This window comes from Thunnus albacares, chromosome 10, assembly GCF_914725855.1.
Source record: "Thunnus albacares chromosome 10, fThuAlb1.1, whole genome shotgun sequence".
In the NCBI taxonomy this organism is placed as follows: domain Eukaryota; kingdom Metazoa; phylum Chordata; class Actinopteri; order Scombriformes; family Scombridae; genus Thunnus; species Thunnus albacares.
The window spans coordinates 21,495,364-21,617,259 of NC_058115.1; the positions used below are offsets into that span (position 1 = coordinate 21,495,364).

The 121,896-nt window shown below is 40.1% G+C and overlaps 8 protein-coding genes and 1 long non-coding RNA gene across 16 annotated transcripts; 3 read left to right on the top strand and 6 right to left on the bottom strand.

The window, feature by feature from the left end:
• The first annotated feature begins 13,100 nt into the window (after positions 1–13,100).
• apln (apelin) lies at positions 13,101–25,981 on the top strand. The gene is given in 4 exon segments (XM_044363450.1): positions 13,101–13,118; positions 14,984–15,021; positions 18,538–18,721; positions 21,835–25,981. Coding segments are annotated over 3 exon segments (234 nt in total). The 3' UTR covers positions 18,716–18,721; positions 21,835–25,981.
• Positions 25,982–29,546: 3,565 nt separating this feature from the next.
• LOC122990457 lies at positions 29,547–40,103 on the bottom strand. 3 transcript variants are annotated; one of them, XR_006405365.1, is made up of 3 exons: positions 40,026–40,103; positions 36,023–36,107; positions 29,547–29,971 (listed from the first exon to the last, which is right to left on the bottom strand). It is a non-coding gene; the product is annotated as an uncharacterized LOC122990457 (long non-coding RNA). The 3 variants fall into 3 exon arrangements; XR_006405366.1 differs by lacking the exon at positions 40,026–40,103 and adding an exon at positions 37,552–37,708; XR_006405367.1 differs by lacking the exon at positions 40,026–40,103 and adding an exon at positions 37,016–37,514.
• A 10,440-nt stretch (positions 40,104–50,543) lies between these two features.
• On the bottom strand, positions 50,544–69,936 carry vimr2 (vimentin-related 2). Its single transcript, XM_044363410.1, has 10 exons — positions 69,392–69,936; positions 68,184–68,328; positions 67,279–67,437; positions 66,947–67,066; positions 63,323–63,418; positions 61,291–61,422; positions 59,927–60,043; positions 55,663–55,773; positions 55,409–55,533; positions 50,544–51,627 (listed from the first exon to the last, which is right to left on the bottom strand). Exons 1-10 carry the CDS (start codon positions 69,493–69,495, stop codon positions 51,585–51,587), a joined length of 1,152 nt encoding a protein of 383 aa, XP_044219345.1. The 5' UTR covers positions 69,496–69,936; the 3' UTR covers positions 50,544–51,584.
• Positions 69,937–71,089: 1,153 nt separating this feature from the next.
• ocrl (OCRL inositol polyphosphate-5-phosphatase) lies at positions 71,090–91,320 on the bottom strand. Of its 5 annotated transcripts, none has more exons than XM_044363406.1 (24): positions 90,707–91,320; positions 89,389–89,468; positions 85,308–85,399; positions 84,847–84,885; positions 84,366–84,479; positions 82,380–82,574; positions 82,036–82,285; positions 81,773–81,943; positions 81,582–81,683; positions 81,356–81,470; positions 81,110–81,226; positions 80,609–80,790; positions 79,990–80,101; positions 79,352–79,461; positions 79,020–79,155; positions 78,726–78,836; positions 78,434–78,599; positions 77,591–77,826; positions 76,858–76,881; positions 74,525–74,644; positions 73,895–73,979; positions 73,417–73,544; positions 73,139–73,250; positions 71,090–72,015 (listed from the first exon to the last, which is right to left on the bottom strand). In XM_044363406.1, exons 1-24 carry the CDS (start codon positions 90,746–90,748, stop codon positions 71,891–71,893), a joined length of 2,964 nt encoding a protein of 987 aa, XP_044219341.1. In that variant the 5' UTR covers positions 90,749–91,320; the 3' UTR covers positions 71,090–71,890. The 5 variants fall into 5 exon arrangements, with proteins under 5 accessions (XP_044219341.1, XP_044219340.1, XP_044219343.1 ...); XM_044363405.1 differs by having other exon boundaries at positions 81,773–81,946; positions 90,707–91,319; XM_044363408.1 differs by lacking the exon at positions 76,858–76,881 and having other exon boundaries at positions 90,707–91,319.
• Positions 91,321–92,326: 1,006 nt separating this feature from the next.
• si:ch73-335m24.2 (protein eva-1 homolog C) lies at positions 92,327–98,804 on the bottom strand. 2 transcript variants are annotated; one of them, XM_044364602.1, is made up of 8 exons: positions 98,623–98,804; positions 97,328–97,533; positions 97,079–97,202; positions 96,150–96,302; positions 95,693–95,836; positions 95,529–95,600; positions 95,365–95,445; positions 92,327–93,089 (listed from the first exon to the last, which is right to left on the bottom strand). In XM_044364602.1, the coding sequence occupies exons 1-8, from the start codon at positions 98,786–98,788 to the stop codon at positions 92,704–92,706; spliced, it is 1,332 nt and encodes a 443-aa protein (XP_044220537.1). In that variant the 5' UTR covers positions 98,789–98,804; the 3' UTR covers positions 92,327–92,703. The 2 variants fall into 2 exon arrangements, with proteins under 2 accessions (XP_044220537.1, XP_044220538.1); XM_044364603.1 differs by lacking the exon at positions 95,365–95,445 and having other exon boundaries at positions 98,623–98,802.
• A 5,788-nt stretch (positions 98,805–104,592) lies between these two features.
• clic2 (chloride intracellular channel 2) lies at positions 104,593–109,256 on the top strand. The gene is made up of 6 exons (XM_044364250.1): positions 104,593–104,909; positions 105,918–106,027; positions 106,605–106,730; positions 106,845–106,945; positions 107,469–107,650; positions 108,576–109,256. The coding sequence occupies exons 1-6, from the start codon at positions 104,856–104,858 to the stop codon at positions 108,735–108,737; spliced, it is 735 nt and encodes a 244-aa protein (XP_044220185.1). The 5' UTR covers positions 104,593–104,855; the 3' UTR covers positions 108,738–109,256.
• A 168-nt stretch (positions 109,257–109,424) lies between these two features.
• urp1 (urotensin-related peptide 1) lies at positions 109,425–111,610 on the bottom strand. The gene is made up of 5 exons (XM_044364251.1): positions 111,340–111,610; positions 110,889–111,017; positions 110,764–110,804; positions 110,572–110,677; positions 109,425–109,632 (listed from the first exon to the last, which is right to left on the bottom strand). Exons 1-5 carry the CDS (start codon positions 111,440–111,442, stop codon positions 109,601–109,603), a joined length of 411 nt encoding a protein of 136 aa, XP_044220186.1. The 5' UTR covers positions 111,443–111,610; the 3' UTR covers positions 109,425–109,600.
• A 1,831-nt stretch (positions 111,611–113,441) lies between these two features.
• c1galt1c1 (C1GALT1-specific chaperone 1) lies at positions 113,442–117,842 on the top strand. Its single transcript, XM_044363981.1, has 2 exons — positions 113,442–113,686; positions 115,661–117,842. Exon 2 carries the CDS (start codon positions 115,671–115,673, stop codon positions 116,625–116,627), a length of 957 nt encoding a protein of 318 aa, XP_044219916.1. The 5' UTR covers positions 113,442–113,686; positions 115,661–115,670; the 3' UTR covers positions 116,628–117,842.
• A 557-nt stretch (positions 117,843–118,399) lies between these two features.
• mcts1 (MCTS1 re-initiation and release factor) lies at positions 118,400–121,492 on the bottom strand. The gene is made up of 6 exons (XM_044363982.1): positions 121,282–121,492; positions 119,430–119,582; positions 119,250–119,347; positions 119,034–119,167; positions 118,789–118,856; positions 118,400–118,691 (listed from the first exon to the last, which is right to left on the bottom strand). Exons 1-6 carry the CDS (start codon positions 121,290–121,292, stop codon positions 118,610–118,612), a joined length of 546 nt encoding a protein of 181 aa, XP_044219917.1. The 5' UTR covers positions 121,293–121,492; the 3' UTR covers positions 118,400–118,609.
• Positions 121,493–121,896: the final 404 nt, after the last annotated feature.

Below are 121,896 nucleotides of genomic sequence, written 5' to 3' on the forward strand. Positions count from 1 at the left end.
TTTCTCCTGTCTGCGGCCACTTTGTTTCCAAAGACTGATGGACCATATTGGATTGATTATAGAGACAACAGTCCAAGAGTCACGCAACACCACAGCATCTGGTCTCAGGGGAAAATTTGTCTGGTCAATTCAGAGAAAGAGCAGCAGTGAAAACAATTTGGAAGCTCATGATGAAAAATGTAATAATTTCTATCTGGTTATTTTGGATTTAAAATTACACTATGGCTGATGGATTTGTCTATCTAAAAGGAGAAAGGGGAGGAAGATGAGATGTTAATTTGTATTTATATGATTATTGCGTAAATTCCTGTCCTGCCTGGGTCAACAGCGCTGGGATGTCAAGGGTTTGTGATTATTCTCAGTTCAGAGCCTGTTCAACATTAGAGGAGACAAACCCCAGCTGGTGTCCAAATTTAGGAATAAACAGACCTCCTGTTGTAATTTCTTCCAAAAAAGACAAAAACCTAAATATTCACTGTGATATCTGTGGGAACTGTTTAAGATAATTTTTAACTGCTGTATTTCAGGGCAACACCAGTTCTTTATAGTCTTTTTATGATTGCTAGGGACTCAATTCAGGCAAGTATGAAATGACAGAAAATGTACTGTATGTGTGTGGTTGCTCGGAGGCAATAAGACAGAATGAGAGCCACAGACTGGCAGAAAATTGCTGCCCTATCTACCGGGGGGCTTTGGCGAGAACATTTCTCAGTTGAATTTGCAGTGCTGCTGATAATGTCACGATTAAAGGCAGATAGGTTAATCCACCAAGCCTCTGATTCTTGACATTTCATGATATGAAGCACAGGCCGCCTGAGGGGAGGATCACATTTGTTTAAAGTCTCAGACGAGCAAAACACTGCTCAGATTCTCTCATCTCTTCGAGAAAATACAGACTTTGAAACGTCTTAATGAAGATGTCACAGTTTCTTCTCTCGCTGCTGATCTCTCAAGAGAAGCTAATTAGCAACCACGACCTGATCTCACTTTGACATTCTGTATTCACTCAAGCTGTTGACTGTGACTCTTATCTTGATGGAGTTTTGATTTGTTTTCCATTTTAATGAAGGTGCTCTGTATCTGATGGATGCTCTGGAAATGGAAGCGGAAGTTCACTTTTGCACAACAATAACAACACGAGCGGCCCGCCACTGCTCATTCAATCATCTAAACAACAATACAAACAAACATCCGCACACTTCATTAGCATTTCAGAAATCAGGAGCTTTATATAGAAGCGGATGACAAACAGGAAAAACATTAATTGTGAATACAGTAAATAATGCAGCAAATCTTTTCTGAGATCAGGGGACTAATTTAGCTACAGCTGAGAGGCCACCTGTTGACAATTCCTGCAGTATATGACAGAAGAAAATGTGCCTCAAAGGAAATGTAAAGATACATCATCTATGTTACACATATCTGAGGAATGTCTGCCTGTTATTAAAAACTCAGGAATCAGGAAAAGTCGTCATCAGTGACCGAATCCAGACATACACGGCATTCCTTCATCAAACTCTTCCTGTAAACAGTCAAGTGTTTCCTGTCCGGTGGCAGATGTGACTGTATTGCTGCCCTCTTGACTGTTGTTGTCCGTGTGTTATGTTGCCAGGTCTCGCTCCACATGCCTGGATCCTCCTCTGGCTTACGCTCACATCACAGCACACCGTCCACTGATACACTCTGAGGAAACACCATCTGTTACATTTTCATTACAGGCTTTGCTTCAAGCAAAGACAATTAAAGCTAAGAGAGTGCAAATGTTTAAGCCTGTACTGCCAACTTTAATATGTCTCACACATTCTTATCCATATCCATAGGACGTTTTAATGACTACTAAACCCACAGTCATAAATTATCACGGGCAGCACCTGGATTCAGCACATTCTGGATATTTGCCTCTGTTTCCGTTTTGGTACCCAGCTCATGCACATTAACTGTTAATTTGAAATAACTCTGCAGGCAGTTTTCCTGCATTGCTTTAAAATTATTCCTGAATGTTGGATTAAATTGAATTCTGAATTACCCCTAACTACTAAGTGGGCTGGTAATGGCACTATAATCCGCGCTATCTCTCATTATGCACAATTGGAAAGAATTGCTTGTGCTTTCTTGCAGTGATCAGTGAGCACCTTTGAGAAAATGCTGTGAACAGATTCTTTTAAAAGCACTTGGGCGAATTATCTTACAGCTAAAAAAAGGACAGGCTTGGATAAGCATCTTTAGCCCCCGGGGGCTTGGCCACCCCTGAGGTGAGAGGATTGCTTCACATGAAGTGAAGGCTTCAAGTGCTGCATGTAAAAATGGAAGGTGCTCTTGTTGTTGGATCTCAAGTGGGTGGCACAGACATGTTGCCCTCTGGGACCCAGAGCCTTAGGGAGACAATGGCTGGGCTGTGTGAAGCGGTAGCTGGAGAGTTGAGGGTCACAGGGCCCCCTCTTCTCAGGTCTACACCACTAAAGTGACTGTTTAGTGACAACACATAGAAAAGAGGTTGTGTGGAAGACATGGTGAGGGGGGTTTTGGGAGGTGTCTGGAGGTTGTGACCAAAGGCGGACCATCCATCATGTGTCACTGCAAGCCTTTGAGGACGTAAATCTACAACCCTAAAGTGAACTCATGTCATATAATCAGTAGTTTACTAGATTCTTAACTTGAATGGTTGGTGCATTTTCTTCATTCACCCTCTTATATTTCACAGTTGTGTTAGTTGCGTTTATTGGTTCTACTGTTGACGATTGTCGACCAAGATCAGCGAATCCATGTCATAGGGTGGAGTTCAAAATGTTGCTTTACATATTGTGTTTGCGTGGTTTAAAGTATACAAAATGTACGGTCCTTCCAAAACGATTTTCTTCTCAAGAGGGGGATGCAGAAACTTGTCGCCTTGATGTTGCTCTATGGCTAACCGCGATAAGAAAACTTGTTGTAGTTCTAGTGCCTGCATACAGTTCTCACAATTCAGAGCAAGAAATGCAACCTTTCCTGTTTATTGTCTGATAAACAAATGAAAAAAAAAATATGTTGACGTATTTTCTAGCTGTGTAGGGTGGTGGTCTTCTTGTGGCTTTTGTTAGTGGAAAGAATATAATCGGTATAACAAAATAAAACAAAGGCGCTAAGGGGCTGCGAAACAAATAGTGCGAGTGGAGGGATCGGGCAGAGTCTGATAAGTTTTTTCCTGTGACTACTCCCAGTGTCACGGACGCTAACTTCAAACGGCGCGAATGATTTAAGCCATACCTTTAGTGAAATGGGCCGCCAGTGCCACTGTGGGTAAAGAATAGTGTGAGGAAGAAAGGTCTTTACAGCTGGCTTAGATACAAAAGCAGGAAAGCATGAACCTCATCTCACACCTTCCCTTCTTTCATCTACTTCCCCTCATAAGCTGGTATTTTGATTCCTGGATTCCTGGCAAGCGGCCCTGTTTGCAATTCAAAGAGTTTTCAACAAGAGCATCTGTTTGGGTATTATCATAAACCTGCATACATCCCCCCACCCTTCACCTCCCTACTCCTCCTCCTTCACCCCCTTCGCTCCCTCCCTCTGCCACCTCCCAGCCCTCTCTTTCCTTCAGCTGTGTGCACTTGCATGTGTGCATGTTTGTGGAAAAGGGGGTGGAGAGGGGTGGCTGACGGTGGAATAGGGGGGCTTTTCCGTGACCCACAGAGTCAATGATACATAAGCCACATGACCAACTAGCCTCTTTATCCAAGGCAAACAGGACTCGTACACACACTCAGGCACGCACGCACACGCTGACAGACAGACCTGCAAGCTGACTTCCAGCACACTCACAGCTCCACTGAACTTGGCTCATGCTGCCGTTTCTCTGACACAAGAAAAGAGGAGACACACACACACACACACACACACACACCTCCGTGGGAGAGCTCAGATAAAGACGTGCCTTCAGTCTTGGAGTGGCGCTGTCACACACTGATATACAAATACGCATTTAGACAAATACACAGGCACAGTCAGGGAGCCACATACACATTTCCACAAATTGACACACTCACTTCTTACATACACATACACAGGAGAGCAAACAGTCTCTCTCTCTCTCTTTCTCTTTCTTGCTCGCTCAGCTGCTCTCCCTCTCTCTCCCCCTCTCCCTCTCTCTCTCTCTCTCTCTCCCTCCCATCCACACACACACACACACACACACACACACCACTACAGTATATCAGCGAGTGACTAGCGGAGAGCCAGAGGGGAGTGCAGAAATGAATGTGAAGATCCTGACGCTGGTGATTGTGCTCTTGGTGTCTCTGCTGTGTTCTGCCAGTGCTGGTGAGTACAGGAGCGGCCAGCCTCGTCGCCGGTCACCTCTTTCTGCTTTCTATTTCTCTCCTGTTTGCCTTCTGCTCGTGCAGGCAGCTGTAGTTGATCAGTTACCCAGCATGGTTAGCCTTGTGTGGGCTCTAAAAGGCAGGAATATCAGCACCTGGTTGTGTACAGTACTGCACTGCAGTGGTTATACTGTATGCTATTGTACTGCCGTGGCTTTTATGGTAAACTTGAATGTGCTTTCTAGCTTAAGATGTATCATTTTCCTCCCTGTCTCACCTTGATGTAAGCAGAGTCTGTGACTTGCAGATGAAATATTAAGAGGTTTTTTATTGATGGACATTCATGTGTGTGTGTGAGAGAGTAGAGCTGCTCCTGAGTGATAGATAAGCTGGATGTATGAGTGACTGTTGTGGCTGTTATGAAATGTAAGATATGCATGGCACATGTTCTGTAAGGTGGAGTGGCAAATGGAGTGAATCTGATTAATTTATGGCTTGATGTATTCCATCTGACCCAAGTGCTATATGATTATTACATGACTTTGATTGTGCAGCAGGGCAACACAGCACCTATATATGCGTGTGTGTGCCTCCTGTGGTGATGATAATGAGGACTGTAATTGTTGTACGCATCAATGAGGGGAACACAGATCCCAGATGCATGGATCGTCTCTTGAGGGGCTCAGTCTTGATGCCTTGTCACAGTAAATTTCCGTAAAGTGCTGCTGCGTCTTTGTGGCCATTGTTGGACTAGATATCAATGCCACTATGGACCTTAAATGTCTAATATGTGGAACAAAAACATTGACTTGGGACAATTATACAGGGGCAGGACATATTCTCTCTGATGGCTCATGGGAGCAAAAGGGGTTTTGAGAAATGTGGCTGGGGGGGTTTAGTTTGGAGAGCAATGGCCAGTCTGCAGATGTGATGCAGGTAACATTGTGGTGTGAAAAAACAACAGTTGGGCCTGTGTAAATGTCTGGACCATTCTTGGGATTATCACCTACCTACCAACTACACTGGCTTAGAAGACACACACACACACACACACACACTCACACAGGCTGTGTTTATATGTAATACTGTATGTGTAAGATGCAGATCAGACTCCATGTTATGGGATATAGATGGTATATTATAAGATGTTGCATAGACTATAATTATAAGATGCTGTGTACACTACATGTTGGAAAATAAAGGCCTAATTATATAGACAGTAAGATAAAATGCTGTATAGGCTGTATGTTGTGGTTGTAAGATGCTGTGTAGACTTTATGCTTGCAAGATGCTGTCCACTCTGTATCGATCCACGGCCACAGCACTCACAGTTCCCATGCTTCCCAGCACATTCGTTATAGCGACATGCTATTTTTGTCTGAGGCTCTCAGCACATGAGTAAATGGGAAGCAATTATCTAGCATCATGGTCAGTGTCATTTTTCACGCCCTGCGTGTGGCTAAGCATGTTCCACGCCTGAGAGCCCACCGTGCTACACCAGCGTCGGGGAAAACAAGGCTGCTGTGCCTCAGGCTTTCATGGGAGCTTATCCTTCTCAACGTTGTTCAAGTCATGCCGCTTATGTGCCTCTCTGTTCCCTGGCTGCTACTGTAGTATGAGAGCTCCATTGACAGAGAGGGAGAGAGAAAGGGATTGAAAGAGAGGAAGGGATGCAAGTGTGTTGCGGCGATGATGGGTGTGGGGAGGGATGCTAGCTGGAGTGTGTCTGCTAAACACAAGCCTCTGCTACAGTATGCGCTGTCGCGGGAAGGTGTCGGAAGAGCCTCTGCATGTAGGCAGTGGGTGTGAAGCCTTTCATCTTGAGACAAACGCTTTTCCAGTTCAGTAGGCTTTCTCTCTCTCTCTCTCAGGCATCTGTGCGTGTGTACATGTGTGTTTGAGAAAGAAGAGAGATAAACAGAGAGTGAGACCGAGAGAGCATGTGTGTGTACTTGCAGGAAGCGATGAATATAGGGCTGAATCTGACCGATATAGGGTGGGGAAGTGTGCAAGAGTGTGAGTCTTGGTTGTATTTATGGATGTATGTGCATATTAGCAACAACTCCTGGTGCAACAGGCAATTCACCTCAACAACCTAATGCTACTTCCAATATTCATTCAGTACACTAAAAAGAGCTGTGGCCCTCTCTCTGTAATATTAGCATCCTTTAGCAGCACACTTCAATTACCCATCCTTGAAAAGCACTCTGGCTCAAGAGTGGGCTCCAGCTTTAGACATGTGGTATCCATAATTCATCCCGAGGCCGATCACTCTTCTTCCTTGTGTAACTCTTCAGGCTGGCTTATAAACAGTCCTTTTTCTCAAAAACACTCTTGTGTCTGTCACAGTCTCGTAGAGATATCAAGCCTCAATTTTTCTCCACCGTGGAAACACTCTGCCAATCTTCACCTAGAAATGCACAGGATAAAAACAATAGCAGCTGGCTCAGACATGTGCACACACCTACCTACGCCACACATTTAGACAGAAGGTGTAATTGTGCTGCCTGGGTTGCACAGGTGAGGCGGTTGCGAGCGTGAGAGGGGCACGAGGCCCAGATCAGAGCCATTATCTGGCAGAGAAATCGACTGCTTGGGAAGGGGGCGATTTTATGAGAGCTGTCAGCAGTGCTATTATTCCATATTAAACTTTGATGTATTGTTGGGGCTGGCTGCTCTGTGGCACCAGCATGCATGCATACTGTACTGTAGCCGGCTTCACTCAGATGCTCAACGGAGTGTTACAGCTCAAAGTACAGCCAAAAGAGAAGGGCTACAGCGCTTGCAGCCACTCATTAAGGCACCTAGAGGCATAAAATAGTGCCTAGCTAGGTCTGATTATTTTGTTAAACAACATCTATAGCACTAAACCAACCGTAACCAGGAAGCTTTAAATCATAATCGGGTTTTCTAATGCATAGAAGGTGTTTGTGCCTGTGGACGTGATTATGGTGGCCGGGGAGAGAACAAAAGCTGCTAAACTTTTCCAGATGTCCAGGCATAACATAATAACAGTGGGCAAACAGTTGTGTCAAAGGGGGAGCAGTGGAAAGGTTATTACGGGATTATGGAGAATCACAGAGCCTGTTTTTTTTTTTTTTGAGGCACAGAAGCTTGTGAACACCAGCTGGGTTTATGACACACACACACAACACACACTCACTGGGTCAGATGAAATCCATTTCATGAAGAACCTGGATTTCCTCTTCATGCAGCATTACGAGGAAATAGAGCCGGCAGCCTGCAGTATCAGTGTAGTTTGTCTGCTACAGACAAGACATACACACACACACACACACACACACACACAAAACAGTCCCTGAGATGTGTTTTGAGACGCGAGTAAAGAGTGATTTGTTATCTTCCTGGTGATTTGCAGTGTCTGAGCCCAAATAGCAGCACTAGAACTACGTTTCACAGAGTATGTAACCATTTTGCCTGGGTTGGGTGGATGATGATTGAAAATACAAACTGTGAGATGATATAAATTTGTCAACCGTCAATGATTTTGCCATACTATTATACCGTGGTAGCAAACAATTAATATCTCTGGATGTATTAGACCATTGTGAGCAATGTTGCAAATCAATGAGCGGGACTGTTTTATGGCAATATTGGAATTATATATATATATATATATATATATATATATAATTTCTGCATCAATGTGATCAAGTACTTTGATCTGTCAGGTATTTAATTTGATGGGTTAGCCAAAATATATGAAATACTGTTAATATGATATAGAAATACATGTACCACCACTGATTTATCCATATTTCCCAGCCCTACTAGGGTTCATAATATATAACTGAGTGTAGCTGGAGGTTTCAATGAGGAAATTTTAAAGAGGCTTTTTGTGATAAACCACTTCACATCTGTATAATATCACCCAACATGAGCTTGGTGAATGGCACTCACAATTGCTTTGGAATGAGTGGGAGTTGAGGAAGAGATTTAGAGAAAAATCATAACTCATTTGGTAGGGATATAAGGCTAACCTTTGGGCTAACACTCCCTGGAGAGCTCAGCTGTTGAAGACTTTGGCATATGTGACTGCTGGGCTGCTGTAATGTAATTCAGAACCCTTTGAATGAATAAATCTACTCACTTAGATCTTCCCTTGAGAGCAAATGCAGTGAAGGGGAGAAAGAAAGCAAAGGGGAGTAAAAGACAGGCCAAGGGACAGAAAAATAAAAGGGCGGCCAGGAAGAGAGGCTATCTGGGAGTTTAGAGGTTGTGTAAGCTTTCTATGGTGCAGGAACTCACAGAAACATTTAAAACCTCACAGCTGGTGATCTAGTCCGCCTTTACAGATTTCATATGTGGGGAAATTACACTTCTTGGCCATAAATAAGTCGTCTGTTCTGCTAAATTACTTGTAAATTGAATTCTGACTCTATTTTGATTCCTTATGCATATGTCTGGTGCAGTCCAGGCCCCCCTTAGAGTTTTGAGGGCATAACCTGGAGGTTCAGGCACGAGGTTGAGGGGTGGGGGGGGGTTGGGGTCCTGTGTTAACCAGCCCTCATGTGATCACCAGACCCTATCCTCAGGCCCGGGGTGCTCCTTACAACTTAATTAGAGCCAGATATTTTTCAAAAACTGCCCTGTTTTCCACTGGTGTCCAATATTAAAGTGATTTATGACTCTCTTTTTGAACATTAAGTGTTACATTTATGGTGGTAGTCCTGGCAGATCAGATTCCTGATCAAGATCTGAGTGGACATTTTTATTAATGGGCTGCCAGACCGCAGAATAAATACTGTGGTCTTTAGGAATGCAGGTGCTTTAATTACTTTCATGCTCAATTTGGAGAAACCCTGAGTGGAAAAATATGACTTCTGTATATTGCTTTAGAGATGTCATTTGTGGTAGAAATTCATACTTCAGCAGCTAAAAAGCTATGTAGAAGTAAAGGGGAATCAAATAAATATGGTTTAGGGTATTGTCGCCATTAACGTCAAACCTCCATAGGCGCCATCATGGATCAGTGAGATTTCATATGTAGCTAAAAGCGCTGCACAGCTGGCTGTTGTTAGGCTCTTCTAAGTCAGAAAAGGGATTTCATTGCTGTGAAGATGGCAGAGTGGATTGGGGCTATGGATGGTGTAGAGGGACTTAGGAGATTTAGGGTTCATTTAGTGATGCCCCCACTGGGATCTGCCTAAACTCAAAGCCTAAGGCAGCAGGATGTGTGTGTGTCTCCCCTTGTTCTCAGAGAATTATAAGCTATTGTGGTGCACCTCATGCGGTTTCCAACTGTCATGTACCTTATGTTCTCGCCTTAAATGAAACGCTTGAAAAACGGAAATCACAGGATCTCTTCCATTTTCCACACAACTGGGTCCCTTCTGTGACAACACACAAATCATTCATTTATGAAATCATGCATTATTCATCACAATCGTCGTGTCTTTGATCACAAGTGTTATTTTCCCTGGGAGACTATTTCACACATACAGGTCTACACTTAAATACTGGTCAATCACATGATCTGCCACCGACTAATAGCCTGAATCTCCCCGCAGACTGTTTCCTGCATCCATACAGGGCCCCTCGCTGTGTCCCTCTATCTAACACACTGTAGAGGAGAGGCCACCCGGCACTCAGGACCCCTGAACATGAACAGATGTTTATAAAAATAGAAGAACAAAACAATATATGGAATTCATAAACATGCATCCACATCAGCCAAACAGTTTATCCTAGCAGTAGATGAAAATCTCGTAGATGCAGAGGAGCAATAAACACTGAGCTTTAGCTCACCTGCAGCACCATGCAGCTGAACCTGTCAGTAAAAATCTTTATGAATTTTATGTCTTCACTATATGTGTGTGACAGAGTTGCTTCCTAAGTTTCATTGCAGAACCTTTAACCAAAGGTGCTACTTTATTACAGAACATCTGCTCAGTATAGTAATAATAAAACAATGATTTAAGAGACATGTTTCACTACACATATATAAAAGTCCTAAAAGTGTACCATACAAACTGTGAAAATTACTGACAATTCAAAACAGTATTAAATTTTAAAGAAATGCACTTCAGCTGTATTTAAATGTGTCTATATCTTTTATTAAATAAAAACATCAGCTATCATCATTATAGACATATTTATCTCTTTGCTATAAAGTATTGTTGTTTGTGCTACAAAACATTAAATCTCTCTAGCACCATGTTGTACCTACTAAAAAGCTTCCTTAAAGGTTATTTAACTGCAGCTTTCAGGGGTATTGTGATAATATGGTAATTTTGTATCATACTTTTTGAAAAGTCTGCTGTCAAAATGTATGATTCCAAGCAAAATATCATTAAAAACAAACAAAATCATTTAGTGAGGTATTATTTGACATATTTGAATAGTTTTGTCTAATGAAATGCGATAACAATGGAACAGATCTCATCGCATTAAACCTCAGTTTCATTACTTTGCATGTGATTAAGCATACATTTCACAACATACCAGTATCACTAAAATAGTTACTGCAGGTGATAATAAACCGTGTGAATTAATCTATCCAGTTTATCTTTAAGTGTCGGAGCCATTGTTTTATATTCTTTAGTTTGGTTGAGAGGTAATAGAGTCTGATGCAATGTTGCTGCTATTTTCCTTTAATAGTTCTGTATATGCTGTGGGGAGAGGCGATGGTCCCCTCAGGCATCCGGAGCTGCAGTGAACCCTGCGCAGTGACGTTTTTCTCCCTCTTTCTGTTTCTCTCTTTCTCCCACATCTCAAATGGGAGAAAGCACGCAGGTTCACAGCATGGGGGGAGTGATGACACAGGAGAGGGGAGGGGCTGTGTTTCACATCTGATTAGCGTGCCCATGGAAACGGATGGTTGGAGAATCCCTTTGCCCTTGACATGCAATCTCTGGAGATTAGGGCAACGGTTGGTAGCCTCACCTACCTACTGTACCTGCCATGCGCATAAATTCAGCCTGCTACTGTTCACAGAAAACAGCAACAGCAGCATCTCTCCTTTTCCTGCCCTCAACCTTTCTGACAGTCCTGGAGGAAAGTTTTGAAGAGGTTATTTTGTGTTTCCCTCTCTAACTGCTCATGTTCAGTAGGCTCCAACCTGCAGTAACCTTGTAGCCACAAATTCACCCCTCCAACTTGAGTGGGATTGTGAATAAACCAACAGGCAGTCAAGTGGTGAGGGGAGTCAGTGGCTTCATTAGCTGGCTCAATACTGCTGCCGGCCCTTTGAACTCACAGCGCTCTGATCATAGCGGAGTACGCACTGATCATAGCAGAGTACGCAGTCTCACACCTCATCATTTCATACACTCTCTAATTCAGGAGCATATAGCACCACACTTCACAGGCAGCTGACTGACTCAAAGGGACATCTGCAGAAAGCCAGAAACTAGTGGGCTGCGCAGTTTGTTTTTAATTTGTTCTGAGCCCTCAGTGAGAGTGGGGGGTTGCTTTTAGGGCAGGGTAAAAAAGCTGCACTAATGGGAGCAACTTTTCATGCACTTTGGTTTCCTCATAGGAGTTTGTAAAGACAAAGCAAGCCTTCAGCTCAGCCACAAGCCTAGCATTATCACAGTACAACAATGCTGCATATCAAACAGTCCCCGACAGAAATAAAAGAAAGTGCTCACGACCAAAACAAACCCCCCCTGAGACGAACACTCAGAGGCCAAGAGCGGTGGCCCCCAGAGGAGGTTAAAAACATCACACGCACAGTCAGAGGGCTGGTCATGAATTCAGACTGTGTGCAACAATGTCTGTAAATTGAGAACCTGGTCGATTTCAGCTGACAATGTCATTCTTTTTTGCTCCAAACTGAGCGCCTTTCATGGTGGCTGCCATGGTAACGTGGTCTGAAAGTCGGCAAGCAATTGGTACCAGTTTCTGCCAAGGCCCAGACTTACTGGTAGGCATGCGATAAGCAGAATTTCCGACACTAAATGTTGGATTGTGAAAGCTGAACAACAAGGGACTGCCTCCTTGGTTAGGCACCATTCCATATATGCTGGATGAATGTGTGGGGAGGCTATCAGGCAGCTAACAAATCCCCAGTGCGATGCTATAGCAGTGCTGGGGCTTATTCTAGGTTAAGAGAATGTTTGGCACAATTAACACATCTCATCCTTGGCTAAATAATCCTGATCCTCTAATGTGCTTATGCAGTGGGAAGCATTTTTGTCCATGACATGTCTCAGTCTGGTTGTGTGGGTTAGTATGTCTGTGGTAATGGCATGCTATGGAGGGATTCATTAGCTAAAGCTACTCCTCTGCTTTTAGTGAATGAAGGAGGGAGGCACACGAAGGAGACAGCAGGCCTGCTCCTCCAACGTCATGGTAATAACCATGGCTACACACACCAGGGTATTTATTCTTCCTCTCTCCCGCTAACACAAATATTGTTTTGTTACCCATAAGGATTACACACGCACATAATATGCTACAACTACCTCTGATTTACACACAAATAATGTTGCTGTCTTTATATTATGCTGTGCATGTCAAGCAAATATTAGTAATAGTGCCGTGTTTGTTTTTGCAATAGAAATCCAATCCACCATTATATTAGAATATGTTGTTGAGGAATGCTTTATTAGTAGTGTTTAGGGCATGTTAATAAGACATTTTATTGGGAAGAGAGGGCAAGACCTGTGACTTAGTTTCTGATTTAATCCAATTATACTGCTAACAGAGAGAGAATCTCAATACAGACAGAAAAAAGTCTGCAGCCACGTTAGCAGCTCTGTCAGACTGTACAGTTGTGCAAGTGGTAACACCAGCATCAGGGTACAAAATTAACTTTTTTGTCCACTGGCCAAATAGCTTATGAATGTTCAAATGCTGGTGAGTGAAAAAAATCTACCAGCCACTTGCATATTTTACCATTAATTGACTGGTGGTTGGTGCTAATTCTGTGCCCTGACCAGCATGCTAATATGCTGATGTTTAGTAGGTACCATCTTAGTTTAGCATGTTAGCATGCAAATGTTTTTTAATTAGCATTAAATGCAAAGTACAGCTGATGCTGATCTATCTATCTACTGGTAATCCAGCCAATAGTTGTTGACATATTACAGTCTGGACCAAAGTGGTGGACCAACTAACTGACCATAGAGCTTTGCCACAAGCACAATCATATGTGTAATAAACTACTTTGTTCATTTACAATGTTTTTGATGCCGCAAGATGAAGTAGAAAAACACTGTGGGCTCATACAGCTAACTCCTCTCTTCTCCTCTCGGTCCAGTACCGACCTGTCCCCACTCTGCCAGCTGTTTGTTTACACATCAAGATACAACCGCAGTGAGCAATATTTGTGTTGCCGAAGTGTCAGATAAGTGATGTAGGAACAGTAAAAACAAAACAAACAAAAAAACAAACACAGAGGAGGTATGAAATGTTTTTGAGATGCTCAGCCAACCGTGACAATGGATCAATGAGATTGCACACAATTGATTCATAATCAGTGTGACTGAGAGTGATGAGCAAGACGAGTAAACAAACAGATAAGATTCAAGAGGACAGCAAATCAATTTGCGGTGACACAGAGAAAATTAAACACAGCATGGATTAAATTTTGGTGGCCATGCTTGACTGGTGCATGTTTACATTGGATGCAACACTTTCCTCTGTGTACTTGTTGCTGTAGTTAAACTCACATGCTGGTACAGTTTAATCTCTTACGTCCTAGTGGCAGAAAAACCATTATGCTGCGGCTGCATTTACAAGTGCAGACATTTGTTATGTGGTCGTTTTGGCAGTCGATACACACAAATCAGCTTTACAACTATTAATAAGCAGCTCTAGCCCATTTGCCATGCTGTCTGTGTTCCTGCATTGACACACAGCACTGTGATATACAGTTTGCTCTTGCCAGCTATGAGGGCAGTTGATGAACTTGGCATTAAACCAGAGGACAGCCATTTCTCTTCTCTGACTGGATGGACAAGTGCTGGGAGATGTATATCTCTCCAGGCTCCACTGATGGACTGTTGCAGATTCAACAGGGATAAGCTGTCAGTATTCCACTTTCCGCTGGGCCATAATAAGACAGAGCGCCGGCCATTTGAAAAAGACAACATAACAGATATCACCTTAGGAGGTGGTGGTGAAACTAGGGCGGGGAATTAGGGAGCAGCCAACCAGCTATTCATCATTCGTCTGGAGACTGGCCAGTTTGTGACACTGTCAACTATTTTCTTCTCTGCCTCTGCCTCTACCTCTCCTGTCCTATTCTTCCTCTTTTTAAAAAGGAGGCAGTCATGCAACCAGTAGCAGCAATAACCAGGCATTCCTGAAATTCCCCCTTTATTAAACTTTAATTAGGGAATTACCAACCGGGGAAAGAAGTGTTGAGATTTGGTGGAAAGAGGGCAAAACCAGGGGCTCCAAGGTCATCAGAAGAAGAGATAAGAGGCTTAGTGTTGTGAGACATACAGTGTGTTATCCTACCGTTTTACTGTTTTACCAGCTGAACATAAACATGGGAATGTCTCATGGGAAAAGATCAAATGGGATACTACAGAGACTGGATCCAATTTCAGAGCAATAAGATAGCTGAGATATCTTTGTTTATGGAAATGAAATATGCATTATCCAATGATAGACCTGCCATGGCAACAATCAAAAGGTCTTATCCTGATGCAACAGATGCTGCCACATTCAATCTATACGTATTCCACTACAGATGGGTAGAGATATGAAGCTAGCTGTTGCTGTATGTCATATCTGTCACATTGTGATGCTCTCCCTACAGGCTGCAAGAGTTAATCTATACTGCCAGTGTTATCACTGGGGCCTAGCTTATTTTTAGCAGCTTTCATTACACTTTTCCATCCTGTAGCCAGATTGGATGGTTGAGATTTGTCAGGAGAATCACAAGATGTTCTCCCTTCAAAATCTCGGTGCCGAGCAGTGGCTGACAGCTTTCCATAGCAGGAGACATCTAAATTGTCTCATTATGGACCTGAGTTATAACAGCCTGAGCCACCTGGAGAGGAACAGCAGATGAGTTGTGTCAGCCGAAGTACAATTACTTAACCATCTCACATTGCAGTGTGTGTGTGTGTGTATGTGTGTGTAGCGGCCAAGTGCGACTCCATGTATGCATTTGCGGCACCGTCGCTCAAAGATCAGCTGCAGTTGGGCGTTGTGTAACATAGTATTTACAGCGGGTATCACTGTAAGACATTGAAGGTGTCAGTGTGCTTTAACGCAGCGGTTGTCAAATCGTCCAATAGTATCTGAAACCCTTTACCCCTCCACATCTTTCTAACGTTGGATTTGGTAACTTTTAACGCAGCAATTGGTCAGGTGTGCAGAGATGAGACAGTTTGCAGGATTTTAACTTTTCTGTTCTCTTTTCTTTTCTTTTCTTTTCTTCACACAATTACTTCTGTCACTTTCTCATGTATACAAATGTGAATATGTTTGAAGAGATACTGACTGAAAGCGTGACCGTTCGTAACAGCTAAAACAACTTTTTCCTTCAAAACGTGGTCCAACGAATGCAGCATTGTATTGACTAGTTCTAGCAAACTGCTAGACTACAGCCTTCTACCTCTTAATGCTAAGGGTGTTTTTAGGGGCGAAAGGGAAGCAGGGCCTCCTCATAATACTTCTGTTAGCCTCAAAATCTACTCAAACACAGAGTGTATTAACATTCAACCCCTTGGATTTGAAAGAAATGAGCTGAATGCCTTCAGAATGTGTGAACGTCGCTCATTCACTCTGTATCTGGAACAATAACAAAAGGATAATGTGCAGATTAGTGCTCCTAGGGGCAAAGATGGGCTTTGGATGCGGAAATATGCAACAGAGACTTTTCCCTGCTGCAAATGAATTAGCCCAGTGTTCGCCCACAAATATAGTGTGTAATGTGCTCGCAGAAGAAGATTAGTGTGGAAATGGAACTTGAGATGTCTGGCGTTTCAGGGATATACATTCAAAACATTCAACAAGCTGTCTAGCTCAGTCATGCAGTTCACCATTGTTGAAAGCTGAAAGCTAGAAACCCTTCTCTGTTTCCTCCATTTCAGTGGAAGTTGTTCTTTTAAAATTTCCTTCAATATGCCACAGCTGAAGGTCGTTAATTAAGAAAGGCTACAGAGAAACGTTGCCTTGCTTCTAATGACATTTTGAAGTCTGCTCTTGAAGAAAGCTGCCCTCTATTCAAACAAATTGATCTTGGCTGTTAGAGAAGCTGAAGTGGTTTTTTACGCAGTAGGCAGGTTTTAGAGGCAGTTTTTTAAAGTCTCAATCAGTCCACGTTCATAAGGTCACAGCTGTGCCTTGTTCATATAACCACCAGAGATATCACCACTCTGCCACACATAAATATACTGAACTAAAATTGCTGAAAATAACTTTAAGGGACCAGGGAGCCTAGCATCATCATATCTTTTGTAAGCTGCTCAAATGCTGTATTCAGTAAACTTGCTGCTTCTCCCCACCTCTGCAGTCGACTGGGTGACTTATCTTAAGCTGCATCCTCACCCAAGACCTCGTAAACCCAAAAAAAGGTCATTCTAAGACTAAAGATGGTGTCAGTGTCTCTGAAGAGAGGAGACTGGGATGTCATAACCCCAGATGAGTGATGTCAATCAGCTTTGACGGAAAATGCCAAATGGGAACTTGTAGTTCCTCTTGACAAAAGGTGGCCATTTGGCTCTGAGGAAGTTGAACATTATACGAATTTGGGAAAGTGATTGTTGCACGTAAGGATCAGTTTACTCAACACCATGAATACTACTCGACCTGTACAGTTGCATAATAGGGTGGTCTAAAAAGGGTAATCAATGCCGCGTTCATTACATATTGAAGTTATCATAATTACAAGTTTTCGGCTTGTGAACAGTGTTCACATCAACCTCCAAGTCATAATTACAACTGGGAAACTGGGATTTTTCTGAAAGCTTTTATATACCCGACTTGATAATACGGAAGTGGCTGAAAACCAAGCAAACTTGGATACCTTGCGTTTAGGTCTGTTGTTCAATGTAATTAAACTTAAATTTAATGGATATAATGTAATTTTGCCAATACACAGTATTTTAAACCCTGATCCAACACAACTTAGATATCATACAACCTCCGAGTTACCAGATGACACTCAAAAGTCCGTGACGTGGGAATCTTTCCAAACCTTCCCATCCATCTGACATAGCGTGAATGCAGCATAAAAAATAACGCTTTTGAGTTCCATTATGGGGAGTGCAGGATCCAGTGAGTCATGATAACTCTTCCTCTGCTACACTCTTTTGTAAATCTCTCTTGTGAGTCCCTCAACTTTACTAAAGTGCAATACTAAATAACAAAGTACCTCTTAAATCACATCTACACAGCTCCATTTCAGTAATTTAGATTGTTTATGAGAGTAATGAATGATTACGTACATTCAATTGTTCATTAAAATTAAAAATGGATCGCTCTATAAGTAACACCAACAATACCTGGTCACTGAGATATTTAATCACTTTGACAGGACCAAATAAAAAAATCCTGCTCTGTTTTTACTCAGATTTCATTGGACTAAAAAACTTGGAATAGTGTGAAAGATCACCCATGTGAAATCTCCCATTACAAGTGCTGCAAAACATTCTCTGGCCAGATCTCTGGTTCTCCAAGAGGGGGTCTCTCAGTTTATGATTGGCCCAAAGGTTATAGAGACACTTGAGGTGGACCTAACCGTTTGGAAAAGAGGGGCTTAAGGGGATCAGGCCACACTTATTGAGAGATGACTGAGAACATCTGGGATCACTCTCAAACACACACATGCACATGTTCACACACACCTAAGATATTCACACACATTCTCTGACAGACACACACACACACACACACATAGCTATTAAGCTCATCTCTAATCTTGGATCAAACACCGAGACAGGATGCACCTCTGCAAGGTCTGGTGCTGCATGGTGTTTGTAATCTTGAGGGAGAGTGACAGAGACATGAGACACAAGGAAGGGTTTGGGTTTCCTGCTTCAGCCAGGACTAAGACTATCTGCTGGGCTTTGGGTGCACCACACTGACTTGATGAACTACAATGCTGGGTGGGCTTTAAGAGGCCCACACACACACATACATAGTTATCTGTACATGTCTCTTGTTTCCTCATCCATTACCTCTGTAATCCCTCTTAGGATTTTGCATTTTCTTCAGGCATGGATGGACTTGACTCATAATCAAAATGTGATACTTTGGGTGAGAGGAGGCTGAAGAGGCCATTTTCTGGGATCTAATTGTTCTCCCCTTCGTGTGTGTGTTCTCCAGGTCCCATGGCCTCCACGGAGCATGGCAGAGAGCTGGAAGAGGCGGCTACGGTGAGAAAGCTGGTCCAGCAAAACCCTGCGAGGGGCGGTCAGACCCACAGACCAGCCGGCTGGAAGAGGAGACGCCCACGGCCCCGTCTTTCCCACAAGGGGCCCATGCCATTCTAGAGCAAGGTGAGTTTCTAACAGTCGGGGGTGAGAAGACGCTCGTTAGGTTTTGTTGGCAGAGCGTGCCATCAAACCTGTAGTAAAACAGTCAGTGTCAGGCAGTAAAGGGCAGTAAAATTATGCGCCAATATTTGCTGTGTTTGGCTAACTGACCAACTTTCTCTCAGAGTTTCTGTCGGGTCAGAGCTGCACATTTCTCGAGAGAAAAGGAGCAAAAACATTTCCCGTTATATTAAATCATAGCTGCTGACTAGTGGGGAAATACAATTACTTAGAGGAATTTTTAAAAGGAATGATGTTGAGTCCTGAATTACTTGGCAGAAACATTTCGGATGTTTTTGATGATGAATGGGAAAGTAAAACTCTTCTAGGAATACTGGAAAATCTGTTATGGACCATCACAGCTAGACTCAACCCCACTACAAGGATGTTATTGTTGGCTTTGGAAAAAGTGCATGTCTTAACAGATTATTGGACTTTAGCCTACCAGCTTGCCTGCCTTCTTAGGTTGTTTTTAAGGCTGCGTCATTTATTTCCTCATATGGGAGACGGTTATAACTAGAAACATAACCTTTCAGTCAATTCAGCTGAAATAAATCTTTTCTTTCCATCTGATTAAGTCAATTAAAACCTTTTACCAAAGATAATACATTTCAGAGTTGGGTTTCCCAGCTCAGCCTCTTTGCATGAAGGAATGTTTAACTCACTGTCAAGTAAAACAATCCTTCATGTGAAAACTCTTTCATCCAAAATCAGAGATAATATTTTACTTATCACCTTTTCACAGTTTGATTTTCTATGCTGAACCAAAACAAACACTGTATTTCAGCAAAAACAGATCAAGCGACATTGAGAAACTAAAACATACAACCGCCAATTAAACAGCATGATCAAATTTACAGTATATACAGATTAAAACTGTCTAAGCACTTACTAATGTTAGCATGTCTCTGTGAATGAAAGGCAACAGCAGTACAATTATGTCCGTGCATTAAGAAGCACAGGAGCCATTCACATGTCTCTCCCAGACGCTGTGAGAGACAGGGAAACTCGACAAGACACAATATCCCTGCAGGAGGTGCCGACCATACAACACTGACCTGCAAAGGGCCGCCATAAATTAAAGCTGTAGTGAGACGAAGCTGCAGCCAGAGAGTGTCAAGGCATGGTTAATCAGTTTTAAGGAAAGGGGATCAAAGCCAAAGAAGTTTGGAAACTCTTTTCTCTAAGGTTTTACAATCTATGGTGAATTATGGATCAATGTTGCTTTTTGTGTTTTTGGACTTCTTTTGAGCTCATTCCCGTTTCCCAAACGGGACTTAAGAAGCAGCAGCACAAAGGGGAAAACAATGAGTAAGGGCCAAGCCAGGGCAGTGTGCACTTGAAGGACAACATGAGTCCTCCAAATTTCCTCGGACTGCCAATAAAATGTGAGAATCCTCTCTGCGAGTTGAGTGGTCAGTGCTTGTGTTCGGTGCCAGAGTGCCGGCCACACAATAAGGGGAGCTTCAGGAAGTTGTGAAGCTCTGTAAAAGTGAACGGCTCAGTGAGTCACAATGCTGTCTCCGCAAACACCTCTTAAACCACAACATGCTGATGATTTCCCTTTCTTGTTCACTTCCCTCTCCGGCTCAAAGTTCATCTCGTTCAAGGATTTCTGTGCATACCATTGCATGCCAGTTTACCCCAACCTGACAAGCGTGTGAATCAGGCTTTGCATTAGCAGCATTTAAGAGGAATCAACGACCACAGTAAATGATTCCAAAAAGTCTTCTGAGTTAGTTCTTTTTTCCCAGGCAGGATGCTATCTGACTGGAGGAATTAATTCTCCACAAGGCCTGATATCTAGCGTCAATCTATCCATCAAGTCGATCTGACAACACATCAACTTGAAAGGCTCTGCTCTACTTCTGATGATAGGAAAAACACCTCTGCAAGCAGCTGGTGATGCATTTTGTTTCGCTCAAACACAAAGTTTTATGATCAAAGCTAGACTTCAGTGGAGACACCCAGCTGAGGACCGGTGAGACTCATAGGCAGACAGACTGAATGTGGATACGTCATTACTGGCCTAAACCTAACTGCTGCTCTGTTTAAGTAGAGATTAAGAACAATGTTGGATGTGACAGTGCCCATCCTATTTAGCAACATCTCCCCATTTCAGTGTCAAAAGCAGCTCATCTTTTATTCTCTAAGACACCTGAGGCAAAGTTTGCCTTTTCATCATTACACATTCCAGATGTGAGGGACTCCAAGAAGAAAGATGGCGACCCCGGTCATCCTCTTGAGCATCTGAGTAGACTCAGATCCGAATGTGCTATTACAACTCTTGGATCTAAGCCATGCCAGTGACAGTCTAAAAGACGACAGGATATTACAGATTTAAAGCCGCAGGCAATTTACAAAAGCCCCTTGAGACCCTCAGTGTGAGAAAACTCGGTGAATGAGTCTTCCAAAGAGTTTTCCATCAGAAAAAATGTAGAGCAGGTCTGCAACTCCTCCCATACACTCCCTCTGTGACACACCATGACTTCAAGGAGCTGCTACACTGAGATCATCCTGCAGACCCAAACAGCACAAAAGACAGAACAACAAACAGCAATATAACTCAATGGAGATTAGATATACATACATCAGTTCTCCGGGCATTACATGACTTCAGAAATATGCCATCTCGAAACAAGAGCAGACTCTTATCGGTGAATGAACCTTGTTGTCATGCAACAAGGTTTGCACTACTCACGTGAAATCTCTGGAAATTATCACAAGACAGGACAAGATAAAAGGCGAAGGAAGATAAAAGATTTTCCCATTGACAAGGAGTGAGCCAGTACCCCGATTGTAGTATAATGTTGGGCTTGTGAATCACAATGAGATATACAATTGTTTTTCTTTTCCCCTGCCTCACTTTTCTATCAAAGATCGTGATATCTGGTTGGAACATGTCCATGTCCACTGTTTATAGTTGTTCTGGTGCAAGATAACAGTAGAGATGCCTAGAGGGGCACCCTTATTGGGGAGGAAATTGAAATTGTCTGCATGACTCATGAAATGTTTTTTAGGAAACAAAAAAAACACACGCTGACGGCACTTTCCTGTTTTATTTTCTTGTTTTGCAGGCACTGCTTTGAGCGCCCTCCCCCAGGTTCTGATTTCTATGCTCTTCCTTTGCCTTGGGGGGCCTTGCAACGAAGGGCCTACGCTTGCCCAGCCTGAAGAGTGATGTCCATAGCACCTGCTGGTTCTTCAAGCAACTCTGTCCACAAAAAATCAGGACAAGCCGCTCACCCTCAGCTCTAGGAGGAATTGGGGGCAGGGAAGGGGGGTGGGAGGTATTTAGCCCGAGCTATCAGATTCTATTTCTCTGTCTCTCTCCTTCTCTCACTCCCTAACTACTTATCTATCTCTGTCTTCTCCCAAGTGTTTTTTTTTCCTATCATTTGCTTAATAGAGCCCAATCATAGCAGTCTCCCTGTGTGTCTCAAACACTTTGCATGACATGTGGTGGAGAGGGAGCCCGGTCAAAACAATCTGAGTCTTAAAGCATCTGTCACTTCTCCACAGTGTAGTTTTCCCATCTCTCAGATTCAAGGTTACTGCAGCCGCTAGTTTCATTGCTGTGTAGCTACTTAGTGGCTTTACTAGTGGGAGAGGGCTCTAATCATGCGGAAGGGCAGTGTCAGTTTTAATAGTTGACAATAGCAAACATTAAGTTCACTTGATACTCTGGATGTCTGCTGCGAAAAGGAATCAAATGTTTCATGTTTAATATGGAAAAGCAAGAGCGTTACATCTAAACAACATCATGACTTTGCTTAATTATCATTATTAATGGTGCTTTGTACCTCCTAATGAGTGCGTCCACATGCAAAGTAAAGTTGGACTGAAAAGAGAGCACATATTGTCAAAACAATCTATTTAAGTGACAGAATAATTCCTTCATTTAGGAGATTCTTTAATCCAAAGCTATTTTGGTGTTTCTGAACTCATTAACACCTTGGGGGGTTTACTGATGCGCTCAAGGTTACTGTAACATGTCCCACCTTGGATGAGTCCTTTGACCCCAAATCCCAATCCCAATCCTGTCCCCAATCCCCAGCCTTCTCACCACACTGCTGCCCTGCGCAGCTGCTCTACACGACTGTTAACTGGCAGGGGCGGTCTGCTCCACCGACAGGCCACCTTGCCTTTTAATGAAGTGCCAAATAATAACCTTCTCCACAATGCTGCCAGGAACGAAAGAATGAAAGGGTTAGGGAGAAATGAGAAACACATTACCTCTTGTTTGAAGTCTTGATACACTGACACATTATGCATTTTAAATTTCTGCAAACAGAAAACACACGTGAGACAATGTTAGCACGGAGGAGTTAAATTAGACCAAAAAAAAAACAAAACAGACAAACATCACAGCAAGCATCAGCTCAGTTAAAATGCCACCATGATCAGCCTACCACTAGTGCTCTGGCTGTGTTAATATTCAGCATAAGGCTGGTTTGACCCTGTGACCGATATCTTTCACTGACGAAATGCTATGCCTTTCCATCATACTGGAATATATTATATTACTGTTTATGTTTATTTCTGTGTTTAAGTAGTTTTATTTCTTTTTTTCTCAGGGTGCTGTGATAGAGGCTTGTACTAGAGCAGTCTATTTTGCGCATTTATTTAACAAAAACACAAACATACAGTACATTTAAAGCTTATATGAGCATATTTTCGTATACTGTATCTTTACTCTCCCTCTATGTATACACCAATATAGCCATGTATCCAGATTCAGTCATTTTCCAGATCCTTTCCCTACATTATGTTGGGTACAGTTGCCTTTCTAGTCTGCCCTTCCACAGCACAGGTGGTCGTGGCTTTGATCATTACGCTCATTAAATCCTAGAGTTAATCTTTTTCAGATGGATCTCCCCAAGGCTGGCCGGGGCCACTTAGTCTGAGCTCATTGTTAAATTGGCTTAGACTGAAACCACACCCTTCCCCCTTTCCGATCCCCAAACCCCTGCTGATTCAGTGTGTAACCATGTAACATATTAACCTGTAGAGCAGCCACCTTCCAGTCGTTTGTTGTGTATTAGGTGTGCGTAGCAACTTCCTAATTTTTTTTTCATTCGGATTTAAACCTGATTTTAAATACACAACATTACAATCAGCAAACACCCTTATTCAAGGCAGTTTTGACCAGATAAGCGACTGGCTGGTTAAACTAGATTTCCAACACTCTTTCCCTCTCGCCATGTCTCATGCAAATATTATAATAAAATGCAGAGTCTTCTCAGTCCCAGCATGAGAAGCTTTTATTAAGAGAGCATCTAAAATCACAGTGGTAATCCACCCAGCCAAGCTCACCTTGATTAAAAATGTATTAAATCCTAGGGCACTGTGAAGAGTAATAATTTCAGTTCCACCATTATTTTTTCATACCCTCTCAGACAGAGATGTAGATTTCATTAATGCTCCTTGGGTATGAGACAGCTTTTCTCAGGATGTCTCATGTATTATTGGGGAAGATAGTAGGAAGATATGAGCTGGGGATGGAAGTTCTGAGCCGCAGGAGTTGGGATGCTGGAAGTAGACTGGGTCATGAAAAGGGGTTCAAATCAATATTTCCCCATCTCAGAAGTTATTGTTACGGAGCCGAGCAACGTCTGTATCCGCACTGTTCTTCATGAATGTATCCTCACCATCTGCACCAGCCATGCTGCCCTTTCAGAGACCAGAGCAAACCAATGTTTATGTAAAGTACCCTTTGAACCTTTGTCTGGTTATCAGTTGAATCCAAAAATCAAAGCCAAATATCCCACTGATCCAAAGCCTCCGGTGTCAACTAGTCCCAACAAATAGACGTGGCTTTGCTCCAAGACTTCTCTGTATGGGTTCGCAAGGCTGCACTTTTGCAATTCCATTATGCTGCTGGAAAAATACACCCTGAAAACAAGAGTCTCTTGGTATGGAATGGTTTTCCAGTGTATTGTGACAATTTCTTTGTCTGATTCTTGTCTAGCTGGTTGTCCAAAGCTTACTTTTTGAATACAGTGTGAAAAGCTGTATCTTTTGTGGATGTAACAAAATAGAAAAGTAGTCTGCAGCACAATATGTCGTGGACACGTGAAAGCTTTCAGGCATTCTTTTCTTGTAGATCATAGCCCACAGCCCTCCCCTGCACATCAGGTTAATGGGCCTTGTGGTGTGGAAGGACAAGCACGTCCAGGCTCAAACTGAAATGGTAAACCAATACATTATGCTCGGGGAGCAAAACCATTTTCCTTAATGGTCTTTTCCAGCAAGGCTTACACAAGAGAAACGATTCCTATCCTCTCAATGTTTCCTCTCCAGTTCCTCTTCTCTGTGACCATCACAAGGCCTGAGTAATGTTCCTATGCACTTGTTAGCATGTTTTCCTGGTAGAAAAAAAAATGTTTGTTCTGAGAACTTGCCCCTTTGTGTTTAGTTCTTTTTGTCCAAATGCATTTGGCTGGGAGTGTTTAAGAAGTGGGGATGAGCAGAGAGATAGATTTGTGTTACTGGTGGAGACGAGAATAAGCTAGCAGCAGGTTATAGAATATTAGCTTAGCCATTGGTCTCTGTTTCCCAATAGCTATAGACACAACCCCTGCACTAAAAGATCACAAAAAACACAAGGTTTTTATGTTATTTATCCTATTGTCATTCTATACTCTCAGTTCTCTACCGGATACAATTCCTTTAAAGTTACACTGAACCAAACATTTCACTCATTGTGGAAATGGAAACAGAGTTGGCACACTAAACACATTCCATGATTTTACCTTGTGAATCTCTAAGCCCATCAAACTGTATCATGTTGGCCTTCAGAGTGGGTGTCTGCAGGATCAAGTGGCTGATATTCAATCCAATGCATTCACACTTTTCCACCGGCTGGGCAATCCAAAGGATAACTAGATTTTATCTCCCATGGGAAATGGCTATGATCTGTCATAATCTTGGAGCCTCAAAATGAGACTTCCTACACCCAGAATAGCACAGGCCCCTCCTGCCTTGATTGTGACACATTCTCCATCTATATAACCACTGTTTCCAAAATCAGCTACATTCAGAACAATCTGAGGAGAGATGCAGTCTGCAGGCTTTACACGCCATCGCAACAGTGTTATTAGGTCTCAAGCAGATACCATTTGAAAGACAATGTATTACTCCTGAAACTTATATTCTGTTTATGGTGTGTGCTCATATTACTCACCAGGCCAAATGTACAGTCCCTGTCTCTGTTTTGATGTTGAACTGGGCAAAAATAAATGACATAAATAAATAAATAAAACAAGTGTATCAGAAATGGTTGAAATACTGTGTACATATTTGAACTTTTGGTTTCTAATTTATAAAAGATAAGCTTTAGCTCTTGGAGTACTTATTTTATTTTTTCCTTTCATGCGTAGCTTTGTGTTTTTATTTTCTATTTCTGTAAAGTGTGTAAATATATCTTTATGATAATAAGTAATATTAAAAATCTTATTTTAAGAAAACACGGTGTGTGTCAAATCTTTTTTGGGAAATGAAAAAAGCAAATTAAAAGGTTAACATATATCATATAGGGGCTCTGCGAGGCTGTACTTAGACATGTGGTCACAATGACAATGTCAATATGCAGATGTTTAGCATGTTTACCATGATCACCAGTCAGTTTAGCATGTCAACATGCAACAATATGCTAATTAGCTCTAAAAAAAAAAATAAAGCACATGATGGTGCTAGATGGAAAGTTACCAAAGTTATAACAATCCATCCAGTAATTGTAGAGACCTTTTACTCAAAACCACAAATGCGAACCTCATGTGGCACTACAAGTAGTCAGGGGATCATCAAAGTCAGCAGGATAAATTGTCTGGGAGCAATGAATGTCTGGTGCCAAGCAATCTTGTAGGGGTGAAGATACTTAAATGGAAAAGTGAGAACTTCAACCTGCTGGTGAATATCTGTACCAAATTTCATGACAATACTTTTGTCGTCAAGACATTTCACTAAAAAACAAAAACAACAACCTCATGGTGCTAGAGGAAAAGTTAGAGGATCATCAAAGTCAGCAGGATAAATCATCTGGGAGCAATGAATGTCTGGTGCCAACCAATCTTGTAGGAGTGAAGATAAATGAAAAAGTGAGAATTTCAACCTGCTCGTGGCACGAGATGAAAAGTCAGATGATCACCAAGGTCATGAGACTGTTTCTTCCAGGGAACTTGAACATCTGTAACAAATTTCATGACAATCCTTTTGTTGTCAAGACATTTCACTGAAAAACAAAAATGACAACCTCACATGGTGCTAAAGGAAAAGTTAGGGGATCACTAAGATCAGAGGGCTTCATCCTCTGGGGAACATGAATGTATGTACAAAGCATCATGGCAATTCACCCAAAAGTTGTAGTCCAGTCTGGAACCAAGTGCTGGACCAACCCAGACTGCCAGTGCCGCTAGTGTGTGGTTGTGAAAAAGGTGGAGAATAACAGATACAAGTTAAATACAGTGTACAATTGTTATAATGGAGTGAAATGTAAGGTTGACATTCATCCTCTCAGTTCAGCACAAGGAGTGACACAACCTAGTAGAAACATCAACAAGCCAACACACAATAGTTAAATGCAAATGGGATGCTCTGATCAGAAAAGAACAGTCTCCTGCTTACTCAACAGAAATTCTTGAGCACAGATGCTTTATTCACATTTTTTCAACTATTTTACTTCATGTCAACCCCTTGTTTGTGTATTCTACATTTGTGTAGTCGAAGCTGCCCTGAAATTCTACAAAAAACAAAAACAGCCATGTTTACTGCCATTTCCAGCAGATATTCATGCGCTGCTGTAGCCTATGCACATACCTTTGGAAATGTAAATCAACTCCTCATCCATTAAGGAACACATCACCAGTGACAGGGAGCCTTTCCAGAGCTTATAGTGCATACTAAGCAAGCTGCACATTAATGCATGGCAGCTGCTGAGCATGCATGGAGACTATAGATATGTCTAAAAGATTCAGCGAGCATACATGTCGTTTCTACATACAATAGAGCCTCATTTAGTGCTGCTTGACATTCAGAAAAGATTTCAGTAGAGGTAAACACACTGTGTCCCAACATTTATACTGTATTTCAAATTTTTTGGGAACACTACTGCTGGATTAAACCTGTCAAAAAATCTATAACCCTTTGCTTTTTGATTAAATATCGGTAGATTCCTCTGCTTATGATGTACGTACTCAATATTTATGGAAACACTAGGAAGATTTTTTAAAAAGTTGTACTAAAAATGACACATTTGACACCTTCACTCACTATTTTCTTATCATTATATTGTTGATGTATAAGCAAACCTAACTGAGGCAATGTGTTGAAATATACTGGACCTTGCATGGCAGCCACTCTTCCTCCTAAACCCCCACTGGGACCACTCAGGGAAGTGTCTGGTTAACGCGCAGAGCTGACATGTCATGATAGACAAGAGGTGCACCCCTGAGCCCCAGCAGCCCCCAAAAGACGCCCAAGGTTATATCATCAAGCCTGGGTCAGCTGTATAATTGGGCTCGGGGTCAGCGGGAGGATATGGAGCGTGACAATGAGGCTATAGAGTTACAGTTTGTAGCTGGGCAGTGAGGGCCGCCGGTGGGGCATTACTGCGAGGCCAGATGTCCCTTTAAAAAGTTCAAGGTCCATCTGTGAGAGTGGCTCCAGCCCTGTTCACTGTCACTGCTGGAATGTGTGTCACTGCCTGCCAGCCACTAGAGCACTGCTGGGAGAAAGGGAGAGGGGGGTGGGTGAAGGAGAAGCTGGGTATATTGGGTTTGTTGTAAGAAAAAAATAAAACTCCCAGGATGATGAGTGAGATACTGTGGATAATGAGTGTCGGACACAGTTGCTAACTCTCATGAGGTTCTTTAATTATTGACAACATCCCCTCAGCTGGAGAAAGACGAAAAGCAGTGGGATTTACAGATCAGAAGTGTGTGCCTTCTGTACCATATGTACGTATGTACATCATGTTTGAATGTATACCGCAGAAACAGTCTGCGGGAGTAACATCTGGATTGCTCTTGGCACAGACTCCCAGAATCAACTTCTGCCACATCATAAAAACCATAAGTGCAGTTGGCTCTCCTACAATACCACCAACAAAGCCCACAGAACCGCTGACAAACCCAGCTCACTGCTGTCATTCAAACACCTGGTCCACAGGGACTCAAATTATATGTGCAAACTGGGATTGGAGATTAAGCATACATGTAATGAGCAGGTGTTGCAAAAGTTTTGATCACATTTTTTAAATTTATATCCATGTAATTCAGTAGTGATGTAGCAATAGACGGGTTGGTGGTCTTCATGTTAGCTATTGTTATAATGATCGACTGGAGGGACAACCTGCTATTCAGCCCTGAATGTCTGGAGATCCCAATTGAGGCAATTAAGACTCTGATGTGGTATTCTTAAAGTTATAATCCTTAAGATTTTAGTCCTGGTTGATTTGGCGACACTAACGGTTACCATGGTAACAGTAAGTGCAGCATAATACTATAACCATTGACTGTATATAAATATGGATGTTATGACAGCTCCCCAAAACATCTTGATGGCCCCCTGGTGGCTGGTTGCAATACAGGTCATAAGTCCCGCCCCCTCCATGTTAGCGGATGGCACATGAGCCAAACTAAAAAATCAAAGAACACGTCAAATACATTTTTCCCAAAGTGCAAGTGCTCAAGTTTGTTTTTAATTAGTTAATTGACAATATAAAAAGGGGGTGTGACATCATGATTGACATCTGTGACAGCCGCTCTCAAACCTTCATTAGGCGGCGGGAAGGCTGAGGGTGCATCCAACTCTACTGCGCAGACTGTGGCTTCAAATGACATCACACAAGCAAGATGGCCGCTCTTTTGCATAGCGGTAGAAAGCGGAGATGCATCATCCATCTTTATAGACAGTCAATTACTACAACAAACACTCCTTGAGCAGCTAATTTGTCAAAAATACAACAGAAGAGCAACAGCTGTATGTCTTTACAGTGCAATCAAACAAACTTGTGTTGTTTTAATCATCAGTCAATAATCAATCTCATTTCATGCTGCATACGGCACGAGTAGTTTTCCACACAACAACAGCAGGGCACAATAAAGTTTGTTACCTCGCTGAGGAGGTGGAAGTGTCATCTGCAGCTCTTCATCTCACAGTTCGCAGTGGCTGCTCCTTCTTACTGCATTACTCCCTGCAATATTAAAGACCGATCTGCTGACAAAAGAGAAAATGTCCTTTTTTTTATAGAGAAATATTTGTTGCTGTCAGTGTTAACTTCTCTGACAAATACAATATGTATAATCCACACTTCAGTGCTTTACATGTGAAGCAACAGGAGTTGTTGAAGGAGTAGGAAATGTTTGGTACGCATTAGCAGTAACTTAATACGACTCTGATACGGCCGTGGGAGAGTAAACAGCAAACAGTGAGGCTGATATCAATGCAATTGAATTAAAAACAGTGATGCTGGATCACAGACATGCATCGTTTCCTGTGAGTCCCTTGTGTGTTGATCGACTATTTTAAATTCAGCATGGGAAAGGCCGACTCCACCACTAACAATGAAAACTACTGCACCACCGACCATAACTAGTATCAAAAATGGGGTTTGTGTCTGTGATAATCTCAAGGATTTTAACTTTCAAACTTAAACTGAAGAATACTGACTATTATATATTATGTGCTTAAGTGTTTGCTGTCGGTCAGTATGCGACAGCTTCAGTATGAAATTACGACATACAGGGCTGGAAAATGTCATGCACAGTCAGCTAATGTTAATGACCAACAGACTCATCACTCTGACAAAAAAGACAAAATGCTTGCCAACTTTTTAAGTATCAAAACAATACAGTGTAATTTTTCTCTCTAAAAAACCATCTTTGACTGAGCATTAATCCTGCCCTTGACTTTATTGTGGACAATCTGCTGCCAGGAGGTTGCACTGTCAGGACATTTTATGTTTTTAGGCAGTCACTGTCGCAGTGGTGCACTGTGACTCAAACCCGGTGTATGTGTGTGTGTGAAAGAGAGAGTGAGAAAGTAGGTGCATTCACATCTCTGCATCAGCTTCTGAGATGAACACAAAAAAAACTCCTGGCTGCAAACAGAGCCTGGAGCCAGGTAAGGTAAGAGGCAGTAACAACAGTCTGTGTAATGCACCTCAGCTGTATTAACACCAGCAGCTCTGCAGTGGCGACGGATCACTGGAGTGGTCATAAAAACAAAGTCAGCAAACACAGGATGGGGGGGGGTAGCTTGTAGGAAAAAGCAAAACTTTGGATGGGGGTGACATGTGGCTGCTTGTGTTGCCCTGAATCTCCCCTCTACTGTTTGTAGAGGGGAGATTGTTGGAGATGTTTTGGATTTACAGTAATTTTGAAACTAGCATGGTCTTTTAAAACATCAATGGGAGAACATGATGTTTGGGATTTTGCACCTTTCTCTGAACTTGTCAATGAGCCAAGACTTCCTTCAGGATTACCCTATACCCTGTACAGATTAGCCACATTACCCTTAGCTCACAAGCCAGGAACAAAGCGAGTGCACAGGCCCGTAGGCTAATATAATAAGGGTCATAACTTTCCCATCATTAGAACATTATACATTGATGACGGATGGACTTGGGATATAAACTGTTACCTTCCTTAAGCCCTTCTTCAAGTGTCCTCTTCTGGGGCCAAAAGGACACTTCCTTTCCTATTAGACAGAGAAGTGTTGGCCCCCGTCTCCCTGCCATTCCTTCCGAGCCGTGGTTACACAAGCATGAAGGTGTGTTGTCCATGGAGAGGCATGGGGTTATGAAAGAGGTAAAACTAGCTACGTTAAACCTTTATGATCTTATATTGGGTGTAAACGAGAAACCCTGAGGGAATGATGTGACATTGTAAAACTGTGCAAAGCCTTTATAGTGCGCTGTCCTGTTACAACAGCCTAAAACTTTTTATTGAGCAATGACCTTTTACAAGAATGTTTTCTATTGTTTGGATGCTGGTAACATTAAAACTTCCTCAACAAGTTATTTCTTACCAACATGAGATATAAACAGCTTCAAACAAAAATCTAAAGCATCCAGTTGTCTTTGAGGTTTTTCTTCGATAGGCCTATCTTTACCACATTACATAGTCCAGGCCTCACATGTATACATAACGTGCTCGGAGCCAGGAAGTGGGCAAGCTGATCGTAAGGGTGTCACCCAAAACGACATGTTTATCAACTGTGTGCATAGCACAGATTATCTGATAACACATCCTGAGCTTTACAGCGATCGTTGACGAGTTCCCTTTAAGGTCACACCAGCAAAGCCCACTCCTCTTTTCCCCTAACCCAAAAGCTTTTACAGAAACAATTTGCTGCCGATCAGTTGGAACCGTGCAGTGTTATTATCTTGTTAAGGCCAGTTAAGAGGCCGTGTCTCTGAGGGCTGAGCCGACCCTGTCAGGAAGGCGTCACTTTGCTCTGCAGGCTGCCATGCGACCACAGAGGCGTTAACGGCCCAAACCTTTCTGCCACATGGACAATCGAAGAGACAAACACGCACACAGAGTCTCAAAGACAGACAGCTACACGAGTCACTTCACTACCCTCAAGGTATTTCACTGATCTGTCAACAGGATCAAAGCAGTCAAGTCTGCTGAGAGGAACTGGTGAACGTAGACTCAAGATGTTACTTCATTTACACCTCCAGCAGGTATAAGTCATTCCTAATTAACTCTTGTCATGGCAGAGGAGTTAAAAAGATGTAAGAGACTTATGTTAGATGAGCCAGAGGAAATTTCTCTTTGATATTTACACCAGGAGAACATACCTGTGACAGATATTGTGACATGTCAAGCAGGAAAGCACTGGTGCTATTACTAACATTAATGATGTTATAGTAGTATATAGTACTATAGATGGTGGTATAGAGCATGATGGTTCACCAGTATGGCCATACAAATAAATTTGACTTGACTTGACTTCATGACAGGTCAAAATGTGTGCTGTGAAAAAGATCTATTGTGCTGGAAATGGGAAATTGTAGCTGGTACCACATGGTTGCTTGTAACATAAACTGGTAGATGTTAAGGTGACAGAAGAAGTTTTCCAAAGACTTTTTTTGATATTTTTATTATTTATGACCATATTTACTTACTTACATTATTGAAACATCAAAGTACAACAGAAGGGATTGATAAATGCCCGTTGAATTATTGATGTAACAGACAAACATGGATCATATGTTAGCTAATAGATGTGTGAGTGCACACAACTACTACGTTCTCTATGTCTCTTTTTCCATGACCAGTTATTGGTGGATTTCATTCCCAAATTCATCCGATTAATGCACAAGTTAAAACATCACGGTCCGTGACATTTTCCAAATTATAACTGACTTAATTAAGTAGAGATGGTACAACTGAATAAAGTGGTGAGTTAAATGCTGACTTTAAACTCGAACTTGCGATCATACGTAAGCTGCTGCAACAGGCTGCATGTTTACACATCTCAGGTATTTTCCACTTAAAGTTGTCACGTTATAGGTAAAGTGTTATGGTTCTCTCCCAGTCTGGCTCTATGTCCTTCCATCAGTCCACCAGATGCCCTCAGGCTTTTCTGCCTAAGACTGGACTGAGTGGGAAGAAGGACAGATAAGAGGTTGCAGATTAAATTCAAGGACCACTTGAGAAACTGTTGCTTTCTACATTGACTCTCAATGGAATGAAGTGAAAAAAAATGAACGAAACTCTGAGCAACAGTTGTCTTTCAGTCCAAGTTATGTTACATGCAGCCTTAATAAGCAGACCACTGCGCTTGACAGATTTATTGGTTCTTGTGTGTCAACAGCAATTTATGTTTCTAGTCTTTACAGGTTCCTGGGTTGCCAATGTAATGCTGAAGTTTATTTGCTCAAGTTTACTTGCTGTGTTTGCTCAGTGTGATATGTGGACTTAGTTGAGTTATATTTGTGTAATTCCAGGACAGTTTGGTGAATGACAGTTTATATATGAAGAGGACTGTGCATGGTTATATTGTTGACTTTTATTTGGCCCATGGATGAAGTTCTGCTTTTGGTTTGTCCTCAGCCCGGAGCAGCTATTGCCTATTGTGTTTTTTCTTGTTTTCCCCAGCTTGCTTTCCTCTCCACACTTGCCCTGCATTCGGTCTCGTTAGTCCTGCCCTGGACCTGTATCTTCCCCAGCCAATCAGCTCCAGGCCTGTCCTTGTGTCTCATGGCCTGTTCCTTGTGGTTTCATTAGTTCAGTTTTTATTCAAGTCCTGGTTTTCAGTTCAGTCTTGTCAGATCCTTTGTTCAGTCTGCTCTGTTTGTTCTGCCCTGCGTTGTTTAGTTTAGCTCTATTCAGTTCAGTTTCGCTCTACCTGCATTCAAGCTTAAATAAATAAGTTATTCTTCAGCCATGCTCTGCCCACGCTCTCCAGCATTTGTGTCCACCTGCTCCACTCCACACATAAAATAAAGATTTATTTGACTAATGTTAGAAGCTTCACATTGGGAGACTGGGTGACGAAATAGAAAAGGAGTGTTTCATAGCATTATTCATTCCATCTGATGGGAGATTGTGGGAATCTCATTCCACTGAGATTTGGCAAGAGAGCGTTCTTCTACGTAAAACAACTCATACAATGATTCAGAAAACAGTGGTCATGTTGTTACTGGATTTCTTCTCCACTTTAAATAGCAAAGAGAAAAACACATACTGATTGCAGCGGGAGCTGGGCCTGAGCCATTCAAAGGGGGAGACAATGATGTCGTGACACACACTGACCTATAATTGCCAACAGCAGAGTGCTGAGGGGCAGTGATTGGCTGGCTCTTAGGGCCCTGTGGCCTTAGAGGATAAGAGCCATCAAGAAATTGCACAGGATCAGCAAATCACTGTCAGATGCCCACTGGCTAGATCACTCCAAACCAAAGCTATTTTCCCATCCAACCATCAGAGGGTTTACAGAAAACAATAAAAGCAAAATGGTAACAATTAAAAAAAATGGAAGAATCCAGCATCGTATAGGCATGTTTCAACAAAAAGTGCAAGTCAAGAAGTACAAAGCGCTTTATGACTAAGAATGAGAGATACTTTTGTCTTGGGATTATACTCTCCAAAAATGACTTGTCTTGTCTTGAATACATTTGGTTGAAAAGAAACATAATGAATGAAAAGTAATGGGGCTAAATGTTGACTCATGGGTTTCATTCATCGAGTAACGCAGAAAAAGGCTGCATTCGTACATGTCTAACAAATACATTAGTATGGAGATAGTCAGCTGTTAGCGAGGAAGCATTTAGGCAAAGTCCAGGCGTTTCTAATCTGCCAACACAGATTAGGTGAACTCTATTTAAACCATAATAGCAGATTTCCTTAAATCACTGCCAAAACTCCACAGTTTAACAAGCTTTTGAAGATGTTCTAGAAAACCATTCCTATTAGCCCATCCGGCAGTTTCTGATGTCTTAATGCAGGTCAGCTCCCAGACCTGCAGCTGCACGGAGAAAGACAGACTGGAGAGAAGAGGGGGGGGAGTGTGGAATAAACCCAGAATCAGCAGCTCTCCCTCTGCCTCCCCTTTCTTATCTGCTCGCACAGCCAGATGAGAAGCACACAGACACAGCACTCCTCAGACACAGCCAAGCTTTCCTGGCATCTCTCCCCCGACTACGGAGAGATGAGTTTGTCCTCCCATCTACACCTCTGTGTGAAGCCCAACACACATCAAGCAGCAGCAGCAGCCATGAGCACATTTAATTGGCCAGCTGTCTGAGTGGTCAGAGCTACTAATTACTCCAGAAACGGCAGACAGCAGTTTTTCCGACTGTCGCTCGATCCATATAGGAGCACATATTAGAACTGTACACAGGAGTGCAAGCATGAGCCATATGCAAATATCAGAGAATTGTCCTTGCCCCCACATTCCCACTGGAGCGAATCTGCACTTTCCCATTTCTCCTTCAGGACGTTAATTGATTAAAAATTCAACATATGGTAATACAAAGCTTGTGAGTGAGGCTCGGCTTGCAGGCAATAGTTGCAGTCAAGTCCCCGCAGTAAATCAAAGTGATGTCTTATCAACTAATTAGCTCCACTGAATTGTTTATCAAACACAAACCCTGAAGACTTTTTTTCTCCTCCTCCGCTACTGTTTCTGTGTAGCTGTGTGTGCGTGCACATACAATTGTGTGTGTGTGTATGTTAGTAGGTGACATCTCTGACTAACACTCCGTGTAAGGCTAGTAAACACAGACATCAGCAATATACAAAGCACACTGACCCTTGGATGCCACAGGGAGATACAATGGAGATGAGTCAGGGCGGCCGCAGGGTGGAGAAAATGATGGAGGTCCTGCAGGTTAATGCTGAAAAGAGAACACATTTCTTTAATATGACATCTGCTACTTCTAATTAGTTTGAATGGAGGTCGCTTTGGACAAAAGCGTCTGCTAAATGAAGGTAATGTTGTATAATTTTGTATTGTTCATTAGTGTTGTGCCACTTTTTTTCTCCCAAAAGAAGGTTGGCAGTCTACTTAAGTTTTAGGGCGTTTTCAGACCTGCACTTTTTAGTCTGGTTGAATTGGACTGTAGTTTGTTTTCCCACTTGGTGCGATTTGTTTGGGCAGGTCTGAACCATATATTTTATATAAAGATGGATGACCCGTCTCCGCTTCTGACCGCTATACAAAAGTAAAGTGAAAATATCTTATTTCTGGGAGCTGCCATCTTGCTTGCTTGTGTGACGTTAAACCAGCCGGTAACTAGCAGCTACAGCTAGTTGTGAATTACAGATGAAAACAAACATTTGCATTTTGCATCAGAAGTTGCTGCAGTCACTCAGGTTTGAGGGAGGCTGTCAATCACAGCTGTCAATCATGACATCGCACCCCATTTTTAATATCATCAAATAACTAATTAAAAACAAACGTATCAGAAAAATGAGCACTTGAACAACCTAAAATGACAGAAACCATCTTTGGGAAATGTGGTCTCAGCCTGGTCTCAAACTAACTCTGGAGTGGTTAATTTGTGGCGAGAACAACTACTTACTAACTACTAGGCGTACTCTACAAGTTTGAGCTAAATGGCTCCCATATCCAGGTGTGCTTTGCATACTGGGATGCAGATGACCGAAATCAACAGTTGCTAGCAGCTAGCCAGAGAATGAATTTAACTGTCTGACCAAGCATTGATACTTCTCTTCTCAATAAATCAGTGAAAATAGCATTGAAATACCAAGAAGACTCTTACAGACAACAGCTACTGCTTACATTTAGGAATACTCAAACTCCTCCAACCATCTGGATAAAAAATATTTGAACCCTTTTCAAAAATGTATTTAGATTTAGGAATTATAATCCAAACAAAGATGGTAGCCGGATATAACATATCTCTGTACATGCATTATTCTGTATGAAAATATTCATAAAGCATAGTATTATTGAAGAAAAACTAACTGATAAACTTTTCAGTTTGGAAGAAACAGTTAGCATTAATGTAAGCTGACGTAACTAGCCACTAGCAGTTAATGTCTCTTGACAGCTAACGTTTCAGTGAGTGCTTTAAACAAATACTGTACTGTAAATAACAGACATTGCAGACAAAGACAACACTGGGTTAAAGAATCACTTAACACTAGTCGCCAACTGCTCTGGTATTCCTTGTACTCCTTTTCGTCCATTTGCTCTTTTCGATGCCTTTTGAGCTATGCTAACATTAGTTTCCAAAACGAACCAAGTAACAAAATGGCAGATTAGATAGTCATTTGAATTTGAAACTGTCTATCTTCTCTTAGAGGCAGACTTACAAATAAATTAAGGGAAAAAATGCAGGCTATAGTTCAAACAAGATACATTGATTGTATGTAAGGTGGTAGTCTGAGCTCTCGAAACACAATGGGGAATTTGTATGCTAACGTAGCTTTTCACAATTTACCTAGTGTTACTTGGGAGATAGAGGTTGAAGTCAAGTGGAATTAATTATATTAAGTTATTGCAAAGCAGAACATAAAATCTCAATGTATTTATTATTATTTGTTTATTTATTATATTGTATTCATTTTAAAAATGATAAAACTTTAACCTATTTGGCTTTATATGGAAAATCTAAAAATATCAGGATCTGGATTATGTAAATGGAAAATATATCTAAAACTGGAGAGTTTAAGATTATTGAAATTTACAAATTATACATGGTAGATGTAGACTTCTAACACAACTATTTACACTATCATACACAGATTTTTCAGTGTTGACAGTTCTGTATTGAACAACTGAGGAACCAAACTGTCCCTTTGCTAGGCAACCAACCATAGACTATACAGTCCCTGCAACCAATGTAATCTACAACAATAAATCTTGCATGTTCCTGTACAAAAACAGACATCCATCATTAACAATCAATGCCATAAACCATGTAAAATAAAATTTCAAAATAACCATAACCATTTAAACTACAACTTTGACTAAAGTTGAATTGTCTCTCAATTTTTTTCTTCTTTGTTGACATGTAGAATATATTTTACATATTTTTCATTGTAAATTCTTTTTTTTTATATAAATTATTGGGGATCATACACAAACCATCAAAATATTCATCTTAGGGTTTGCAGAAGAAAAGTAAAAAAAAAACAAACAAAACAAAAACAAACTCTGAGCTAGGGGGAGTTACAACATCAAGCCACAGCCAACCAATCACACATCAGAGACACAGCACTGTGCTATCCAGTGTACACACTGACTGATAAGGGTGATACTGGATTTTGATTTGACTCAAAAGGTCAGGTGTGTGGGCGCTAACATACATTACCTAACTCAAACACGGAGGCAAAGCCCATATTATTATACAGGAATATTTAAGGTATCTGGCCTTAGTAATGATATTACCCTCTCTTGCTATCTCTATCTCCTATCTATATATCTATCTATATAAATATATAATTTAATTTATTTTGTAGTTGTATGAAGAAATATGTATATTTGAGTATTAATGTATAATATTTGTCTTAATTATAACTTCTCCTATGAAGACATATATTATATTATTACAACTGTATTTTATTACATCGTCATTCAGTTTATACACCAGCCTCCACTTATGGGTGAGTTATAGTTGTTGACAAATATGTACATACTTTTATCTGCTTACAACTACATCATATTTTTTTGTATAGTGCCTTTGGATGCTAAAGTAAAGATTTGACTAATATTCTTTGAATTTAAACAGGAGTTAAATTTAGTGACCTCAGAGGATGTAATGAAAAAAGCTACATCATTCTTGCCTTGTAGCTCAGTAGAGTTGGTCCACACGGGGCCATCTCTACTCCACTTATGTAAACATGACCTTCGACTAAGAGCAGCCTGAAAAAAAATCTAAAAGTAATCTCATTGCAGGGGTACTCGCTATAAAACCAGACCAGGCACTTTGAAAATCCCCAAGTATGTGTGCCCCAAACACACAGCTTAGCAGAGATAAAGAGAAATTCAGTGGCACATTCTCAACTTTGGTTTAAAGATAAATCATTGGTCTGTGTGGCTCAGCGGGCTGGAGGTGAACGCCATGTGTTCCTGTCATCACGGGTTCAAAACCAGCTCATGACCTCCGCTAGACATCATCTGTTTCCTTCCCATATTTCCTGTCATGTTCCACTGTGTACTATCTAGTGAAGCAGAGGTTTCCTTAACGGATAATACTGATGTTCGGGCTTTCTTTACATTATTCCTACTGGTGTCTGCATACCTTAAAAAGATGTTTGCTATCAGTCATTGTTGTACTGCATGAAAAAGAACTGTCACATTGTAGAAAATGTATCTTAAACAAAGCAATCCATCACAGAATACACTTCAAGTTTTTTTCAGAGTTTAATTTTATTCCTCTGTGAATGAGTTGACTGTTTTCTTATCAGTGTGTGCATTATGTTACATTACGCTTACTGTCAGTCACCTGACAGCTGCAGGAAGGAATGGAAGTCGGATCCAGGAAATAATCCGTCACAAACATGTCAGTTTACAAAGTTTACTTGTCAAATCCACGTCGTCTTATTCAGAGGATTATTGTTTGGTGGCAAAGCAGCTCATTTCAAGCAAGATTAGCACCATAAAACGTTGAAATTTTTAAAACAAGAAGGAAAGATACAAGGTTGAAAGGTACATACAGCATGCAAAACCAACCAAATCTCCTAGAAATTATGTTTATGTATTAATTTGTTTTGCCTAATATGTTTTGAAGGAAATAATTAAGTTCACTGACAACATTGTCTGAAGTCAAGGAAGTGTTACATACTTGTACAACACAGAAGGAAGAGGTTGGGGTGGATATCACAGGACGTTGACACGGAGACCGGGGCCAAAGAGCTTTCTGCAACAGAAGAGCTTTAGTTAAAGGGGACATATTATGTACATTTACAGGTCTATATTTTTAATCTGGGGCTCCACTGGAATATCTCTGCATGATTTACAATTCAGAAAATTTTATAAATTTTTATTTAATTCATACTGGCTCTTAATGCAGCCCCTCAGTTCAGCCTCTGTCTGAAACAGGCCGTTTTAGTTCCTGTCTCTTTAAGGCCCCAGCCTTAGGCCAGCTCCTGAGGCTATGTCAACAAACCATGAAGCAAATTATAGTAGTAGGATTTCACTACTTTTTTTTCATTCTTTACTCAGAATGTCAACTTGTCAAATACATCCATACTAGAAATCATTTATAAATGATGTTCAGGTTGGTTTCAGTCACATCAGCTGAGCTAGCCTACTTGACATGGTGCTTCAAGTTCTTTGTAGTGAAAATATAGTGTAAAATTAAATAAAAATGATGGACCTACTGTCTGTGTTGGGCTACTTCCTGTTCAGTGCTGGGGTTTGTTATTTATGTGACAACGTATAAAAACAACACATAGGCTATTTCAGGCGTTAAATATTCATGTAGCCTACCTAAGGATGGAGAACATCAAACTAAATTTGTCATTGTGGAAGTCAAAACTACCGAAATCAAATATGTGTGTGTGTGTGTGTTAAAACAATCTACCTATAGCCTATATAAAACAATGCCTTTTGATGGTCATTTACAAGGTGCCCACTCATGTGTAATCAGGGTAAACAAGCAAGCTGTAACCATGGTAACAACAATTGCGTGACAGGGTAACACAAACTCAGTGCTTCAGTTTACATTAACCGTTTCAGACTCGGGTCGGGTTCAGACAGAAATATGTGGCCTGAGCCACACTCTAATCTGTACGTATTCGATCCAAAATATGAGACTGAACAACGCAAACAACACACAACCACGGAATGGACGGCCGTTTATGGGCATGTGCGACAAGCTGATGATGGCTTGTCAGCAAGGTAGAAAAAAGCATCACAAACAAAGCGTTCAGATCAGGTTGAAGTCTGAGCTTTTGACTTGCAGGGAGCATTTCTATATACGTTAACCTCAAGTTTTGGAACTTTGACCATGTTTAACAGACATCTGACATCACAAAAATATATAAATAACAGAAATTCACAAAAAGCATAATGTGTCCCCTTTAAGGTTAGTTTAGGGACAGATTGTGGTTTTGGATAAATGTTAAAAAAGTAAATTCGTCCTGTCTCATGCCCCAAGTCATTGTCGACTTTCTGAATATTAATCTAAGACTACAATCTTTCCCTATAACCATAACCAAGTGCCATCGAGTATTGTTTGTTTGCTGTGTCTGATTCAGTGGAAGTAACTTCATGGTCACAGCTCACTGCAAACACACATTATAATGACCTCAGCCTCTGGCAGCTCTCTACAGACCTTTCACCATGTGCCAACAACACAACTCAAAAGGCAACAAAAGAGACACCCGAACAAACCTCTGGCTCTTTGACACAGTCAGCATCTCCTGAAAAACAGAGCAGCTCTGTGCTCAGCCTGGATATCTGACAGGTTATTATCCCATTACATATGCTTCATTTACAGTCCAGACAATATACGCAAGCAAGGGCCAAACACAGCTGAGGAGATAGAGATCTGCTGCTGCTGGCTGTGGTTTTAAACAACCAATGTTTTTTTTCAGCCTATTAATGACCAATTCTAACTCGTCTCAGTGGTTTTTATACCAACAAACACTCAACTTTTCTTCACCATTCTGTCGTAACTATTTTGATAATGATTTTGGACAAGGGTTATAAAATACTTTGTATTTAGTTATGCCTTCGATTATGGGACTCGTTAGCAGAACACAATTCATCTATTAATGGTTTAAAAAGGCTTTTACGTCAGCTCTACCCCAGCATATAGTAACTACTTTAATTGTGTCATGGTCAGAGCTTTTAGGCTTTACGGTAAACTTCATATAAACAAAAGTTATGTTCATTAATATTACGATGCAACAAACTGTGCACTTGTGTACCACAAATATTTTTTTAGGACAAGACATTTTAAAGTCCTTCACCTCAATTGCACTACTTACATAGTTAATGGTGTTTGGCCATAAATTATATTATCATAAATCATTTTAAAACATTGTTAAAATGAGGCCACTGCATGCATTTCAGTTACCCGGAGGTCCTTTCATTTTCAGCATGAGCAAATTGTTCTTCATACAGTATACTCTGAATGTTTAGAGACTCTGTCAGCATCGGACTGATTGTTCCTCCGTGTAATGTAAGGCATGAAGTGGGAATGTGAAACATGTTAAAGATTGTGGAGGTCTCTTGGATGCCATGTATCAACAGATCCCTGAAACATGTTTTGACACAACAAGATGAGGGAAAAGCAGAGTCCTGAATGTTACATGAAGTTGGAAAGGATTCCAAGTCACTGGCTGAAAACATGACAACATGCAGATGTTTAGTTTGATATATACAGTAGTAATATTAATGGTTAATTTACTGATTCTTCATATAATATTTATAAATCCTTAAAGAGACAGTTCACCCCAAACTCAAAAATACATATTTTTCCTCTTACCTGTAGTGCTATTTATCTATCTAGATCATTTTGGTGTGGGTTGCTGAGTTTTGGAGATATTGGCCGCCAACCATAAGTAGCTTCCTTCTGCGCGGTGAGACAGCTGGTGGGTGTTGTTCGGTAGAAAGAAAATAGTTCCTACATGAAACCGCTCACAACAAGGTCTGTGGATTATCTTGAGTAGTCAAGTCAAGTGTTTGTTTGTTTTTTTGGAGTTTTGAGCACCACAAGCTGAGAGCCACCCAGTTTTATTGTATTCAACAAGAGAAGGCAGAAATCTCTATGGACGATATCTCCAGACCTCAGCAATTCACACCAAAATGATCTAGATGGGTAAACAGCACTACAGGTAAGAGGAAAAATGTATATTTTTGATTTTGGGGTGAACTGTCCATTTTTAATACCAGCTGTGGGGTTAAAAGGTTGTGAAACATCTCTGGTTGTTGACAGTCAAGTCATTACTAAGTCACAGATAAAGGGAGAAGAGTTTCTTCCTTTTTATAATAACCAATCAAGTCCACAGTTACAAGTGTTAGCAAGGCATTACCAAAGGGTAATAAACATCAAATTCTGCATTTACAAATTTTAATAAACTCATTAATAGAGGGTTTGAGTGTTTCCCTTTTTCTAACAAGCCAAAATGAGCTAAAATGACAAAATGTCAAACACCAGCAAAATCCTGGTAATCCATATGTTGCATATAACTATTTTATATAGCATTCGAAAATGATTTAGCAACCATTAATGAAGCCGTTGAATATAACTTAGAAACACTTAAAGGGTACTTAGTTAGAAACTGATGCAGTTAAAGGAATAGTTTGACATTTTGGGAAATACAGTTATTTGCTTTCTTGCTGAGAGTCAGATGAGAAGATTGATACCACCTTAGTCTGTATGCTAAATATGAGGCTACAGCCAGTTAGCTTAGCTTAACATAAAGACTGGAAATACAGGAAAACAGCTAGCCCTGTTCAAAAATATCTACCAACCATAAATACCTCAACAGAAAAACAGCACTTTACTAATTAATACATTGTCTTGTTGTTTTAGTTTGTATGTTAGTAAGTATAAGTATAACAATTTAAATTGCCATTTTATGGGACTCTTTGTTAGCCAGAAGCAGTTGCCAGGCAACCATTGGAGACTCCAGGGTTACTGCTTTCTGCCAGGAATTAGTTCGGCACATAACCCTCCATTAATCACAAATTTTAGTTTTTACACTTCGGTTTTTTTATGGATTAAACAAACAAGACATAACATGTTAGTGAGCTAGAACAACTAGGTGATTCCCCTTGTTTCCAGCATTTGTGCTAAGCTAAGCTAACTGGCTGCTTGCTGTAGCCTTACATTTACCAATACACACATGAGAGTGGTATCAATCTTCTCATCTAACTCTGGCCGAGAAAGTGAGCAAGCATATTTAACTATTCCTATAACAACACATTACAGCATGTGCAGTTTCTACCTCCTGCCATCAGATTTCACACATGTCCACATCACACATAATGTGCAACACTGTGCACAGGACATACTGCAGTCTGTATAAATATGGGATCAAATGCTCTCAGTACAACATGTAGCTCTCTCGGTCCACTAAGCAGCAATGTGGACATACACACAAGCCGGGTGTCTTCTTATATATAATAAATTGCAGCCTTGTATATTCCCTTAAGACCCTCCCTTGAATGGGGAGGCAGATGTTTATGCGGTTGCCATGGCAAGGGGTGTCCTTTAGTGCAGGAGCAGCAGAGGTGTCGCACGATCCACATCACCCTTTCAGGAGAGTTATTAGACAGCCCCGGTTGTGTCAACCACTGAAATACCATCCTCTCAACAGGGTGGGCGCGCACATTTGAGAATGAGGACACGTACTGCAAAATATAGACAGGATTTATTTTTACATAAATCGCCTTTTCACCCCCAATATAATGAGGGAGTTTTTGATCTGCACATGATGAAAGATAAATATTCCCACAAATGAAAATGACATTGAGCTGAAACAAATACAGTCAAACTTCAGTCTGTTAGGTTTGTATTATTGCTTATGTTTTAAGTTTTCCTCCTCTGCAAGGTATTGCATTTCCTAAGAGGTTAGACAAACATAATATATACTATAAAAAAACATTTTCTCATAGAAATAATAATAAACAGATAAACTTGGACTAAAGAGAAAAATGGCTTGAATTTCCTTTTGTCTCTAAAGTTAGGAGTGCCTGGGATATGTCCATAAAAATTCACAAGGATGTTGCGTGGCCATATTTAAGGAGGCCATGGGTCTAATTATCAATTAAATGGGTTATTATTCTCTCTTAACTCAGTCAGGCGGAACATATATGCAGTTATGTATGCAGGATCCTTTGATTGCCGCTGATAAAAGGCGCTTTTTTTTACTTTATCATTCACAAGTAATTTCCTATAAAGGTTGCAAAGCATCCAGGTTTATTGTTCATTTCATGGTTCAACAATGTTTTTGGAAACTCGTATGAAAATAATTAAAACATATATAACCTACTCTATAATGATGCTCAAGGCTGTTTGCAAAAGTAAAAGAAAATATGCACCTTTGACATTCTGTGCTCAGAGTTGGCCAATAAAATCCGGGGTTTCAACGCTCTGATCTGCCACTCTGTTTGGCCCCTTCTCCAAACATTTGTCTTCATCTTCAGGATGGCTGCTGGTTCTGGTCTTTGCTGCCAGCTCCTCACAACTTGTTTGATGATTAAATACAGTTTGATTTGCCGGGCCGTGTTGTAAACTTCCTGTGTGGTTGCACCGTCAGGTCTCTGTTCCACACCGGTGCTCCCCAAAGGCCTTGTGTGAACACCATTATTATCCCTGCAAATTAGCCCAGTTAACCTGCCCCCGCTCCAGCTCACTCTTTGTTAACCCCTCATTTTTCACCGTGTCTGGACGGTGGACCAAGGGATTGTAGAAGTCGGGTCCCCCTCCCCACCATCCCCATCCAGCCCTGTCCTGGCAGATCCTAACCCCTGTGAATATTAAACAGCACAGACTGCAGGAATGCCTCAGCTAAATTGGCAGCAGATGTTGTTGAGGGGATTTGGTTGTGAAGTGTTTTGTCTGCAAACTGAGCTGTAAAACATCGCAGGGCTGACAGGTCCTCTGGTGAGCATCTAAGGTGAAACGGCACAAGGGCAATACACCCCTGTAGTAGCTCTACTGAGACTCACTGGTGGCTGAACACTCAACCATCCATTTAATGGTCACTTATGAAAGGTTTCGGGAGACGAGCTGAACAAAGAGCCTACTTCGGGTTGTAGTGCAACAAGGATTGAGTCCATGTAGAGTAATTGAACTTCCCCAGCACCAATTATAAATAACGAAGTGGAGAATTCCATGATTAAACTGGAGGATAACCTACTTAACACCACAGCCTAATCTTAATTTGGTCCATATGTTGTTGTCCTTTACATGACACTGTAAGGTTTTTCTCAAATAAGACACAGATTTCAATTCAAGATGTGGAAATCATGTCAACTTTCAAGCAGATTACATTTTAATGTATGTTATAATATAATTTTAAAAACCCTACATGCAATTCATGAATGGAAAATGTTGCTTACCTGCCGGTCATGTCAGTTTGAGAGGAAGCAGGCCTAAGATGTCTGGGTGTCTGGGAAAAAGATGAATGACTGGTGCGCAAAGAAAATGATTTCGTAGTTTGTTCCAAATTCTGAACCAGCCGTTGCTCCAGGCCATGACTGCCGACATAAACTATGACACATGTGATTTCGTACTCCCAGCCCAAATTATGATAGTTTGGACTACAGGCGGTCTGGCTCCAAGAAGCACAGGAAGAGGAATTGGTTGTTGGCTTAAATAAGTCAATGGATGTTAACAGGAATAAATGCTTTCAATGAGTGAAATTTCACATGCAAAACAAAGGTTTTTGGAACACAACACATGACCTTCTTCTGATGATTTAAAGCTGCACTAATCAATGTTTTTATATGAACAATCAGTTCAGCCACCCCTAATTACAAATCCACAGATAATTATTTGGTTGTAATTTATCGTTTTTTGATGCACTGTCTCAGTTACTAGCAAAAAGGGCTCTGATAAACCCTCTGTACGCTACCGACCCAGCACCAAACAACAGACAGACAAAGTTAGAAACTAGCTGGTAAACATAGTGCAGCATTTAGTAGCTAAAAAGGTGGATATTTCCCTCAGGAGTTGGAGGAGACCAAAACAAGAGTGAATGCTAGACTTACATTCATCAGTTGGACGCAAACACGGCTCCTAATGAATGCTAATGTTGCTCCTTATCTGCTGCATGTGTAAATAAGCAGCAGTTTGCTAACATATTTACCACAACCTCTTTTTAAGGTCAATATTGTGTTTACAGGTTGTTGTGCCGCCCCCAAGTGGTCAAAAAAATGGAAATGAATGCAGCTTTAATAAACCATAAATAACTTATACTTTTGGCCAAGTTTGTCTGAGGTGATTGTGGTCTATTATTTCAAACTTAGAGCCCTTCTGGTTGTCTGCATATGCACTTATGATGTTGGATGTTCTTAATTCTCTTGTTTCTTATATCATTGTATATGATATAATCCAATCCCTTTTTATTTCCACACACTTTATATCAGAGTATGCCATCTATCAACACAGAAATTCCAGAAAAATCATTTTAAGTGCTTTAGGTGGGAGGATGTCTTGCAGCAACTACACAGCATGTTTTTTTTACTAATAAGAAACCATTACAATCAAGACATAAGATCTTATATGTAGGATAAGTGGTAGCAGCCCATTTACTGACGAGGTGAAGCTTAACATGAGAACTAAGTTCAAGGGTGGCCAAGATCCATGCAGGCCATCTGCCAAGAATCCAATACAGCAAATGGTTGGATCCGTGTAAACCCTAAGCTGACAATAAAGTCACTATGCTTAAAAAGATGCTAACATCCTTTAATGGGTATGAAAGCCACTGCAGCAGAATACAAATCCTGGTTGTTTTCTCGTGTTCCCTGTAGCCCCGACTTTTATCCTCTTCCATCCAACATGCCCTGTGAAGTTGAATAATTGAACACTTGGGGACAAAAGGGAATCTTTTATCAACTTTGGCTGTGACTAACCCACTGTGTGGAGTTTGGGGAAATCAACAGAGACTTTTAAAAAAAAAAAAAAAAGCTGCTTTGCTTTATCTCCTGATCACAAGACAAGTGAAGTGTTTGCCAAGAAATATAAAAAGAATTTACAAACTGTAGAAGGCAGATTAAAGATATGAAGAGTGTTGTTGGTGGTGTTTGCCACCTGCTTTGGGACAGACATAAAGGGAGCGTGGGGTAAATGTGGGGTCACAGCTGTCAGCAGTCTCTCAGTTATACAGGCCAAGTGGGACTGCAGACACGAGGAGGGCAGAAACTACAGCGATGACATGGTGGGGGACCTGGAGGTTATACAGTCACACTACCACCATCTTCATATAGCATAGCATGCTGTATAAACTCAGTGTATGCTTGTTTGGGTATGTGTGTAAACATTCCTTTAAGGAGTCTTTCTCTCAGGACTCCTGGTTCTGTGTTGTGTGACGCTCCCACAGTGGGAGCCTGTCCACGACCCCTGTAAAAAGAGAGCGATGCCCACTTCCTGCTACCCTCAGGCGTGCCAGTCCTGCCTCAAGGGAGAGGGGCCCCATAATTTATTATTTGTTCCCCTCTTGTTAAGGAAATACTTTCTCAATAGCTCTTTCTCCTTTGTATATTTTTACTATTCTTATTTTCTTCCTTGATTCAACCCCGTCCTCTCTTATTTATTTGCTTTCTAAACACCAGCTTGGTTCGTGACATCCAAACTGCCATGAGGAGACTTTAAAAAATTACTTTTGTCCTCACTGAAGACAGTGTTTATTTGTCTGGGTGAACTTGAAGGGATAAGAGTATTTTGGTGATACCTATGTATAGGTGACAGCTGAGTTGCGTCATACAAGCTGACCTCGGTTACCATTACCTCAGGCCTTAATCAGATTCCTATGCTGCAGATTGGAGATATGTGGACTGATACATTGAGCTCGGATGTCATAATTTATAGGCCTGACCTGCCACTCTTAATGTAAAGACATTCTTTCACCATGTGAAGTTAATGGGATGTTATGTCCACAACATATGTTGTTTGAAATGGTTTCCTTCAGCACGAGCAAACCATCAATGGACTCATGCTGAAACATTCAATCTCACAGCGAATGTTACCCAAAGGGAGAAAACTCTCCCAGCAGTGACTTTCAACTATTTGTTGGTGTTTGTCAGGTTTTGCTGCAAACCATCAAGGCAAAAGGGATGAAAAGGCCAGGGCTCTCACTGACCACTGACTCAGCTTTGAAAGCATTCGCCTTCAAATCAGATTGTCCGGCTTCAAGGAGCGGAGGTGTCACAGCGCTGCCCCGGGCCACTCAGTGTCACCGGCCAGCTTTGAGGGGTTAATGCGCATTTTTCTCAGTTGTCAAGGACTTGTGATGGGGGCAAAGGAGTACAGAGGTCACCACACTCACAAAATATCAAGAGGTCTTTGAAATGCTTAATTGTGTTATAAAAGAAACTGGAAATACCAACTCTCCAAATCCACACATTTTCATAGGAGCACATCTAGATCTCAACACCCTTTCAAAAGGTTTATTGTTTTACTCTTGGATTATTTCTCTTTTCATCATAAGGTAGTCATTGATAGGTGATTGATTATCATGAGCTTTATGTTTAAAACGTGTTTCATATTTTCTAAAAGTCTTGTGGTTTTCTTTGTCATTTTTCTTTTCTTATATTGTATTGTGGATGCTCACTGGATTATAGACCTACATTCAGTACTGTCATTATTAGAATTAATGTTCTATAGATGTTGTGTGGTTTCCGGTTAATTAGTTCACTGCTTTGTATTTTGTGAGACTATTCTTGTATATTCATTTTTTGTGGTTAGTGCTAATTAGATCATAATGACATGCTAACACGCTAAACTCAGACTGTGAATATTGAAAACACCTGCTAAACCACTTATAGCTTTTTAGCTTTGTCATTGTGGGCTAGTTAGCATGCTGACGCTAACATTTAACTCTGCAGAGCCAGTAGCATGGCTGCAGACTTTTAGTCTTGTTCACGGATATTTAACTGGTTTGGTCACTAGTACTGGTTGTTGCTCTTTGTGATAAAATTGTGCAGGGATTGACTTTTGTTGCTTGGACTAATCACTTATTCTCCTACATATCTGTTTGAATACAGGTGTACAAAATCTTAGAAAGAGAATTAATTTAGTCTGAATTTTACTATCTAGGTTGAGTCTATTTCATGTATTTACTTGATTTTCATACGGTCCACCACCTTTGCTCAAGAGGCACAGCAGAGAAGATACAATGGAGAAAACACAACTCTCAGTGCAAGAAAATTACTCTTTTTCTTAATTTTTCTTAGATATTTTCATATTTACCACAACGCAAAGACAGTTTAGTCCCGTGAGATCAGAGACATTGGGTGGTTTGTAGACTCTCTTTATTTAAGAGATACAGAATGAAGCACTGAGGGAAAACATGTCTTTGAGCTCTTCTCTGAAGTCTTGAAACAGACACAACGGCTTCCTCTGGGGTCCAGCCATGTTTCATGTCGGGACAATTAAACAAGTCACCGTGGCCACCCAGTCCCAGCCCCCTTCTCCAGACACTGAACTCAATTATTACAGAGGCTAACTCCTCATCACAAGTTCACCGACTGTGGCTAATCTTATCTGATCTGTTATTAGCCGCATTTTTCATCTTTATGGCAGAGCTAACAAGCCTTTCAGATCATTAATAGCTGGGAATGTTCAAATCTCACGTTAAGCATGAAGATGAATGAAAGAGGGATCACTGAACATAAATCACTCTACTCCTTGCATAGTTTTATTGTGCAGGGAAAATCTTAAACCCAAGGATTCACAACCAGTTCTCATGAAACACAGATTTTCACGAAAAGAAATCAAACTGTCTGAGATGATCTCTCGAGCAACTAGTTTTATTATATTTAAACCTAAAGCACATCCTGATGCTTATGCAGAAGCAGGAACCAAAAATGATTTATCACAGACAGCTTTAAAGTTGTGTAGAAAAATAAGGAAAAGATTACAGAAGAATGTATTACCAAATGCTTATTCCTGAAATGACAGAAAATTGGGACATTGCTTTCAAAGAAGAAATAATGAATCATGCAGGCTTTTCTTTCGAGAAAGATCCAGGTGCACGTTCTGTTCTGTAAGAGCGGCAGAAAAACAACTTCATGAACCATTTGCAAACCAAACACAGGGCACGGTGCACTTGAGCGTCAGTTATATGTAAAACCAACATGAATGCATGACTGTAAAAGCAAAGAGAAGGTGAGATGCTTTTAGTTACCGAAGAGAGAGCTGTCACTATGTTTGTTAACAGCGGAGAGGGTAAAGGTTAAGAGCTGGTAATCAGTCTATGTTTGAGTGATGGACGAGGTGTATCAGGGAGGGAATGACTCCACGGAGCCGTACAGTTTAGCTTTTGTTTCTGTGTGAGACTTGTTCAGCAGAAAAGTGACAAAACATTTCTGAATCATATCAGCGAGCAAGTATAGATAAAACCCACTTAAGGAAATATCTCTGCCAGACACTGAATGGATACACACTCATTGCACAGCCCCTGTCCTCCCACCAGTCTCAGACAGCTCCATCTTTCTTGTAGTCTCGGGGTCATCTGCCAGCAACCTGTTATCAATGGCCCGGCTTAGGCCTCCAGTCCGCATTAATCCGTCATGATAAGTTTACATCTGCTCACATTGCTGCGTTGGTACCTTAAGCTTCATCCTAGTGCTGATTTGGGTCTGTTTTTTTTGCGTTCTCTTTGTGTATTTTCTGATCTGTGTGTGTGAGAGCATCAAGCCTGTCTGACTCGCCGGCCTCCAGTCACAGGTTGCACAGCCTCTCCTCCTCTCCCTCCACCAGACTCCTGAACCAGAGAAATACACAAAAACACAATAAGCAGGTGAACAAGGAGAAACACACAAACAACTAATCACTTGTAGCAATTTATTGAGGTTCAAAGTTTATTCTTGGGCTTGGAAACACAAAATTATATCATCTCAAGGTCCATTTTAGGGGTTGAACTAGCTATTACTGTCAGTGTTATGTTTACATGTATTATTAATATGCTGATTGTTTGGTCTATAATAAGAATTTTTTGTAAAGCTGAAGTTAATGTCTTCTAAATGTTTTTAGGGTCCGACCAACGCTCAAAAACCAAAAGATGTATCACATAAGATGAAGAAAAGAAGCTCATCCTTAAAACTGAGAGGCTAGAGCTTGGGTATATTTGGCATTTTGTTTAAAGAGGTGCAATTATTTGACTAGTTCTAGTTTATTTAGTGGCTGTTTTAGAGCTTTTAATCATAAACCTTGATGATGGCCCTTGAGGTCAGATTGATTTATCAAATGCTGTTTCCAAAGAATGAACTTTGAACTTCTGCTTTTAAGCCAACACGAATGAGTAGTCCCTGAAGTGTTCAGAATCAGACACTACTTGATTTCATCATTAGTGCTTTTCTGAATATTTTCATCTCTGTATATTCATAAACTGCTGTTTGATATGAATATTTTGAACTTGCGATAACTGATATTTTTGGCCACTTGGGGGCTGTAAACACAACACTGACATATCATCACCTTTTTATAAAGTGGATATGACCAACTTGTTAGCAAGCAGTTGTCTGTTTACACACCCAGCAGATACAGTTTCTGTTTACCTGATGAATCTAAGTGTAAGCTCTGGTCTGGTATCAACTTCTGAGTGAAATATCTGTCTCTTTAGCAGTTGAATGCTCCACTACTTTCAGCTAACTTTGTCTACTGTTTGGTGCGGGGCAGGTAGCGTTCAGTGGGTTTATCTGCGCTTTTTTTGCTGAAAAGAGCTGCCTGCTGCGTCTGGAAACAAGGTCGATAAGAGCGAGGAAATGGATCTTGTCCTCAGTTGAGCTTCAGTACCTGTTGCTGCGTCATGCAGCAGCGTGAGGAGACCGCAAAGAACAGCAGAATGAATTACAGTGTAATATGGTTCACATTATCAGTGAGCAAAAGCAGTGAGCATCTGCCCAAACTGCCCTGAGATGCTTTCACAGGCGATAAGCCATCCAGTAATGGCAGCTCGGGGTCATTAGGGTCTGTTGTGCAGACAGCTTGCCACGGCACGGAGAGCATAAACAACCACCATTTTCATTTCTTATTCATGGTTTTAATCACAGATGAAAAAACATCCAGTAAATAAAGAAAGAGAGAGAAAAAAAAAGTTGGCAATGACTGTGTGTCTTTCCTGCGCATTAAATGTCTTTGGGTCATTCTGTTGGGTAACGAAAGGGTATTAAAACTGTGGCGAATCTGGAAATGTGTGTAAGGGGTGAGGCGGGTGTGTGTTGGGGGGGAGCTCTGACATTAACAGGCTGGCCTGGAAAAGAGCTGGCAGAGGCCCAGCACACAGCTCTGACAGTGTGAGGTCCTCTTTGCCCATTCTAATGAGGTACTGTGAGGGTCTGAGCTCAGGCCCGCAGCAGGGCCCCCTGGGGGTCAGATGCAGTCGGATGGGCGATGGAGGGGCCGCAGGAGGAAGTCCCTGGCAGCGGGCTTAGATGGTTGAAGTACGTCACTCCACATACCAGGATGGCAGATGGTCAAACAACCTCAATGCAATGATATGAAACGTCTTCAAGGTCGCATAAAGGAAACTGCATCATATTCAGGAGCCGTTTCCTGTGACCCCAGTTGTCCTGTGATGTCAGCCCTTTGTTTGCAGGAATATCTTATTATGGACACAGCAGATGTCCAGATGACAATATGTGACAATATTGGACGTATACACAGGATCTTACAGAAATACTGCTTGTGTTATTCAAGGTGACGCTTATGCAGACAATGGACGCGTCATTTACACATCACCAGACGTGTGCTTCAAGATTTGCTCATATGTTAAGAATGTCAAAAGCAAACAGGACATCAAGTTAATTTAAATCTAATGAAAGCATCCCATGAGTGTTATAATTCTCCATGACAGGTTTATATAATGTGTGGCCATAGGGAATGCCTGTTTTCATTTGAACCCCCTACAGCAGAGATGGGAATCTATAGTTTATGTCAGGGTGTCCGCAGGTTTGAGTTCTAATCAGAAACTACGATAGGTGACTTCATGACGTGAACACATTTAACAAGAGAGGACAAACTAATCAGTGAAATCACCTGCTGGAGTGTTTTTGTTGAAATGAAAACCTCCATGTTCTCAAGCAGACATGGATGACCAACAAGTAGGTAACAATTAGGCCGCACTGTCAAAGATTTTTGATCTTCTGTATTAAAATTGTACCGTGCTCTACATGACATTAGGTGCTTGTTAAATTTCAAGAGTCTCATTTAAGAATAACAACCTGCAGCTCTACTGAGATGGAAATAAATTAGAGTTGGACACCAGTAATTGCTGTGTCTTTAAGGCAGCTTTTCATTCAAATGTATTAAAGAGAGATGGACTATCATTGATACATTATGGTCTGTTAAAGCATATTGAGGACTGGTTTGTTGCTACTAAACCTAAAACAAATGATCTGAAAGACACTATTCTACACAGAGCTGCTTCATATTGTAACATGTTTCCAACTCACATCAAATACCTGCAGATTACTAAAACAGCCTCAAATAGAAATGGAATTGTCATGACTGACATAAGCAGCTCTGCGTGCTCTCATGGTCCAAGACAAATTTCCCTTCAGGGACAATAAACGTTATCTTATATTATCTTTTCTCAATTTTTGCTGCAGTTTACATTTGTCACATTAATGGCATACTATGCAGGATTTTCCTAAAAATCAATGTATAGACTCACAATCCCTCTAAATCATTACTTAATTACCCACTAGAAGTGTGTGGCAGTGTATGTATCTACAGAGACTCTGCCCTCTGCCTGTATTTTCTTATTATTTTGCTGGGTTTGGGACACTTCTGGGCTTGACTTTGGGCAGTGGATGTGTAGCCCCCAGCCAATAACAGCGTGCTGAGTGTGAGGTCGGGACTCTATAAAAACGTAACTACCAGATTATATTGCTGTCCCCATCTCTCTCCTCAGCTCTCTGTCTGTGTGTCTGTTTGACTGAGGGCGGAGCTGAGCTACACACACACAGAGCAGAGCCGAGAGGCCACAGCAGACAGGATGAAGCATTCACACAAAATTCAGCAATGCGGCACCTTCCTGCAGGGTTGTACAGAGGTGTGCGGAGGTGTGGGCATGTTTGTTTGTGCTTTAGAACATAACCACTGTGAAACAATCAGAAAATAACATTTTATTTATCTGATTCATGGCTTTGTTCTTGCTAACGCCGCTCCCTCCCTCACTCTCTAACTCGTTTAACCACTGCTGCTCTCTCTCTCTCTCGCTCTGATGTCGTTGAGCTGAGGAAGAAGGGCCAACTTTGAATGTTTTATTTACAAACACAAATCAAATCCTACATTGTATGCCTTTAATGTCAAGATTTTTATCACAGTGTATTTGTGTGTATCAATGGACCCCATGAAGACTATCACTGCATCAGCTAATGTTAATGGGGATCCTGTAAATAATAAAGAATTGAGAGAATCACAGGAACATATTTGAAAGTAAGTTTAAAGTACATTTTAATCTTTGAAAGCTTAGCCCAGACCATCTATTATTAAACAGACAAAACACCATTTCACAACATTTACTACCCCAGCGGACTGACCTGTAGGCAGTAATCTCCATGTCTCTGGCCATCTTCTCCCTGAGCAGCTCCTTGTAGGCTTCACACTGCTCCTTCATCTGCGCTTCGAGGTCGTCCTCCTGGTGCCTCATGTCTTCTATAGTACACTGCATAATATGCACACAGACATATAGTGTGAGGAGGGGGAGGTTTGAGATTGAGATAAAATGACAGAACTGGTCCAAACCACTGGTCCGTTACCGACTGTGATTGCAATAATCAGTCCACGCTCATACCTCCAACTCAGCAATCTCCTCCATATATGCAGCCTTCTTCATCTCAACCTCGTCCTCCAACTCCTCATTGTACTTTTCAAGCTCAGAGAGCTCCTTTTGTAGCTCTGAAATCTGCAGAAACACAGACGGCAAACAGAAAATGGTTACTCATTCAGAACATATCCACAAACACAAATCTCTTTAATCGTCTTGGTAATAATAATGGTCTTCATGGTCATTTCCAGCTCAAGAACAGCAGCCCCAGAGTTGGAAGGAATTCAGGGTCTTGCTCAAGAGCACTTCAGCTGAGGAGGTGACTGTCAACAAAAGCCTTGAACCTGAATCTTCTTAGTTTAAGAACAGCTTAATTAAAGCTGCATTAATCAGGGTTTTTGGGCCACTAGGGGGCGGAAGAACTGCACAACAAGCTGAAAACATCATCTGACATACAAGTTGATATAGCAAATGTGTGAGCAATATTTACTCTTCTTTTAGCTTTGTTTTGGTCTCCACTTACTCCTGAGGGAAATATCAGTGTTTTTAGCCGTTAGATGTTTGAATTTATTCACCATCTAGTTGCTAACTTTGTCTGTTGTCGTTTGGTGCAGAACATTTGGTGAACAGTGGGTTTATCAGAGCTTTTTTTGCTGGAAACAGATGCTTGCTGCTGCTGGAAACAAGGATGATGCGAGCAGAATTTGCAGCCGTAAAAACCAAAACAAAGAGCTAAATCAGGCTACAAGCGCTGTAGAGCTGGAAATTACAATGTTAGGTGATAATTCTCTGTTAATTTGTCAGCAGGAGCTTCTCTTATCCAGTGTGGAATAATTCAAATCCTTCATGTAGCAATACCTCACTGTAAGAAAAGTATTTTAGCCTAATTTTACTACAAAAGTAAAAGTCCTACACTGAAAATGTTACTTGAGTAAGAGTATGAAATTATTATCAGCAAATGTTACACTATTATAAATTATGTGAACGGCATCTTACTGTTTTTAGTTAATTGAGAGGAGGCTAATTTCACCAACTGTTTAATCTGGAGCTGATTAACTATTTGATGTATTGATAGATGTTTTAATCTATAACAATACATCATATTTTATGAGCTGACCATATATTGTATGTAACTGTATGTAAAATATAAGTTTTTTTAAAAGTAGTTACTTTTTTCAAAAGTAACTATATATAAAAATTTCTATCTGAAATGCCGAAGACTTGAATTATAACATAGTATAAAATGAAAAAAGTATCTAAAGTTTGTACTTAAGTACATTTATTCAAGTACTCTACTTAATTACATTCCACCTCTGCTCCTTTCACATTGCACAAAGTATTTTAATCCATTGTTCTCATTGTGATTTTAAGATGAACTCCTGGGAGATTAGCTTTAAGCAAAATAAATAAATAATATAAATAATATTGATTAATGAGGCACATAACAGCTGTCAACTAAAACTTGAGTATTTCAGAACTATCTATAATTTTGTCATCCTGATTCTCCAAATATTTTGGTCCACATAAAGTCTATTGCATGTCTGTCCGTCCTGAAGACAGATCCCTCCTCTTTCTTCCACTTTTTCCCCCATTAAGTTTTTTTTTTTTTGAAGGTCTAAGGATACAGGGTGTTGTATGTTTTACAGATTGCAAAGCCCCTTGAGGCAAATTTGTGATTTGTGATACTGGACTATATAAATAAATATGAGTATTCCCGTCAACCCGACCAACGCGGATAAAAAAAGGTTACTTTACTTCTATCACAAACTAATGCAGGAGCATCCCTCCTCTTGTGTCTGAGGCGCGGTGTCCTGCTGTGAGTAATTACAGCAATCACACAAGTTCAACAATTAGCTGTCAAAGCCAGATGGGGGATCCAGGCGGTCGTGCTCGTCTTTCAGCGAGATCATGTGAGCGGAGGAAGACCCGGTTACTACTCACAACCTGGTCAAGTCATTTACTCATACACTCCTCCGTTCTCCCTGGCATGATAAGTGAGGTCTGGGTGGCAGCGAGTGCGTACAACCTCCATCAGTGCCTGCTCTATTATATACAGTTCTGCGTCAGGGCTGATTTCACTGCAATCTGTTTGTTTGGCCATGTTGTGTCTCAGTGAGAAACCAGACCCGAGGCATCCATCACATGCAAGAGAGGAAACAGAGCAGATCAGGCCGTGCTGTCCATCCGTCAGGCTGGACTGAGCAGAGCTTGTGTGCTGCATTTTAGATAGAAGGTAGATGATGTTGGGAGAGTTGTGCTGTGGTTACAGAGGCTCGCTGTTTATTTAAAGAGCCGAAGGTACTGATACAACCACAGTAATGAGAACCAAACCGCCATGTTTGTTACAGATGTGGTGAAGGCTCAGCTGTGGTTTGACCACTAATGGATGAGACATGGATGTAAACTTACTGTTTCCTGGAGTCACAAGGTGATTTTACTGGAGTCACAATTTTCTGTCTCTTTTCTGTCTACTTCATTAGAAGTCTGCTTGCTTTACTGGCATTTTCTGCTGGATGGATCAGAAATATCAGTTTTATTTCCTCTCTTTCATTTAAAAGAGGAAGTCTCCAGTCTGTGTGTGAAGTTTTAAGACGTTATGACGCTGCAGCCGCTGTGAAAGACTGCTTAATAACTGAGGGTAATAAATCCTGTCTGAGCTGAAGCCGAGGCCCTTCACATCTCCTGCTGAAAGTGTCCGCAGAGTAAACACTCCGGTCAGCAGGATCTCCCACACTGTTGCTCCGCTGTCACTCACATGCTCTCCACTCCCTTCGCCTGCTGTGGGAAACCATTCATTTTCACCATTAAGTTTGATTTAGGAGCTGATGGGCAACACAGAGCCAGTTGTGGGTTGTGAGACTCCCCTTTTCTTTGTAAGTAAAGTTGTGGGAAATATATTATGGGAAGCTCTGAATCAGTCGGTAGTGACTGAAGGTTTTAAAGGAATTGTTGAACTTTTTAGGAAATAAATTTTTTTCAATTTCTTGCAGAGTTAAAGAAGATTAATAGCACTCATGTCTGTGTGCTAAATATGAAGCTACAGCCAGGAGACAGTTAGCTTAGCTTAGCATAAAGACTAGAAGCAGGAGGGGGAACTGCTAGCCTGGCCCTGAGTAAACAAATTCTGCCTACCACAACCAAAAAACAAAACAAAGTAAAGGCTGATTAATGGTAGGTTGCTCGACACTTTTGATAAGCGTCGCTCGACAGAAATTACTTCTTTTCAACAGAAAAAAATCGTCACTTGACACTTTCATTTCATTTCATAACAGTCATATTTTGTCGCACAATGTGATTGGATAGTGCTACTAACGTCGCCATGGAGATTGTAGTTTTCACTAAACTTCTTTATTGATATTTTGGTCTGTAACTTTAAATAACTTGTAATGTCCTTGTTCAATTAGTCCTGGTTGGGATGATATAATGTAACTAAACAAGGAGCATACTGTCTGGTTACCATGGAGACGACTGAAACCTTTTGCGGAAGCATAAATTGAAAATGTTGCACAACTCTTTTATTTCTGTTGAGCAACACTTCTCAAAAGTGTTGCACGACCAACCATAAATCAGCCTTAAGAATGCTAAATTAAAACTAAATATGAAGCTAGTGCCAGCAGGCAGTTAGCTTAGCATAAAAATTGGAGGCAGGGGGAAACAGCTAGCCTGGCTCTAAAGTTTACAAAATTCGTCTTCCAGCAATGAAATGTAATTTTTAGAGGTCTTGGTGCTGGTAGGTGGATTTTTTTAACATCAGAACCAGGCTAACTATCTAAGCCAAGCTAATTAGCTGCTGTCTGTAGCTTCATATGTAGCGCACAGACATGGAAGTTGTATTGATCTGCATACACATGAGATTTAAAGGTTCAGTTCAAAGAAATTTAAAAAACACACTCACACATTTTCTGACTTACCTGTTGTATTGTATTTAGCCATGCAGATAGTTTTGGTTTTATTTGCAGGGAGAAATTTGTTGTCTGTTTCTGAGATTTACCAATTCAATGCAGTGCAGGTGAATGTGATGCTCACAGCACTGAAAACTTACATTTAAAAATTCAACAGCAATGTATTTCTCCAGACACAACGTCCTCCAAACACACAGTTAAGTTTAAAGTTTAATGTTGTTGTTTTTCTTTTTAATGCTGTGAACACCACAAACTAAATTTAATTAAATTTTCATTAATTCAAAATGTGTTTGCTGTTTTTTGGGGTTTTTTTTGGTTTGTTTGTATGTGATTTGGGTGACTGATGGACCCTTTATAAACTGATGAGAACAAAATAAGAGTCCACTCACCAGCATCTTCATTTCACTGATGTCCTTTGTCTTTGACCCCACAGCTCCTCCCACTCCCACTTGTTTTCCATCCCCACTGGGAACCACAGCAGAGGAGGAGGATGCACCTCGCTTGAACTGCAAAGACAGTGGAAGAGGAATCAGAGCCAGTTTGCAGGAATAATGAAAAAACAACCCAACTTAAATCTCAGGTGGACTACATATGCACAAGACTGTGCAGCATGTTGCTCTCTTTTGGGCAGTTAAGTGCACTTTGACAGGGGAGCAAAGAGCAATCAGAATATCTCTCAGCTCTGATGGGTAAACCTCTCCTCATGTACGCCACATTCCTGATTAGATGGAACAACTGCAGCAGAAACAAGCAACATGAGGGTGCACAGGTGTGTGGGAGTCAGCCAGCAATCACCATTACTGTTCAAACCCAATAGCAATCATTTCAGCATCGAGACAACTGCATCTTGTAATCGAGGCCAGGCACAGGCAGGACCGCGTCCAGCTGGCGAGGGAAGAGACGGGAGGGAGGGAGAGAGAATAGACGGGGTTTGAGGGAAACAAGAGTGGCTGGCTCCAAGAGACACACCTACGCATCTAGACAGACAAATATATAATACAAATATATATAAATATGGTGGATCGCCTTCAGCCTTGCCTCTAAATAACAGACACACACACACACACAGACACACACACACACACACACACACACACACACACACACACACACACACACACACACACACACACACACACACACACACACACTCCAGTGCTGCTGAGGAGCCTGGGAAGGCGGCCAGCAGTCTGATTACAGCCCTGACCTCTGAACCGGGCAGACATCCTCACCCCAGAGGAGGTCAGACCCACCGGAGCTATAGTCTGACCCCAATGCAGCACCTCTGTGCATGCAAGACACACACACACGTACACACACACACACACACACACACACACACACACACACAAAGACATTCTGTTCGGGTCCAAAACTGCCCCTCCGATTCTCAAGTTCTTCCCGGGTGTTGTGTTAAGAGGGAAAGCAAACAAAAGGGAGTAACGTTGTGTGATTTGTGAAAGTTGAGATTTACATCTGTATCTGACCGGGCAGTTTCAGAGGGAGAGGAGGGTGATGTGGTGAAAATAGGAGGGGTCAAGTGGTCAGTAGGAGGATGAAGATGGCAGCTGGTTTCTGGATTGTGTGCATGACGTTAGTCTGAATCCATTCATGTGAGTGTGTGTAGCCTAATGCCAAAAATAGGATTGTGATTCAAAAAATGTGCACAGGCTTGCTACTGTAAAACATTTGGCACAACAAGGTTTCCACTGCATGACATGTTTATGTGTTTCTATGCTACACTGTGTTGTACCTGGAGGCTCTCGGCCAGCTGGCAGTAGTACTCCTTTACATCCAAGGCCGGAGTGATGTCAGGGCTGCCAAATTTAAGAGCCGCCACCGCTTCTGTAGTCTCTTCAGCTGGCTCCAGCAGACTCTCCACTGCCTGCTCATGTAGACCATACATACAGATACACAGCGAAGGAGTATTCAGATACTTTACTTGAGTAAAGGTAGTAGTTTTTCTTTTCAATTAATTAATGAGTTATTTGGTGAACATGGTGAAAAATGTGAAAAAAAGATATTCACTTTACCATCATAGAAGACTAAAGAAACCAGAAAGTATTTAAATTTGAGAAGCTGAAATCAGAGAATTTGGACATTTTTCTTATCAAATGAACATTTCATTGATTATTAAATTAGTTGGCGATTAATTTTCTGTTGATTCATATCTATGAAAATCTTAAAGGTATACTTCAACATTTTGGGAAATATGCTTATTGGCTTTCTGGTTGGATGAGAACTGAGTTAAATGAGCTGAGATGAAAAGATTCATCATGCCACTTTAATATCTGTTCATTAAATAAAACGCTACAGTTAGCAGACGGTTAGCTTAGCTTAGCATAAACACTGGAAATAGGTGGAAACAGCTAGATTGACTCTGTTTTAAAATTAATAAAAACATAAAAATAACAATTCCCCATTTACGGTGGGTTATGTGCCAGACTATGTCTTGGCTTGGACCAATAACTTCCTCGAGTCTCCGCTGGTTGCCTGGCAACTACTCAGAGCCAAGACACAGTCCGGCACATAACCCACCATAAAAAGGCAAATTGTAGATTTTACACTTTGGTTTTTGTACGAATTAAACAATATATAATGTGTTATATGAGCTTTGGAGCTGTTGGTAGGCGGATTTTGTTGCCTTTGGAGAGATCTAGGCCAGCTGTTTCCCCCTGCTTCCACTGTTTATGCTATGCTAAGTTAACTTAACTGGCTATTGGCTGTAGCTACATATTTAATGTGGTATCAATCTTCCCATCTAATACTCCGCCAGAAACAGAATAAGCATATTTTCCAAAATGTCAAACTTTTGCTTTAATTTGTGAAGTAACCACTACGTATAGCCTCTTGGAAATGGAGATACTCAAGCACAGTGTTTGAGTAAATGTACTTACTTATATTCTACCACTGCAAATACACACAGAACATTTTCATGCATTTACAGACACATCAAAGACCTCAACATGTATGTCTTCAGGTTGTAATATGTCTCTCCTCTAGAAAAAAAAAAAAAAACCACAAGGAAAATGAACTGTTACAGAGCCGCAGTGGCAGTCGTTCATTTTTCTCCTTTTTGCCTCCACCTGAATAACGACATGGCTGCCGATTTGTCAGGGGAATGTGGGGTATCTGGAGGTGCTGATAATAACAACAGTTAATAAAACAAAGGGAACTTCTGTTTTCATTTGGTATTCAGTCGCATTTCCCGGACTGTGAGTTATCGAGCGTGTCCCAGAGGGAGTGTGTTAAACGCCAGGCGGCCCGGCTTTGCAGAGAAAAACACAGTGTGATGGAGTTGCTCCTGCTTCAGCTGCCTTTCTTTCTCTCTCTCTGCCTACAGCCTCTAGATCTGATACTGGGGTGCGTCTGTCATCTCCTGGCAAGGCGGAGAATATTGTAGAGCAGGGTGTGTGTATGAATGCAATATAGGCAATGATGTGTGTTGCAAATGTGACTATCTTAAGAGCCTTGGATAAGGACTCAACTGGGTGAATTCTGATATGTTACACAATTCACTGAGGACTCCTCTTCTGCAGCCTCACTAGATTACAAATGTTGTGTTTTAATCTCCTCATATCACTACATCTCCTGTTAACATGGCTGTTTTTGGCTACATGTCTTCAGCAAGGTGACTGGGGTCATCACAGCTGTGTTTGTCACCACAGGTCTGGGCATTTATCCAACACTCCTGTCTGACCTAAGCACTACATTTTGAGTAATTTTATGGCTGTACACTTCCAAGTTTCATCACACTGTAGCCATATATCTTCTCTCTCTCTCACCGTCTTGTGCTGGGCCTCCATGTTGGCCAGCTGCTCCTCATAGATAGCCGCTTGCTCCCTCAACGCCAAACACTCTGCTGTCACAGCATCCACTTCCTGCACAGCGGAGGAGAAGAATCAAGTTAACAGAAAGTGAAAAGTGAAGAAGTTCAAGTTAATTTGCAGAGATGTCTGACAGGAGCACTCTGCAGCGATCCATGTGATACAGTGAAGTTTGGGAAGTAAATCACACCACAGGTTGAATTAAAGTACAAAAACTCCTCGTTTCCACCCTGAACACCCATTAAAAGAACCATCAGCACCACCACATTCACCCTGTTTCACTGAACAGCAAGTAGACACTGCAATGCAGAGGAAGGGGGAGGAGGAGGAGGAAGATGAGAAGGAGCCTAACTAGACACAAAAGCCCTGTCCACCAATCCATTCGCCAGCAGTGGCTCGTATCTGCTCTTTTTTTTTTTCTTTTTTTTTTTAAAGATCCAGATTACTTGGCATCAGATGCAATTACTGTGGGTGCCTGTGCTAACATTCAGAAACACACAGAGAGGGTTCGGTGGTGAAGTTGTGGATCCTCGCTAGGAGGGCGGCAGGGTCCTTGATGGACAGCAGTAGAGCACAAGTGGTCTGTCTGTCTGCTGACTGTGTTCAAATATCAGCCAGCAGCTGGAAAGTATCATGTTGTAAATCACATTCTGCGCAACTTTAAAGCAGCAGTTATTGATCTTTTGTAGGCCACTTGGGGGCAGCGGAACAACACAACACTGACATATTATCACTGTATAAAGTTATAGTTGACTACTTTTATCATCCAGGAGATACAGAGCAACATTAGCGTTCATTTGGAGTCAATATTTACTCACCTTTCAGCTCTATTTAGTCTCTACCGACTCCTGAAAGAAATATCTTTAGCTGATAAATGTTTGACTATTTTCACCAGCTAGTTGCTAACATTGTCTGTTTGCCATTTGGTGCTGAGCAGGTAGAGTACAGCTGTTTTGAGCTTCTTTTTTTTTTTTTTTACTGAGACGAGGCTCTGAGAGTGAGCCAAAGTAGTAAAGTTCCAGGTCATAAAACCAAAACAATGAGCTGAAAGCCACTAAAATGCTCTATTGAGCATGAGGTCATCTGCAGCATCGGGTTATAATTCTCTGTGGGTTTGTTACTCAGTTACTCATGTTACTCAGTTTTAATATAAAAATATTGATTGGTGCAGCTTTACATTTCCTTAAAACTGCATTTCAATTCTGGTGAATGGACTTCATAGTGGTTTTTCCACCTTTGCAAAACACTTTGATTCACAACTCTCCTGTCGTTCATCCATTCAAACACAAACACAGCGATGGCAGCAACTTGGCGTTCAGTATCTTGGTCAAGGACACTGAGAACCACCAACCCTGCAATGCTATCAGACCAGATCATCTAGATGGATAATCTTCAGTATCCATAGTCTACTGTGATAAAACTGCATTTTTATACTCTGCACCCTGAACTTGGACAAAAATCAACATCTGGAAACGCTGCCTTCATATCAAGCATCACATTAAAAAATATTTCATGAGAGATGTAACTGTTTTAAACAGCCAAGTTTTATCTCCCACATTTCTCAGACCCTGTTCTGTTCTCATTGTTGTATATTAAATGTGTTTTTATGTAACTTTGCAACACCTATTGTTCAGGTCTCCCTTGTAAAAAGAGATAATGTATCTCTGGAGACTTCCTGGTTAAATAAAGGTTAAATTAAAGTATATAAATTGATGGACAACCCGCTCTAGATCACTCCTGATTGCCACAGCCTCTAGAATATTAAACAGGCTGAATTTAAAAACTGAATATTGTTAAACTCAATTCATTTGTGCAACATGCAAGACATGACTGAATATAAAAATGTCAGTCTCATGTAAGAAATCACTAAGATAATCTAACAAGACCACGTAGGCCACGTAAATGGAGCATAATTGGCAGGAGAGAAGCAAGAATAGTCAGTCATTTACTTCAAAACAAACCAAACATGTCTGGTTTCATCATTGTCAGTCTACCATTATGTTGAGAGAACTGCAGCTACAGTAGTTGTGGGTTGAGCAGTGTAGTATTCGCTCCTCTCCTCCGCATCTCTGCTCTTCTTCTACCTTCCCTGCCGATTTCCCACCAAGTCTTGTCACCCTGCAGCTGCTTCCAATTCAACAACCAGAGAACTCAGAGCCAGCAGGAACATTACGGCACCATATCACAGCCTGCATTACATCTGTATGGGAGAAATTAAAGCCCCCGTCACCCCACCCCTCACATCTGGCCCGGCTAGGAGGACATGGGCTCAGGCATGTGGGAGGGATACGGGAGGGGGGAGGGGGGGGGGATGGAGAAGTTGGTGGCTCAGGTTACTGTGCGACTGCTGGTGATCAACACCCAACAGTGGAGCAGCTGTGCAGAGTTTCAGTTGATTCACCAGGAGGCAGAGAGAGAGAGAGAGAGAAGAGGCAGAGAGACGCTTGACAACAGTGACACCTAGTGCTGAATGTGTATTATCACAACAAAGATCTGATAATACTCATAAAGGTTTTATAAACGGTCACAAATAATGAAATATATCTTTAATTGACTGCTTTAATATTATTAAATATCTCTATTCTTAACTTAAACTTATCCATCTTCAACTTTAAATCTAAATGTAACCATATCAAGGCTTATTCTGTACTTAAACATTATTAATTTTATGTGTGAACCAACTTCTACAGCCAGCCATAATCTAAAGTCAAACAGTCCATGAGGTGTTTAAAGAAGTGTTAATTATTAATGGCCTTCAGTGATTTATAACAGCTGGATTCATGTTTATTGTATTGTAAAAAAAAAAAACCCATGACTCATATGTTCCACTGCGATACAAGGAGTGCCCGCACACTCAGTCAAACTCCATTTAATAGTATTTTTATGTTATTACAGGTCTTCCTCAGGAGAATTTGATGAAGACCGTTAAAGATTTGACTGAGGAAGACCTGTAGTTGCTTGAAACTTTGCAGACAAAATTAAAGTTTAATTGAATTTTGTATCCAGCAGCTCTCCTGCTGACATTTTGTGGATATGCAGGCGACTATTCTGACTTATTCAGTTTTACAAGCCATAAAATCTTTACTTATAAATGTCAGTAAGTTGTCAGTATTGTTTGTTGGCTTTTAAGCCCTCCAGCCTTCTCCAAGAAGGCTTGAATATAATTTTGTCTACAAACAGCAAAGTAAAAATTGCAAACAGTGGTGGCTGAGAATATAATATAACATTTAAATAGTTGTGACAGTTAGAAACCCTTTATAGGTACCACTATATCATGAGTCTAAGTTTATTTTTTTTGTTTTATTTCTTTATGTTCACTATCTTTGCACCTATATTGTGTGGTTTTGTATTTGGTGAAGCACCATGTAACTCTGGTTTTGAAAGGCACTATAGAAATAAATGATTGTTATTATTATTCTTAGAAGTCATACTAAAAAAGTTGGTAAATCAAACCTCATAAGATGATAGTGATGCGTTTTAGCTCTTTTGGATGAGGGGGTTTATGTCATTTTGTCATCTCCTTGTCGACTGGCGCTGGGCTTCCACACTCGTCTTGAAATAGGTCATTAGGTTAATTATTACCTCAGCAACATCTTGGCGTTCCTGCTGGAGGAAGATCCTCTGCTGAGAAAACTTCTCATACTCCTGCTTTAGACGATGCAGCTCTCTCTGCAGCTTTTCCGTGTCGCACAGGATCTCATCCTGCAGAGAGACGCAGCGATGACAGTCATGCATCTTGACAAGGTCACATATCACACCTGCTTGTCACTGTAAAAACTGAAGTATAACTGATGGGATGTGAAATATCTGCATAGCTTGTGCATGTGGATTCATATGAGGTGTCAACAAGAGAACTAATTTAGGCGTGTCGCACACAGAGAAACATGCAGCAGACACACCCAGCGGTTTCATACCCTCTCCACACGCAGTCTGTCCACCACTGCGTCCAGGCTGTAATCCAGTCCTGCCACAGTGGTGGTGAAGCTGGAGGAGGCTTGTCGGTCGCTCGGCTCGTCCTCCAGCTCCTCAATCTGACACTCAAGAAACTCGTTCTCCTCCTCAAGACAATGGGCCTAAAGGACAGAGAGACAGATACAACAGAGATAAAGTCAGAACAAGTTCATGCGGTTTATAGATATACATTCACAGCATCATTGGCCAAGAACAAAGACATGACGCAGCAGAGGGAACATAAAGTGCTTGTGTGTCATCGGGACCAATCACAGAGAGACTTTCTCTTTAGCAAAGGTAGGGAACTTCCTGGTGCCCCAAGGCACTTTAAAAAAAATATGCAACTGTATACTACTTACTTACTGTTTACTTCTACTTCAGAGGAAAACATTGTACTACTTCTTTTACCTGACAGATAGATGTTACTGGTTATGTTGCAGATTCAGATTTTACTCACAAAATATAACAATTATAACATGATGCATTATTATTCATTAAACTATCCAGCATCATAAATTAAATAAATGTAGGTACATTAAGATGATAGAACTGCACATCTTAGGACAATGAAATTAGTAAATACACCGAAAAAAGGGATTTTCATGATACAACAACAACTGCAAATGAATTATACTTCATGCATGGACACTAATAATTCCTCTTTCACTCTTCACTTTTTGTAAAAATCTGATTGCAGGACTTTTACTGTGTAGTATTAATAGTTTTACTTCAGAAAAAAGTATGGAGTACTTCTTGTTGCCAATAGCAACATTCCCAGTTAGAGAAAGGGTGAAAATAAAGCAAAACAGTGTTTGCCTGGGGCCCCCAAATCTATAAATCCACCCCTGTTCACAGTGTTTGTTCTCACCAGTTCAATCAGCCTGACCAGTCGGTCGTTGAGAGCAGCGATGACGGTGCGGTCTTTGACAAACTGGTCCAGACCCTCCTTGTTGAGCTCCCTGGCAGCTATGAAGTCTAACTTGTCACAGTCACACTCGTCAGCAGTGGCACCCCTGTGAGAAGGACACACAGTACAGACGACTGCGGGGAATGTTTCAGAGGATCCTGGAGATTAATTGACCCTCCTTCAAAGAGAGTTAATGACTTTTTTTTAACCAAGTAAACAGTAATAAAGTGACGTCACTACAGTGAATAAATGAACCACAATAAAATATTTCAACTAAAGCATCAGGAATTCTTTAAATGCTTCAGTGCATTTTTGCCCAACCAGTCACTACATATGAATGTTGTTAGAGCATGACGTCATTTTTTTTTCCATGAGCACAAAAGGAATTTGTCATCTTCGTCATCATCATCATCGCAGACAAAATTAGAGAAACACATCTGAAAATATTCCACATATCCAACAAGCATATATATTTCAAGATTTTTAGATGTTGATGTTTTTTTCTGCATGACTGAACAAGAAACTGAAACTCATCTGTTCTATATTTGTTCATATAGTGTTTCAGTCTGGAAAGACTTTGACAATCATATATTGTGCAAAACAACACATGCGATTATCAGTGAGGGGAAAAATTATCACTTATTTTGAATGTAAGGATAACAATTTATGCACTATTGGTAACTTTTTTATTTTATTAGGTAAATTTAATATCCATAATGCTAAATTTCTTAATTCAACCCCATCTTTATAAGTTGTTTCAAATTGAAACTTAATATTTTGAATTTGTGACAAATAAGAAATGCGTTAGTAGTTAAAATTTACTCAGAAATGTTTGCCTGACGAAGTTTCACCAAAATTAATCTTTTTTTTATTATTATTATTTTATTCTATACTACTATTGTGATTGTTCTTTTGTTAAATAAACTGGTAGGACTGACTGACTGTACGTTCTTACAATAATAAAAAAAAGAATTTGTCATCATTGAGGAATGAACCTGAACTACAAGTTCAATAAACCCAAAGAAACACAGAACACCCAGCTCCATTAAATAAGAGATTTTACACTCATGAAAAACATTTATCTGACATATTTAATCATAGAACACTTGAACTTGTCTCTAACATCTTCATACTTTAAAGTTGGTAAGTCCAGAGTTGCCCACACTGACCTGACGGAGGCCTTGTACTGCTCTGCACACTGCATACTGGATCTTCCATTTGGACTCCAGCTCTGCTCCTCAAACAGCTTGCGGTAAGACGACACTCTGAGCATGGTCGCGGCTTCGGATGCTGAGCTACAACACTACAAGCAAATAGTGGCAGCAGGTCTGAGGTGGCGATTTTATATTTGCAGCGCATGAGAATGTAGCACAGTGGTGAAAGATCTCTCGTCGGCCACTGAGGAGACTAACTATAACGTGAACATCAGCCAGTAACGATTTCACATTTACCTGAAGAATGAGCCTCAAAATCCATTCTGCAGTTGTGTTTTCTTTTTATAATCTGCCAGCAGGATTTCCACACAGAATATTTCAACAGGAGGTGTTGAATTAGAACACGAAACAACTTTAGACATTTTATTTCTGTTAAATAAATTAAAAGTACCAAAAAAAAAAAAAAAAAAAAAATCAGAAAAGTTGAAAACAGGTGCAAGTGTTTTCTTGTGTACCTTTTTCAAACGTACCTTTTAAATTTATGAACAAAAGTGACAAAAACTGAAGACAAAAAGAACAAAAAATCCACACAGATACAGTTGATTCAGTGACAAAGGACATGATACTGATTATACTGATTGGTTTGACATCTGAGTTTTGTTTTTCTCAATAAATAAATTGTAAAATCTCCCAAATCAACTTTTCCTTCAGGCCCGAGACACCTTTCTAGCAAAGCTCGGCTAGACGAAGGCCAACAGAAGCATCTATTGTCTTGATGGCAATAAGGCAGAAGAAACTACAAAAGCATAGAGCGACATCAGCTCTACAGGCTTATCCTTTATATACCATGATTGTCAGCAGTGTCACATTACATCATGAGCTCACATCGTCTACAAAGATGAAACATTTGAGTTCCTGCAGCGTCAGAGAAGAAAACCTCTTGAGTTTTTTCTGGCATTACTACATTTCAACAGATGCTGAGCAAAAAGGAAATGAACATCATAAATGCTGCGAATATTTTTTGTTATGGGGAGCTAATGATGATTTCTCTGGATACAACTGTTTAGAGGAAATACTCTTCATTATACACAACATAGGAGTTCCTTATTTCAATAAACATAAACATGTTTTACAACAGTGACAACACAAAGAATGTTCCTCTGTGGCACAAATTAGAGAAAGTGCACAAAGACAGGCTACGTCCTGCAGAGTAATGAGCCATTAAATCTTCCTGAACTCGCACTCAGAAAATGCTGCATCACTTAGTCTGGAGTTAGCATGAGGAACACAGTGTTGGTGCCTTGGCATCATAAAAGGCCTAAAGCAATGAATCAAGAGCAAGAACTGTAAGCTGTAAGAGGTGGCAGAAATGAGGAAAGAGAGACGTGTAAACAAATACAGACGTTAATAGTTCCACCTTCATGACAAACATAACAAAAATGTAGACACCATCACAGATTTGCACCACCATACTGACAGTCAAATACCCATGAAAGCCGACAGGGGAAACAACCACTATTTACACCATTTAAGACATCAACAACCACAGAGCGTAACTCTTTGCTCTGTTCCGCTTGACCAGGAAGTTAGTGTGTTAACAGGCTTGTTTTGTAACTCAAGAGGAACTGGCAAAACTGGATGTAAGGCTCACGGTTGGAGTTGCACGAAAACACGACAACAAACAAACGACAAAGTGTTTTCTATAACAGGATGATAAAAAAAAAAAAAAAAAAAAAAAAAAAAAAGTGATGTGATATTTCCAAAAGATAAAAACCGAGGCAGAGCTGAAAATAAACCACAGTTGAGAAAATCTGTTTGGGTGGTGCAAAGTTTGTTGAACAGGAAAAAAATATATATAAATAACAGTTAAAATACAATGGAAATGATGACAAATAACTCTAGCAGATATCTTACTATTGCCCCCTCTGCTAAAACGCTGCAAAATGAACGATTGTCATGATTTATCTTAAGCTTAAACATTCTTAGTGATTTTCATTTCAAACTATTTACCATTTTGAAATTAGTTATTCAGTCTGCATCTTACTGTAATCTTCTTGTTTTCCTCTCTTTAGTGTAATTGAGTCTCTACGGATACGTAGTGTATTCACGTTCATACCTCTCACTATTATTTTGGCATGAGCACCTACAATAACCTCTAGTCTGGAGGCACAGGTCCTTTAGGTCAGCAGAGGTGCAAAGGCATCAGTTCAAACCTCCTCTGAGTACTTGCAAATCCAGCGAGCGGTCAAACTATGAACAAAACTGAAGCAATGACACTTCAAATCATTGAAGTTCAAATGGAAGCCAAAAAAAAAAAAGTCTTGCGGATCTCTAACATGAGAGTTTGTGAAAGAAAAGGGTGCAAAACAACTGCACTGGTCTCCGATAGATGACAAAATAGCAAGTGAATCATGTTACACAGTGTTCTACAGGTCCGCTTCCTTTGCAGAGAGGGAGCCGGGTCGGGAGTCAGCTCGGTGCCCAACTGACGCCGTGAGGGACACTTGACCTCCGTTACTCCTCGTCTCCCGCCATCAGGAAACCCAGAACGAAGTCGATGGCTTTCTGCCGTTCATGTGACGTCTGCCTGGCCACCAGGTTGGGAGGCGGTCGGATGAGGAGGCTGGCGAAGAGGGTCGCTAAAAAACAAGAACAGTGGAGGGAAGAGGTGATGAATAAAGACTAACATACAATATTTAAAGACTAACTTTAATCAAATAAAATACAAGATGATAGTACATGTTCTCTATGATCAGCAGCGTCAACACAACATTAGCCTTTAAAATATTCATGTCACTGTTGACAAATCCTGTTGATTTGTGAGGATACTTAACAGACAGGCCACCATAAAGATGCTACATTAGATCCCTGACTGGCAGAAGACGAGAGAGAGTCAGTAAGTAACACTCTCCTCTTCCTCAACTACTACTGCACAACCCAAAATACATCACAGTATCCAAAACTGCTCTGTGGTCAAAACTAAAGACCGTTAATGACACAACATCTTATTCCTGTGATTAAGACGACAATCAGGGTAAGTACAATTTAAGAACATGTACATGTAGTAACCACATTGTATGATTGTAATATCAGTAGAATCAGGTAGAATCAATTTCTCCTGATTGTACACAGGCGACTGATGTTATTATTAGCGCTAGCATATCTTATTGCAGATATATCAATATCAGTTTATCAGTTGGCTGAATAGTAACAAGAAACTGCAGTAGAGAAATTACAAAGATATGTTTGAGGTCATTTAGAAGCAGTGTCACTGTTGCAGAGTTTATCCACCAGGAAGAACTGACAAGTTTATTTTTCAACTGTAAAATGTGCTGCTCAGTATTTATCTTGTCTATATTATTAAAAAAAAAAAAAAAAACACACACAAATTAAAGGAATTCTTATCAAAAATGTTTCTTTGTGTTATTTACTTGTAAAAAAAAAAAAAAAAATCTGATGTACCCTTACCAGATTCTTTAAACTCTAAAATACCAATACTAGTAGTGGCTACAACAAACCAGAATCTGTCGGGCTAAACTTGATTATTAACATCAAACAGATACTGTACAATAAATCTGTTGTAATGGTCTTATTCTTTGGGATACATAAAGCTGTGCTGTCAGAACTAAGTACGACTGGTATTTGAAGGTAAATACTCTATTTATATGACCTTTAAACACATTTCATATCTAGAGAGAAACTGTTATATAAAGGTATGAAGTATATTGATCATCAGATAGGAGTAATATATGTAATGCATACCTAAGAGAGTGGCTGTTAGGTTGTTGTTGTGTGAGTGTTTGAGCAGTTCCTTCAGGAAGGCCATTAAGTAGCGGAACACGTTGCGGTGAGCCCGGGGCAGCTGGGAGATCAACTGTTGATCGTCAAAAGGCAGACAAAAGATCAGTTCATATGAATCACTGTAGATATCACAAAGAATCCTGCTGAACTAAAAAAAACAACTGGGTTTCTACACTCTTGTCTACACAGTTGGATGCAGTGTAAACAGAGACAAAATACGTCAAGTGTGATCACTCCACCTGTTTGCAGAGGCGACTGTCATGAGCGCAGTCCAGGCACCGTTGGTAGAGTTCGTAACACACGACGGGCTCCGGCAAGGCCTCCAAGAAGATCAACAGCGCCTCGGCTACCGAGTGGTTGCAACCAGCTACATGATCAGTCAGGGAAGAACGAGAAAGTACGAGGAGCAACGTGCCCGTTTACTGGATCTGTACTGTTCAGCATATGAACAAGTGCGATCAGGATGGACTATGAAGTTTCTACATATGTAGTGACATGTGTTGTTATTATCTGACAACATGTCTTCTGTAGCTACGAAGCTCACTCTGACCTCATATCACCACAAGGTCACATGAGAATTCATGTATTAATTAAGTTAATAAGTAGATGTGCGTCTTAATGCTGCTCATGTCTGTTATTTTATCTGCTGTTTGCTGCAGCTCGATAGGACTGCAGGTCTTTGTGAAGCTGTGAAACTGGCAACATAAAAGAGGATACGGATGGAGTCCGGGATGCTCGTGTCCAGACAGTCGATGATGCTCTGCAGCTCCTCCTGTAAGCCCGGAGTTTGAAACAAGTCCTCCTGAGAGACGCACAGAGACAAATACGGGACATTAAAACTGTACAACATGAGAAGACGCATCACATACGACCAATAAATATAAAATGGATGTTGTGTTATGCAACTAACGATTATTTTATTTCATTATCAATAAATCTCTACATTATTTCTGTAAATTAATCAATGAATTGGTTAGTCTATAAATTATCAGGATTATTATTCTATCTTAATGTAACTCTGGTGTCGTCTTTTTTTAGTCTTAAAGGGTGAATTACACTTAAATGATCCAGATATTGGACAATATGATGACCAAACTCTTCTTGTGCCTTTAAATACACCAAGAGACATTTTCAAATCATCATATCATACATGGTGGTACATGTTTGAAAAATATTGAAATATTTAGTTCTGTTAGTATCATTCTGCTCTATGAAATTATACTACACAACTTTTTCCGAGCATTCGTAAGTATTACTCCTTACAAAAAAAGCTTTTGTTAAAAACGTCACTTTTGTTGAGCAATCTTATCGCTTCTACATCATTAATATCTTTTCTTTTCTTCTCACCTGATCACAGGACTTGGTGAAGAGGTGGTTGACCAGAACCCAAACCTCTTTGGGGATCTTAAGAGGTTTGTCCTCGGTACTTGCACCCTCCACCATCAGGAAGCTCACTTTGGACTTTTCCTGATGGAAAATACGACAGCCACCATGTTAGATCATTTCCTGGAATAACATCAATATCTCCCTTGTCATTCCTCACAGGAATAAGTGCTCATACATGAAAAAGGAAATAAAAATGATCTGAATTCAGGAGATTATCCCCATATGATTCATACTACTCTTGTAAAAGTGTAACAGAGACTACTAGAATGACTGCACATGACACATCTGATCAATTAGTGATGGAGTGGGGGCGGCAGCGAGGTCAAGATTATATCTGGGGTCTGGAGACTTGAAGGAGAGCCATTTTACTAAGAGCGGGATATCACATTCTTTTTGTCTCTGCAAATGGATCCCCGAGACTCACAAGAGACGTCCGAAAATAACCGCAGCTGCGAGGCTCTGCACATCAAGGCAGGGAGGGAGGGGAAGGGGGGGGGGGGGGACTGGAGCGAGCCTTTTAACGGGGGCCGACATGCAGAACTAATGTGATATTCTGTAAAATGTTTTAACAGACACCCAAAGCGTCTGATGTGATCGTTAAGGATATTTACAGTGTGTTTAAATCTTCCAGAGGCGATTCAAAGACCAAGAAAGCTTTAACATAATATGTACTGAACTGCAACAGTGTAAAAACACAGAGCCTAATTTATATTCTAAGTGGCTCTCTGTTTACTGATGCAGCTATTCATATTCACTGATCAGTAGCGAGCTATGAAATGGAAGAGGGGACTTGTCATTAGGCTTAATATGAGCTCAGCCGAACAGACTCTAATACTTCTTCTCATTAGCTTTAATCATGTGTATGAAGGGGCAGTGCAGTGAGGGTGACCTGCTGTGAAATGAGATTTAGTGTGTGTGTGTGTGTGTGTTGCTAAGTTTCACTGGACTGGTGTACCCTGCACTCAATGGGCTGTGGGAGATTTAATGGGTGACTGATTCATGCACACAGATTATAACAAAGCTGGCGTGGTTTGGTCTGCGATTGCCTGCGGGTTACCAATCACTGCCCTTGTCAGCTTTCTGAAATGTAGAGTGAGTGTGCTCCGGTTCACTTTTTAGATTAGCTGGTGGCGCCGTGTTTTAGCAGCCGACGGCGTAAACAGCAGTGACGTGTCGGTGTGGAGTACAGCGAGTGAATCAGGGCTGCAACTAACGATTATTTTCATCATCACTTCATCTGCTCATTAGTTTGGCGTTTGGTCGACAAAGTGTCAGAATACAGAGAAAAATACCTGTTATAATTTCATAAAAGCTAAGCTGATGTCTTCAAATTGTGTCTTTTTTCAAGTTTACAATCATATATGACAAAGAAAACTAGGGAATGTTTGGCGTTTGTGCCTTAAAATGATTAAACAATTAATCGATGATCAAAACAGCTGCCAGAAACTTTTGTGTCAAACAACTAAATTAAATAATTGATTCACTAAGTTATTTTGAAAGAAGGGTTACAACTGACAATTATTTTCATTATCGATTAATTTCTGGTTTATTTTTTCGATTTATTAATTAACTGTTTAGACGATAAATAAGCAAATAGTAGAAAATGCCGTCAGTTTGTCAAAGCCCAAGGTGACGTCTTCAAATTGCTTCAAAAAGATATTGAATTTTAGAGCTGCAACTAACTGTTCTTTACATTTAATGATTAATTGTTCCATCTATAAAATGTCAGAGGATAACTACAAGTTCCCAAAGCCAAACACGACTTCTTTGTTTCTGTTCCGTTTTGTTCAAACAACAACTGTCATAGAAGAAAAAAGAAAAACAAGAAATATGAGGATTCATATTTGAGAAACTGGAACCAGTGAATGTTTTATCATTTCTTTCATGAAAAATGATTTAAATCATTCATCAGTTATCAAAACAGTGGCAGATTAATTTTCTGTTGATCAAATATTCAATTAATTGACTAATTGTTTCTACTATAAAATTTACAGCAATATAAAAAAAGAGAAAAGCAGAAAACCCTTAAATAAATTGAATTAATTAATGTGTTAATGCTCTATTTGAAAGACTATTTTATACATAAAAAAGGTTTAAGTTACACATAAACGGTCTACATTAGAGCTTTTGTTGATATCACTTCCTGACATGGTTCTAATAATACTTGGCCCAGTTTCAGACAAGAGTATTGGGGAAGGTCAGTGAAACATTACGAGAGAAGCCTTGTTACTACGGTGATATAGACCTTGTTTTTTTCCCCCGATAGCTGATCATTATCAGTGTTAATATTTTACCTTCTCCATGAAGCTGTCCTCTCCCTGAGCAAGAAGTCAGCCCACAACCACAGTGAAGAGTTGGAAAGGAATGATCAAGGCAAGGAGAGGCGATGAAGGGAAACAAAAGAAAGAAAGAAAGAAAGATAGTACTATGCATAATCACAGAAACAGAAAAGACTGATTATTAAGTGGTCTTAAAATCATTTCATCCAAAAAACACCAAGCCAGTAGGAAAACGGAACAGCTCGAGTAGAAATAAAAGGAGTACTGAATGATAGTAGCACTACTTCAGATCAAAATTAGCAACATGGGAACAGACAGAGGTGTAAATGTTGAGATTATTTATATGAAACAGACTAAAGTGAGCAGGGCCTAACTTGAGTCAGTTCTCCCTCTTCTTCAGGAGCTCCCTTCCCATGTTTTTGCCACTTCCTCGTTCCCATGGCCCCTCTCGGGCCAGAAATACACATGTTGAGACATTGTAGGCTCTCCAAAAATAGGCTCTCTCTGTGACCAACTTTACCCTGAGGGAGTGAACAAGCTCTCACGCGTCCCCGCTCAGGTTTCAGGTGAAGAGCTACAGAGTGAGGAGCGGCGATCTAGGCCGCTCGATGTAGAGGAAGGTTTATGTTTCACAATTAGGGTTTCTGCTAATCTGAGGAAAATATGTCTTTGTTCGCTAATCCTATCCCCTTTAACTAGCCTGATTGGATTTCACTTGCGTGCCAGTGGAAAAGCTTTGGCCCCTCACCAGGTCAATGAGTTTGGTGATGGGGATCTCTCTGATGGGCTTCTTCATGCGGCACAGAGCCTCCAGCGAGGTGCCAAAGCAGCTGGGTAGGTAGTTGCCGGAGATGGTAATGAAGTAGTCTTTGCCACGGTCCAGATGGAGCACCAGAATGTCCTCTATGGAGTCCTCTCCAGAGTTCAGCAGCGTGACGGAGTCTTTGCTGACGTACACCTCCAGATAGATCTCCAGGGTCTCGTCTGTTCGGGGAAATGAGGCAGAGTTTCACTCCTCTGGTGAGACCATTAACTGCATTTACTTGGACTTTAATATTCCACTAATAATCAGAATAAAAAGGCCTCAAGTGACCATTTCAGTTGGAATGATTTCAATCAGAATGAAAAAACAGTGTGCATGTAACTGCAGCTAGTGTCGTTATTGCAGATTAGATGAATATCTCTTCATCTTATGAGGAAATGTTCTGTTATCAGTTATCTATTGTTTGGTTGGAGCGATAATTGCCACGTTATACATTCACAAATGGGAGTAAAAACGGTTGACAGCATGAAGGAAGACATGCTTGTTACTCCTCTTCACTGTAAATAAATATAATATATATGGGGTTTTTTTTTGCTGTTTAACATGCAACAGTTAAATAAGGGTGAAATATTTTAAAATGACATTATTAATGTAGTGAAGCTTGGACCTGTAACAATACAACATTATCCTGAAGAGATGCGACTAAATCTGTAGTCTCCCTTTTGACAGTAATTACAGTATTACATAATTACAGATCATAAATCTGAGGAAACAAGCCAAAGGACAACCGACAAAGAAAGGGGAATTATGATGATAAAAAGGACTTACTGGGCTCTAAGAATCCATCGCTTGGCTCGGCACGCAGCCAAGGCTTACAATACTGCGAGTCATTGAGTTTGGGGATGAAGGCGAAGTGACAGGGGACCTGCCCGTCGTTTGTTATTAGGAAGCGCTCCCTCAGAAGCTGCCGGAATTTCACCTTCTCAAATGTAAACTGCAGGACAGAGAAAAAGAGGCAATGTTTATCACAGAATCCAAGTAACTCGATCCCGTCAATGAATAGATGAAAGGACACTCGGTTTTACGAGAGCATGTGTATATGTGAGTATTTGATTCTTACCTCTCTCCTGCTCAGAGATACAGATGGAAGGAAGTCGTTCTCCATTCTGTCCATCGCCCGAACAATCTCCTCAAACACCTTTTTGTGGCGCTGCTCATTCACCACCTTCACCTTTTACACAAACACACACAAATCCCAAAACTCATACACTTCATAAACATGTCAATATACTGTATTTTATTATCATCAATGATTTTATAAAGTTATTATTTAAATCTCAATCATATTGTTACAAATACATGAAATATTCAGCAGAACCTTGCAGGTCAGTCGAAGGTATTTATTGCTTCTTACCCCTATACTGAAGAGGGAGCTGACAGGTTTGTGGTCGCTTGTTTGCAGCTCCATGTGACTCCGGTACTTGAGCTGCTTAACATTGTTGCCCCTCCACAGGATTCTGTCACACCAAGCCGGGACACGGCACTTCCCACTGAAGGAAACAGTCGCAGATGTTAAGTCGGGGGTCACACATACAGAACTGCTGACGCTGTATTAGTCTAACGATAAATCTGGGAATGGATGCCTTACTAGCAAAATCTAATCAGGAAAACTGAAACTGTGGTCAAGTAAATCCAGGAAAAAGTCTGTGTAATCCAGTTCAAAGAAAAACAGGGACGTGTTCCTACCTTGAGTCCCATCGGTCTGTCTTGGGGTCATACTTGTACGTAGGAATGAAGTTAATATCTCCCTCCATGAAGTCAGTGAAGGCTCTTTTGGTCTGTCTCTGAATGTTCAGCTGCACATAAAAAAAAAAAAGTGGTTTATATGTTTAAATATAATTTGGTGAAAGTAACAGAAGAGAATCCATAATTATTGTCACAATAAACAGAGTTAAAGAGAAGATCATGACAGATTACAAACACTCCACAGCTTAAAATGTTGCAATCCTAAACAATCTTTGTAACAGTGGTGTTCGCAAAAACCGCTTCCCTTCCATACTTCTATTTACTGTCATACGGTTACATAAGTTCTCATCAGAGGAGTTGCTCAACACGACCACAACTTACTCATTCAAACACGTATATTTTACTGAAAGCTACTGAGCAGCAACACTGGCGTTATTCAATAAGCAAAATATTATCTAAAAATGGTTCCGTACATGGACATTTATCCAAGAAATATTACAGAAACTGCTTCAGAGGTGAAGGGATAGCTTATTATAGTAAGTCATGGTACAATAGAGGCATTTTTAAAAAATTTTGGTATCTCTTTCAGCTGCTGGCTATTAGCACACAACCAACAGAGAAAACACTGAGTCTCTCACCTGATCAACCTCCTGAAGCTTCTTCAGCTCATTCTGAGAAATGAGCTGTTTGACATCAGCAGCATCGTACATGAACAGACGATAGTTTAAATCCCCGAGCCAGATGACCACACTGAAACACACAAAACGGAAACAGAGATAGCCTCAAGTAACAGAAATATAGCAATAGCTTTGAGGTGAATATGATTATAGAGATCATGAGAATCGATATGCTAGCGAAGCAAAAAAGTCTTCGCTTGCTTAACCCTCCTGTTGTCTTCCCATCAACCATGCAACTTTTGTCCTCCCGGGTCAATTTTGCCTCAGGAGGACAAAAGTCCACAGATAAATTTTAATAAAACACCCAAAATTCACTGAAAGTAGTGATCACTTCTTTCACTTGCAAAGTGTGTGGTATGGAACCATCCATGTGATTTTCAGGCAGTTAGATGACAGAAATCCATATTTCTGATATAAAAACATTAGAAAACCGGTCAAATTTGACCCAAGGACAACAGGAGCGATGTAAATTTGTTGCAGAATGAATGTATTAATACTGCAGAATGCTAGAAATGTGAAAAAGAAACATAAGAATAAAAATGTAAACATAACTCTGGATGTCAAAGACGGAGGAACTCACTCATGCTTGACGATACTGAGAGGCGGATGTTCCAGTAAGTGGAAGGTCATGCGGGCACATATGTCTTTATAGTCCTGGTTGCGGCGCTCGAAGTCCTCCACGTGTGCTGCTAGATGCGAGTTGACTATGCAGAAGCTAGTGTTGTGGAAAACAAACCTCACTGCCACACCTCCTTTGTTCCCCTGGAAAAAAAATTAACAGGCCCTTATTTTCATGCAGGAATGATGTCGATGCAAACTGCAGATAATGTGTTTAAAACTTGAAATCAAACAGAATCCAAGTTCTGTAGACTTAAGAACATTATTTTGGTCCCGTTAGCATGTTGGCTCACATGATCTTGCAAAGGGTTAAATTATATAAAAAATAAGACTGCAAGGGAGAAGATTTGTTTTTGCATCTGGATTCAGTTGCAGATCCAGCAATTTTTCATAATTTTCTAACATGGATTCACATTTTTAACGCTCTGTATTTTGAGGCAGTATGAGTTTAGCGTGAACTAACCATTTTTCCCATGATTCCGGTCCCCACGTGCTCCGCAGCCACTTCTTTTATATGATTCTTGTGTGTCTTTTTGACAAAGACCACCAGCATCATCCCGACCAGCCGTATGATCCGAACCTGTAGACGTAAAAAGAAAGTATCTGTAGCAGCAGTGTGTTCTGTCTCACTAACATACATGACAGGGGTCAATAATCCTACAAAATATTGATTCAGTCCTCGTTAGGGAAGGTTTCTCCCTCTACTTACCCTCTTATACTTGGCTTTTGGGTGTAAGCTCCTCTCCGTAGCTTCTACCCAGAGCTGCTCCTTGGACGAGTCCATGTAGAAGAAAGCCTCGGTGCTCAGGTCCAATTCTTGAAAACTAGAGAAATAAACCAGGTTAATAAATCAGGTTTTTTTTTCTCCAGGAAAGAGCAGAAAACAAGAACAGGTTTATGATCTGTAAAGTACTGTATGATGAATTCACACTCACCCCAGAGCGTAAAGATCAGGAGGTTCTGCGTCACAGCAGAGCCAGGGCTCAAGGGAGGAGTCTGGAGACTGGCCGTTCACGTTCCACGTGCCGGTGAAAAACCTGCAGAAACAAACATAATCATGCACAGTGTAGATCAGTGGCAGCAGGAGCCACAACCTGCAGCACTTTCTGGATAAAGCTCCTCTCACCTGAAGGTCTGGATGTCCACATACTCGTTCTCCTTCTTACCCAGGCGGTGTTTGATGAGGTATTCTCTTTGACCTGCCTGGCTGGAGAACATGGCCTGCCTCATGGTGTTTGTGGAGGGACTGTCGCACCAAGACGGTGGCCTATCCACACGATCATACCCTGATCTAAAACTACTGGAATAACAACAAGCAGCGTCAATCCAGTTAGCATCTTTCACGCGTTTCCAGTAAACCTGACATGCTGTAATGACAACTTAACTCACTCTGTTTTGGTGCTGGAGATGAAGGCGTTGTCTTTGGCCTGTAAGGAGACAGCTCTCTCTTTAGGGACCGGTGGAGGAGGCAGAGGGTTGGTTGGAGTATAGGAGGCTTTGCGAGGAGGTAGAGGGGGAACAGGAGGAGGTTCCCTGGAGGCAACGATCCGGTTCTGGTGGTTCTTCTTTTCCTCTACTTTGAGAGCGTGATTGAATTGGTCCTCAAAGCCAAAGTCTGAGGCAAGTGACTGAGCTGGATCTTCAGAAAAAAAAGTCAGTTTAAAATCAGACAATTACAGAAATATAACTTCAGGCAAGAAACTACAAAAGATATGTTTATACGTATACGTTACCTGTATTAGTCCGATTGGTTGAAGTGCTGTTGTTGAGGTTGGGAGGCAGTGCACCAGTAGATTTGGGTGTGTTGACTCCAGAGCCCACAGAGTTAGCGGTCTTGTTTCCTCTTTGAGGTGGGATAGGGACCGGACCCCTCGGGGTTATTGGCGCTATGGGCTCCATCGCTTTGGGTTTCGTGGGTTTGGATTCAACTGGGAAAATGAAGCATAGTTTAAAGAGAGACTCACAACAATCAATCTTACTCAACACACCTGACATTTTACACATGAAGTCGGAGCATCTTTCTGGGAGAAAAGTGCTCAAGAGAAACAAAGCCATCATAACGCAAATATGAAGTTATGAAACCTTTACTCAAGCAAATTTATATCCCGTTTTAACTGACATCTATCAATGTAAATATTAACTCACATGAAAATGAGCCAACACCCAGACAAGCAGTGCTGCCGTTACAGGAAGTGGTGAACATTAGCTTGTTGGTAACAGTACTGAGGAGGGTTCAGTTCTACTACAGTACTACTGATCACTAATGAATGAAAGCAAATGATAGTGGTAAAGTGAAACTGGATGAACAGGTTGTTTTGACAGAAATATTTAAAACTCACTGCTCTATATTCAAATCTTTTTTTTAGATATTCTTACACGCTGTTGGTTAGTGAAGCGGTAACCAACACATGGACTCAATACTATAGTTTACACAAACTTCAAATATCTAACTGGGCACAATCTGGATCCTTTATCTACTTACTCTATAAATACAGATAATCACAGCGACCTTTACCCACCACGTGTCCACCTGAACGCTGACTTCCTATATTTCAAGATCTCTGCACAGCTTATTGTGTTTTACGGGCTTTAAGGACTCTAGAGGACACCTGTCAATCACAACTGCATGTGCGCTGCATGATGCTTCCCTTTTGGCTGGTGAAATGACCAATCAAAGGATCCAGGACAGCTACAGTACAACCGCCTCATCACCTGCCTTTAATTTGACGTGGTTCCTATTTTACAAAGCACAAGCCTGTGTTACTTCAAATGCAAAATATTTGCTTTTGTTATGATGTAATAGGTTGGCTGTAGCTAAATAGTCTGTGCAGCGTCAAAGTATACAAAAGGGACAGGAGCACAGATAAAGACACGCTGGCTGCAGCACAGCTCCATTGTAAAGTCATGTGTCTGGATTAGGTCACTGAAGTCCCTCGGGGTTGCCTTTTAACACAATCCTCCCACTGTTCGGCTAAAACAGAAACATCATACAGTGTGACATCAATTCAGAAATGCCTACAGTCGGTATGAAGCAGACGGTTGTGCAGAGGTGTAAAAATATAGATTCTGTTTTCAGTTCTGAGCACATACATACAGCGAGATGAAGACCAGTTTGAGCACGAGCAATGTTAGTCCGTAAAACAAAATGAAAACCGGTCACACCACTCTCCTCCAGTGTTTAATATATCACCCATAAGGGGAGTTTGAAATGCAAATCATATATTCCAACCTGCTTCAACGGCAATTTTTTCTATGCTACTGCTTTCAAAGTTCTGATTGAAAACTGCTTTGGATACAGAAATAAATCAAATATACTCAACAAAAAGGAGCAGGTAGATCATTCATACAATAAATCGCTCTTGCCCAACATATTACATTCCTCAAATGACTTGAGACTTTGCTGTCACTGTGAGTAAATCGGTTTAACAGCATCAGTTACACGGCTTAAATATAAGAGTGAAAGCATAATGATGTTGGTTGCATTCCTACTGGTGGGTTGGCACATTTAAAAGGTGGATCTGATTTCAAAAAATGGCAGCCAAATGAATCCTTCCACCAGTGTGTGTGTGTGTGTGTGTCTGTGTGTGTGTGGGAGGCGAGAACACACAGGAAACCTGCGAGCGGTGTAACCCGCCCTTGGTAAATAAATGTTAGATGAGTGATTAAATAATTCATTGTCCGACTGCTCTCGAGACTCCTGACAGACAGCCGAGTCTTACCTTGCTGCTGAGCGCTCTTCACCTGGGTGAGGAAAGTCTGGGTCCGTTCATCATCCTGGAGTTCCAACAGCAGCTCTGGGGCTTTTTCTCCTTTGATTCGTATCCTGACACAGGCTACAGGAGGGACACATAACACACACACACACACACTTTTAGACTATGCAAACAAATTAGAAATGCAGACTGTCTAGGAAACAAAGCATAGTGATTTACCAGTGAACCAATTCAGCATTCTTTCAGAGAGCCTCGGCAACTCATGACCAGTGTCTGCTACTAAATAAAGACGTAAACGCTTGGCTGAAAGCATGCTCTAAAAATGTAGTTTGGTCAAATAGGGGCTGTGTTGCAATAAATACCATAATTCCCACAATATAGGCCAGTCTTGCTTTAAATAGCTGAGTTTTTATGTATTATCTCCATTTGAAAACAAGAGACTGAAAGATAAATTAATTTAACCTGGTAAGAGGTTAAAAATACTTACAATCTGCAGAGAAGTCGATGAGAAGCGCTTCTTCTGCCTCTGAAATGAAAGAGAAAAGAGCTTCAGCGTTCAAAGGTCAGTTGTGAGAGTAAATCAGTGGTCATAAACTATTTCAACGGGTAGTAGTTGCCTTATGTTGATTTTTAAATTGTTGTCTTTAAAGTGCAAAGAATATGCTCCCTGTGCTTTCACACCACAGTGTAGTGACCCTGAGTAAACACTAACTAATACTAACACTACGTCTCCTAAAGAATGTGAGAGGCGTCACTGGGGCGACAACTTTACAAACATGCTGCGTCTGTTTGACAAGAATCACAAACATCTTAGAGGAAGATAAAAGTGAGAGAGAGTTTGTAGCGGTCGGCTACATAAAATACCCCAATCGTTTAATGTAATATTAGCCTCGCATTACCAGAAACCACTACAACATTCGTATTGAGGACAAAAAAAAAGTCACATACCTCTTATAAGTTCAAATTTACCATTGATGGGAATAGACAGTTGAGCCACTGGACGAGACACGACAGCGTCAGGGGTCGCCAAGACACCCAATCTGAATGAGAACATCACAGACTCACATTTAACATCAGCTCTGTGACGCTTTGATATGATTTAAGATGATCAAACAATGGTCTAAAACATAAAGCATATTCAAAGCAGCTGCAGCAATTTCTGTTTCTCATAACAGCCATTATCTTGCAATTAAAATATTGTTTCATGCACAGCATTCAGCATGAAATTATTAGAATAACTGAACATTTTGAGATGCAGTATTGGCAAACATGCTATTAGGATTACATTAATTATTTGGTGATTAAATTGTGAACTGACATGCACATGCACTAATTTGCCGTCCAGCTGCTTTAGTTGAATAAGCAAATAATTTCACAAAATTTAAAATAAAAGCATTCGTTCTTTAGTTCTGTCGATGAAAGTTCACTGTAGCAGTCTGGTGCACAAACAGAGGAGCTAAGCTTTGAGTCATTAAATAGTCGATATGTTCAAATGTGATGTGGGTTTATGTAGGTGGGGTCATATTTCTCTCTAACAAAGGCTGAGTAACAGCAAGGGTCAAAGCAGCAAGCTGGGCACTGCCCACGTTTCCCTTCCACTTCACATTAAGTCTGATTACTGTTGACGAGAGGAAAATGATTCAGCGCTGCAGGACTAAATGTGTCAGAGACTCACAGTTTCCCAGAATCAGCAAAGGACCCCTCTGATGTCGTAAGCAATGTGACAACCGACCACGGAGAACCGGTGGACCAAATAATAGAAACGCATCACAGTTTAACAGCCCTCAGTTTCATACCAGTGTGGTGAAGCTCATGATGTTTGGTTTCAGTTGAGACTCTCAGAGCGTTGTTTATGTTTATTCTCTGGTTTCTATTACTGTTGTCTTTGTACATCTGCAAGTTGCCTCGTGTTGCTTTCAAATATAACGTAGGAATAGTAATTTTCATACTTCTATCATAGCTGCTGATTGATATTCAACATACAGGAACTCACTCATGCTGCTGCCTTTAAAACTATGATTTACAAAGAGACACTGCATGAATTGCAAAAACTGCAAAAGTATGTAACTGACAAGAAGAAATGTCTCAATAACCATAACTCCATGCAACCTTAAAGACAGCATGTGGTTACAAGAACGTGCTGTGGTACACCGACACTGACACGCATGAACGACGCTTTACAGGATCTTTGCTTAACAACACAAAGCCTCAAAAATGAAGAAAGATTTCAGAGAGTTTAAACAAAAACCAAACACTATCAGACTCCTTCACATTGGTATCTACTGCAGAGATGTTTCAGGTTTTTGTTCACCCTGTACCAACATCTTGAGCACCTTACAACTCCATCAAGACCAGTCAGTGCCAAACACCTTCAGCAGATGTTACTGTTACAGATGTATACGTGTATGATACAATATCTGTACATCTAAAACTAAAGCTGGACTCAGACTACAGGAGTTTTAAAATCTGGTTGCATCACACACAGAGAAGGAGGAACTTCACAGATATTCTTCTCTCTAATATCAAACATGCACAAACTACAAGATTAAAATATAATGGTACATCACACACTACAGAATATTATCTTTTATATTATATTATCGTGCCGGGGGGAGCAATGCACCTCCTCACATGATCTCATGGGGAAGCAGATGTAAACAAAATGCTTTGCAGTGAGAAAAAACAAAAGCAGAAGGTTGAACATGTCTGGATGAAGCAATGGTTGGGGAGACGCGGTCAACGCGGGTTGTCTGTTCTTCAGCGAGAACTGGAGGTGAGATTTTTACTGCCGGTTTTAATATCTGTCAACAGAAGTATGCTAGCTAACGTTAGCCTAAAGGGCTAAAATGTTTACTGTTGCTTGTCAACAGTGTCAGCTCTCTCTCTCATTGGCTATTGTGGTCCTGCCCAGAAAGTAGTGATGTAATCATCCAGATTTTAAATCCTAAATATCAAACATGTTTGAAATGATCAGGGCGGCGGTGATGAGTCTGCCAGCAGTTCTGGAGGTTTGAGATTGTATCTGTAAACTCTTCATATCACCAGATAATCTGGGCTGAACATCCATTACCGACCAAAGTCCCAGAACAGATTTCTACTCAATTGTCAGGAGGGGTGACTCAGGGATAAACCAGCCAAAAAACTCCTGTAGTCTGAGCCGGACTTAAAACCCTGACAGCACCTGGCATCCATAACAATTTCACCATTTTTCCCTGTCAGAACGTCTCCTGAGTTGAGTGTGTACGGTTTTAACACAGTTAACTGAGCATGGAGCTTGTGTTCCCATGTGAATCTCATTACAGTCCAGGACTAAGTGGAGGAATTCTGGATAATGGGTAGTGAGCTGACTGCTGGTTGGACTAATTGCTTTTCTCCCTCACACTACTGCATGCCACAACCTGCTACAAACACCAACAACATGGATGGTTTAACCACACCCACAGCATGCCCTTTCACAAAACACATGCCGGAGCTGCCAAGAGGACATCAGGTTTTGCACGTGACTCTCAGATAAATCCCTGCTGAGAGCAAATCTGATTGGACGACAGGGCAGTGCAGTGTTTAGGGAGCCCGTCCCATCAGCTGGTGGACCAGAGTTAAAATCTCCATGAATGGAGGAGTTAGTCCTGCTGATGTAACACTGAACTGAATCACTACAGCTTCCCGGGAAACACACAACTGTTACTGACCTTGTAGCCTCTGAGGAAGGAGTCCAAGACTTGCTGATATCTGCAGCAACCAAGTTATTTTAGTTGGGTCACATGACACCAGTTTTACTTCTAATTTTTGTGACTATAACATGTAATCAGTGACATCTTTTAAATAACTTCTCAAAACTTTTTAAAAAGTTTTTCATTGCTGCTAGCACACTGTTTTATGAAACTATATTTGTATTCAGCCTGGTATTCTACACGACAGACAAAAACAAAAATACCATTTCACTTGAAAAAAGCTTAAAATTGCAGTTTTCTGACAGTACAGTTCTTTGATTCAACCGCACAACCTCCCTCCAACAATATACTGTATCTTTTGTTATTCGCCATAAAATCCATTAAACTGGATAGTTTCAAGTGGGGTTATATGAGGTACTTATACATAGTCAGTGTATTACCTACAGTAAATGGGGGTCAGCACGCCCCCAGTTTGGAAAAGCAGGCAGGAGGACCAGCACAGAAGCTAAGTAATGTGCTGCTGTGGACGGGGCAGCAGCAAAACATATTTTAGCCACCAAAAAAAAGGGCCCATCTAAAAACTAAATCAGTATCAGTCCAGGTGTACACTATATATTTATATTTATATTATACCTTGCCGTCAGACAACCCTTTCTTTTGACACTACATTTCCTCTGTAGAACTTCTGTATTGCTATGCATGCCGCGCACTCTATTAGACCTAGTTGAGGGAAAGGACTGTCTAACGGCGAGGTAAAGCGGGGAAAATTTTCTAAATATAGCATACACTTAAACTGATATTGATTTTTTTTAGACAGGCCTTTTTTTTTAGTTGGCTAAAATAAGTTTTGCTGCTTGCTCCCTTTAATTAAATAGGACAAGACAACCAACTCTAACATATATTAATCAAACTGTACATCCTACATACTCAGCGTCATGGTACAGCCTTTTCTGACAGAATGGATTGTTTTTTTTTTTTTGTTCCACCTTGATATAAAGGTTATTTGCATGTTGAAAGCAAAATTTCCATCTGGCTTCAAAAGCAGCTACACAGCTATTCAGTGCATGTCAATAAAAGACATCAGCAAACATAAAACAGTTTCCAAATAAAGATATCTGCCCAGAAGAGAAAGTATCAGCAAGTATCTATCTACAAGTACAGAAACAGCTGTCAACTACTTGAATTTCTTCCACATAAAGCAGAAGCTGAGCGAAGAGGATGCTGCAGATCTAAAAATTGAAGGTGTGCACTGCTGCGACAAACACACAAGAATAACCTGTTCCTTCCCCACTACATTTACTTAAAGCCTAACAAAAGAAGATGATGAGTTGTCAGTCACCATGTTCTCCGATACTTACATAAACTCTCCACTGCGCTCAATTAGTGACAGTAGTCTGGGCTCCTTCTGGCCAGACCTCAGCTCCTGAACTCTCACAGTGTGAGCAACACAATCAAGGAATTATTGTGACTGAGGATGAGAAAGGCGCTTGGACATCACAAGCACTGAGTTGTTATTTTAATTAATTAACCGCAGCATCACTGTCATTTATGTTTAGGCTTGTAGTAAGTAGTATTAGTGTGGTTAGTCTGAAGATATTCAGAAGTGCGAACTGTTAGAAGAAGCCATGCTAATTGGAAATTAGGAGGCAAATTAATGTGATAAATGACAAGCCATAAGGCAGTGAAAGAAGAAAGAAAGCAGTGGGTAAGTGGGTTAGCTAGTGACAGTCAGTGTAACTTAAAGGATGGGTTCACAATTTTTCACATATGTCTTAAAACAACAGTCAGGTGCCAAAAATGAGAAGTTAAAGAGATTTTCCTTGCTGTAATTATTCCTCTTGCTCTTCAAATGTGCTTTCAACGTAAGCCATGGGGGATAAAATCCAGAGCATGTCCACACAAAGCAGTCATTTTGTGCAAAATAAATGCATTTAAAAGTTTATCTGAAGCTTATATGAGGCTTCAGCAGTGTGAGTTAGTCATATCAAGTGGATATCTTTTTAGCATCTAATTCCCTCTTTGTGTGTGCTCGGACTGTTTTCCTGCTGTTGAAAGATACGGCTTGATTTAACTCATTTGGATGGCTGAAGCTTAATATTTGTTTCAGATAAACTTTTTAATATACAATGGGGTCCAAAAGTCTGGGACCCCTTTCCAATGGGGGAGTAGTCTCAGACTTTTTTGGATCCTACTGTATTTTTGCACAGAAGGAGGACTGGGGATTTTGGCCCCCATCACTTACATTATAAGTGTAGTGTGAAGGATTACTACGGTGTCTATAAAAAAGGAGGAATGATTATGGCAAGAAAAAACTATTTCATTATTTATTTGGGCTCCTGACTGTTGTTTTAAAACGGACTTAATTAATTGTCCTTTACACTAAATCTTGGTTACATTAATTGTAATCAAGAACAAATTGGTTTAATTAGATGAGACTAATTTTGTAGTCAAACTGTAGCTATAAAAGGAACCCGATTAATAAACTCACATGAGAAAAACTGATAGCCACTAAAACACAGTTGACGTATAATTTCGTCATATTAGCTAAATTGCTGACGTTACCTGAGAAATCATTCAGTATCACTAACAAGCTAACGTTAGCCAACACGCTAAAGCAATCTGAAAAACACAAAAACGATTGTGTTGTGTGTGATTTTTGTTTTTTTTAAAGGATATTGCCAAGCACTCCTCGTCGCATATCCCAACAGAAGAATCCATTCTTACCGATTAGCAATAAACAGCAGTTTATCATGAAGGAGGAGACTTTTTTTTTGGTGCTGGTTCCGTCCGGATGTCAGGATGGGGGAAAGTTAAATCCCGGCCCGGCGTGGCGGCGGCCTTCCGGGATGACAGCTGTCCAGTCCAGCCGTTGGATCGCTAATGCTAATCGCTTGATAGCTTGTTAGCCAGCTGTTGTTGCTGCTGCTGCTGCTGTTGCTGTTGCTGGATGGGGTCACAAATATTCAACAGAGCCGACAAGTCGAAGTATCCCGGCTAGTTTGCGCCATTCTGCCAGAAAAAACAGGGAGATTTCCGGCTTTTTTTCTGTCCCGCTCGCTGTCAGGAAACAGGCAGGCTTGGTCGGACTACATATCTGGCTGTTTGTGGTCGATTTAACTCCACAGGATATGGTTGAGAGAGTTTGCTATGTGAGCTGGACTGCCTGTCCTCTCCCGTGCCTCTCCCCGCCTGCTTGTTCGTCGATTCGGTCTCATCATCTTGATTTTTAGCGGTGGTTGGTGAGAAGTATCCGCTGCTGAGGGCCACCTGCTGGTCCGGAGGGTCCAGCTGCAGAAAACACTGTAACATACATGAGAGAAATTCATTATTATTTTTAGTGGTGGAAAGTAACTGAGTACATTTACTCAAGAATTGTACTTAAGTACAGTTTTGAGGTACTTTTAGAGTTATTTTTCAGATGAAGGTTTGACACAATGGATAATATAACAAGCTTTTAAAATACAACACGTTGTTAAAGATTAAACCAGTGGTTTCCAACCTTTATTGGATTTTGACATCTTACAAAAAGCAGTGTGTAGTAGGGATCTGCAGAGAGCCCAGTATTTGTATCTGTATTTGTTGTGGCAGCAAAAGTACAAATATTTGTATTTGTATTTGAATTTGAATAAAAGTGGAAAGAGGAAATTAAAGTGTTACAATAAGTGTTCATGAATAAATTACCTTACGAAGGAGGTCCCCACACTGGGTTTCAAACTGGAGTCTCCCAGATCTTAGACGACTGTGCTGACTACTGAGCTAAAACTTCACTCATCGCCTCACTGCAGACAGACCTCTACCTATTTATACACCCATAACACAGAGACAACACTCTGTGTAATTTGTAAAGAAGAACTTCAAAGGCAATTATTGCTTTGCACTTTGCATTTATTGCCTATTTTTTACTACCTAGCTTTGTGGAAAGGAGAAGGGGAACATATTTCACCAAAAATCAAATATTAGAGAAAAAGTAGCAGCTTTAATCTATTTGTATGTTTCATTGTGGTTCCTTCCATGGATCAACCTACTTGCATAGATTATATATTATATAAAAAATCTATTTTCTCTTGAAATGCTAGATTTTTTTTAAACTTTATTTTTCTACCTATGTTCACTCTCTGTTTTTTAGGAACATCCTGCTCACTGTTGGAAGCTGCCTAATAATATCCACAATCTGAATGTCTGAGTTTCACATTTATAACTGAGCTGCTCCACAAGAACAGTTGATCCTTAAAGTACAATTTGTAAAACATTAAACAGAGGAATCCCTGTAAATAGAGAACAATTATCTCCACAATACAATCTTTATATTTATATTTATTATTTAGAATGACTTACAGTACATTGCAATATCCAGTAAATACTGGTCTGAACATTTTTACGAGATATCATACAAACCAAAATAAATAACAAAATTAACTGAGACCCTACTGTTAATTTATCTTGTCTTGAACAAATCATCTGATGTTAATCTTAATAATGATAAACCGTCTGGTACATTAGGCCTCCATGCATTTCACTCCTAATCTTTTACAGTCACTTGAGTGAAAAAACACAGAGAAGGAGGTACACTTAAGTTATTCTAAAAGGAAAACAATGTTTAATTCTGGTCTGCAACTTAAATTTTATAGTAGAAGTTGCTTTAGAAGTAGTTTCATTAACACATGTGACATCTGTTAATTATTGTAAGTTTTAATCTTGTGAATGGCGTAAGGGCTGGAGTCTTGCTGTGGCCACATGTCTCCGTTGGGAAGATCCCTCGTCTGCTCCAGCTGACGGTCGACCATCTCTACCGTCAGCGTGGACGGGCTGAAGATGTCTGCCGCGCGGTAGGACTGCGTGAGGCGACGGAAGGACGACGTGTCTGAGATGTCGTCGTCGTAGAGGTCCTCCATGAGCTCCCTGCGCTGTCTGCGAGATGCTTTCAACTCTTCGTTCAGGTCAGAAACCAGATCCTTCACATCCCTCACTATTGTGGAGCGTAGACCGAAGAGGCAGAGCAGGAAAACCAGACCAGCACAGATCCCAGAGACAAAGTACAGAGCCACTCGTTCTGGTAAACCTAAAAGAGAGGCAAATTATGATCAGACTAGCCTCAATATATGCTGGCATAAGACAAAAACTACTTATTCTGGCGTTCTGCACCAAATGTTTCCCTGAAAGATTACACTGGTACTGTCACATGGTGTGTTTGCCATCATATAGATCTTCTATACTTTGCATTTCTGTGGACCATTTTCCAAAATCATATGTTTTTAGACTGATGAATCTGCTTTTCTCCTACATTTCAGACACCACTGATTTCAGTTGTCATGAAAAATCAACTTGCAAAGGCTTCAAACTCAAGATCGAACATGGTGAACAGCTGTCTTTATTTATTTATCTGTCAAAGTTGCATCATTATTATTATTATTATTATTATTGCCTGGTCATGCAGCTGAAAACACAGATTGTTTAGAAAAGTCTTTATAGTCAGTGTGTTCATCTTTCTTGTGGGAAGCTTGAGCGTCTGAAACTACAGAGTTGGTTTTTTAATACAATTTAAATGCAAAAATCTTTTGAAGCAAATATTCATTTTGTCTATAATTGTACATATTTGTTGATTATTCTCTTAAATTTGTGGATACATGAATAAACATCAATGGTTTATGAGATAATTGGCTCTGGGGCACAGAAATATAAAAAGCTTAACTAACAGCATATTGTTTTTTCTTATTTATTTATTTATTGGGACCATGTACATGTTGTGCTGTACTGTACCAGAGTTAGTTTATAGCTAATTTTCATCTGCATTTCCTTCATCAGGTCACAATTAAAACATATAACAGAACAATAACAAAGTGTTCACTGTCATTTTACATCTTTTTCCATGTTTTTTCCAGGTTAACCTTAATTCTAAAGTTAATTTTAATGTCCTGGTTCGGTCACAGCTCTGTGTTCCTGCCATTCTCCACCAGTCCACCAGATGCCCTCAGACTTTTTCCCTGTTTGTTGAACTGGACTGACTGGGAGTTGGCCCTTGAAATTGAAATTAAAGTTTGCTTTCACACTAGTTGTGAGATGTGACTGAGGAGTTTGACACACCTAGTTAGACGTCAAAGATGCGGCAATTTATACACCAGCTGGCAGTTCATTCCACATGTCTTCTGCATTTACATTCAGGGCATTTAGCAGATTAATTATCCAGAGACAGACAGGTGTTTGTTCAATGGCTGAACTCTCTGTAACTCATCCTCAACACATTATGATAAAGGAGTTTGTTGACATTTGTTTCTGTAGATTTGAATAATTTGCATTTACAGCCTCTGTGTGGCGTGTTAGAAGAACTGCATCATCATGAGTTTTCAGGTTATTGTGTACTTATGTTATTCATGTATATTCTTAGATGGGCTTGTTGGTTATATAAGAGGATTGTATTTCTGGGTTTTTGGGTTTTCTGTTTGTCCTGTTTTTCCTCCTGCGTCCCGAGCCTGCTTTTCCCTCCACCTGCCCTCATCAGTCTTGTTAGCCCTGCCCTGCTTGCTGTGTCTTCCCCAGCCTATGAGCTCCTTTCCTGTTCTCCTTTTTCACCTGCAGCTCCTCACCTTGTCAGTTTAGTTTGTATTTAAGTCCTGGTTTTCAGTTAAGTGCTGTTGGATCCTCTGCTCTGCTCAGTTTTGCCTTGCCTGCACTCCCGAGTCTAAATAAAGATAATTCTTCAGTCCCTTCGCTTGATGCCTCCTGCATTTGGGTCCACCTGCTCTGCTACTCCTAACAATTTAATAACAGTCACTTCATATAGAGTCCAGCAGGCCTGGTCATAAATACAGTTCTGTGAATGCACCATCCAGAGAAATTATCAGAGGAATCCAAGCTTTCAACTGCATTACGAAGCCATGATGATGTAACTTTGAGAAATAATGAAAGACATTTATAAGTTCATTATGATTGTTTACTTATGTATCTTGAGCAACTCTCATGATGTGCAAGTACATTTAATACTGTAATAAACTAAAAAAAGGAACCGAAAAAATCACAAAAATCTATGACATGCCTTTAAAAAATGGTCCACAGTAATGTTCAGTATTTATGCAGATTCTGTATAACTACACAGAAAACAGAGGGGAGCCCACTTTGGGTACCAAGAGGCAAAAGAAACAATCATTTCTAAGCATTGAAAGCCTCCCCTCAGTATTTTTACATGCTTATGCTAACATGTTTGCCAATTCTTCTGCTGTTACTGTGACATTTCTGTAGTACTGAAGCATGTCAAAACACCTGCAGGCCCTTTGACATATGAGTGATCTAATGATACGAATTTTACATAATCTGAGGTCTACAGGCATCAGTGCACATACCCAACATTTTTTCAATGATCTCCAGAGAGTTGGTTAAGAGCACGTTTTGAGGCCTGTAGGTGGGGCCAGTGTACCATCCACCTGCAGGTGAGAGGGGTCTGAGCTCAGACGCCAGTCAAACTCTGCATGCCACAAAACCAGTGAATGTTCAGACCAGCTCTCACCGTGTGTGTAGTCTGAGATCATGAAAGGATCTGTTGATCCACGACCCACATCTTCCAGAAGATATCGGGGCACTAAAGAGGAAATGAGAGATTTTTTTTTTTTACATAACGCAGCAAACCATATCACCACAGTTATGAGCTGTAACATCCGGTTTGTCTCTTACCACAAGTGAAGGACACCCGCAGGTGTTTCCTGGTGCCAGGGAAGCAGGGGTCCCCGAAGGTCACAGTATCGGCCAGTACTGAGCAGTTCGCTCTGGTGTGACACCTTCGTGACACCTTCCTCAGAGCCGAAGGTGACAAACACTCTGGAATAAATTAAGATTATTAAGAATGAAATAAGATTAACATGATGAATAATTGTAATGCGTTTATTATGAGAAACAAGTGTCATATTGTTACATTATGTTCCGGTCAGCAACATCACAATTGTCATTAAAATAACCTATAGCTTTATTTAAAATAGTCACCAGTTATTGATAAACTCAATTCATCTACTGTTTGAATTAATTTATATTAATAGATAAATAGGGCACAGCAGTGATTCTCCACCATGTCTGTACAATCGATTTTGTTCCACTATTTTGCCACTAGATGACACTTAAGTGCCCTTTTTCAGACCCATGTCAGTCTGTGATCCAGATTCCTGAGGACAGTAGGGACTGCCGTGCAGAAGGTGTCCAAACGTGGCCGAGTAGATGGCGAGGACGGTCTCATTCTTACACATCAGCCTCATACGCTCATTTTCACACACCAGTCTTGTACGGTGGTGCTCTGAAAAACAGATGACATACTATGATGAGCATGTTTTTGCATGTCTTGGCTCATTAGTACTGCCAATCTACCCTCCAGACAAACGGTTGTTTTGTTCTGTAAATCAAATGTAGAAACTTGAATTGAGTTGAAAAAGATAACACGTTAGCAGACATCATGTCTACTTTTATCTTTGTTTGCTTACTTTCCAAATCAGACCATACATACAACTGCATGAGAAATAAAAATACATATGATGTTCACTGTGATCAATAGCCCATTTCAAACAAGTTTCCATCATAGTGAGTTAATTTTCTTATATGACTGAACTAATCAGAAACTATTTTTTGCCTGAAAGGTAGAAAAAAAATGTCTTATAAAGTCTAAAGCTCCAGAAAAAGTAAGCAAGTGGACTTTGAGTTGAGATTGTTTTGTCTCCAAGGCCAAGAGTGAACTGTCAAGTTCAACTTTTATGTCAACAAGGATGAGAAGTCCTGGCTGGCTTATTATTATGAAACTATGTGCTGATGAGAACAGTATGAAACAGTCAAAAGCTCAAGAAAGTAAGTAAGTTAAGTTTAGATTGTTTAGGATAAATATGCATTTTAAAAAAGACTTGCTTTGGAAAATTGTGACATTGATATAAAGTATTCATTATTTGTAGTAATAGGCTTAAACAGACTAAATACATTTTAGTTCTTTTATATTATTAACTTAATTAGCAACAATAGTAAAAATAACTATTTGAAATATTTCCTGATTCTTCACATACTGATTGTAGGAACGTAGCAGCCTACCTGGTTGGCACTTGTAGGAGACTAGAAGGTACTTGGTGGTGAGAGGGCAGGGGTCCTGCCCAAACACTGGACTGAAGACGGGGATGTGACAGGACCGCCGATCCTGACACTCTGACAGCACTTTCTGCAAGGAAGACATGCGTTGACTACTGAGTCACTGATGAAAGCTTTTGAAAAAGCCAGAATGATTCACTTTTCTGAAACAGACCATGTTGAAACATCCACCTCCCTACAGCTTTATATGTGTACCTCTATAGCAACTGAAGAAGTGCATTCTGTGTCCTCCTCCTCTGTTGTGTTTGTGTTCACAGAGGGACATAAATGCTGATTAGGGACACGTCGTCCATAGAAGGCTGATAGGACGGCTACAGACGTCCTGGAGGGACACTCGATGTTGAGAGTGTCTCCTTCACAAGCATGAGCCGTGTGATTCTTCAGGATGGTGTGAAGATATTCTAAAACAGAGCACAAGGTAAAGCTAATTTAATTTTATGTATCTGCTGAATGTGCAAGATCCTCTTGGAGTACGTCAGGGTGTAACGATGAATAATGTATTGTTCAGATGCAATTATGTCACAGCAAGTCAGCAGTGATTAGTCAACAGAGTGACACTAATTAAAAAGCAAAAGCTGATATCAAATCTCAAATACAGAATTTTAATGTGTCACTTTTGCCTCATTTAAATCTATTAATAAGAATTAAATTGGATTATTACAAACATGGCAATTGTTTTTATCTTATTGACAAATTAGGAACTGACTGTTTGACTCAGTTATTAACTCTAAATTATACATCATTTAAAAGTCCTACACTGTCAAAATTTGGCAACTCAGTTTTTCCACTCCTAGCAGCTCAGTCCTGATTGTCGACTGGATGGCGTCTCAGTCCCAGGGTGTAGCTGTCCAAGACAATATTTGGATTACAACCACACACAAACAAACATGCATGACAATAGAAAACAGACACTGAAGTTGAAATCTCCCCTCCCATGCGTGCTTCCCGTTCTTGTCCCCCTGCGTTTTGTGAGTGCGTGTTTGCACCACAGAGGCAGCGAGCGGCTTCAGGGAGTGAACAGGAGGCAGTACCAGGCACTCACTCACAATGAACTATTATTAGGCCTCTCCGAGCCTGTAACCACACAAAAAAAAAAATGGAGATTTCTGCCGGGGTCAGATAAAGAGATACACTGCAATGCTCACAATAGAGGTGTCTGAGACAAAGGCCGCCTTCTGCTTTGTCTGAAATTATCATTATGATCATAACATCATCCATCATACAGTCCAAACAACAATACATCTCAACATATTAATAAATAAATCAGCTGCAGTTTATTCATTGTTTTGGGAGTTTCTGGCCCTATTCTGTGAAGATCTAAGTTCAGGACCCTAATTCTGATCTCTCAGCATGAGCTGCGCCAGCTGTTTGGATAAGCAGGATGTGAAGATAATTAGTAAATTCTGGATTCCTTTCAGCAGCTTCAGTCAGCATTTTGAGTTTCTCCTACTTAAAAAACACTTATCGATTTAAAAAAACAAAGCACTTACGAGAGAAGTCAGGAGCCGAGTGTGCAGTGTGTATCTTCAGGGCCAAAATGAGAGGCAGAACACAGAGAGAGCGGCAGAAACGGCGTGGTACTGACATTGTGCATATCCTGCATGACAGACCCCGGGGTTTGTTGTAATGTGCTGTATTGCTATTGACTGTCTGCATGGGAGAGAGCAGTCAGTAGGTCAATGATACCATTGTGTTCACAAAAAACAGCCCCCCCACTCCCCCCCCACCCCCCACCCCCACCTCTGTCAGCCCCTGTTTAAACAGAGCTAAGAGTTTGTCGCTGCAGGGCTGATGTGTGCAGATGTTAACAGATATGCATGTACATTTAATTTTTATTTTTATGCAATGCACAAAAGCAACATTTCAGTCATAGAGTTGTCAGGCAGTAATCTCACATCATTAAACCAGAGCCACTTCCTGCAAGAACCTGTGATTTGACTCATTTTTGATTGGTTGTTGCAGCCTCCAGTATAAAGATATTGTTTTGTACTATGAGTTTAAAGAAATAGTTCAATATTTTACACTTATTCAGCTTATTTTTGAGAGTTAGATGAGAAAATTGATGCCACTCTCATGTATGTGTGTGTGAAGTGCAGAGCTAGAAACGACAGGCAATTAGGTTAGCATAGCATAAAGACACTGGCATCGGGAAACAGCTAACCTATTTCTTTCTAGACTTCAAAAACATGCCTTTTGGCAACCCTGTCTCCTAGAAATTATGTTTATATATGACTAAGTTGTTTTCCCGTTATGTTGGCAAACATAACGGGAAAACATAACACAAACATAACACTGACTGAACTGAATGTTCAAGGCAGTGTGTTTTTTTGTACGAGTTGCAGAACTCTGACATCAGAGCCTGAGCTTTGCATCCTGAATCTCACGTGTGATTAAGTTTAGCCAACAAAAGCACTTTGGTTAAAGTTAGTGCAAGACCATAGTTTCACCTCAATGTTAATAAACATGTTATGCTTCAAGTCATTGTGAACTTTTTTCTGTATTGTGTATTGAAAATTGTTTCTTATATTTTGTCCCCCTCATGTATGTTAATGAAAAACAAACACAATATCGTCACCTTCCTAAAATAATGGCCCAAGTCATTTTTTCAGGTCTCTCAGAAAACACAAAAAAATCATTGTCGTGTGCATGTACCCCTAGGGGTGCACAAGCTGCCTCTAGACACTGCACAACAGACATACTATAATACCAGTCAAATGATGTTATGATTACTAATATTACGTTCAAGTGAGATTTTCATTAAATAAAAACACAAAAGTAAAGAGGATCCTCAGTATTTTTTTAGTTATACACATAATTTCTAGCTATTAGATTACAATACAGTATTCAAATCTTTCTTAATTAGATCATGTAATGTGGAAAAAATGAGACACAAACTTTAGATGAAATATTGTTTAAAAGGCAGAAAAGAGTCAACAGAAAGCCTTGTAATCACTTGTAACAGCCACAGACTCTGGAGCCTTTCCATTCTTTGCTAAATGCTAGCTTCATGGACTTAGCTATTTTGCTGACTAAAATGTTGACTAAAAAGACTGAATAAAAAGACTAAATAACTACGCAATATGACAATTTAATCACATTCTTGACCCAGGCCATTATACTACAGGGGTAGAATCGCATGATCTGTTCAACTGAGGATGTTTACCAGAGGTGGCCCGCATCATGAGGAGATGATTTAGGCAAAAAAAAAATCATTTTTGTCAAAAAATAACTGGGGCCATTATTTTAGGAAGGTGACGATATTAGGAACACTTTACAATATAACACACACATCCCATTATGGCCTTATAATAAACAGTAGAAGTAGAATTACAACTTTTCTCACAATGTCAGCAAAAACTGAACATGTATAAGCTTCCTAAAAAACAGAATTTATGGCAGAGCTGTTGTATTGGATTGCATTAGATTGCACAGGTTTTCCTAATAAAGTGCTCAGTGAATGTATTTCTTTAATGCCTGATATATGACTGAAACATTGCTTTCTCATGAAAATTACTGCTGACATATTGCAGGAATTTAATTTGTATGTTTATTCGAAATGATAAAATAAATGTCAAAAGAAAGACATATTAAATCTATTACAGAGCTGTAGAGGCTCACTGGCATGTTATTGTTTTGGTGTCAGGATACCATCTCAACTGTGTGTGTGTGTGTGTGTGTGTGTGTGTGTGTGTGTGTGTGTGTGTGTGTGTGTGTGTGTGCATGTGTGTATGCGTGTGTGTGTAAAATGGTAAAGTGAAGACAAGTCAATACTGAGGGTCCTGTTTATGGAGATAAGGCACTTTTTTCCAGGAGGTCATTTCCAGCTGATGTGTGTGTCCAACGGAGATGTGTGTGTGTGTGTGTGTGTGTGTGTGTGTGTGTGTGTCTCCATTAGATAGGGCTTTCCTATCTTTTTGTCTGTTTTGGGGGGGAAGTGGAAATTCATTGGCACATTTCCACTGCTGCCAGTTTTTTCCAGGAATTCTCAGGAAATCTTTCCTGTTGAAAACCCTCACTGCCATTTAGTATCAATTTAATACAAAGACTGTGATTTTAACCTTCATTTCCCTTTTACACATCCTCTCTGTCAATAATGACCGTTGCCATAGCAGCCAAACACTGACACATAATATTGTACGTTGTCAAGTCATTACCAGTGCTGAGCTCAGGACATTAACAGTAATCGCATACACTTGTGAGGGTGAATCAAAACTAATTTCTGAATGGCACTCAACTCATTTATCACACAAGCTCCAATAAACACTCCCTCCACAGCAGCAGAGTGGACGTAATCATGGAGGCTGATAGGAGAGACCGTTTTAATCATGTGCGTAAGTAAGCGTGACACTCCCACTTTAGTCTCCTGTAAAATTCCATTCACCTCCCATAGGAAGTGTCAATAAATGTTCCTTAAAACTCCCTAGTCCGGCTGTTTTGGAGGCAGAGTCATACCACAGTGTGGAAAGAGAGATTAAGCTTCAGATTGCTGGAAACACTCAGACCAAAACCTCCCCTCGCCTCTTTCCTTTTCTACAATTTTAGTTTGCCTCTGTTACATATCCTGTGATGATCGATGATCGAGCATTATTCATCAACTTTCCAAGATTTGTTAGGAATTTCAATTTGATAGGTTTGTTTTTCATCCTCCCTCGCAGTGTTGTAAATTCCCTGAAATCCTCTCAGGCGGATAAATTAGACAAGAACATGGCACCAAGCCTTACATGCATATCTTTTCACTCTAAATTCCTTGTAAAGCATTGCGTAATCAGGCATGTGTTGTTAGTGTTATTACTTTAGGGAAGTCTAAAACCACAGCATGGGGATTTTCTTATGAAATGTCCCTTCCCCTATTTACAGTAAATGATACCGTATTACAAGAAACACCACCGAGTGAGCCCTCCTCTCCAAACTCCCTAACGACATGTAGCCATGACATGAAAGCAAACTCTGAATCATTCATTCTTTTACTAAGACAGATTTACTAATCTTTACCACTTCCAAAAAACAATGTATTCCTGGGAAAAAATATCTAATGACCAAAAAGAGGAAGTGTTTCTTCATACTTCATAGTTTATTCACTCCTTCACTGTTGAAGTCATCAATGAAAAGCAACCACCTTTCCTTTCCATGCCCCAAACACAGAGGGGATTCCCTCTGCCAAGCGAGGCGTTATTCAAAAAGCCCCCAAAATATCCCATCATTGTTTCAAAGAAAGGTTACAAAACCCAAGGGGACCCTTTCTGTGGACTTAAAAATATAAATGCCAATGTGAATTTCTAAAAATATGTTCTATATTCAGTGATGATGATCTTTACTGTAATATAGTAGTATTGCTAATATTACTATTATGATTATATAATATAATCATAATAGTAATATTAGCAAAATGTAGTGTCAAAGGTAAAAGTACTCATTATGAAGGTAGAATTGGCCTCTTACTGTTATATGATTATATAACAGTATTATTTATATTCATGTATTATTGTTAGTGATGCATTAATATGCATATAACACTCATATACTGGATAATAAAAGTGTTTTGACAATTTAAACAGAAAACAAACCAACAAGTTCAAAAAACTAAAAACAGGCCAGAACACTAAACAGCTGAAACGTACAATTAGAAACATTAAAGAGTACTTAAAAGTCCGTGTAAAGCAACAATAATTATGTGTTCTGAGTTTTTCACACCACAGAAAAATGTGTAATTAACCACCCAGCCAAATTTGAATGACTGAAAGAGTTGCCAAGTATATAAAATTAGATTTCAAAATCATGGAAGAATAAGTAGTCCGGGCATGTCCGCTGAAAGCACAGCCCAACTGAACAGCCTCTGAGTTAACAACGCTCGTACCAAACTCCTGTATAAAAATACACAATTTAAAATAGTTGTTTGTTGGTGTAAAACAAGCAACGTGGATGATATCTTAAAAATAAAGTAAAGTTTGGAGCCACTGTTTAATTCAGCACATATTTTGTGGGTAAATGTGGATTTGTAGTAAAAATGTAACTCTGATACTAGTTAACTGGCAATCGATCCAGAATTATTGTTATGTTAAATTGTCGTTTTTTTCAATGGAGTTCGGTGCGCTTAACGTTACTCTCTTCTCTGCTGAACAGTGCTTGGCGGCTTTAATGTGGTCATCGCCTTTGGAGCAAAAGCCTCTCACTTCCTGCTTTTTGGTGATGTGCTGCCTGGAAAATGTTCTTCTCCGGCCGGAGGGAGAAGAAGGCGAAGACGCTGGCGGCTGTACCCGTCAACAGACACTTCAGCTGGGTTTAAAATAACTCCTTGAGTGCTAACATTGACTGAAAATGGCCCCATTCACCAGTAAACAGAAGATTATCCGAAGTGAATCCCAGTTGTCTCCAATGAAAGTTTATAAAACTACCCAGTGTAAAAATAGTAACTATGAGGAGGTCATGCTAGTAACCCCTCTATGTCATGGATCCACGATTTCAGGCCCACCTGAAAAATCCTGAACACAGAAATAGTGAAAAACAGTTTAATGCTCCAACTCCACAATTCACTACTACACAGTTCACAGTCTTTTCACATGTTTTCTGCTATTATTTTCTAATATATGTTTTTAAAATAAATCTGATTTTCCTTTACACAGACTTTAATAATTTGTATAACAGTATGTCATATTTTATAATTATGCACATTATAGTTTTTTTATCCTAATATGCAAAGTAACTACTAACTACAGCTGTAAGATACATGTAGAGTAAGAAGTACAATATTTCCCTGACATGTGTTGTAGTAGAGGTACTAAGTAATATAACATTGAAATACTCAAGTATAATACTTGAAATCTGTACTAAATACGTGACTTTTGTAAATGTAACTAATTAATCACCTATAAGTTAAGAAAAACATAAGAAAAGGGATGTTTTGAAGGGAAAGTAATTCCATTTTCTGGTGTCAAAAAGCTCTGAAACAAGAAAACATCTTTATATTTTGTCTTCATCATCTAAAAATAAACACACTATTCATCACAAATATATACAAACACACTAAGACAAGTCAGTATGACTTTTAAGGCGTGTGTTCAGATATTTCTCACATTCCAACATCACCAAAGCAAACAAACTGCCCATATTCAGACAAACAGATGTGAAGGCTCTTTTTTTGCCACAGCATCAGATTAAAAGTCTTTACCTTTTCAAAAGTGTCACTCAATACACAGTAGCTGCTTCATATTAAAAGCCAGCTGGTGAAAAGTCTTTCAGATCTATCTGTCCTCCCATATTGACCAGTGTTGTAATGTGAGTGAATAAAATGAGTCATCTGAATTTGTGTGTTTTGAGTCACATGTGTTTATCAGTTTTTATGTTAATTTAATATGCACAAGGACCTATTTTAAGCTCCCCATAGATTTTGGCTCTGTGCATATAAGAGTGTGTACCCCGCCCATCTCCCTAGATCCTCCCCCTCCTGACTTGTAAAGTATGCTCAGAGCGATAGCCTCCAAGGAGCCCTCAGACAAAACACAACCAGCCGTGAGGTGTTACGCTTTCTCCTGACATCCACGACCACAAAGCCACTTAAAAACCAGAGCAGCACTTGTTCAAGGGCGCTATTATCAGCTTTCCTTCCAGCTTGGTGGATATTTTTGGAGGGTTGCACAAAAAACCCTTGAGGAGAGGCTTTGACTGGAGCAGTTACTGGGAATTTTTTTTCTTAAATAAGTGAATAAAACTGTTTTTTGGGGACGACATGGCACTGCGGCAGAATTCAGACAAGGAGCCGAGCATTGAGCTGTTCATTAAGGTCAGTCTTTTTTTGTCAGTTTCATTAATAACTTGTAGGAAAAACGGACATATGTGAGGCAAAAACTACACCTGAATTCACTGTCAAACAAATATGCTGAGTATTATTTTATTCAACATGAATTTGTCACTTGATTTGAATTTCATATTCTCTCCTCTAGAGGAAAAATTGTAGGCGTCACACTAGGAGTGGCTGCTCACTTACAGATCTTAGTAAGTTGCTGTATGAGCATCAATCAGAGGACTCATTTTGATGGGTGCCATCCACAGATACCCATGTGCCACAGATGTTGAAGTGTTTTTGTGTCCCCCCCCCCCCTCCCCGCTGAGGGTCACAGCATGTTTTTATCAGTGAACTCTGGTCACAGACAGTCCGTCTTATCACCGCACACCCAGAGGGAGCGGGGAGCATGCAGGGTGACTGGCCCCAAGCCTGAACCTGGCACACCCACCTACAGTACTAACGCATACATGCAGATACAGTCATCTATATCAAGACTTTACAGAAACTAATAGCTACTTATTCACATCTTGCCCTCAAATGTGTTTTTATTGGTGGTATCAGTGCAGAGACACAGTGTCTTCTGATATGTAGAGGAAGGTCATGTGAAGCGCAAAAACAACAGCATGATATACTTTAGATAGTGCAGTCTGTCTCTTTGGAACATTCAAAATTCAGTCACTCAAAAATACCCCTCTCCCTTCTCATTTCCCAAAAAGGCAAAGTATTTCTCTAACAATGATATGTCACCACATTGGCTCAAAGCTGGAGCTCAGAAACCCGCAGGTGGGGCTTTAAACAGACGTGAGCTGGCTGTCTGTTGTTTTCCGCTGCAACACAATGCCTGCTTTTCCCCTCCTGTTGAGGAAATATCCCCACTCACTCCCAAAATCCCTCCATTCAGAGAAGAGGAGAGATATTATGATTGCGTTACTGGCTAAAACTGGACTTGTTGAATTTGTGGCTTTCTCGTGTAAAGCTAAACTCTACTAACTCTTTTTTTTCCAGGCTGGTCACGATGGTGAGAACGTGGGGAACTGCCCCTTCTGCCAGAGACTCTTCATGGTGCTATGGCTGAAAGGAGTCAAGTTTACGGTGACCACGGTCGACATGAGGAAGTAAGCACCCCTCCTCTGGCAAAAAAAAACACTTCCTGAGCATCTGGTGGAAGGGACTTTCACACAGAACTCTATTAAAGAAGTAACGAGAGAGAAATTGAGATGCTTTTTTTTTTTTCTTGTCACCGTCAATAGGTGTGTTGCTCAGAGGTTTAGAGGGAGGGGCCCGTAAAACACCAAAGTGTACAAAGAGCTCTGTGACGCCTTCAAACAAACACCTTCTTTAATTGAGTCTTTCTTGTGTGAATTTCTCAGAGTCATTACCGGTGAGCAAATAAGATCAGGAAACTTTGAAAGGATGCTGATAATTGAATGATTCAGAACACACACACAACGGTCCCCTTAAATAGCCGACCACTCCCAGCTCTGTGTGTTTTTACAACTAAACCAACAGCCAGTGTTGAAATCATTAATCCATAATGCCACATTTGATTCAGACGGCCTTGATAACCAGCACATTCTCTGAATCTGCAGCTCGGTTTTGACATGCTTGATAATAGTCTGATTGCAGCATTGAATGATTACATGTTTAACCGGGTCCTCATCCACCTTCCTCTCCATCTGTTCTCTCTCTCAGGAAGCCAGCAGAGCTCAAGGACCTGGCCCCAGGGACTAATCCTCCTTTCCTCCTCTACAACGGCACCCTGAAAACAGACTTCATCAAAATCGAGGAATTTCTTGAGCAAACAATAGCCCCTCCCAGGTACTGTGCACTTAATCATTATACAAATATTAATTGAGCGTGTGAATTTGAAGATGACTTATTCTCATTAAACAAAGAGTGTACTCCCAATGTTCTCCTCTCTTCTCTCCCCAGGTATCCTCATCTCAGCCCGCTAAACAAAGAGTCCTTTGACGTCGGCGCTGACATTTTTGCAAAGTTCTCCGCTTTCATCAAGAACAGTCCAAACAACGCCTGTAAGTTGGGTTTCTCGTCATTCATTAAACAAATAACAGCTCATTATGTTTTTACTTATTCTTTTTGTAACTTTTTTTTTTTTTATGAAAATGCCCAAGATGGCACTCTTTGAGGGATTTAAATGCACATAAATAAACACAACAAAGCAGAAAACAAAAAAATAGAAAAAGAAAGGAAAGAGAGAAGCAATCTGAATAGGATCCTGAGTAGGAGATAAACTGTACCTGCTACACCACATCTAAAACACACTGAACCATCCAACAACAACAGATATTTCCTTTTCTGGCAGCCTGATGTTTCCCCAAAAAGGGGATTTGTTCAACCATTTAAGCACTGATCATGTCTGAGGTGCTTCTTTACTTATTTTTACTTACTACTAATCCATATGAATGTGAGATAAAAGGGAGTTTGTGAAACAGATAGACATAACTTCAGTAAAATATATTCTTAACAGGCCTGTCTCTGGACTGAAGAGCAAAGATAGACAAAATAAAAAATGGATTTGTGTTTCTGACTCTCCAGTTCATGAGAGAAACCTGCTGCGGGAGTTCAAGCGTCTGGATGACTATCTGAACTCTCCCCTTCCCGAGGAGATCGACCACAACTCAACTGAAACCATCACTGTCTCCAAGAGGAAGTTTCTCGACGGCGACCGCCTCACTCTAGCCGACTGCAACCTGCTGCCCAAACTGCATGTTATTAGGGTGAGACAGTTGTTTTAGTGTTTTTGGGTCATCTCTGGTATAATATAGCTGTCTGTTGATCCACTGGCATATGACAAGGACATATGGTCGCTGAGAGTAATAAATAAATCACCTCATCATTGATTAGAAGAAGACAGAGTGGATTTTAGTTTGATGAGTTGTACAGTTTTGAGGTAGTTGATACTTGTTTTACTTGAGTATATTCAAGTATACTTTAGTCTCCACTACATTTATCTGGCAGCTATAGTTATTTCATATGATAAAGTTAAGAAATTCAATTCTTTATAACAGATTGTTACCTTTTTGGCTTCTGACCCCTTATAAAAAAAGCATTGTGGGGCTCCTTGTCATGTTCCAGATGTCTATAAGTTGTTAGCAGCTCCTCCAAAGAGATATTTCCCTTTTAAACATCTCAGATGGTTAAATTTAAATGTTTGAGGCTCAAAGAGGTGAAAATATTCCATAATTCACAATACAGAGATTAATACAAAAAATACACATAAATTTGTGACTTCTTTCTCCTCACATTGATCATCACACGACCCCTCAGATTTATCTCATGACCCTTTGGACCCTATGTTGGGAACCACTGGACTAAACAGCTGTCTGCATATAAAGTACTTGAAACGAGCTTGACCAGCTACAACAAGAAAATGCTACTTTCACATTCACTATTAGCAATCCAATAATATAATTATAACGGGGGGGGAGGGGGGGCGCGCATTTTTCTGCAGTTTGGGTACTTCTGCTTTTTTCTACTCCACTTCTACTCTAACACTTCTGTATTCATGCAGGATTCACTTTCATTTTTAAACTGTTGTTGTTGATTTAGTAAATGATCTGAACACTTCTTCAACCTCTGATCTTGTGTGCTCCATATTTCTCAAAAAGGCTTGATTTTTATCTCCCTTTCCGTTTATTTCAGGTTGCTGCCAAGAAGTACTGCGATTTTGAAATCCCTGCCGAGTTTACAGGCGTGTGGCGATACCTTCAAAACGCCTACGAGAGAGAGGAGTTCAAACAGACGTGTCCAGCCGACATTGAGATTGAGAAGGCTTACTTCACTGTGGCCAACAAGGGAAAATAAACCTTGTAATATCTGTAATTCATGTCCTATCATGTCTATTCATGTTACTGATCTGTAGAGGGTGCTACAACCTACAAGAATAAACTAGCGAGAACACTTTAATCAGTCACTATTTCACATCAGAAGCTCTGATCTTGTTGTTGCAGCTGGACTTGAGGTCACACAAAAACAATATGTTTTATTGGTTGTATGTTTTGACTGTTTTTCCAAAGTCAAACATAAACAAATGGTATTTTTATGCCACACTGAAAAGACCCGACGTGCAATTGATTGTTGATATAATTTAGCACATTTGTTTTGTTTATAGTGTAAATATTTTTTTTTCATGCTTTTATGATCAAAAACACCCTTATCGAAATATAAATGATTGCATTAGTGTGTGCAGCAGCTGCAGAAACCTTCACAAACTGTTCATTTTCATGCAAAATATCAAATACACTTCTGTATCTCACTCTGTACAAATACAGTTTGATAAGATAAAATAGTCTCACTGTCACACTAATAAAAATATCAAATTCATTTGTTGTAATCTTGATTTTTGTGTGTGTTTGCGTGTTTGCTGACTAGTACTATAAAGCTCTCTTAAGTCAATAAATAAATGAATTTCTTTAGGTCAATAGACATTTATATACATCTTTATCTTTGACATAGCGCAGCCAAAAGCAGTTCACATAAATGACATTCCTGATATTCAAGTTTATTTTCAGCCACGAAAAAAGACCATTTTACAACTTCAAAAATATATTTTCTGTTGATCCGGCATGGATGATGAAAATCCTGCTTGGTGGGAAACAAAAACAACGATGGTGGGTGAAGGTGTTTCGAACCAGGCCAAATGATACGAGTCCCTCTGCCGCTGGTCTCTAGTTGGTCACACAGTATTTCCAGAAACATGCTGTCAGGGAAACCGAGAGCGAAAAATTAGGAACAAAACTGAAGAAAACTGCAGCCACAGTCTTCACTCCAAACAGCTTTTACACTCTGCCTGCAACTCTTTGCTCTTACTTAATTATGACACTTAATATCATATAATTTACACCGTTTATGTAATACTATACTTCTGTACTTATGTAATACTATACTTGAAGAATAATCCCTCCTCTGTTAAACTTCTTGAAGTTTCCCTTTGTCTCCAAATCATGGAAATAAGGACAGAGAGTGTTAATAAAGTTAATCAATCAACCATATTTTACATATTGTTGTAAAGCCCTCGATGGCACATTTGTTATTTTTGGTTTTGTGCCCTGTTTGCAAGAGTAAAAGTACCTAATTTACTGTTAATGAGCAATAAGTAGCATTTTATTGTGCTTGAACTGTATTTTTGTAGTCAGTTTTTTTTTTTTTTACTAAAGAAGTGAACATCCATGCATCTGTTATCCATGAGCGCAGTCAAGTCTGGAGCCAATGAAGGATGAAAGACTTTCTGTGACGTTTTTCAAATTAATCCAAATCAGTTTGTACATTTTTCTGTACATTTTTTTTAGATCACATCAAATAATTCCCTTTTCTTTGAGGAGAAATCCAGTCACGAGTTTCACTCTGCACTTTCTCTTCTCTTTTGTCTTCAGTAATTCGTTATTTACCAGTACTTTCACTTCTACTTTAAAACATCAGTTTCTTCATTAGTAAAAACTGCTGGAGGTCGTTTTGTCGCTGCCTGCTTAGACATGAGCAACCTTAGTTAAACATCCTTGATTAGTTCATTGTATTTGTAATACAATAAAATCCTCTCAGATATCATGTGAGTTATTGTTATATGATGTCAGACTAATGCTTTAGTCCTCGTCAAAGAACAGGTGTGGCGTGTGCTCAATAGGGAACAATGGTTGCTCACCTCTCTTGTTAGTTTTTGGCAAGTTCTGCTCTGATCTGAGAAAACCCTGAGAGCGAAGCTTGTCAGCTGCCGCCAGCTTCAAAACTGCTTCTTTGAGGTCCTCAACCTGAAAACAAGGAAAACATGATGCAGGTGATCACATCATACAATCATCTGTGGTGCACTTTATTGAGATGCAGTATTCAGCCTTACCATGTTTACATACTGCTCTTGTTGTGTTGAATCTTTAGCCCCTAAAAAAAATAACATGGAAGGTGAAAAATCATTTGTCTGTGTACTGCAAATGTCTGGACGCTGATTTCTATCACTTCTTTTACCTTTATTCCAGGAATCTCTCCCTCCGTTGTGCTGCATCAGTAGAGGATACAGATTATTCACCTCCCTCTGCTCCCCCTCAGCAGTATTTGGTCCATCTTCCACCTCTGACACTAATTTCTGAATGAACTCTATTGAGACAAAACAGCTGCCTTTCATCATCCTGACATTATGACATTAATGTCCTTGCACAATATCTTAAAATAAAATATAATTCTTCAGTGTGAAGCAGATCTTAAAAGGGCAAAAAGGGAGTTAAGTGTGAAAGGATATTCAGATATTTTAGTAAAGATAAGATCATCATGGAGTACTTTTATAAATAATATGAACACAAGAATGCAGCAAGTTAGAAGTGCAGAGTAAATATATTGGTTTTAAAAGATGAAGTATTCCTTAAGGAATCCACACTTTCACTAAAAGCAATATGATCAAAAAAGAGATTGGGGGTCTTACCTGCCTGTGGCTCCAGGTTGGACTCGGGGTACAGAGGTAAAGCATGTGTCCGTCTTGCAGAACAAATCACAGCTACGAGGTAAAACAGAGCTACAGAAAGCATGGTGACTTTATCTCGAGGAGGTCAGATCTGAGCTATACCTCAGCCCGACTGAGAACTTCACTTATATATCCTCAGGGGCCATCCATCACGACCTGATCAATACATTATCATCACACCCAGTCTCCTGCTTAATGGTTTTGACGCGATGGATCAGGCGTCATAGACACAATTTAGGGGACCCTGTCAATGCAGCCGGAGCCTATCTCTGCTTGTACAGAGAGGCCTAACAAATGTTTACTCTCCAACAGTAATCAGCAGGCTGTCCAGAGATGCTTTATGTCTGTCACCACGTCTGTGTGATGGGCTGTTCAGAAGTATCATTGCTCATGACAGAGCTGGTGGAAGTATGTCACCGTAGGTTTCTACGTCATTTTCAGTTGAATGACTAACAACTTTAGGCAATTAATTATGACTGTCTAATTGGGCAAATAGGTTACATTGTGGTAAATACGTCACAAATCTTAAAGGTTCAAACTGTTGTATACTTGATTCTTGTGCTCTGCTTCTTGTTTCTAGCTGCTTTAATATTTAATTTCTCTCACATTTTGGGCAGATTTTAAGTTGATCAAAGGATAGATATTTATAGATATTTATATTCTCGGTAGGTTTCATTGCACACTGCTACTCCTTTCAATATATGAATTATTCTTTGCATATAAGCCCAGGTAAATCATAAGTGCCACAGTGTAAAATTTAAACAACTGCTGTGAAAAAGGCACATCTGTCTTGTCCAGGTGCTGAGTCCAAAATGAATCTGCACCTGATAAATTTGAGCTTGAAACATGTACTTTTCTAATATAATTAATAGGAAATTTTAAGGGGAGCAGATAATTGTGTTGTGAGTCCTTTGGAAATTACACTGTAAGATTTGAAAATCACAAAATTATTATTTGTTTAAAGTGTAAAATGTAAGAGAAAAGTCAAGAGACATTGTTTCCAAAAATATAAAAGATCAAAACAAGTTGAGAGTTTTCAGCAATGTGAGGAGGCTTCAGCTGCAGGGCTTTTTATCAAACTGAAAGGTCACTAATGTTCCCCAGACGAGTGTATGTACGAGGTATCAGGTGATTTATAAGGTTGTCTCCACGTCTCTGAGATTGCTGTTGAAAACAACAACATTTGATACATCTGGCTGCTGAGCAGTCCTGGTTACATCAGACACATACACAAATTACTCATCTGGAAAAGGAGAGAAACAATAACCTTCAGTCATTGTTAAGATGTAAAGGGTTAACATACTCGTTCAGCAGGAAAATGGCCCCATGTGATTAATATGTTACTACACTAATTGTTGATAATGACACATTAATGCAAAACAAACACAGGAGCTGGTTTTAACTACTTTATATACAGTTGGGTAGTTTAGTCCAGTTGTTCCCAAACTAGGGGTCAGGCCCCTCCAAAGGGTCATGAGGGGTTGTGAGATGGTTAATGTGGTTTACCCATGGATGTGTACAGAGAACTGGATACAGCATCCGAGGCAGGGCCCTGTTCATTCCTATGAAAGTTGCTCAGTGGCGCATGAAGCCAAAAAAGCAACTTCCTGAAAACTTACTACGCACTCTCTGTGGGCCGCATAAACCCTTGGAGACTTCCGCTGGTCAAGACCACTAACTTCTGGTTTAGCCCTCTGGCTAATTTGAATAGGGATAAAACAATTAAATCAAGAGGCTCCTCTAGACTTTCAAAATGTAATCGGACTGATTAAAAGTGGTTTTGAAATTTAAAAGTGGTTTGGAATCACTATTTTGATCTTTAATCTTATTTTACAAACGTATCACATTTTAAAAGGAAAAATCTTTATCTGAAAATTAGTAAATTCATTTTATATGGTATATATATTGTTCACTATGTGTGTGTATATATATATATATATATATGTGTGTGTGTGTGTGTGTGTGTGTGTGTGTATGTGTGTATATGTGTGTATATATATATATAGTCCCATGCTCTCAGGCGGTAATGCAAAATTTTGTATGCAAAGCGCCTCTAAAAGTCAACGAAGAAGAAGAACTCCGAACGGTGGCAATTCGCCATGAACAGGAAGAAGAAGAAGAAGAAGAGCTCAGAGGGCGGAAGTCGATGCAGTCGGAGTCGTGTGTTTTAAACCTGAACTACACTGCACATATCTGGCTGGTAACACTTCTGTCTGACGTTGGTCATCTAACCAAACAGGAAAAGTGGGAGCTGAAAGACAGTTGAAAGCAGGAGCACCAACTGGCACGGCAGTATTACCCTCATTTGGTACAGTAAATACTCTTTATTTCTTGTGTTTATGTTGCTAACAAGACATTAGCCTTGTTGTGATCGGAGATATGAAGCTAACTGTTAGCTGCCAGCTGGCAGTAACAGTCACTTCGTCTAAAATCCCTGATTTAAGTCACGCAAGGTTAATGCTAGAATATCTCGTCTAAATGTCGACGTTAAACACAAGTAAACAGCTCCAACAGACGGACGTCTGTATTGAAGCCTACTGTTAAATGTCTGTTCGAGTCTTTACCAGCTGATTTTATATGATCTTTAAGATTTTTAAGCTTTGTCACGCAGCATTTCTCTACAAAGACGATACTGCTGACTGGTATTTTATTTGGTAATTTATCTAAGCTAAACATAAAAACAAATAGCCTATTTATCTCTCTCTATATATATATCTAGTGTTGAGAACTTTGTCAGGATACAAACGATAAGCTCAGTCCTACCTCAAATGTGTGTTTAATGTTTACATAGAAGATGAACAAATTGCACAAGTGATTCGCAAACATGCTTCAGTCAAGTTAGATTTCACTGGTATCACAGATCAGGAACTTAGAGGGCTTTACGATCTGTACAGCAATAAAGTACCTAGTAAGTTATTCATTAATCTGACTGAAATTTTTTATAGGTGTACAAGCAAGAAAAAACTACTCAGTCCATTAATCTTTTTGAGCCTATAGTCCCAAGTGTCCTCACAGGGGTCCATCTTCATTTGTCGCCGTCATGTACTCCATTGTGTACACTTGTTTCAGTCTTTGTGTCCATTGAGTTATGTTTGGTGAGAGTACCTCCATCCAGTTCTTTGTTTTAAATTTTCTGTCAACCCATTAAGAGAACATGTAAGATATATCTTTGGTCTTTGTTGATTACCCCTTTAGGAACTCCCCCAAGTATAAATTACAGTCTGACTGAAAATAAAAAGCAATACGTACATTAGAGCTGAAACAATAAGGTGAAAATAAATCGGCAGCTATTTTGATAATTGATTAATATTCCAATATATTGGATATCTTCAGGTTGTGTACTGTTGATGGGACAAAACAAGCAATTTGAAGAGGCCAACTTTTATGATGTTTTATTGACTGAACCATAAATTAAGAAAGTAATAATGAAAAAAATCATGTGATGGAAATCTGAAAATAAAAAGCTGACAAAGACCAAGTTGTCTTTCTGTCTTTAATGAAAAACCTTGCAAGGGATCAGCATACCGTCACAACAGAGTGTAATTGCAGTCTGATGTCAGTTACAAAGTATACATACTTTTTATAGATAAGGAGTGTGGGAAACAGTATCAGGATGTGTGTGTGGGATCCAGTGCCGGATCTCATCAAAGCTGTCAACACTCAGGAAAACAACTGTAGCATGTCCGAGATGAAACTACTCCTTATTTGGATCCAGACCGTGAACAAAACCAAAGATGAGCACAAACTAAATGGTTGCATGTTCAAGGTTATACAATTAGAGTTTTTCCAAAGTGCAAAGTCTAAAATAGTGTAGAGAATACAAAGTGTGTTTTTTTCATTACAATTATTACCTGCATTATTAGTTGATTTATTTCATGTAGCATTTCTCTACAAATTGGAGCAGGTCTGCAACTAACAGCTATATTTCTTATAGATTGATTTGATGATTGTTTTCTCGATACATTGTTTGGTTTATAAAATTGACAGAAAACGGTTAAAATGCCATTCACAGTTTCAAGCCTGAGGTGGCGTATTCAGATAGCTCGTTTTATCCAACTGAAATCCAAAGATATTTAATTTACTATCACATGAGTCAAAGTAAAGGAGCAAATTCTCATAATTGAGAACTAGAGACAAGGTAATGACTGTTTTACTTGAAAAATGACTAATGATTTATCAGTTATCAAAAGTAGTTGAATTTTCTGTTGATTGACTGATTAATCAAATTATTTAAGCTCTAAACATCATTAACAGCTACATTAATGCATTTTCTCCCATCCAGTGATGCCAAGATGTTGTCTGAAGGAGGCTCTTTCATGAAGGGGATGGTCATGGGAGGCCTCTTCTGCTTGGTGCTATCACTCCTGGGTAGTTTCAGCCCCAGCACAGAGTCTGGGACAGAGGACCAACACCATCATCATCACGTCAAAGCCCCCAGCAAAGATGAACTGAAAAGTCTCTCTGACTCTCAGATGCAGGGGTTGACTGATCAAGTGCGTGTCTATTGCATCATCATGGTCCAGCCCAAAATCCTGGTTTACTGGGCCACTGCGTTGGATACCTGGAGCAAACATTGTGATAAGCCTGTGTTTTACACCTCAGAATCGTCTAAGGCCCTTGAGGCAATAGATCTGAATGAAGACGATGACTGGACGAGGTTACGTAAAGCTCTGAAGCACGCTTATGAGAACGCCGGGGACCTGCGCTGGTTCTTCGTGGCACAAGCCACCACATTTGCCATCATCGAGAACCTCAAGTACCTAGTCCTCACTAAAGATCCCACTGAGCCCTTCTACCTCGGCAATGCAATGAAGTCAGGGGAGCTGGAGTATGTTTCGTATGATAGTGGCATTGTTCTAAGCTATGAAGCTCTGAAAAGGTTGGTGCATATTTTCAGTGACGAGGACAAATGTCCGGAGAGAGGACGCTCCCTGTGGAAGCTGAGTGAGGACAAGCAGCTGGCCGTGTGTCTCAAGTATACAGGTGTGTTCGCGGAGAACGGAGAAGATTCACGCGGCAAGGGCTTGTTCAACAGCAAGAGTGTCGACAGCCTGATAACGGACAGCATGAAAGACAACCCCAACAATGTTGTGGAGGGCTGCTGTTCCGATATGGCGGTCACATTCAACGGGTTGTCACCAAATCAGATGCAGGTGATGATGTTTGGAGTTTACAGACTTCGTCCTTACGGGCACGATTTTCATGACTCGTTAGTGTTTTACCCTCCCGAAGGCTCAGACAATGACTAGAGACTCATTCCTTCGACTGGACGTGGCATTTTAAATTTTTTGCTTCTGTGATGGCAAACCTAACTTTGGGGACATGTTTTTTCTTATGCTGTTTGTAAAACTGGATCCTGGGTGGGAATATCACTTTTATGTATTTTGTACTTTTTGCACAATCAGCACCCCCCCATTCCTTTGTGGTGCAGGTAAACGGTGTCGATGGGTGTGCGATCCTTGGAATGAAGATATACCTGGGAAATATATAATGTGACATGGGACTAGATTTTTTGGAAGTTTTGGTTATTGTAATATTATATTATATATCTTAAATGTTGTCTTCTGTGGTCTGAAAGCTGCATTAGAGAAATAAGTGATACTAGTTTCTGAAAACAACACGTTTCTGAAATTATTTAACTACTCAAAGTGCTTCGCCATCTTAACAACATTATGAATGACTTCTTTTTCTCCAATAATACATCACCTTGGTGATTCAAAGATTGTATGGAAGCACCAAATATTGAGTCAGGCATGTCACAGCCCAACCCAGCTCTTACTGAAGTGCATTTCTTGTCATGTCGTGCTGGGTTATCTCCACAGATGAAGGAGTGACCTTCTCAGCTAAATGGAAGGTAATATACCTTGACGTCGACTAAAGGGTAAAGTATATTTTGTGTCACACCCACACCCACACCCACACGAAAAAAAAGTTATCAGTGGAAGATTCATGGTTCTTTGTCAGGGATCAATAAGGCCTTTCAGAGTCACTGAAACTCACTGAAATTTTTTTTAACACATGGGTGTCACACTGAGCAGATGACTTCTTTGGAAAAAAAAGTCACTTTGGATAATAAAAATAAATACATAAAATAAAACCAACTGATTTAGTGTGGTCTCATGGCGTTGAGTGATCCACTCGGGAAAACGTACACTATTGTTGTGGCTGTCATTGACAAGAACTGTTGAAAGGTGAGAATGAGTACCAGTAGCTTCCTGGGTGTTGTAATGGACACACCTTCATGAGCTTAATGTCAATGGTTTATGTTAAAGAGAGATATTTTTACAATGTAGAGACCGTTTTGTATTTTATATTCCAGATAAACTTAAGTATTACCAACATTTTACATTCTCTCTTGATTATGGGACACTGCTGATCACTGATGTATCTCTCTTAACACATGATGTATACTAATGTATTTCTGCTGTTAGGTAAGAAAATAAATTATTTCTTTATAATTCTCATTCATGCCTTTAGTGTGATTAAAATATATAGCGGAGTTAGAACATTTTAAAAGTTATTCACATGAGTGTACTCAATTACATCATCCTCAGTTATCAAAAGTACAAAGTTCAGCCTTCAGGATGACCAGGTTGAATAAACATTTCTCTACAACAGTTTCAATAAAATCCTAGCATTATAGCCTTCATGAGGGGAAGATTTTAGCTACCTCATAAACTGGCAACTGAGTGTAAACTTCAAGATGTGCAAAAATTTTATCTGATTTTTACCCAATGGAAGACACACCTATGTTAACCTCAAAGGGAATAGCGGTATAACAGGTCTGACAGATGGATGCCTGTGCTACCCTTCAACTATGTAAATATACTCACATCCTGTGTTGCACCATAGACATGCTACATAATTACTTCAACTAACCTGGTGATATTGCCTTGAGATATAATTATCATTTTGTTTTAAAGTTTATATTCACAGGGACTACATCAATCTAACATATAGCACACCTCTTTCGTGTCAAGGTCTCATCGTGAACCAAATCCAATACAAACACCAACTGAGGTTAAGGTTTAAAGCAAGATCTTTCTTTTATTTGTGCATAATGGCGATTGATTCAAAGCCTCCAGCAGGTTACACAGCTAAGTCCGTAGGTGTAAACAGTTGACTGGCATCACATGCCTCGCTGTCACCAGCTCCACACTTTTCCCGGCGGGGGTGGGGCAGTGAATGGGGGGGAGGGGGGCAGGGCGGGGCATCGCAGGTGCTGATGTCATCATTTATACGTCTTCATGTGCCACAATCCGTCATTCAGATAGTGAACGTTCTCGATTCCAATTCCCTTGTTGACCTTTTCTCTGTTTGCACAAGACAAAGCGACATTAAGGTCAGACATAATTAAAGCGGTGACTGAATGGAAGTTCTTGCTCCTGTTAAAATGGACGTGAATCTTACATGTTTTCTGCGGACATCTTCATGACACCAACACAAAGTGCGTGTTGTTTGCCCTCTGCCATTATGGCCTGCATTCTCTTGTTAAAGATAAACATGTATGTAGCTACAGATGCTGTCTAAACACTGCAAGGTGACATGTTAATATTGTAAATTTAGGGAAACATTTGTGGCACAGAACAATTTCACAGATATATTCGACAGAATTAAAAATCAATTCAAACAACTTCACGTGTAAGAAAGGATACGACTACTGTGTCAGAGTCAGCTCGGTAGAGTTTAGCGCCCGGTGACGTCAGTCCGGGGCACATGATGTTGGCTCCACTTAAGACAAATTTAATGGCCCCTTTGTCTACTTGCTGATGTGGAAGAATGAAAGGATCTATGAGGAGGAAATGTATTTCTCATCAGTGTGAATACATTTTAATACAACCATCAACCAATCAACTTTTAGGAAATCTTACATTTATGCAACAGTCTGAGGGTTGGATAAAATGGTCCTTCTCTCTGTCTGAAGAACAGCAGCTCTCCGTTCACTGTCAAGATTTCAATGTGTTCATGGCTGGAAGAAGAATGACATAATATAAGAATAACTGTAAGGAAGAAGACTACACTGATGAGAAAAATATAATGATAAATCGTACCATCTCACGATTTTGACAGGGTCCTTCTTTGGCATTATGTGATTGAGCCATGACTCGATTTCAGGGAATTGATCCAACAGCTGGTTTTTTATGCCTTTGATCACTGATGTTTTCAGCTGGATACAGTTCGACACATTTTCCTTCTCATCAAATCTGAAAAAAAGGGAAAGCAGAAAAGTTTAATTTATAACATGGTTACAAATACGAAGAGGTATACAAATGCTTTTGTGGCATTTAGTTTAATTTTGTGCATAAATTAAAATACTGTCGGCCTACATACATGTAGCCTATATCCCAATCATACTTGTTCAACAATGGAGCACACTGATTCCATATTGTGGAAAATATTGGCTGTAAACAGTATATTAATTTCAATATGGCCAGTATCAACCATCACCTACAGCGTGCAGATATATTGAGAAGAGAATCCAATGATCGTCTTAGAAAAGAAACAGAATTTTTACTTGAAAATGACTCACAACAATTAATCCATCATCAAAATTGCAGATTCATTTTCTGATGATCGACTAATTGATTAATCGACTAATCATTGCAGCTTTACATTCATGTAATTATCATCCACAAAGTCCTTGTTTTAAATGGATTTTAGTGTTGATAAATTTCTCAGTGAGCTGGACGTCAGGAAGGGGAGATAGTTTTGACAACTTAGATGACAAAAAAGTCACCTTCAGTAGTTATTATAAATTCAAATTAATGATTCTAATGTTGAAAGTGGAAATACTCTTTGCCAGAGCCAAACATGACACCTGAGTGACCTAATTTCTATGTTTAAGACATTATTATTTTCATTAGAAACAAGAATAATGTTCATCTTTTCATAATAGCACTGGGGATTTGATCCAATTCAGAGCATTAAAAAAACTCTGATCTGATGTAATAACTCACAAAATGTGAACATGAGCCTTCAACAAACTTGAAGACATGATTGTCTCAGTAATCAGTTGTTTTTTTCCCCAAATTTTTTTAATCAACAAAAACAACTTATATGTAGATAACATGTACAAAAGGGTACATATAATAAAAGTAAAAATGTACATAAAAAGAAATAATACTGTAGATTAACACTAGGGAGGATAAAGATCTGTATCATTTTTTTTAACACTGTACAAGCTGTTACAGTTTTAATTGCTTCTTGTTTTAGAGTACTGAATTGAAAAAGGTAGCCTATTGCTTGAACTCTTTGCTAAAAACAATAAAGCATGGTTTCTTACCTGTAAATTTACATTTATGGATATGGAATTTGGCCATTATAATAATGAGATTTATCATGTTAAAAAAGTGTTTTTCTGTGTATTATTTTCCAAAGTAAACTAAGACTTTCATCAATATTTTCAGTAATGAAAGCACATCATGACTTTGCCAGAAATTCATCACAATTGGGTAATGCCAAAATAAACGGACAACAGTTTCTGGACATCCATAACACAAACTACAATTCACATCAATGTCTCTCTTGATTTTTTTTAATAATGGTTTTTATCTGGACAGAGTTTATAAACGAGTTTAAAATAAAATTCCTTAACTATATTGGTAATTAAGTATCGATTAGGTAGAAGTCAGGCCTTCTTCCATACCATATCCTCCACAAAATGATTCCAATATGAAATCACATATGATAATATAATAATATCTCTATGGAACAGAGCTCTTATACATCTGCGGTTTTTACCAGAATAACTATTGCACCAAACACATGTGTATAATCCCCATGTGTTACGGGGACATTATAATCTGACAGAAACTCTTCATAAGTAAAAACACTCAGTTAGCTTTAGCCACCTAGCTCTAGCTAGCGTTAACGCCACAACATGGAAAATAATCAGCAACGTACTTTTTAAACATTCTCGTTGGTCACTTGTTACCGTTCCTCAGTTGTGTCAAAGCTTGTCCGTACTTACTGCGACAGATGGGGAATGATAAAGACAAGTAATTAACAAAATACAAGTTCATCTATCAAGTAATGCTCTAGCAGACTCCACTCCTGTTAGCAGCGGAGGGCCAGTAGATTGTGTGGGACTACGTCATTTTACGACAGCTGTGTACGTTACACGGCAGGTCAGGTCCAATTCGGTTATGAGAATCATTTATATCCTCTTCTGATACCTAGTTATTAATTTTATAGAGCTTCTGTCACTGAATATCAATGGTTATAAAATCACAAACTTGATAGTGCCCGCTGTGTAACTTTCACAGACAGTTAAATAAATTATGGGTCAATAAAATGTCTAAAACGGTAGCGCCACTAAGATAATATCAAAGCAGTTTCCATAGTGACATAGCACTTTTTTTTGAATACATGAATGAACATGAGGTACATTCTTGGGAACAAAATGCCAGAGGGGTTCACAAACAACACGTAAGAAATAGAAAGAAAATTAAATTAAAAAAAAATAAAATAAGAAAGAATAAAAATAATGAATAAGTAAAGCAACAACAAATGAACATC

Bases quoted from the DNA above. Each gene is read 5' to 3' on its own strand.
- mcts1 (XM_044363982.1), bottom strand. The intron at 119,168-119,249 runs GTAAGATTTCCT...TCCTCCTCATAG, and splicing joins CCTCAGACTGTTGCATAAAT to ATCCTTTCATTCTTCCACAT. The intron at 118,692-118,788 runs GTAAGATTCACG...TTGTGCAAACAG, and splicing joins AAGATGTCCGCAGAAAACAT to AGAAAAGGTCAACAAGGGAA.
- si:ch73-335m24.2 (XM_044364602.1), bottom strand. From the start codon at position 98,788: ATGCAGACAGTCAATAGCAATACAGCACATTACAACAAACCCCGGGGT. The intron at 96,303-97,078 runs GTAGGCTGCTAC...TCTGTTTTTCAG, and splicing joins CTCCTACAAGTGCCAACCAG to AGCACCACCGTACAAGACTG. The intron at 95,601-95,692 runs GTAAGAGACAAA...TTTCCTCTTTAG, and splicing joins GCGGGTGTCCTTCACTTGTG to TGCCCCGATATCTTCTGGAA.
- urp1 (XM_044364251.1), bottom strand. From the start codon at position 111,442: ATGCTTTCTGTAGCTCTGTTTTACCTCGTAGCTGTGATTTGTTCTGCA. The intron at 110,678-110,763 runs GTAAGGCTGAAT...CCTTGTTTTCAG, and splicing joins AAGAGCAGTATGTAAACATG to GTTGAGGACCTCAAAGAAGC. The intron at 109,633-110,571 runs GTGAGCAACCAT...TTTCCCTGACAG, and splicing joins GCCAAAAACTAACAAGAGAG to CATGTTTCTGGAAATACTGT.
- clic2 (XM_044364250.1), top strand. From the start codon at position 104,856: ATGGCACTGCGGCAGAATTCAGACAAGGAGCCGAGCATTGAGCTGTTC. The intron at 104,910-105,917 runs GTCAGTCTTTTT...TTTTTTTTCCAG, and splicing joins GCATTGAGCTGTTCATTAAG to GCTGGTCACGATGGTGAGAA. The intron at 106,731-106,844 runs GTACTGTGCACT...TTCTCTCCCCAG, and splicing joins CAAACAATAGCCCCTCCCAG to GTATCCTCATCTCAGCCCGC.
- ocrl (XM_044363405.1), bottom strand. From the start codon at position 90,748: ATGGATTCTTCTGTTGGGATATGCGACGAGGAGTGCTTGGCA. The intron at 81,684-81,772 runs GTGAGAGGAGCT...TTGTTTCTGCAG, and splicing joins GTGGACATCCAGACCTTCAG to GTTTTTCACCGGCACGTGGA. The intron at 80,791-81,109 runs GTTAGTTCACGC...TTTTTTTTCCAG, and splicing joins CCGGAATCATGGGAAAAATG to GGGAACAAAGGAGGTGTGGC.
- c1galt1c1 (XM_044363981.1), top strand. From the start codon at position 115,671: ATGTTGTCTGAAGGAGGCTCTTTCATGAAGGGGATGGTCATGGGAGGC.
- vimr2 (XM_044363410.1), bottom strand. From the start codon at position 69,495: ATGCTCAGAGTGTCGTCTTACCGCAAGCTGTTTGAGGAGCAGAGCTGG. The intron at 67,067-67,278 runs GTATGAAACCGC...GTCTCTCTGCAG, and splicing joins ACAGACTGCGTGTGGAGAGG to GATGAGATCCTGTGCGACAC. The intron at 63,419-66,946 runs GTAATAATTAAC...TCCGCTGTGCAG, and splicing joins AACGCCAAGATGTTGCTGAG to GAAGTGGATGCTGTGACAGC.